Consider the following 144179-nt stretch of genomic DNA (forward strand, 5'->3'; position numbering starts at 1 on the left):
GCATTCCTCAGCACATTGCAAATCTGGATGGCAAGATCCTTCTGCTGTTGTTTGGGGAGAAATGGGGACAGAGGTGGAACATATATTGGAAAATGTATTTTCATTCCATTCTTAGGTGTGGCTTAAGAGGAAACAACTTTTATCTGACAATGTTCAAGAGCATTTCTCCTGCCATCTGTGTTCAGAAATCTCAGCTGAGTTCTCCCTTATGCTGCATGGAAGGGAAAAGCCTGCTGGTACTTCAGAAATACAGACAGTATTGGTCCATGTCTCTTCTCCTGTTCCCTGAATCACTTTATTTTAGTTGGAACTGCCACTTAAACTGCCTCTCCGATTCTGTAATAATGCATGTACACACAGCCCTGGCATTCCTGCAGCGGAGGGTGACTGAAGAAGCAGCACTGCAGCATTTTAAGGCAGGGGCTCATCTCTGCACCAGCTTTGAGGTGGAAACTTCACTTTCCTGGCCTTCATTTTTCCTGTTATTTTTCTCCCTTATTCCCCCAGTTCAGAGTGACACCTAATGTCAGGGACCCCAAGAAACAACGGGGAGAAACCTCATTTGTGCTGCTGTGGGACCCGAGGTGACAGCTGAGATAGTCTCTATGTGTGGCAATGTGCAGAGCTCTGTTACAAGCTCCTTAAGACAGCTCTCAGTGAAGCTTTTCTCCTTTACTCCTCTCTAATGTCACAGGCACATGCTTTACTTTAAGATGTGCTATGTTTATACCTAGAAATGGATCTTAGACTTGGACAGGGCATAGCCTTAGGCTACAGAAATTTGTTAAGAGAGATCAAAGGAGGACCTTGGCTTGCAGCTTGTAGAAGATCTGTGTTCTCCCTTCAGAGGACTGATCCAGCTCCTTCTGAGATTGATGCAAAGCTTTCAGTGGTTTTAAATGTGATTCAGACTAGTACTTAAGAGAACCAGATTTCTTCTCCCTTTTTATAGAATGGTTTGGGTTGGAAGGCTTTAAGATAATCTAGTTCCAAACCCCTTTTTATAGGCAAGGACACCTCCCACTAGACCAGATTGCTCAAAATCCCATCCAGCCTGGCTTTGAACACCTGCAGGATGGGAGAATTCACAGCATTTCTGGGGAACCTGTTCCAGTGTCTCACCACACTCCCAATAAATAATTTCTTCCTAATATCTAGTCTAAATCTACTCTCTTCCAGTTTAAAACCATTTCCTCTCACGCTGTTGCTACATGCTCTTATAAAAATTTCCAGATTTCCTGTATGACCCCTTTAGGTACTGGAAGGCTGCCATAAGGTACCCCCAGAGCCTTCTCTTCTCCAGGCTGAAGAGCTCCAACTCTCTCAGTGCTCCAACCCTCTGATCAACTTCATGGCCCTCCTCTGGATCTGCTGCAACATTTTGGTGTCCTTCTTGTGTTGGAGGCCCCAGAACTGGCAGCAGTGTTCCAGGTGAGGTCTCACCAGTGCGGAGTAGAGGGGCAGAATCACCTGCCTCCACCTGCTGGTCGTGCTTCTCTTGATGCAAACTAGGATACAGTTGGGCTTCTGGGCTGCAAGCACACATTGCCTGCTCCTGTTGAGTCTTTCATCAGCTAACACCCCCCAAATCCTTCTCCTCAGAACTGCTTTCAAGACATTCTCTGCCCAACCTGTATTTGGGCTTGGGATTGCCCTGATCCAAGTGCAGGACCTTGCACTTGGCCTTGTTGAACTTCATGAAGTTGGCATGGGCCCACCTCTCAAGCCTGTCCAGGTCCCTCTGGATAGCATCCCTTCCCTCTAGCATGCCAAATGCACCACTCAGCCTGGGGTCATCTGCAAACTTGCTGAGGGTGCACTTGATCCCACTGTCCAAGTTGCCTACAGAGATGTTAAATAGCACTGGTCCCAACCCCAATCCCTGAGGAATGTCACTTCTCACCTGTCTCACTTACATGGTCTTTGATCCATTGATCCATCTTAGTGCAACCATCCAGCCAGTTCCTTACCTAGTAAGTAATTCATCAATCAAATGCATTTTTCTCCAATTTAGCGATCAGGATGTCATGCAGGACAGTGTCAAATGCTTTGCACAAGTCCAGGTAGATGATATCAGTTGCTCTTCCTTTATCCACATAAACTGTAACTCCATCATAGAAGTCCACTGAGTTTGTCAGGCATGACTTGCCCCTGGGGAAGCCACGTTGGTTACCACCAATCACCTCATCTTTATTTTCCATATGCCTTAGTAGAGACTTCAGGAGGATCTGCTCCATGATCTTGCCAGGTGCAGAGGTGACAGTGATTGGCTTGTAGTTCCTGAATCTTCTTTTTTTCCATTCTTGAAAGTGGGATTATGTTTCCCCTATTCCCAGAGGGAACTTCATCAGACTGCCATGATCTTTTAATTATGATAGATTTATTTATCATTTTCAATATTATGTCTCTTGGCCACAGAGTGTTTCTTGGTTTCTTGCATTAGTTTTCTTTCATTAGAAAATATTTAGCACTGTGTTACATAAGCACCTTCCAGAGGTATTGCCAGCATCAAGCTAGCAATCAATCACAAGACCTCTGCTCTCAACTTCTGGCTCTTCACAAAGCTTGACAAATCTAAATAGTTTCAAGTCACATTCTGCCACATTTTTTCTTACTGTTTTCTCATCCTATTATTCATAGTAAAGCACATCTGGACTTGTATAATGAAGGCAGTCTAAGAATCTTTATAAAAAGCTACCTTTTATTATCCTACTGTTAACCCCCCCTAATTCAGACTGACAATGCATGGCAAAGGATAGATTCCAGTAATATAGATAGACAAAAATGGATTTGCTTATTTTTCTCTTTTTTTTTTTTTATTCTTTTTCATTTATTATATTGATGATTTTTGTAGGGACTGGGCTTTAGATGACATGGCTCCTGACATCATGCAGGCATAAGGTGATTTACATTCTGGTTCTGAGTTCCTGAACTCTGACCTACAAGGCTTAAGGAATGAGAGTAATATTTGGTCCCGATGAGGTCATTGAGGGTTTATGCTTTGCCAATTGCATTTTTTAAATCCTGTGTTTTAACAATAAACTGATTTTCCAAGCTTACATTTATTCCCCCAAATCATTTTAATGACTTAGTGAGTTGGGGTGGAAGGAGTGTGGTGGAGATGCTTTAATTTAATACAGATTTGTGTTCTGTTTGTTTTTTATCAGATTCACTATGAAATGGTACAGACAAAATATCTTACAATATCTGGGTTTTCTTTCATTACTCGTTTTTTATATTCACATAAAAAGGGATTTCATACCAAGTAGGTCATGTTTATGTGCACTGAAAAATTAACTGAGTAGTCACTCTGCACATAAATAAAGTATGTGCCCATGACACAAATTAAAAACAAATCCCAAATGCTTTGGACCCTATCTTGGTGTCTCTTTTTGGTATGACTAAGTATGAAAGTTTTTAAAAACAAGCCAAATTTTCCATATATGTGGTTATATTTCTGGTTTCTCTCTGCAAGCCTTGCTGTCTAAATAGATGGGTAAGGGGTGCTGAATGGGGTCATAGGAGCCCATCTGGAAACTGAGTGGTCTCTGGTATGGTCAGCCTGCTTTTCATGCATTTTACCCTTGGACACAAGGAATTTGAATGGCAATAAAAGTTTTAAGTGTTTAATGAGAATAAGTAAATAGGTGACCATAATGGCAAAGTAATGGGACAAAGGTTTAAATGTTGTTAGGTTTCCAGCCACTGCATTATAGCACTTATAGCACACATCAGAGGGGAGTGAAGATTCCACGAACCTTCAATTGCCATTACAATTTACAGCCTATAGTGATTGTTTTTTCTTGGCTGCGAGGCACAAGGCTATGTGTAAGGGCCAGGTGGGTGGGTCCTGCCTCTATTTGCCTTTATTTCCACAGTTACCCCAGGTCTGAACAAATTGCCTCCATGCCTCTGGCCTGATACCGAGATGAAATGCGGCCCTTCAGCTTGTGCAGAGGCACAAGGCTGAGAAGAGGATATGGAAAAACTGAAGTACAGTAAGGAGCAGATAGTCTGTTGCCTCTCTGCTATTGCTGTGTCAGCACCACTTCTCCATGCCAGCAGAAAGCTGGGTAAGTTTCCTCAAACTGGCGCTGTGCAGCTCTGTGTGGGAACAGAGCAGAAGGCACAATCGGATGGAAAGAACCCAGGCCAACCCTGTCATAGACTCTATGCTGACCAGTGCATGACTGCCAGTATAATGTCAGAACAGCCACAAGGCAAAAGGTGTTGTTATCTAAAATCCATTGTTATCCAAAAACCATTGGTTTCTACTCAGTCTGAACATGCAGCATGGATACATTTTTAGTGTAACTGCGGACAAATATAGAGTGATACACAGAAGAAAAAGCAGTCTTGCCTTATGCATGAAGCAGTGGGCTTGCCACTATGCAAGGGAACTCAGTCATGGGTTGTAACACAGTAAACCACCTCAGAGATCCACAGAGCTGGAAGCTCATCTCATTTTAGGGTTTTGTAGCAAGCTACTAAGGCATGGGTGTCCAAGCTTATGGCTTGCCTGAGCCACATTTAGTGAATAGAAATTGTTGTAGGCCATATATACGTAGGTCACTCCAAAAGTAATATATTTCCACGGAAATGGCAACAGATTCAAAGAGCACAATAACACTATTTGTTAGAGCAAATTCTCAGCTACAAAACACTATTTTTTCAACACTGTCACCACCATTAGCTATGCATTTTCACCAGTAATGAACAAGAGCCTTCATGCCATGCTCGTAACAATCTGACCCACTGTCACTGCTTCTGAAACACACCACCCACCGCCTCACTGTGTTCATATTCACTGTTTCATCTCAGTAACAGTTAAGAAAGCATCAGTGAATGTCAATAGGTGTGACTTTTTCCACATGGAGGAATTCAATAACATACATTTACTTCAGATGAACTTCCTTCCATGTCAGATGCCATTTTGTCTGATTGCCCCTCTGCTGTCATCTGTCACATGGCAACAAAATGTAACAATATTGGTGGGAAGGTTCAGCCTTGACTGCCATACCACCAATATCTGCCTCTGTCATTGCTGGCCAACATGATAAAATAGGAGGCATTATTTTGGAGCAGCCTTCACAAAATATACAATATCATTAACATGTAAGTAACAAAACACTCTAATTTTAGATATTTTTTTCTTAAAGCATTAAAAAAAAGGAGTGAGGAGAAAAAGCATAAAACTAGTGTGATATTTGACCTTGTTGTGAAACCAAAACCCCAGTCTTATTCAATGGCACTGGTTGCAAAGGACACTGGTTGCAAAGGACACCGGTTCTCAGTGTGGCCTCAAGGTGTTCATCAGCGATTTCTGATAAAATTTTACTCTTTGTGTACTTCATCCCTAACAACAATTGTTCAAAATGTGTGTTCTGCCGAAAAGCAATGATATGAATAAGGTGTGATTATGAAGCGAAGGATATTTTTCTCTGCTAAAACAGGGATTATGAAAGTCTGGTAAAGAGACATGATCAGATTATTGTGTTGAATATCTGATTGCAATTCTATATATTCTATTTGAAATGTAAATTGATTTTTTTTTTTTAAATTTTTTATTTTTATTTTTTTTTGTGGTCTTGAAAGCCCAAGCTATGGGATGCAGTCAACACACACAAGGGACAGGATATCATCCAGAAAGACCTAGATGGACTTCAGCACTGGGCCCAGGAGAACCTCATGAGGGTCAACAAAGCCAAGTGCAAGGCCTTGCACCTGGGTCACAGCAACTCCCACTACCAGTACAAGCTGGGGAATGATGAAAGGATTGAGCTCAGCCATGCTGAAAAAAGACTTGGAGTACTGGTGGATGGCAAGCTGGACATGAGCCAGCAATGTGCCCTCAGAGACCAGAAAGGTAAACGTATCCTGGAGTGTATCCAAAGAAGTACAGCTAGCAGGTCAAGGGATGTGATCCTACCCTTCTACTCTGCACTGGTGAGACCTCACCTGGAGTACTGCATCCAGATGTGGAGTCCGCAGTATAGGAGAGACGTGGACCTGTCGGAACACATCCAGAGAAGGGCCCCAAAAATGATCCAAGAGGTGAAACATCTTCCCTATGAAGACAGGCTGAGAGAGCTGAGGCTGTTCATCCAGGAAAAAAGAAAGCTTCGTAGAGTGCTGAGAGCAGCCTTTCAATATCTAAAGGGAAGGCTAAAAGAAAGAAGGGGACAGATGCTTTAGCCAGATCTGTGGTGATAGGAGAAGGGAAAATTATTTCAACTGGAAAGAGGGGAGATTTAGGCTGGGTATAAGGAAAGTCTGTTTACAGTGAGAATGGTGAGGCACTGGAACAGACTGCCCCGAGAGGTGGTGGATGCCCCATCCCTGGAGACATTCAAGGTCAGGCTGGACCAGGCTCTGAGCACCTGATCAAGCTGTAGATGTTCCTGTTAATTGCAGGGGAATTGGGCTAGATGACCTTGAAAGGTCCCTTCCAACTCTAAAGATTCTGTGATTCTATGATTGTGTTTACAATTTTTTTTCTTCCAAAACACAAAGCGTGGCTGCATATATACTGCTATTCAGAGCCCAGTGTTTGGGCAGTGTCTCAAAATGCATACAGTTATGTGCCATCACTTGAGTCAGCACTGCCCTTCCTGCACCCTGCTCTCAGTCGACACAGCATTAATAGCACTCTGAAAGTTTGACTGTTGCTGAGTCCCACTCCACAGGGAAGATCTGCCACCTTTAATCAGAGGGGTGGGAAGTGGGCCACATTTTGAGACCTATTGGGTACGGATTGGCCTGCTCATACTAAGAAATGAACAGAAATCTTCACTTTGTCCCCATACCCACATCCATGGGCAGTTGTACTCTTCCTGCTCAAAAAGACCTGCAGAACTGGAAGACATTCAGAGAAGGATGACACAGGCGATCCGTGGCATGAGGCAGTTTACTTATGAGCAAATATTAATTAAGCCAACCTTTTAAGCTTCTCTAATTCTTTAGCTTGGGAAAGGATTGAGCGAGGACATTTATGGCAGCAAATTGTAAGCTCATGTATGTCTTGGAGGGGGTGGTTCTTCATTGTCTCTTCCAGTACAAAAGAAGGAGACTATTAGGGAGAAAGCTCATAATAACCAAGAGTGAGTAGTTCTTCCTATCAGGGATAGTGGAGCCCTGGGACTCCACACCAACAGATATTGTGAGTGTTAAGAGTTTACATAGGCTCAAGTGGTGATTGAGCAAGTTTGCAGAAGGGAAATCCATCCTGCTTTATTGCACATAAAAACACCAGCAAATTCCTGAGTCTCAATCCATTAAAGTTTGGGAGAATACTTCTGGGAAATAGCACAATATACTTTCTCTGTTCCTACATTCTTCATTAGGCATTTGCTTTTATCCAGTGTCAAAGACAGGAAATTCATTTAGATAGACCTTTCGACTGACCAGTACTCTCAGGCTCGGTACAGTCATCATTAGCACGGCAGTGTATAAACATTTGCTAGGAACAGGAACATTCATCGTAGAAAACTCCACCATTCTTTCAAAACCAGAGAGCCCTGAGCAATTGATGTGAATGGTCTCTGTGATGTTCACCACTCCACATCAGGAGGAAAGAGCATATGCAAGTGTTTAACCTCAGTGGGTTTATGACAGAAGGTGAACTACAGACTTGGCAGTGGATATTGAAACAAATAGGGATTTATTTCCCTGTGCATTTAGGTCTTTGTCTAACAGTGGTGGAGATGTGAGTAGGCATGATCTCAGTACACAAACTTCCATCCCTTCAGTAGAATTCCTGCTGATAAACACTCTAATTTATGTGAGATACTGTATTAAAACAAGCCAACAGACAAAAAACCAGTCAGACAAACTAAAAAGACAATAAAGTATAGCATAAAACTTAGAAAAGTTTTCTGCTGTTACACTCACAGTTAACTCTTTTGGTCAGAGTAAATGAGACCAGACCTAAATAAGTTCAGACTCATCCTTTCCAAGGCAATGTTCTTTATCTGCCCTGGCAAATTCCATTGAAAAGCGTGTCAATTAGGAAGCAACAGCTTTGTTCTTTCTGTGATTCTTACTGGTCACTCTTTAGTTAGATATGCCTAGCTCTGAAAAAAATGAAGAGGAAAATGGATCTAATGCATCTAACAGCTGAGTTAAGTCTTTTTGATTGGGATGTCCAGAAGATGGCTGCATCAGTTCCACAGTGACACCAATAATTATGCCAGTTTATGACAATTACACCATTTCTCTTTTATTCTTTCAAGCTTTCTAAAGTCAGTGTTAAGCATATTCATCCTGTGGACATAATATTTAAGCCTGGTGTTGTTAGTGGAAAGTTGATCACAGATTTAAAGGCTTTTATTCTGGACTCAAAAATGGAATCTAGCTTTGTCACAAATCGGGAGCAGAAATTTACTTTCCTTCCCTTGTAGGAAACCTAGCCTATGTGAAACTGCTGAAGACTAATAAATGGAGGCAGCCTGTGAGCTTGGTCCAAAGCCCTTAACCTCTGGCAGAAATTTTATTTCATAATGGGACTCAGAGGTGAAATTACTCTATTAGAAGGTATAGAGGTGAATTAAAATAGGGATGTTAATTTGGAGCGGGTGTAAATGGATGAGACTCTTTTGAAATCGGGGAGACTGTCCTCACTTTCACCATGTCTGGATTTGCTCCCTTTCTTTCCCCAAGCCTGTAGAAAAACAGGTGTTGTGCTCAGCTCAGGCTGTGAGCCTGGCTGTGTGTCCTGAGCCATCAGACCTGCCCCTACCATTTCTCTTTACCAAAACAAAAACAAGCCCAGAGGAATTTAAACCTGCTGCTTTTGCTCTGTTAATAAATACCATCTGCAAACCTGTTTTTCTTGATCTTTCTGTAGGGGAAGAAAAACAGTATATGGACAGGGAGCATTAGATGAGAGGCTGCATCCAATGGACAATTATGGAGACGGAAAAGGGTTAAACAGGCTTGTTTTTGAAAGCAGTGGAGAAAAGGATCATGGCAGCAAAAAAAAACCTACATAAAAATAAAACCAAAACAAAAAACTGTCTGCAAAGAAGTACTTGAGCAAAAGCATTTCATGTGAAGAGTCATGTACACATATGGGATAAATTACTGAGAAAGGGCATGGAAACAAAACATCTTAAATGTATATTTAAAAGTAAAAAGTAAAAGAGCAAGGGGGAGAAGAGACAAGGGACGTTAGTAAAGAAACATGATGAGAGAGAGAGTGGTGTAGGAGCCAGAAGGAAATGATAGCAACGTAACTGCCAGGGAAAGGGCTGCTGGAGAAGGTTCTGTTCTGCTTTCCGCTCCCCTTGCTTACCAAATAACTTAGCACCAAGTAGCTTTTCTGCTGAAAGACCCTGGCTGGACTTGGCATGGATGCATAGTATGGCGTGCAGTGTGTACACTCCTGAGAACATGGGGAAGGAGAAGCACATGGAAATCGGGCTGTGAAACTGTGGGAAGAAAAAAAAAAAAAGAAAAAAAGAAGTAAATAATCCAGTTTGATGACTGCAGGGCTGGAAGAAGAAATAAGAGGAAGGAAACAAATGCACTTTGAAAAGTCCCCTTGACCACCGCCCAGGAACTCATACAGGAACGTATGGTACTTTTTGGCATGGGTGGTGCAGAAACAAACCTTATCTGTACCACAGATGTTAGAGTCGTGCTGCTTATCTGCAAACACTGTTAAGGACAGCAGTACTCGGAACTGCCTTGGTTCATATCTGTCCTGGTCCTCATGTTCCTCCCTGTTTCCAAATGAGGTCTTTGCCAGGGGAGTGGAAGTAGTACAGAACGTTGTCCTTGTCTACACTTGCGGCTAATTCACATTCAGCACTGATTCAGCCTCTTCTGTTGCTGACACCTGTTGTCAGCAGTTGGTAATTTCTTTTTTTAGGACAAGCTTACATTGCCTGGAGCTTAGAAAGGGCCTTAAATTAGACTTAATTCTATTCAGATGTAGTTAGCAATATTTAATTAGCCCAGTCCTTAAGCAAAAGTCAGTCTATTCCTTGGATCACTAGAGTGCATTCTGGACACTTTCCATATTGCTGCAGGAGTCTGACCTTTATTTTTCTTTTATATCTTTAGTCCAAGAAATGTACTAGGGCTTTTCAAGCACTTTCAGAGTAAGGACCACATCTTAATAGACAGATTCCTTTGCAGATGGCTTCCTGCTAGTTTGCCATTGCAAAACTTGCTGAGGCAATTACCATAACTGCAGACATGGGAATGTGACATTAGGAAAGCATTTAATGTATTCTCAGCATCTGTTACAGTACTGCTGCAAATGGAAACCATGGGGAGATGCCAGCACTATGGGTAGGACTCATCTTTCTTTAACTTGGATGGGCTGGAAATTTGCACCCAGCCAGAACGAGGTGTATAGGTGCTCTCAGTAGACTGTGAGGAGACACAGGGCTATCCAGAGGGTGATTCATCATCTGAGTTGGTGTCAGAGGTAAGAGGGATGCCTTGCCCTCTGACGGAGTTCCATTTTTGTGGAGCTTAGAGGCTGACACTAGCAATTCCAAATTAGGCAGCTAAAATTAGGTGGTTTGTGACTATTATCATTTTTACAGACCACCAGAAACTGCTGCAGAAGTGATGAGCCAATTCTAATGGCACTTCCAAGGGCTGTTAACTGACAGTGTTTGGGATCTTTCACTTACCAGAAAAGTTCAGCTTATTCCCAGAAAATAATGAAGGAGTTGGCAAGATGAGACTTCAAAGGAATTTAAAACAAGAAAAAAAAGAAAAAAAAAAAAAAGAAAGGGGTGTATCAGCAAGAAGGGATAAACCCAATTCTTTGGATTGAAAGCCTTAACTGTGTAAACCAAATAGAGAAGGAACAATTCTGTTTAACTTTCCTGATTCCTCCTTTCTTTTTTCATTAATTTTCATGCCCATTTTTTCCCTTGTTTCTAGGGAAATGCTTATAGTACATCACTTGAACATCATTAATTCTCCTTAATTCTTTGGTGAAAAAAAAAAATCATTTTTGCATGGTATAAAGAAACAGATTATTTTGGTGTAAAAAATACCCAAATTTCAGTCTCTGAACAAGAAACAACCCCAAAGACAATGAGAAAGACTGTGTGTGACCCAGGAGAGAGCATGGTGGGTGTGGTGCAGATGTGATCTACAATGGGAGTGCTGTATGAGCTCAGAGATATGGGAGAGGATATGGCCATGATCTGAAAGGATTGATTCCTCCTCTTTTCTCAAAATTGAGAGATTGGGCACTTTCACAGTGATGGGTCTTGAGAAGAAATGCCCCAGGTGGCCTGGCTCGAGCAGGAGTTGGACCAAAGGGATATGAGTCATTTCCATCCCCAATCATTCTGTGATTCTGTGAAGTAAGCATGTCCTTGAAGCCTAGAGCCAGATGCCTGAATGGCTCAGCTGGGTATCCCAAATGTGCTGATGAAGTTTCACCTCCCTTGTCTTATCCAGTGGTTTTTGTGGCCTGCATGGATCTTCATGCTCACCATGGCTGGTGGCTGCCAGAGGCCTTCAGGGCAACAGACCTCAGGCCAGTGCTTTTCATCTCAGCATTTCCTATAAACTGCCTCCTGGGATCTGTGCTCAGTCTAAGCTTTGGAAAATCTCCTCCTCACATCTGCCCACATTGCAGAGTGCAGTGGCATCTTTGCTAGTGAAAACTGCTTGGCTCCCAGATCAGAGGCTGCATAGATGTGTTCCCTTCACTGTTCTCCAAATATGCTCCACTGCTCTATTACAAATATTAGTGCAGCTCTATGCTGAGACAGGTCAGCAAAATAGTCCTTGGACTATGCTTGTGCTTAGAATGGCCATTCTTTCCTTATTGAAAAGATCACATTTTGCCCTCAATTCCCCTCTTCCCCAGATGTGAAAGTGCAACTGTTTGCAGCACAGCTGTAAAAGCATCTTTTTGGGCTGAATTGGGAATGAGTGGTGAAAGATAACAAAAGGTGGCAGCCTCTTAAATCGGCCTTGTGACATGTCCTGGGCACCCTGTTCTGGGCAACCCTGCTTGACCAGGGTTTGGACTAAATGGATGCAGAGGCTCCTGCCAACCTCTCTGCTGATCTGTGGTTCTGTCACTGTAGTGAATTTGGGTTGTGCACGAAGTTGCAAGGAGTGGTAGGCAACTGGGCCTTCGTGGCCTGCAGGACCAGCAACTTGCAGTGTGCCCCTCCCCACTCTCCAGCATGCTTCCACCATGCCCCAGGAGATATCTGCCAGGCTGTGGGACATGCTTGCTTGTGACAACTCTTGTGCAATATGGTCTGTATCTGCTTGCTGCCGCTGGGTTGTGGAAGTCTGCAAATAATTGTGAAGTCTGTTGGTTTAATTGGATTGTGGTATATTTGCATAGATTGTTGCAGTCTTCCAGGCCACTATTTTCCAGAGTGACTTGGCAGCCTCTTGGTCTAAGATGCCTGATATGAGACAACTTAAAAGTGATGAATTTCCAGAGATTCTTTTAGAGAAGCACCCCTAAACTGAAGTAATCCAAACCACTGATTGATTACCCGGAAAGCTCTTGCCCCCAGAGCCCTGGAGATGAGGAAGCCTTGGTGGTAGCTGATGTAAGCCAAACTAAACTCATAAAAATAATGCAAGACATCTTAGCACATCATTTGTTCACTAGAAAATTTCAGCAGAAGGCAGTGTGAATATGCATGTGTGCCAGCGTTTATACAGAAAATATAATGAATAAATGAATATTTGTGTATTAAGAGAGGGAGGACAAGAAAAGCATTTTATTCATGTGAGAGTTGGCTATTGTTTTTTTTTTTTTAATTATTTTTATTTTATTTTATTTTATTTATTTTTGGTTTTAATAAGGTACAAAATGTTACTGTGGAACAGTGTCCCTGTGTGCTCTGGCCCTTTTCCAGGCCTGGAGCTAAGTACCTCCTGTGGAAAAGAAAGTACCATGCTTGACTTTCTGAAGTATATTCTGTTATCACTTGTTAAAGACTAAAGAGGGGAAATAATTAAATTACTTATTAATTAAAAACAAAAACTGCATAGCTTTGCAGAAACAAACAGTCTCCAAGACTCAAGCTACAGATGTCCAATTTTGAATGTACAAAAGAGTAACAGTTTGTTAGAATTATCAACTTTTTCTACCAATAATTTGTAGAGAGACAGGAAAGCTGGAGCAGACATTGTTGTTCTCACTGGAAGATTCTACTAAATCACCATTTCAAATAAGAAACTATTAAGGAGAAATAAATGGTTATTGTAAAATGTCATTAAGAGTACTCACAGAGGAGCTAATACAACCTAAAATCAACTCAATTAAATCAAAACCATTTTCACACACAGAAAATAAAAATAATGATGTAGCTACACAGTTTTGCTGAAATTGTTATTGGGAATGTGAGCTTGGAATTCTGCATGATTATGAAGTTCATATGTCCTAGTGCCCAAGTCACTCCTCAAAATAGGATTTCAGCTGTTAATTGGTTTTGTAAATTCTTTTATTGAGACTTTTATTTCTAGTAAGATGAGTTCTTGGTACCTGTGTAAGGAGGAAGTTTCAAAAGGGAGAAGACATTAAACAGAACTCTTTTGAAAACCTCATTGCTTTTAAAACCCCGAAGCAACCACGCACCTCAGAACTGTGTACTCATTACAGCCTAGACTCAACTAGGCACCCCCAGATGGCTTATTGCCAATCATCTTCTGGACCATTAGGCACAGTTTTCAAAGGTGTTTTAGACACCTGAATGCCTTTAAGGAGTTGGCCCTGAGTTCTCAGCAGGCTTTATTTGTCCTGGTGGGTGGCTGACTAGCCTCTTCGAGTTGTAGTGTTGAGAGTTGGGCTTTCTGTTTCTAACTTGGGCTGAGCAGGTCAACCACGGCAGAAAATAAAGAGACCCGATGGAAGGGTCTAGCAAGCACTAATGATCTGAAGACTTGCAAGGAAACTTGCAAGGAACTTGAAAGGGCTCCTACTAGCCTGAGGAGCTTTGGAGGCTTACAGGTTCTTATGGCTATCTGAAACACTGGGGTGCCCATGGCTTAAAGATGTGTTCAAACATCCACAAAGCCATGTGAGAGCTTGTGTATATATATTAGAAAGACAGAGATAATTTCTCTCTCTTAGTAAATAAACAAATAACATATGTGTGTGTATATATATATATATATATATATATATATATATATATATATGTTTTTTTTTTTTTTTTTTTTTTTTTTGAGAGAGAGAGAGAAGGGCAAAGAAGTTATATGAGCTTATGCATAGCTTTCAAGAACTAGAGACCACCACAAAGAGAATAACTTTCTTCAGGACCTTAGTATGGAGATCTGAGGAGCAGGTACTGAGTGAAACCGTGGCTTTTGCTGCTTCTGTGATTTCCCACCTATCTGTTGCAGACTTAGGGTGAGGAGCAATGGCAAAAAAGAAAAAGAAAAAAAAAAGAAAAAAAAAAGAAAAAAAAAAGATATTGAATAATGTCTTTCTCTTCTCCTTTATTAGAATGTCAGTTGTGCATATGCTCAGGGCCTGACTTGATGGAAAACATATGCAGCTCCGATTTATTTCAATAGGATTTGCAAATCCTGTGTGCGTGTGATGAAAATCAGTTCTAAAGTGCTGTAGCATAGCATGGAAACACATAGTTTTCATGGCAACTAAAAGATGAAGCTTCATGTAATAGGTGAAAAAATTCTGTTAGTGTCACCTCCTCTAAAGCAAGGTGTGTTTGTGAGTAGGAACATGAAACAAAATCTGTTTATTTACAGTTCTTGCAGCTGTGGCAAAGAGATGGAATATGGGATTCTTTACAAAGCTCAAGCACAGAAAGTAAGTGGAGGCCTCATGATATGATTTGAGCTAGGCTGCTCTTTTTGAGGAAGACTGGCACACGGATTCTGTGCATCATCCCCCACACTAAAGAGAAACAGTTCAAGTTTTTTGCTCTTCTCGGGGCACCACACAAAGAGCAGGTGGTCAGTCTGGGTACCTGAACTGTCAATGTGCAGAGTGAAAGGGCCGTGCTTCAGGTTGGCCTCTCACAGTAACAGCTATGCTTCATCTCTGACATTCAGTAAAGGTATTACATATATATATTATATGCAGTACATTATTGGCAATGCTGATTTTGTCCTGAGTAGAAGCTGCTCTGAAAATTAGAGATAACAAGGTGACAAACCTTTCATAATGGTGCCTTCAGGTACTTGTCTTTGAGCAGAAGTCCCAGTTTAGCTGCTGGCAGTCAGTACAAAGGAAGTAACAAGACAGCTATCAAGTCAAAAACCACAGCAGGTTAGGCCTCTGCAATGAGAAATATTTAACTCCTAGAGGGCTGGGAGAAGAGAAGGAATCTTTTTGAACCTGTTGTGCGGGTTGCTTATGAGAGAGTCATCATAAAGGAAATGATTTTTTTCCCCAAAACTGTGGTTCCAGTGTGGGGTATCTGGTATGACAAGGTCCTTTTTCTTTTATCTTGAAGTGCCTACCACCTGCCTTATACAATTCTTGTTGCTAGAGTCTTGCAGAATCCACTTACTGTCTTTCTCTGTGATAACATTGTGCTGTTATACATTAATGGCTTTTGCATGTTGGGGCTGTACAATTCACTTGCTAGGGATTACTAACACCAACAATATGTGATAAGCTTGAAATGTAATCAGCACTTTTATATTTGTAATTAACTTAGCATCTAGAGACCTTGATTGAGATTGAAGTCCTCCTGTACCAGGAACAGAGCATTCCCAGCAGCTTAAACTCTAAGCAACAGAAAAAGCAGGAGGGGAGAGATATATAGGTGAGAGGACCTGATCCAGGAAAGTCAGAATCAGAACACAAATCCAAAGTCCTGATTATGATCAGTGACTTGAGATAGGTCAACCCCCTTAGAGTATTTGGAAAGTACTCAGAACAGTTCCTCTGTTTGTAGTAAGAAGATGTTTGTAGATCTCTTGATCCTAAGGCAACTGATAGTCCATGGGAGGAGGAGGGAGATGTTGGGCTAGAATCTCATGTAATTGGCACCCAGAATGCCTAAAAATCATTACTTTTTTTTTTTTTTTTGAGTGGCCTCTGCGGTCAGTTGTAAGCATCACATTTACATAGTTCTGTATTTCTAAAAAAGCCTATTGCATAAAGTTGGGATCACACCAAGTGAAAACAAAACACACGCTAAGAAAAAATAGTAAGCTCTTCCAACAATGTTCAGTAACTGAGCTAGAGGTTAGTGCTGTATTCTGGAAAAAAAAAAAAAAAAAAAGAATCCCAGCACCATATGATTTCATGCACAAAAAACTTTAAACATTTTGGAGGAGCATAACATATGACATAGGGTGTTTTTATTTAACGGATGGCTTTAAAAAATGGGGCCAGTGTCCCCTCTCATAGATGAACATGGTGTGCCAGGAGAGTTGCTGTACAATGTGTCATCACTTGGGAACCTGAAGAATTGTACTTGAGAAAACATTGCTACAAAATATCATCCCCTTCCCAGAAAGGTTCACTTCAGGCTTTGTGGAAAAACAGAACAACTCATTTCCTCTGAATATAATTCATCTGTTGAGAAACTTTCTTAAAGGCATAGGTTGCTGAGCAAGTAGCTGGAAAACTGCTGAACCTCATAGGAACAAATAATAGTCCATCATTATTATTACTACTTAGCTCTTGCTGAGCACTTTCCATCCTCAGAGCACTTTACAGACATGAAGCAGGTAATATTCCAATCACCTCTGAGAGGTGCGAAGTGCTACTGCCTCTCTGTAGCATGGGTGCAGGGGTGCTGCGCCTCACCAGGATGGGATCCCCAGAGCACGAGCTGCTGTTGGCCAGCCTGAGGTACAGCTGCTGTGGAAATAATATTTCTTTAGTTTTGACATGAGTCTGGAGGGCTTTGCCCCATTTATTATTAACTCAGAGTATTTTACATGATTGGCATGGCAAGTGGAGGAAGAAAAGAAGGGAAAGAAAGGGAAGGAAAGGGAAAAGGGGAGGGGGAAAGAAGGGCAAAAGAAGAAATGAAAGCTAGTAGGCTATTCAGCTGTCATGAGAAGCCTCCAGTTAAGATTCTGCTGTGAGCAATTTGCTGTTTGAGCAAAGTGATAAGTAATAGGTGACGTATATATGGAGCCACACTGGTTTGCAAATACTTTTGTTCATATGGTGTGTTTTGTTTGGAGAAATTAGGCTAGTGTACAGAAAGAAACTGTAGTATTGATTTAAACTTCCTCTCCACGACAGTATTGCTTGCTGGGATAGCTAAACACAGGAGCGTACACGGACATTCTCTTCCTAGTCCCCAGAAAGCGGAAGAGCCCATTGCCAAGAGGGGAGCATCGTTGCTGCCTTCAGGACGCTGCCAGCCTCACCTGCCTCGGGAGCAGCTCAGTTCCCTCGCCCTGTACCCGAGGCTGGCGGGGATCCGGGCACGCCGGGCCGATCCCTGTCCTTAGGCTCCCTCTAGAGTTGACACGGGCCTTGCACAGCCATCGCTCGGCTTGGCCACGGCCTCTCGGGGCGCTGCGGAGGAGAGGAGCAGCCCCAAAGGCTGCGGCTCAGTTCTTAGGGCCTGCGCTTTCAACCCCAAACCTCCCGAAAACTTATGGGTGTGCTGGGAAAAACGGGGGTTGTTAGGGAAACAGCATCGGCTCAGGAAGAGCTGAGGGAGGTGTGAACTTCTGGCTTTCCAACGGGTTATGCCATGGCCCTGCCATCTTCATCCTCAGTGCAGGAGGATGCACCCCGTTGAGCAGCCCAGGTATTATTCTCGATTTGTGAAGGAACGCTGAAAACCTTATTCCCAGCTGTATACCGAATAGCCCGGGTAACCCCCACCCTCTGTGTTTACGGCTCAGACAGTCTCGCCGCTCCACTTGCCAACTGCATTAAGCGCTGGGGAGGAGCTCCCCGCAAACCCTTCTCCCCGCCCGGCTGCCGTGTCTGTCTTTTGCAAGGCGATGGCGCTCTGGTCTTGCCACATTTCTCCTCCAGGACCCAGTAGTATTTTTTTTTTTTTTTTTTTTTTTCACGCTTCGCTGCTTACTACGGGCAGGCGCGCCTGCCTCTCTCACCATTTGCTATGGCCATCGGGGCGGGGGGGGGAGGGGGAGAGCTGACTGTAAACAAAACACTTTAGATCATGGCAAGGTCGCTGCAGACACAGCCTTTCTCCTTCGCGGCCGCTGCGATTTAAGGTGGTTTGACAATGACGGGGGCGGGGTTGGGGAGGGTTGGCACGCTGAAACTGCTGATCCCGGGGGCAGCACGAAGCGACCAAAGCAGAAAGGTTTTTGCCCGAAAGGAACTTCTTTTTTTTTTTCTTTTTTCTTTTTTCTTTTCCCTTTTCCAAGTGCTATAGGGAGATAAATCAGTGCTCTTTTCAGCTGCCATCATGTCTGCGGGTGTTTATCCATGAGGCTACGCTGTATTTTCCAGTGTTTGCTTCCTATTATTACCAATCATCATAATCATAATTATTATTATTGGCATGGTTTTGCACTGTGTCATAATCTTGCCGTCAAGGATTCTGGTTACAGGAATCAAGCAGTGGTTCCCAGCAAGGCAGGGCAGTAGGAATTCCCTATCTCAGATGGTTTCAGCAGGTTGCAGGGGAGCTGCTCAGCAGACTGCTTTCCTGTTATGTACCCACTGTTGTGCACAGTTAAGAAAACAACCCAAGCATCCCACACCTCGCATGAGAAGTGGAGAATTCTGAAATGGCACTGCCTTCATGATGGCTAAATTAAAGACAGGAAAGACTGGGGAATAGCAAACAAAGTCCTCAAATGAAGCAGATGAATAAGTCCCACTTTGCCAGCTCGCACAGTTTTGTTTTTTTTTCCTCCACAGGAGTTGCTACTTCAAAAAACAAAACAAAACAAAGAAACCCAACAACAAACACCTAAGATGCAGACATGGGGATGTCAGCTTCAATTCTCTGTGAATTGGTAGATCTTGTGGTTGCTGAGAGAAGCTGGAAAACAACTTGTGGTAAAAGTTCTGTCAAACAAAAATAACAGGGCTAACATTTTATTTCAACCTTGTGTTTTTTAAGCATTTTTATTTTTCTCTTTGGCGGCACACATCACTTTTTGAACTCAGGGCTGACAAGACCAGGCTGACCCAGGAAAGCAGGCTGAGCAAGTTGGGGGGCTGTTGCCTGGGGGAAGGAGGCCCACAGACAACTGTACCCTGGGGATAAGCACTGCATGCTGATTCTGTTCCCTTTCCAATGCCTGCACAGGTGAGGCCCCAGTTCAAAACAGCAACTGCAGGGTAGGTTTTGGTGGCCCATCACAACTGCAAGGCCTGAAGCAAAACACGTGTGTGAGTACAGACATGGCAAATGCAATGTCTTCAGGGCCACAAGATTTGGGACAGTTGCACTTTGCAGAGAGTGCCAGGCCAGCCATTTTTGTATGTAGGATCTGTAGCCCCCAGGTAATCTGGGCCCTGGGGAAGTCCCAAACCTCCAGGATCTGAAAACAACCCTTATGTCCTGTGGGGCTGTCCTGAGCAAGGGATGCTGGCTGTAGAAAGGAGTGGGAATGAGGAGGGCCAGGAGGAGAACACTGGACTGCTCCTAAATCCAGCGGACCTGCTGTAGCAATCATAGGAATGGCTTAGAAATCCCTGCCCGTGACTCCTGGCTCAACTAATCTGCAGAAAACACAAACTGCACAAACTTGAAGGCTTTCATTTTCTTTCCCCTGCTTACTGAGAACACAGGTCCCTGCTGAGAATTCTTACAGCTACTTCCACACCTGGGCCCTCCTTGCCGGCAGGGCAGCAGGAGCCACCCTTTGGTCTCTCCTTTTCCCTCTGCGGACAGCACGATGGGGTGGCCGGGCAGCGACCCACTCCCCCGCCCCAGCTGGGGTGCAGCTCCCGGCCCGCCCTGACCTCCCGACCCGGTGAAAGCAGAACGATGGCCAGAGCGAGCCAAAATGCAGCTACCCCATCGACTTGCACGACTTTCACCGTGCTCGGACTCCGCAGGGGGAGGCGGGTTCACGTGCGCGGAGCGGAGCGGAGCGGTGCAGAGCGCCGCGCCGTGCCCCCCACGCTCTCCCCGCCCGCCAAGGGGCGGCCGCCGGCCAGGGCCACCTTTAGAGCCGGCGGCGGCAGCGAGGTATGGCCGTGCCGACGGGGCGGTGCCGTCCGCCGTAACCAATGGCTCGGCTCCGCTGTTTAAATAGACTCGTCCTGTCAATCATTTTCTCCTTCGTCAACCTCCCTTCAATCGCCATATTGGGAACTGAGAAAAGGGCTCGTCTCGCCTTGTTTTTTTTCCCTCTCCGCCCGTACGACGTGGCCGTGGGGAGAGCGGCGGGCCGTGCGGGCAGCGGTGGGGCCGTGCGGACAGCAGCGCGAGGCCGCCCCCGGGGCCGCGGAGGGCAGCGCCGCTCCCCGCTCGGCTGCTCCCCTCCGGAGCCGCCCGGGCCGCCCGGCGGCGGCTGTCGGGGTTCGGCCGGCCCGGCGCTTATGCAATTGCGCGCTGCCGCCTCTCCTCCGCGGGCCGAGGCGGGGCCGCAGAGAGGGGGCCGTACGGAGAGAGACCGCGGAGGGGAACCTGCGAGCGGCCGCGGGTAAGAAGCGGCGAGGAAGAGCGGGGAGAGCCGCGAGAAAACCCACCGCCATCGGTGACGGCAGAAAGGGAGGGGGAGATGTCAAACGTCCGCATTTCTAATGGGAGCCCTACCCTGGAGCGCATGGAGGCGCGGCAGTCGGAGTACCCGAAGCCGTCGGCCTGCAGGAACCTCTTCGGGCCGGTAAACCACGAAGAGTTAAACAGGGACTTGAAGAAGCACCGCAAGGAAATGGAAGAGGCATGCCAGAGGAAGTGGAATTTCGATTTCCAGAACCACAAGCCGCTGGAAGGCAGGTACGAGTGGCAAGCCGTGGAGAAGGGGAGCTCGCCCGACTTCTACTTCAGACCGCCGAGGCTACCCAAAGCCGTTTGCAGGTCCGCCGGCCGTCAGAGCCTGGATGTAAACGGGAATTGCCAAACCGCGATTTGCGCCGCTTCTCAGGGAATCTCAGAGGACACTCACTGTGTAGGCCGAAAGACTGATGTTGCTGGCAGTCAGACGGACTTTGCAGAGCAGTGCGCCGGGCAGAGGAAAAGACCCGCCGCCGACGGTAACGTAACCCCGCGGGCAGCGCCGCGCGCCGCGCCCGGCCCCCGCCTCCTCCCGCCCGAACGGCACCGGTGCCGTCCGCAGCACCGGGAGCTCCGCGGTCGGTGGGGGCCGGGGCTGAGAGCCTCGCGCCCCTCGGCAGCCCTCTGCGGAGGAGAGGAGGGGAGGCTCCAAACGCCGGACTTGGGGCGAAACTAAAACGCGCATCTCTTGCCGAGAGAGAAGCCCGCCCGTGCCCACCTTCGCGTAGCCCGGTAGCTGACGTAGGGATGCGGGGATGTGCGGGAATAAGCCCCGGCCCCGTCGCTCCTCCCGCCCCCGGGTGCCGAGCGAGCACCTTGCAGGACAATATTTTAAACCGGTGTTCTCCCCCCCCCACCCTCCCTCCCCCTGTTTTTAATTTTCCCCTCCTAGATTCCTCTCCTCAAAATAAAAGAGCCAACACAACAGAAGAGGAGGTTTCAGAAGACTCCCCCAGTGCCAGTTCAGTGGAGCAAACACCCAAGAAATCGAGCCCGAGACGACATCAAACGTAAACTCCCTAAGTAGGTTCCCTTCGGGCTCTGGGCGTTAGGATGCCGCGGGGGAAGCCGCGATGGTGTCCTGCTGGGGGCCGGCTGCTGGGGCCGCAGGGACCGAGCGGCCCCGCTCTCCGCCCCGAGCTCCTGGGGCCGTGGCGGCCGAGGGACGGGGCTCCACGCGGTGGCGGGGATCCGGGGGGGCTGCCCCGCCTCGGCGCTGTTCCCACTGTCCCACCTTGGCAGGGAGCTGCAGCCTAGGAGAGCTTTAGGGTCGGTAAAAGCAGGGCTGTTGGGAGCCTTTCGGTCTGAGTAAGGTTGTTCTCCGTTCTTTTTTTTTTTTTTTTTTCACTAACCCCCCCCTCCCCGCCCGGTTGTTGTGGTTTAGTTTTAGGCGCTGGCTGAGTTTCCAGGGAAGGGAGCGGGTTAATGGCAGCCGTGTGTGGTGTTCTTGTTGTTGTTTTGTTTCAGCGCGAGGGCTGGGGCGGAGGGAGGTGGTACATCGCGCCGGCGGTTTCGGGGCCGAGGTTAGCGGGGAGGTTCGCAAACGCGGTTCGCGATTGTGCCGAAGAGATTAAGCTGTAAAGCAGAAGTTGCAACAAATTACTCCTGCTGGGGGGAGCCGCGGCGGAGCGCGTCAGCCCTCGCCTCTATGCAAATGCCGCGCCACCGCCCGCTCCTGCGGGGCGGGGGCAGCTCCGCGGCCCGGCGGCTGCTCGGCCCCGCGGGCTCCAAGCGGAGGCGGCCGACGGCCCTGGGGCGGCGCAGCCCCGACGGAGGCGGCCGGGGCTCAGAGCGCCGCGGGGCCGGGACGCCGCAGGGCCCTGCCCGGGGTGGGCCTGCCCGCCGCGGGGAGCGGCGTCGGCTCGGACCGGTCGCGCCCGGGGAAGGGAGCGCGTCGCTTTCAGCTTCTCTAATGTCTTCTCCCTGTCTTCTTCCCGTTGCAGGGCGGAGGACTCGCGTTTCCTTGCTCATCGGGGGGCGGTGAAGCCAGGAAGATATAAAGTTGTAGTAGAGATGAATACATATCGTCGGTCTCCGTGGGATGGGGACCCTGTGCAAGCACTGAAAAACAACGACAGCAAAACAAAAAAAAGCAGACAATAACACTAAAAATTTAGACACTCTTAAAAGACCTGCCTCTAAAAGCATCGGATGTAGCATTGTGCAATTAGGTGTTTCCTTATTTGCTTCATTGTACTACCTGTGTATATAGTTTTTACCTTATGTAGCACATAAACGTTTTGGGAAGGGGGGGAGTGGAAGAGGGTGACCGATTGAAACTTGCTTTTGCCATCTAGCAAGCAAAGAAATGAAGAGCAGCAGTGTAGGTTTTTTATTCCTTAAAGATGTATTGTCCCTTTAAGTGGGTCCCCTGTGTTTTTATTTTTTCCTCGCACCACGGTGGTAGTGCTGCTCACAGCAGATGCCTGCAGGCCGCCGTCAGAGCCCTCCTCTCTGTGCTGGGCTGAAGGGGTGGGAGGCGGGGTGATCCCCCACCTCAAATCCCTATAGGAAATTGGAATGCCTCTCCAGTCTCTCAAATTCACCCCATTTGCTACATCGCCGGATTTATTATTTTTATTTTTGGAAAGGAATCTCCAATGTTGCTGTTTTCTGACCTGACCCACATCCTTTCGTCCTTATGTGAGGGAAGGGGATACTACATCTTTAAACCAGTATTTCTACATTGCCTGTGTACCTGTATGTAAAAATAAAAAAAGAAAGTTTGAAGTGTACCTGTGTACATAACTCTGTAAAGACACTGAGAAATTATACTAACTTATTTATGTTTAAAAGATTTTTTTTTTTAATCTAGAAAACAGTATTTTTCCCCATAAAGCCAAAGCGGCGTGTTTTTGTGCATTTGTAAATGCTCTATTTGGTAGACTTCTTAGAGGTTTTTTTTTTGGTTTTTTTTTTTTTTTTTTTTTCCTTCCTGATAATATGGCTGTGCTTAAAGGATTGCAGACTGAGCCAATTCCATATTTTTTGTAATGTTTGGGGAAAAAAGAAAAAGAAATACGGATCGATGTTGTTTCACGGCGAGCAATCAATAAAGAGAAGTGCCATCTGTAAGAGCCATGTCCTTCCTGAGTGTGTGTGTGCAGCTCGCAGGGGGCTGCCCGGCGTGTCGGCCTGGCACAGGTGGAGGGATGCAGCCCTCGGTGCTGTGCTGGTTCTCGGTGAGAGTTGGGATGAATGTGTCACCTCTTCAGTTCTGAGCTGTGGAATGTCCTCCCATCGCAATTTAAAACTTTTTTTTTATTATTCCTTTCTATTTTACGTAACGGTGAAGCGGCTCGAGATGCTGTTGTTGTGGTGTAGACCCGAGGGAAACGCCTCAACCCCGAGCCCAGTGTGCCGGTTCCGTGCTCTTGGTCCTCACCAGCCCCTCGTTCCGGGTAGGCCAGAGACAAAATTCCCCCCCCCCCCCTCCCCGAGCCCAGAGTGCGGCCGCTTCCGTGCCGCCAGGCGCCCAAACCCGAGGTCTGGGCCCGGGGCCTGCCTGCCCGCCCGCGGCCTGGCGCCGAGCAGCGCCGCGTCCCACCCTCTCCCGCCGCCTCGGCGCTAACCAAGATGGCGTCCGGACCCGCCGCCCGAGCACCGCTGCGCGCAGCCCCCGGCCCAGCCCGTCTCCCTCTCCGCGGACTCCCTCGGCTGCCCCAGCAGCCGGAGCGAGCGCGGCGTTTGCGGTCGCGAGGTGCGGGTGCCCCCCCCCCCCACTCCCCGGAGCACGGCGAAGGAGAGGATTCTCATCGTGCGAAAACGAGCGCGGCGCGATGGAAGGGGGCGGGGGGTGGGGGAAGCCCTGGGCGAGTCTCCTCCGAGTTCCCCCCGCTCTGCAACTCGATCCGGCTGTTGATCGCGGTAGCGCTTGGGCTCGCCCTCGCATTGGAACCTCCCGAAAACGCTGCGCTGAGCCGGGGAGGGACGGGGCAGCCGCTCCGCTTTGTCCCCGGCCGAGGAGAGCGCAGAGACGGAGCTTCCCGGGGACTAAGATTTTTTTTTTTCCTCCCCTCCCCCCCAAAACGAACAAAGTGCTCGGGTGAGCTGCTGCAAGCAAGTCCGCCGCCTCGGTATTTTTTATTTTTTTTGATAGGTGATGGGGCTTTCCGCCCCGCTCTCTGCCAGTCCCCTCGCCCTTCCCGTTTGGCGGCACCGGGGCAGTGGACAACCCCTCTCCCCCCGCCCGGGTTGTTGTTGTGGAGGGGCTTGGCGGCGGAGCCTCCGCAGGAGGAAGCGGGCGGAGCGGGGGGGAGGGGGGCGGATTTAAGGTAGCGCGAGTAACGCAGGGCTGAGCCGGGCCGAGCAGCAAGATTTTTTTTTTTTAAATTATTATTTAAAAAAAAATCATTTTATTCCTCCCCGCCTCTCCCCCGTCGCAGCCTTTCCTCTTCGGGCGGCTGGAGGCAACCTTGCCCCGCTGCTCCGCTCCAACAGCGCCGCTCCCGGCACGGCAAGGGGGAGGCGGGCGCGGACGGGGCGCGGCGTGCTGGGCCCGGCCCGACTGATGCAATAGGCGCGGCTGCCGGGCTGCCCCGCGGGAGCGCGCACGCACGCGCACCCCCTCCCTCTCCCCCCCACCCCCCGTCTCACGTCTCTGCGCGCTAACGGCCCGCTCTGCGGGTCTCGGGTTTGGGGCAGCGCGGTGTTTTCGTATGCCCGTCTCTATCCGTGCCTCTGAGAAGCTCCAGATGACAAAACCTGGAGAAAGAGAACTTCGTAGTTTTCAAAAGAAAACATCCCGCTTCAGAAATACTGACGCGTTTACCTTCAGCGTCTTTTTGTTTTGATATTCTCATCTTTCCATTTTAAAATGTCTTCTTTTTCTGCATTTAAAAAGTAATCTACTATTCTCTTGCTACTTTTTGATTGTACTTTTTTTTTTTTTTTTGAATATGCACCCGATGAAAATATTTACAGTATAATGACAAAAACAAAATGCCTCATCAGGTCTGCAATACAGTAATTCCATTATATTGTGTAAGGTGTTTTGCCCAGTCTTGAGATGGGATGTTTTCTGGTTTGATTTTGCTGGTAAATCCTTGAAAACATTCTCTAATTTCTTTTATTTCTTTAAATATTGATTCTTTTTCCCTACCAACAACATCTGGTATGTTTACTGTGCAGAAGAGAGGTATTTTTGAATGGCACTCGCAGTGTCATCCAGCTGGGCTCTCTCCTCCATCCAGTGTGCTGCATTTCTTCTGCCTGCATGCTGCTGCCATGCCCATCATTCATTGCAAGACTCAACATTATGGAAAAAAAAAAAGAAAGTACTTTTATTTTTTTTAAAATTGAAAATAAAAAACTCGCAACTAGTTTACTTAAAAGGTGGGGGATATGTATGTTTTCCTATGTTGTTTTGGCTGAATACAAAAAGTACAGCTGCCTAAATCAGCATCAGACCACCCAGTCTTCCTCTACTACTGCCTGAAGAAGCAAAACACAACAGGGAGCAGGAGCAGTTAGAAAAATCCTCTTAAAGGAGGTTAGCAATGAGGTAAAATTAGCACTGAAAAGTGAAAGAGCCACAGAGCTTTGCTGCCCATCTTCCTCTGTCATCCTCTGGTGGCACCGGAGCTGCAGTCTGGATGTGTTAGGATGCCCAGATGCAGTGAGGACCTCTGATTTTGTGGGGTGTCCTGATTTCGTGGGGTGTCCAGATGTGTTGGAGAGCCCAGATTTGGCGGACTCTCAGAGCAACAAAAGCAAGAGGCAAAAAAGCTTGTGCCTTGCAGTGCAGGCAAAAATCCTGCTGATTGACAGCAGGTGGAAACGAAGGTGGGAGCTGCCCCTTTCCCAGCTCTCTCGTGACTGGGTGCTGTGATAGGAACCTTTGCCACTTGTTACAGGGTCAACTTCCAGCCCTACAAAGCCACTGCAGCATGGGAGCAGAGTCCCTGTCCCAAGGCTTATGGCCAAGGCTGTGTGGTATAGACAGTAGGTAAGAGAGGCCCTTACGTGGAGGCCAAAACTACAACTTGACAAGGGCTTGCTGTTGGGACTGACCACACGGACTGAATGTGGGGACTTGATGTGCCAAGCAGGGTCCCTACACCTTGCTGCTGGGGCGTGCAAGAGCTCTGTAGGAAGCTATCCATGTGGAGAGAAGCCAGAGCTCCAGGGCTGACTGTGCTGTGCATTTTTCCTGCCAGATGGGAAGCCTGGAGTTGATGCTGTAGGCTTTGCAATCTAGCAGACCTCAGTCTTTCTCTTATGATTTTTTTTCCTCTTCTTTTCTTTCCTCTTGAGTTCCCATCTGAGCTACCAGCTTTCCTCTTTATTAATGTCATTCTGCTTGGAGATCGGATTCAGAAGGGAAGGCGCATGTGTACTCACCTCTATGGGCAGGTTATTATTTGCGATGGGAGGCTCAGAGGAGGAGAGACCTCTACTGGCTGCACTCGAGGAGCCGCTGCCGGGCTCTGTCAGTGCGTCCGTCTGCACTCGAGGTGCTACAGGGGGTTTCTCTCTTGCTCTCGCTCTACCTACTCTGAAAATGATCTCCTGGGTCACGCTGAAGGAAAGCTGAAAAACAAACCTTTTGTGTTTTCCCACTTTAAAAAGAAGTCCAGCTTGTAGTGAGTCACTTAGGACTCCAGCAACTGGATTGGTAACGGTGCTCAATGCAGTAACCAAAGTGGCTTATTTCTTTTGGAAGGGGTGAAACTTGGGCACTGAAGCATGGGAGAGAGTTAGAGCCTTGTTGGTACCACATTACAAGACAACAGGCTGTTTTCACCTGCTTCAATGATTTCAGTTGCCTTTTATTCCTTTTCTGTTCTTTCTCCCAACAGGCAGCAGAATGGCTTTGCCAGCTGTCCCTCTTGGGTCAGCATTTAGCAACCTGCCCCTGCTGCCAGACAACTGAATGGAGGTCAGCTCCTACCTGAGGCCATGTCTGGAGTCAGCATTTAGGGGATGCTGGCCTTCTTGGCTTGAGGAATAACTAGGTTGAATTTAATGTGTGGGTTTGTTTTTTTTTTCTTTTTTCTTTTCTTTTTTTTTTCTCCTTCCAGCAAAGCCACCTGTATCTGAGCACAAGTACTGCAAAAGAAGGCTCGGTGTTTGCAAGCAGGTGGAGCTGGGCAAACCATAGCTGTCTGGGAGTGGAAGGCCTTGAAATCCTGACCTTCCAGTTTCACCTAATGCAGTGTAGGCAGTAGTTTCACAGCTGGTACAGCCTACACATGGACTTAGGCATCCCTTTCCTTCCTCATCCAGCCCACTCATCCTTCATCCTGCCAGGAAAGTTACATGAGAAACTGGATCAGGGAATGGAGCTGGCAGAGATTTCCCTATTTCCCTCTTTCTCTGCTTTGGTGCTTTTTTTTTTTTTTTTTTTTTTTTTTCCTTTCCAGCTGGAAAGATTTCTGGTCTAGTTCATTACAGAACTGCACCAACAGCTCTTAACAGCACAGTAGGTGGGAGAGGGAGCAATTTAGCAGCACTGCCACAAAATTGCAGCCTGGAAGCTGGTACTGTCTTCTTCTGGCTTTGCATCAAAGCAAAACCTAATAGCCTTGTGAAGGGAAACTGCCATCTATCTTATAGCAAGGAGGCTTGCAAGATGGTGCCTTGTAATCTCCAGCAGCACAGCCCAGACTCCACCTTCCAGATTTTATCACACTTCTGGCCAGCTAAGTCTGCTCCACAAATGACCTGCAAGCTGCGTAGTTAGGGAAAACAGAGGGTAGAGTAGTGCTGATAGCCTATAGTTTTGTGATTGTCTGTCAGGGACCTTCTTCATGGAGATATTACAGAGACATCTACCATGTTGCAGTATTTTTGTAGGAAAGTAATCTAGTGTGTAGGGTGAAAAGGCAGAAAATCTGCTTAGCGTCCTTGGACAGCTTGGAATAATAGATTCTCTCAGCATACTGAGAGACCTCCACAGCAAAAGCACTTTCTTTCAAAACTGACTCGAAGAAGTTGCTCCATCACCAGCTTTCCCTTCCACTCTCTCTTACTGTTCCCCTTTTGCCAATGACTACATGGTTAGGGCACCACTGTTTTGAAGACATCTGTTGCTTTCCCTGAGGGTCCAAAGTTTGTTTTCTCTCTAGAGTGTCCTGGGTGATGAGTTATTGGCTTACCTGGGTCCTTCTGACCTGTTGCTGTTGCATCATATGAAAAAGAGTGAAAAATTCACTGTTTATTCTTCAGAATTCTTTTGGCCAGTAACTAGAACGTGGGGGCTCCTTCTGAGCTGAGTATTTGAAATTCTGTGTTGTTTTTTTTTTTCCCCCCTTCCCTTCTTTGTTCCTTCATTTCTCTGTATAAATCTTCGAGGTTCCAATGAGAAGAAAAGCTTGAAAAATCAGTTCAGATCCTGGGAGGTGGAAAGCTACAAGCAGCTAGTTAAGCCCTCTGCCATGCTCATTTAAAAGCCAAGATAAAAGCATGCACTTGCTCTCTCAAGCTTCCTGCTCCTGCTACTTAGTGCCCTTCTGGCTGCCTCTTCTTATCTGTATTTGTACCTCTTTATTTATTAAGCAACATCCCTTGGTGCTAATATGTCATGTCTTACATATTAAACTCACTCTAAAGTGTGGCTCTAGTCTAAAGTCAACTACACCAATCACATTTTGCTTAGCTAACATCTGGCAAAAGAAGATTATGACAGTGCCTTCTAATAAGAGAAGAGCACCATGAAACAACAGCAGGTAACAAAGAAGGAAAATTGGCTCACCCCTTCCAACAACAAGTGACAACTTGAGAGGAATGCAGTCACTGTTTAAAGAGATACCACACCCTTGGCTGCTGACCCTTAAATGAGGGTGAGGAGGGGTGGATTCAGACTCCATCCCTTCCAGTCACTCAGGTGCATTACTTACTCCTAAGCTCCCTGGGTGCTTAACCATTGGTTCAGGCCATGACCTGGCAATTCTGCTGCAGCTAATTTGTTCAGCACAAATATTCTGGGTCCATTTTTTTGGGGTGGTTATGGAATAGATAGTATACTCCTCATTCATACTCAGCAATTAGCAAGTGTGTCCCAGAGGTCTATATGTATATATAATCACATACAGGTGGTTTAATGGGAATCACTGCTTCTTCTGATGAACATCTGACTTGTGTTTGTGATCTCAGTGGCTTGGAGCAGGAGAACTGCATCAAGCTCATGGTTTTTATATTTATATTCTGGGTGCACAATGTTAAGCACCTTCTGGCTACAAAAGAAAATAATAATCTGAGTTCCTTTCTGAAGATCATAGATCATATTCAGAACCGATCTGCAGATCCAGGTGAAACTGTAAGCTTGTCTTTCAGGAGACAGAGGGCTTCTGAAGGGCTGGTGCAAGACCACACAGCAGAAATTCCCCTCAAGGAGAATATAAGGCATATTTCCTTCTGCTCTCTGTTTAGGATATGCTTCCTGGTGCTGACTTTTCTAAAGAACATCCATAAGCACCTTTAAAAATAAAACTACCCTTTGCCAAGTGAAACAAGCTACTGAACTCATAGACCTTCACTGGGCAGGAGGATGAGAGAAAGAGAGAGAGAAAAACCACATGTGACAGATGTTAGGCGTGTTGCTTAATACAGTTCTGGAACATGCTCAGATTCTGTGGTGAAGTGGGTGGTATTGCAAACCTAGCTGGACTAGGAAAGAGAAACATTTTTCTAGTAAATGGAACATATCTGGTAGAGAAAGCACTGGGGGGTAATTAACATGAAGCAGAGAAGTACCATCTGGAGAAATTTTCTTTGATATGAAGCTGCAGTGTCATGCTGCATTGTGAGTTCCACATTACTTCTGAGTGACAAAAGATGAGATGTGCTCATGGAAGCTTTACTGAGGTGCAAACCAGGCATGTAAAAGAGGCAACTGCTCTAATTCAAAAGACAACCAGTACTGCCATCACAGCAGCCTGTTTCAACTAGGAGCAGGTTCTTCTGAGCTGTTTTTCTTTTTTTTTCTTCCCTGTTCCTGGATGTCCTCCTGCATGGGTTTTGCATGAAACCTGGAACAAGTGTTGTGAATACTCACCTTGAGTTCTTTGTGCTTTCTCTTCATCTGCCAGACAGTTCAGTGTGCTGAGTTCCCATTTCTGTAGACCCTATGTATCCTTTTAGAAAAAATAAAGTGTTTAGTGAGACAGCATTTTGTAGTTGTGGAGAGACTATGGAGGATAAAACTAATAGACAAATCAGCATTTTGTTCAGTAGGATGTCAAACTCTCATGCTTCAGAAGTTCCTTGTCTTTTAGGCGTTCCCAGGTGCAGCCTCAGTGTTGAGGGTGCTGCAGTGCTCTCAGGGAAAGTGCTGTGCAATACAATGGCCTTTTTCCCCATTGAGAGCCTGATCAAAGCACTCTGAAGCAAATCTGTGAATACCTGGTGATAAAGCTCTTCTTTAGAGCTTTATTTGCAGAGTTTGGGTCCTACGCACAGCCACTCTTCTAGATGTAAGAAAGGGGAAGAGACTGCAGGGAGAGAGACAGTGGGATAGGAACTTGAAATCTTTGATTAAATGCAAATATCTGGTTTTTTTTGACAGTGAACAAAAGCAGGCCAAGCAAGTTATGAAAAACATGAAATGTAAATTGAGGTTTTTTTTTGTGTGTTTTGAGTTCATAAATGTAAAGATTTCTCACATACGACAAACCCTTTTGTTGTGTAAGTTGTGTAAGATAAAACACAGGATGCCAGAATGTCTCTCTGTCTGGAGACTCCTTTTGTTGTCACATACGGCCTTTTAGTAACACATGATGTTAACATAGGGCAGCAATCTTAAAAGACTAAAAGAAAGTGAGGACACCTGGATTAGGCTGAAAAATCTGAATATAGTTTTCTACGTTTTTTTTTACATGAGCCTCAAAGGATTGCATACTTCATAGGCTTAAATGATGGGCAGAAAATCAGTTTTCACTTTTTTAGTATTACCTCTCAAGAGCCTGGATACCTATAATTTTACCGGGATGCTCAGAACTGACAGATGGCCATTGGTATTTCCTGTGTGATCTCAGTAAAAGTAGATAACACCTCATCTTTAATCTTTAAAAAAAAATTATAAAAACTCACAGAAATGGATTAGAAATAACAAATTGCTTTTTGAAGAAAGTGTAGAAGTTGGGTTTTTTTTGTGTGTGTGTGTGTTCTCTTTAAGAAAACATACAAACAACCTGCTTCCTCCACTTTCTTCAACTTTGGGTTTTTTTCTGTGCAGTTTGGGCCCAGGCTCCTCTGATGCCTTGCAGGAGCTCTGGCCAAGTCTGGAGAAGGCATTGATTCTCCACTTCACTGCAATTTGTTGCCTCTTTGAAGAGCAGCTGTTGCCTTTGAAGTGAACTTTTCTGGGCAAATGAGTATCAATGGATACCATGCAATTTTGGCTGCAGACTGGCAGCAGCAAATTCCCCTCTCAGAGGGGACTCTGCTGGCAGAAAGTGTGCAAGAGGAAGGACTCAGCTGCCCCACCAGCCACTTCTCTCTGAAAATACACACAAGTGGAGATGAAGCAGAGGGCAAAACAGAGTGGCTCTGTGTTAATCCCCTCCTGACCTAAGGTTCCTGAGAACGGCCATCAGCCCTTCACTGCCGCTCCTTTGATCTGGAGCTCAGGTGAAGGAAAAAATGAAAGTCCAGGGGAAAGCTTGTTAGGTAGGGCTGAATCATTCCAGAGAAACACGAAGTCCTACAAGTGCTCAGATGTCTTTGTGTTACCCTTTGCTCATCTACTATTCCTAGTCATCCAGCATGTCTTTATATTCTCTGCAAGAATATGTCCTTATTTTCTCTACAATTTTAATTCAACCTGGAACTGAACTCTGAGTCCAACACCACTCTTATGTGGTCTGTGCTAATGTTCAGGACTAATATTTTCTGCTAAAACTCTCTCACACTCCTGAGGTGCTGGCATGTGTCTCGAGTGGCTTTGTCTGACTGAGAGGAGGACAGACTGCTGTAGGTAAATCCTAGAGACCAGGACCTAGACCATGACTTGTCATGCTGGATGTCAAAATACCAAATATCTGTCCTTAAAATACTGGTCATCCATGTCTAAAAGTGGCTCAAATTCATCAGTACCTACTTTACAGTATGATGATGCTGAGATGCCAAGGTATGCCCACACTGTGCTGTGTATGACAGCCCTTTGGAACATGGAAACTGGAACGAGTCTGGTGATTCTGATGACATTAGGGTCTGCTTTGGACAGAGTGATTACTGTAACAGACTTGTTTGTGGATGTCAGGCAGCTCACAGAGCTTGGTTTTGATGCAGCATTTCACAACCAGTGGACTAATTGAGTAACAAAGCAGTCTTCATGACTACACAAATTTGTCTTGACTAAGCATACCATAGCTGAATGAAGTATATGTATTTTGTTTTCAAGGCAACTGTAATTTCTCTGCAGACTTCAGGGTAATTTAATCTCTTGATGTGACTGTGTAACTCTTATTATTTTTAGGCACATTTGTTAAGAGAGGAAAAGGTCAATTTAATCTGAAAACATATTAGCAAGTTTCCTTGCTTTCACAAATCTGAACCTGGTACCATAGGGAATAAACCAAAAGTCTTTAGCAGATGATTGCTTTTTGATGGCCAGAATGAGGCAGTATTCATGATGTTCCATATGCTGATATTGGAAAGCTACTTGCTACTCTTGAAGATAGCACTAGCAAAGATTAAAAAGGACAGGACAAGGCTGCAGGATGGCATGGGATGGCTGTGAAGTGGGTATAGCCCAGATGCCAGAGCTCAGGCTCTAAGTATCCTCTCTGGCTGAGTAGGAAGCTCCTTTATCACTTAGCACAAGCTCTATGCAAAGCTGTTTCCCAAACCACTTCTAAATGGGGATGGTGTTGCCTCTCACTGAGCAGATTACTAAAAGCAAAGCAGTTTTCCAAAGGATTTACTTCCCTTCTGAGTATTCTTAATAATGATATCCAACAGGCTTTGGGAAACACGATGAAAACCCAGAAAGATGTTGTTCAGACCTCCATAGACTCTTCTAGGATTGAGTGGGAATGTAAGGTTAGAAATGGCAGGTTTTGCTCATGACTGGGCTCTTTGAGTATAAATAAGAAAAGACAAAGCAAGAAGAACTCTCAAACTGTTGCACTTCATGGAGTGTGCTGCTGCAGCTAATAATAAACTGTTGATTGTTGAAAAGCCTCACTAGTTGTGTTCACTTTTTGGATATCACTAGTCAGTGGATCATGACAGGGACTGAGAGTTATGTTCTTCCTCACAACTTGAAAGCATGGATTCACAACCATGTGCTCAGCTGTGCCACAAGGCAGGCTGCCTATTGGAAAAAGCAGAAGTGGCACAAAGCTGGAAGTGCCTTCCTGTTGATGGAGACTTTCTTCTCCAAGTAGTTTAGAAAACTATTTCTGAAGTGCAAGTTGCTCTTCAAGTGTCCATCCTTTGTCCCAAGGAGGCCTTTGCTGGAGCCTTGAGAGAGAAGGATGCTGGAGTTCACTGATTCTTATGTTTTGGTGTTGCTATGGACACAAAAGTCTATGTCTGTGCCCATTGCCGAAGTTTTGACTGCATTTTACAGTCCCTTAAATGCATCTTTAGGATCTGGGATACTGAATGACCTCAAAGCATTGAAGTCACATCCTCTGATGTTTCAGCGGGGGTTAGAGCTGGCTGGTGGTGATTATGTTATCCAAAGCTTCTCTTCCTCTGGGCAGGTGATGGTTGCATTCAGTTCGTTCAGAGGAGTAATGGCTTTGGCAGTAAGAAATGTTGCAATTTCCTTTCTTTGGCTCACAAGGAGATGAGCTTGGTAAGAGAGTGTGCTAATGGATATTGGAGGCACTGAAGGACAAGAGACAGGTCGGCACAGAAACACGCTGCCAGACTGCTAGTACTGTCCTTGGCCCAGAATGTATGGATTAATCAAATCACCTTTATTTCTATGTTTCCCTCACATCACTCCATGTTTAACCCTTTGCTTTCTTTTTGCTGGAAATATAGATGTGGTAGTTCCAGACACGTGGAGACTGTCACTGGGAGGTCAGTGAGGAGAACAAAGTCTTGGCCTTAGGTGGCAGTAAGCTTTTCACTCCATCCCTTGCTTCAGGGACAAGAAATTCTTCCCTTGCTGAGGACAAATAAGTCTTTTGAGCACCTTTGGTCTCCTGCACATTAACACATGCATTAGTGTTCCCTGGTAAGTGGTGGAATAATAATAATGTGGTTATAGGCCATCTGCAGGAAGGTTGTGTCCTATACCTGTCCCTGTAGGCTGTGGGTCTTATGTAAGAGAACACATGGCTAGCACAGAGGCTGTGTGTGGGAAGAGAATGGGTGTATTTAAGGAAATGGGGTTTAAATGGGAATTTAATTACTCATTTTTGGCTTCGTATCTGAGCAAGAATAACATGAAAACCTGAAATTAAGCACTTGTTTCATTCCAATACAGAGAAGAATGCCTCCAGTATTTGAAAATAATTTGAAGATAAGTAGAATTAATACTTAACATATAAAAGAAGTAGCTAACATTTTGACAGACAAGCCTCCTCCTTGGAGCCAAGAACATGCCTTACCTAAAGGAAGAAAATACTCATTTGTATTGAAAGTTGCCAAGAGTCATAATTAGAGAACAAAATTAGTCAAGGTGAGGATGGAATGAAGAGTAGAAAGACTGTTGCTTTTTAGATAACTGTGCAGTCATGGCAGAAGGAGCATGCAGAGTTTCCTAGATTTCTCTTTTCATGATCCATCCCTACTTCCATCAAAACATTCACTGCAGGTTCCTTTGGCATAAAAATAAAAATAGAAGTGTCTCACTGTGCAACTTCTGCCATTGGTGGAAATTAGCCTGCTTGGCCTTGGTCATGTAGTCTCTAATGTCTAAAAAGGGTGAGTTAATTTCTTGTTACTCCAGCCTGTCCATCACCAGGGCTATTATAGCAGTTCCTTTCTTTTACTTGTCCACATGCTTGCACAAAATGGGAGGTTTCCATTTCCATACCAACTTCAAGACACTGTCACTTTCGTTGGAAATATCCCTAAACAGCTTATAGTCTTCCAGGAGGGTGAAGAGAAAGGGCAGAATTGGCAAATAACCAGAGACACATGGACTCACCCACATGCTGCGTGGTTGCACAAGGCTTCTGTTTTTGGGAAACCAAACTGAGATTTTGCAGAAGATGAGAGCCATTTGTAGGAGATTTGTTGTTCTGATTTTGTTAGTGCAGCACTCTGCAATGGCTACCCAGCTGTTCCCCAAAGGCAGAGAAGAGTAACCAAAAGCAGTGCCATGTCCAGAGAAATGATTAATTTAAAAGGAAAACCAGGTACTTTTCTGTCAGATCAAAACAGCACTTCACTTGGATACATAGAGCACACAGTATTCTCTACCTTATAAGCCTCTCTTAGTGACAAATGCGTAAATCTTTTCTCCTAGGTAGGAATCCAGATGCCCACTTATTTTAATTCAAGTGAAGATAAAATGGCCAATTTTTCTCTGTCTGGAACATCTGCAGAAATGCCACTGAGGAATTTTGGCCTGTTGTTTTAAATACAAAGTTACAAAGCTCTCCTGTTTATTTTGTCTTTCTAGGTTGGACTGAAAATATCTTCAGCAGCCATAATCTGTGACTCATTAACAAAAAGGTTTTTCTCTATAAAATGTCCACAACTCGTAGAAGCAGGATTATGATGTACAGTACATAATCTCAGTGACTAAGGTTACCAGCAAAGATGTCAGTTCACAGGGACACCATAAAACATAAATTGTATAACCAATATCATGTTTTCCTCCTTTGTTATCAGTTAATGGATTATTAAAGTAGAGAGCTGGGCTTGTATTCTTCCAGTCAAGTTGGATGTGGAAATCTTGTAGAAGGAGAAATAAGTAAAAATCAGTTTTCAAATGATCAGTGAAAGGCTAATATTTAAGACGTTCCCATCAATTCTTGCAGTTTCCAGCAAGTGCCCAAGAGAATCAGCTGTACTTCCAGTTCTGCTTAATGAATCCTGACATTCTTTAACAATTTTGCTAATTCTTTAGAAAAATGAGAGTACATACTACAAGAGTGATGTTGAGGTGATATTTCCTGCTCTTACCATGACATTTTTGTATAAATTAGGTGTTTCTTTGTCAAAGTAATGGGGCTTTGCAAGGTGATGGGGCTCATTTTTTTATTATAATTATTCTTCCTATCTATTTACTTACTAAAATATAGGTACTTGGGGCTGAATTGTGAAACTCATTGCTTTCTTGAATGGGGGTCCTATTTAGAGTAGTGCTTAATTTCTGTTTACTTGCAAAAAATATCCAGAGCAGCATAAACAATATCGCATATTCTGATACCTGAGTACATCTCATCAAAGTGCATTTTAAAAATGCTTAGGAAAGAGAACCAAGCACAAGATAACTTCAGTTTTGGAATTCTTAACTACTGGGGAGCTTGACTTTGCCACCTTCTCTTTCCAGTTAGGATTTTATTTATTTATTTATTTATTTATTTATTTATTTATTTATTTAGTATGCAGTATGTTTCCCACAGTATATTTCCTAAGGCAGCCAGGGAGGCGTCAGGGACTGTTTTCTCTAGGTTAACCTCTGCCTGGAGCCATTCCCAGAGGAAAGCCTGCTGACTGATAGGTTTTGCTATGAGTGGACATGAGAGTGAAGACATCCCTTCTTATTCCAGGGGATATGTATATGCTCTTTTTTACTCCAGGAATAGTCCCATTCCTTTTTTTGTTTTTGTAGCAGTGGTTGCCACCATTACCAGAGTACAAGCTATATTATGCTTCCCAAAAGTCTAAGCTTCCTAAGAGTCTAAGCACATGACCAGGGAGGAGGTTATTGGGTTTGGAGATTTTGCCTCTGTAACAATGACTGGTTAGTTACAACTTGCTTTTTGTGAGCTGGAAGTTCTCACAGAGCTCAGAGCTTGGACCACAGTCCCTTCATAGCCCATTGATATCCCATCCCCTTATTCAAATGTCTTTTGTTTCCATCATGGTTCATACTCATGGATGAAACACACAGGTGGAGTGTTCAAACACTGGAAAGTCTCCTGCACAAACTGAAGTTTCTGGGAAGCTTACAATGCTCCTGATTTGAACAAGATCACACAGGACCAGCAGAAGTCCCAGTTTTGTCCACGCAAATACCATTTTCCAGTGCATGGAGCAATTATAAAACCCTGCAAAGAGCTCTTTTCATATCTGTAGCCCTTAACAGGGTCAAAATATATTTTCTCCTTACTCTTGTGCTGAGAAAACCTGAATCATTTTGCTGAAACTTTCCCAAAAACCACTTACCCTGGGGCAGACAGCATGCATGGAAAAAATCCAGCCCAAACAGTTGAAATCTGGCAAAGTTGAAGCAAACTGAAACACATTCTTCTTATGGAAAGTGTTGGGTGACCTCTGCTAGGCAGAGTTCTTTGCTCCACCTAACTGAGACACACAGGCAAAATTTGCAGCTTTACTGTCTGTGTGCGTCAGCTTGGGCGTATGCACCCTGAACAACAAGCTGTGTGTATAAAAAATATACACCCTTCTCTCTACATGCTGCATGGCTCTTTGCTACCCAAAGACTCCTGGTCAGACGCATCTCTATCCCTATGTCATCCTGGCAGCTACCACCTCCAGCATTCTTTGCCTGAGCTGAACAGTATAGTCCAGGACTGGTTTTTCTCCTTTAAAAAAAAATTAAAAAAAATAAAAAAATTTTGGTTGGTTTCTGCCACTGCAAATAAATAAACAAACAAATGTGTGTGTGTGTATTATATATATATAAATATATATATATATAGGCAGCCTTGCACGTTTGTCTCTGTTTTTCATTTTGTTTTGCTACAGAAGTAAAGTAGAAAAGCTTTGGCAGGACTTTCTTCAGCATAAGTGAGGAAGCAGCTGTTTACCATGAAAAGAACCACACATTAGTTTGTTCTTCGTGAGCTAGTAAATTGCTGCTGTCACCATCTCCAGGGCTTTTCTAGGCACTTCTTGTGGCCTGGGAGATGACTTGCTCTGACACTGCAACACTAGACTATATAAGATAACAGCGAGGAAGGAATGAGAGACTAGGCAAAGTCATGTGGCTGTGAGTCACTGGGAGTTATTTTTCAAAACCTTTACTGAGACTGCATGTTCAACAGTCTATGACCAGTCTTGTAAGAAGTCTACCCCATGTTATCATTTCCTTGAAGGAAGAGTGCAAACAAGGACCAAACTTTGTGGGAATGTTGGTCAGTGAAGCCTATGAAACTGGTGGCTGTGCCACAAGAATGGGAAGTTTTGCTGTTTTTGTAAAAGTTGAGTGCAAAACAACAGTGATACTCTATCAGTGTTGGCAGAGGGATGGTTTGGCGGATTCTAAAAACTCTTTTTATCCATTTTCTTTTTCCAACTGAATGGAGCTCAGCAAAGTGAGTCTCCCCAGAGGTGACCCTGCATTGCCTATGCACAGGCAGAAAGGCTCTGTGAAGGTGGGATGAGCACAGGGAAGTTCAGCAGGACCTCCTTCCATCAGAGGTGATTCATTCTGGGAAATGAGCTTTACAGACATTTCCTCCTTTTTGCACAAGCAAAAACATAACAGCACAAGAAGAGCTGCTGTGGTTTCCTAATTTATGCTTGCTTGCTTTCCCATTTGGGCATCAGCATTGATAAAATCCCATGCTCCCTTCTTCTCACCTGCCAGTTGGTAGTGAGCTGTAGTGTAGCTACATGACACAGCACTGCACAGCATTTCTGTTAGCTGGTGCTGTGAGAGAAAGGCACCTCAGTAGTGACAGGCAGATCAAACACTTCTGGTGACTGAGAATTCACTCACAGATTTTGCAACATATGTGCTCATACTTGTGGTAGTCTTTTGGGGTTTTCGTTTATTATACAGGAGTACCAACAAGCATAACCTCTGCCTCATCTGCAGAATAGGGACCAATACTGGAATAAACTGAATCAAGATAAAGAGGCCAGTAACACAGCTGAGGATGGCAGTAAGGCCTACAACATGGTATAAGTCATGAGGAACTCTGAGATCTTTCTGAGGACCCTTATTGAGTTTCAGGGCCAAGCCCACCATCTGGGGACAAATGGGCCTGTGATGCTCACTGGGGGCCGTGGAGGCACATACCTGGAATGTAAAGCACCAGCTTCTGGCTCTGTGCTGGCTGTGCTCCTCAGGATGAATTAAAGCACTGGCTGACTTTCTGTGTGCAAGTGGTATTGGAGAGTCCAGCCAAGAACCTGTGGCTGTGGAAGGAAGATCAGACAGTGAGACTTGCCATGGGCTCAGAACTCGAGGAGATGTCACAGTCAGCAGGCCAGCTGCTGTGCATCTTGCAGTAGGAGCCTGTAGGAGCGTCACAGCTAAGGTTGAAGAGACAGCCCAATTTGTTCCTCCTTTTTTTAACCTTGCAATGGTTGGGTAGGATGTCCTCTTTACATTGGTTTTATAGCCAGTGATGGCTATGAATTTTTTATGAAACACACGTATTTCTGTCATATGGATGTGTTGGGATGGTGTTTTGCTTCATCTTATAGAAGGGAGAGGAGGCTCTTTGATATATGTATATCTGATGTGAGATCAAGAAATGACAGTTCAAATGTTGGTCCGACCAGTTTATTATAAATCTGAATCAATCAGGGAGTTGGGGAAGGGGAGGCCGGAGACTAATACGAATTAGGGTGATGGGGAAGGGAAAGCGGGCACCAGAAAAGACAGGAAAGAAGCAAGAATTACATAAAGAAGGGATAGTCACCACCAAGATTCAGCAGCTTCCCATTGCATGCCGTTCCAAGGGTCTGAGGCAAAAGCACAGGGGGAGAGCAGCAGCAGAGTGGCCAGCCTTAGGCAGCAAGCAGGTACAGCAACAGAGCAAGTCCAGGAGGAAGGGGCAGGTCTCAGGTAGCAGGGCCAGGAGAGTCAATCAGCAGGCAGGCATCAAGCTGTGAGGCATCTGATGCCAGACGCCAATCCTCATGGTTGTTGGTCCCTTTTTTATTCTTCTTCTTCTGCCAACATGCCATTCCTGGGTGCTTGGGGAGTCGTGTGAAGGAGTACTCCCTGAGATGGCCATCTTCCTTGAGATAAGCCCACACAAAAGACTGCTTCCCATTAAGCTGTGGGTTATCTCTCTATCATTGCCCCTGGCCTGCAAATCTTCAGACAGAAGATTTTGCCAACTTTGACCATCTGTGTCCTTTAGGATTTCTCAACCTTTGACTAGGACTTGTCCATCATCATCGTCAAGCTTTGAGACAAAGGTGCAAAAGAAATCTCTTACAGATGACAGGGCAGAGAGTGAGTAGCTCTCATTTATTGTATTATTCTCCTATGGACATATCTTAGGGCTACTGAATTATGTTTTGTTGTTTTTTTGGGGGGGGTATCTTTCTTGTGTCTACATCAACAATTTTCTCATGATAGCAGAAGTTTCTTTAAGGTTCACTGTGTCTTTGCTATGCATGCGTAGCCCAATGTCATGGGTCTGCAAGTGTGCAGTAAGGCTGTGAAACCAGAGTCAAGAGCTGTGTAGGCATTTAAAGTACCTTCATATATCATATTTTGTGTGTGACCTCCATTCAGTGATGCTTTATGGCCTTGTATGGTGATGTGGAAGATACAATGGTGTGAGTTTTGCTATGAGAACCAAAGACTCATTATTTTTGAGGCTGTGGAAGAAATATATTGCTGAACAAGGATTTGAAAACCAATCTCATCCATACTAGGCTGATGTTTTACCTGTGGCCTATTCTTACAAGCAAGGAGCATTGGCACGGAGTAGGGTATGGCAGAAACAGGGCACATGTCTCAGAGACATGTTGTAGTCTGATTTACCAACTCCATCACAATACCTGGAAGCAGGAAAGCAAAGAGTATAAGCCATTGTTAAATCTCAGAAGAAAAGTTTTTTCTGCTCTGTATGTGGGGCGTGGCAATGGTGTAAACCTCTGTGTATGTAACCAAAATAATCTATACTGGTTTATACCAGCCCAGAGCCAACCTCTGGAAGTGGTCACCCTATAGTGCCCGCATTAAAGATTTTTTCAGCCAATACTTGCACAAGGTACTGAGAGATGCTTGGTGAGGACCTCATGCACCTGTGAGCAGCATGGCTGGCATGACACCACTCATTTCCCTCTTTGCACAGAAATCTTTCTCTTTAAGTGAAGTTTCACAATGAATTTACATATATCAAGATAAGGTTTGCATGCAAATTTTGTTCAGAATGTTTTTGAGAACATGACTGGTTGAGCACATTTCTGAATATTTCCTTTACCTCTTTTGAGTGGACTAAGGGGGGTAACATCCTTGAAGGACACAGAAATAACTGCATGCCAACAGAGACCAGGTAACAAGGTTTCAGAGATAGCTGGGGTGCACAAGGGATGTTCTTCCCCTGTGGGAAGTCCATGCTCTCCCTCCAAGCTGAGTGGGAAGAATGAGTGATTTTCTCCTTAGTTCCCCTCTCCTAAGAACTTGAAGCCCTTTCTTTCTTCTTGGGGATGGCATCCCGTGCCCCAGGGTAGGGCTGAGATCATATAGCCCTGGATGGAGAAGTAGCTGGGGACAAATGAGGAAGTGATGTATTGAGCAAAACTTCATGCTATAGAAATTATTTTTTTTCCAGAAAATCATGCAGGGTGGAGGAGGCAGGACACAAGCCTCTGTTGCAAGCTTCTGTGTTTTCATTGTGATGCAAATTAATGTAATTTGGGTCGGGTTCAGGTTCACCTTGTGAATTGTTCTTGTGGCTGGAAATGAAACTAGGATGTCTTCACTTTTTCTTGTACGTCTCAGTACTGTTCTGTCTTGTACCGTCTGGAGTGTGACCCCAGAGCTTGTTTCGCTACTAGGCTTCTTCCACAACTCCAGAGGATGGCTTCTTGGTGGAGCACCACACCAACATTAGTGATGTAGGTGGCTGTGGTGCTCCCCTTCCTCTCTCTGGTGTCTTTTTTCAGTCTGAAGGGGAAATGGGTGATAGGATGTGCCCAGAACAAAATGACATGCAATGATCCTAAGAGGTTTTCAAAACTTGTTTTGCTCATCCAGAGTTGTTCAGGGCAAAATTAGACTGAAAATGTGGTGCTTGCAACCAGGCACACAGCAACAGATGTGAATCACCCAGACACTGCTCTGTACACCAGGGCAGTGATGAATTTGAAAATAGCAGCTTTACTTCTGGGAAAAAAAACAATGTACAGATCTGAACAGGAAATTTACTGCCTTCTTGCACAAAACTTGACTTCTCCTCACCCCCTGCCTGCAGCAAGCCTGTAAATGTTTAAGTCACCTCACTGCTATCTTGTGTGGGGTCTTTGTTTCCTGCCTTACAAACTAATGTTGACCTGGCCCTGCTGCTCTCACAGCACAGCCAGCATTAAACTCTGGGGGCATAGGGCAAAGGCAGCTCCCTGCTTGCCTCTCAAAGTGGCTGACTTCTGCTGCTGATGTGCATTAGTGGGGCTCCCCTCCATCTTTGGGCCTTGGGCAGTCACCTTCATTGCTCTCTCCTAAATCTAATTCTGTTCTGCTTTGTCCAGATTATAATGTTCCTTGGAATTCATTTTAAATGCAGAGCAGGGTCAAGGGAGGCTTTCAGAGACAGTTCAGATGCTGTTAGGGTGAGGGCTGTGCTAAAGATGCTTCGGGCTTATTTCGTGGAGCCGGTTGTTAAAATCATAGCTGTTTTCTGAGCTGGCTGTTAAAAAAGTCACCTTTGGCAAGCTCAGCTCCCTGCAGCTTGCTGCTGTCTCTCCTCTGGTACACATGTTCCCAGGCTTGACTCTGTACACAGCTCCTCCTCACATCCACCCACCTGCACTGATATTGACCTGTAAATCTCTTTGCCCACCAATGGAGGGACAAGTCCTTAGTAGTTCTCCCTCCTGGCCTTATCTCTTCATGCTGGCCCTGATATCCTGGTCCATCTGATATTCCTGTGGCAGTACAACCCACCTGGGATCAGCTCTCATCTCATTTTGGTTCCCTCAGTGGAGGGGGTGGGGGAGGTAGGGATGCAAATCTCAATGTCTAGCATTTCAAAACTGTCTCTTACTTTGAAGGACCTGCCATGCTTTACAGACTCCCTCAGTCCTATAACACAAGTTATTTTCCTTGCGCTTACAGGCTTCTGGTGTGAAGCATTGCACTGCACAGGAGTATTCTTTGCCATGGAAGACTAATGTCTGCACTTCCCTGCAGAGGGAATTCAGGTAGAAGGAATGTGAGTATTAAAGTGTGGCGAAGATGCTGGCAGAAAACATATGTACTCCTGTGGCATGTGCCATGAAACAACAATTTGCAGCAAAGGAAAGGCTACACAGAAAAGCAGTGAGGGTTAGGTAAATCACTGATGTGGATGTGCTGTGTCATGTCTAATATTCTGTCTTTTCTGTAGGGAATGGAGTTTAATTCTCTGTATGTGACAATTACATGAGCCAACCATTTCCCATAACAAGCACTTACAGAAAGAGGTAGTGATCTACTCTAGTATTGTAGGCTCACTGAGGCAGCAGTTAGTAAGTTCACCTGAACAACTGTTTTCTTGGTCTTTGGCTTTATGTATAATTAGAAAAATTGCAAAACTGGAACCTTGGATCTGTATAGCCTGAAACGGTAGAAACAGAAGAGTAATGATTTCCCTTACTGGCTTTATTCTACCCAGATGAGAGTCTGGCAGGTAAGGGACTGAATTTGGGGTTAGAGGCAGTGCCTGAGGTAGCTCAAACCTTGAGTTTCCTGTGGAAGTGTGAGATAAGTTGCTCCCCTGGCCATCCCGAGGTTGACGTTATGATAGCGGCTTGGGTTACTCTGTTGTTTTGTCTTATCCCTAGCCCCTAATATGCCCCAAACACAACTGATGTGAGAATTTTACCTTATTGACCATTCTAATGTTCCTTGGAGATGGAGGTTCATCAGAGAGGAAAAAAAACTCAAACATTTTCAAGTTCTTGCAGGAATCAGCCTGAGAGGTGGTGAGATTTGTGGCCTAACTCATGGGTTTAACTCATACCCCAGAACAAATGACAAACGATTGTGGCTTATATTGATACCAAATTTGGCAGCATTTTGATAATCTTCAGAAAGAAGAACTCCAGTCTCACTGCCATCACTAAGAAAACAATTGTTGATTGGACAGGACCATAGAATTTCTGTGAGAATGAATGACTACCTTTTTCTTATGGAGGAGAAAGTGCTGCATTACTCAGAGGATATGAGGATACTACAGAAATTGCACTAGTTCTTGGAAGCAACGCTACTGTAGTTTTTTTTTTTCCCTATCAAATTCAGTTAAGTTCGGGGGATTTCCAAAGAGGAGAATTATGAACTGTGACTGTTCCAAACAGATAAGTCAATCTCCAAACACAGTGATTCTCAGGAGAAACCATGCTGTTACTGAGATAATTAACCCCAACGAGAAGGATAAGAGAAAATTCTTATGATGGAATGTTTACAAACAGGAATTCCTTAAAGCAAAGGCTTTTTTTTGTCTCTTGAGACCATGGAGGGCCAGGTTGGTAGTGGGCATCAGGCTGTTCCTCATCCAGGGTTCAGAGCTCAGGATTTCTGCCAGATTTGGAGACATGGTCTGTGTTGTCAGCATGTCTAGTTGATTTTTGGTCCTTCTCAAAATTACATCCCACACCTGAAACATCGCAGAGGGGGAAGAAAGCAAGTGTAGTTCTTCCATGAATATTCTGAGCAATAGCAATTTGGATTTTCAGCGTTTCTTAGAAGATGCTTTCAGTTTATAGGATGGCTTGTTCTTGGTGATCTGTGACATATCTCTCAGGCACACATCTCCTATGCTGTATGTAAATCAGCAGTAACACATCCTAGATTCCAGTAAGCTATATCCCCCCATTCGGTTAATAGAAACCCCGAGTTCCTTTTTTAGCTTCCTCTGTTGACCACAACTCACGTCACAAGTAAAGTCCTGCCTGCCAGCCTGTGTGCATATGGTGTGCAGAACATGAACACAGCAAACCACTTCACAGCATTGTTTGCTTTTTCTTTTTTTTTTCTTTTTCTTTTTTCTTTTTTTTTCCCCCTTCTCTCAGTAGAAACGGTTAAAGACTAAAAGCCTTTATGAGTAAAATTCACATAGCTGCTGTTGCTGCAGATGAAATCATAATGCCAGTAGGGATTTCTGGGCAAGGATGCCCTCTTGCAAAGTGCACCAGAATGGATGACTGAGAGGAGTGGCTGGCCTTGCTACAGAAATATAATTTTCTGTTGGATCCAGCCATGGATATTGTGGATAGGAGTTTGTATAGAGTGAAAAAAAGAGTGATTTTGATGGAAATCTGCATTTCTGAATTTGCTTCCCCTTTTCAATATAAGCCAGAATTTATCTGTAGATTTCCAAAGTACAAGTTATTTCTGAACCTGTACTTGTTAATGCATATGTAGCCTGAGTAGGCAGTTAAAACTTTATGTTATTCTGTCAGAATACTCAAGCCATCAGCATGCATACACATGTAAGATGTAAGATTTCTAGGTCATTTATGCTCTTTCTTTCAAGCATAATAAAGATAATTTATGCTGATTGCAGCAGGAGCTTTCTTTTGGTGTCTGCTTCTACTACAAGAGGAAGGCCTCTTGTAGGGAAGCTTTTGTCCTGCTTCAAGACCACTGGAGGTTTTGCAGAGCCTTCCTGAACTTCACCATGGATGATGGACAGAGGCCATCATTTAGAAAGAGGGAGCCAGGAAGTGGGGATGGAAGAAAGGTAAGAGAGAGGGGAGGCGGAACGCATGAAAGGATGGGAGTGAATCTGGGACCTGAGGCTGTGTGCAGTCAGAGCCTTGTACTTGATGACGGGGATCTGCCAAGGCATTTTGTTTCCCTCAGGAGAAGAGAACAGACGAACCTCTTGGTTTTCTCTCTGAGCTTCAGGTGGCTGTCCTCTGCTTCTTGTGGCTCACAGGTTACTTTATCCTGGCTCCCAAGGCCTTCATTTACCCACCAGTGACAAAGCAAGAACAATAGCAGAGTTCCCCAAATATGGGGAGACAAAGGGCAGGAAAGGAAGTAAGTTTTGTTTCCTCAGTAAAACCACATTCTTATCCCCTCACCTTAGACAGCTGAGTCTTAGGCCTTTTCCTGAACAGAAAAGAAATAGAAAAACTCCAGTTGTGTGATGGATGAAACACTGAGCAAATGCCTTTTGTAGTAACAAATTGATTTGGTAAATCAAGATAAATGCTCTCCTTTGGTCTAGTTCTTACCTGAGCCTGGCAAGAAGTGTAAAAGTATGGGGTGATGTTGCCTTTCTTGATATTCTGCCTACTTTTCATGTTCTGGGACTATTCGCTGTCCCACTCACCCCTGGGAAAAAACACCAAAGAAGCCACAAGCATTCTTGAAACCAGAATTGTCTCCTACTTTACTTCTCTCTAATTTCATGAATGTCATTTACATGCTTCTTTTTGCCACAGTTGTCAATTTGCAAGAGTAATTATTTCTTTTGAGTATGTTTATAATTTTCTCACACAGTGCCCCTCTGAAGAGGAGTGCAGTACTCTGATAGGGTCAGTGAATTGTGTTGTAGCATCACTGAGAAGAGCTCACTGTGTCCCTAGTTCTAACTATTTGTCTTGGTAAAAAATACATAACTCTAGGAAAAAAGAAGTACTCTTTCTTCTCAATAGTATTTCCTAATTATTTTAAAACCTAGTCCCTGAGCATTTTGCCCTGGTGAAAAGAAGCCTCCCATCCAGCAAGATATTCCTCCTGAAAGACAGAAATAGGGTATGCCAGATGTCATCTGAGGTCTCGATCCTGCAGCTCTTGTTCACCTGCAGGTTTTAGTCTCACACATGTATGGGGCGCATGCAAACTCACGTCACATTCAAACATAATTTGAACAGGGTCTTATTCAATATTTGGCTTTGGACTGGATTTGTGGATGAAGGGGCAGAGGGAAAGAGGACCACATGAAGAGAAGTAGTCATTGACTTTGGCAGGAGGCTTTCTTGCTTGGCTGAAGTCTCCTTGTTTCCCCAGTGAATGCCTTGTGAAGTTCACTGCATGAGGTTAAACTGATCCTGACAAATCCTGTCACCATGCTCCATGCTTAGCACAAAAACTCATGTGCAACTTCAGAGGAGCTGCTCTTTATTTACTTATTTATTTATGGGCATGTTATCTGGGTTCAATGAAACTGGTTATTAAAAAATCTTGCTGGCTCTGTTTAGTGTTGCTGCTTGCAAGCACAGCTCCCTGTCATCACTGCTTTTTTACTGGATCATGTTTTCTTCTCTTGGTGACTGTTTCTTCTCCTCCCCCAAGCCTTGATGCTGCAGTCTCTTCTCCAGCCTCATCCCAATCTTTGTGGGCTCATAAGAGCCTCCCAGTGCAGCCTGTTCAGGCTTCTGACACTCCTGATATTTGGAATCCCAGGGGCCAGTTTCTGCTTTCTCCAGAACAGAGATATGCTCAGGTTGAAATATCTGAGCTGAATGGGGAGACCTGTCACTTCTTTAGGCCTTACTCTGCTATTGAAGAAGACAGCAGATGTTCATTGCATCTTCATTTCAGCCTTTTAGACACAAGCTTCAGGCTGCTGGCAAAGTGCTATTTGGATTACTGCTAATCTGGCAGAGAGTAAACCTGGTATCTCTTACTTACAACTCCACTCCTAATTAATTAGTGACAAAAATACATTATAAAAATACAGTTTATACTGAGATGGATTCTGCCTAAAGCTTATCTGAGATAGAGTAAAGTAAAAAGACTTTCAGTGCTCTGAGTTATTCTGAAGGTAAATCCCACAGGATACAGAAAATAATCCCTATTATTATCAGAAATTTGAAGGTGTTCTCCAAGCAGAAAGCAGTAAATATAGCACATTAGATCCAAGGCTAGACGCATGATCATAATATGCATTTTCTTAAAATATAGAGCTGTGATGACAAAGTCAGAGGTTGCTAAATTTTTAAAATACTACTATAAGAGATGTCCTAGTTTTTTCCCCCCCATGCTTAAAAATATATGGATGTGATATATCACTCCTGATTTTACTCTTGTCTTTCTGTTGCTGGGTATTTGCTAGGAGGACACAGGGAATGCAAAGTGATTCAAATGCTCATGCATGTTGACCACACACTTCTGCATTGTTGGGTACCCACCCAGTAAGTTTGTGCTAGTAATATACAAAGCATGTCATACATGTATATATGTGCAGTACAGCACAGGGATGGTGCTTCTTGGCTATTCCCATTCAGTTCTGCTAAATCAACTTTTGCCTATCTCACTTGCTTTGACCTTGCTTTCAGTACATTTCTGGCCACATCTTTGTCAACATGAAATGCTCCCCTGACTTTTATTCCAAAGCCTTTTTGGGAGGGTGCTCCAATCAAGTCCTTTGGCCTCAGGGCACTTTATCCTGTATCTGCCATATTGATACCCAGGCTCTTGAAAGGTCAAACTTGGGCTTTTTCACCCTAGAAATTGAAGCTCTTGCATTTGGGTATTATCCTTAGCTAGCCTTCAGATAGAGACCTGGATGTCAGTTGTTTCACTCCTGAATGAGTATCCTGCAAACTAGATTATTGTTGGCACTGCATTTTTTCTCTCTCCGCTTTTTCTCCTCTTTCTCCATCCATGTCATGAACCTAAGTAGCTTTCCCATCTCCAGGCACTTAGCTTGCAGTGAGCAGCCTGGAGGCAGTAAATTTGAAAACTCAGTGCTGTGAATCCCATCAGTCAGCAAATTTACTGTTAGATTTGCAGTTTTCTAGAGTGTGCTGGCCTGTTCTGTGAATTCATCCCACCTTGTAGCGTGCAGCTCACCAGCTTAAAATCGAAGACCCTATTTCTTCTCAAGGTCCAGCAGAATGTTGCCTCAGAGTCTGTGAGATGTAATGATGTGTTGTAATCTCTTTTTGAGTTCATTTTATAAATATTAATATTCTTTATTATTCAAGCATCTTCCAGAGCAGAAGTGAAAAACCTTTTCTCTTAGTTTTTTCATATGCATGAATGAGTCATGGTAAAGAGCTCAAGGTCAGTGCTGTGTAAGGTGCTTGCACTTTACATGAATCATAGAATCATTTGAGTTGGAAGAGCTAGAGGTCATCTAGTCCATCTCCCCTGCAATGAGCAGGAACATCTACAGCTAGATCAGGTTGCTCAGAGCCTGGTCCAGCCTGACTGAATGTCTCCAGGGATGAGATGTCCACCACCTCTCTGGGCAGCCTGTTCCAGCGTTTACCATCCTTATTGTAAAAAACTTCATTATATCCATTAAATCTCTTGTATTTCAATCTAAAACATTTTCCCTTTGTCCTATCAAAATACATCCTGCAAGAGTCTGTCCCACCTGCTGCATGCAGATGCTCCTTGTCCCTTGCATGCTGGTTGTGTCTGAAAGCCAAACTTTGCTGGCCTGTGAAAAGGGTTAGCCTGATATATGCAGGTAGATGTGGAAGTCGGGGACATCCCTTTTGTTGCAGAAAACAGCACTGGATAAGGCTCAGACCATGAACTTCTATTTGCTTGCCAAGGTCTGGTTCCTGACCATTCAGATGGAGAACTAACCATTAGTTTCAAGGGATCCCTGCACGCTGACTTCCCAATTGTAAGTTTAGAGGGAAGAAAACAATGGAGATTATCTGAGACATCTGATGAAGTGGCTGTTTGGGGAGCAAAAGAAATCCTGCCCTCCTTCTTCCTCTCTTTTCATTAAAGTAGGTGCTGTGATTTGGGCAAAGATTTTACCCCTAATCTGCAAAGGTGCTGTGCAGGCACAAAACCTGCCAGAAACAAAGGGAAATTGCGTGCAATTTGTTTTCCTCCAGAGTAGGCCCAAGGGAGCTGATGCACTGTGAGGATAAGGAAGCCTGTGAGGAAAAAAGTAAGAAAACCATTGTGGAGGAAAAATATATGGATAAATTAGAATGATAGTAGGAGCTTACCCTAATGATCAAAAATTTAGAAAATTTGTATGTGTCCCTTCCACTACTCTCCCTGCGAGGAGTCACTGCTGCGTGATTATCCCTCAGGACCATCAGGAAGAACACAGTGGCAGTGAAAAAGAAATCTGCAGCTTCTTTCTGCGACTACTGCTCCTTCAAACACAAAGACAGAGTGGGGTGTTTGAATCACAGAATCACAGAATGGCCAGGGTTGGAAGGGACCTCAAGGATCATGAATCTCCAACCCCTTGCCACATGCAGAGCCACCAACCTCCACATTTAATACTAGACCAGGCTGCCCAGGGCCCCATCCAATCTGGCCTTGAACACCTCTAGGGATGGGGCATCCACAGCCTCTCTGGGCAGCCTGTTCCAGGACCTCACCACTCTCTCTGTAAAGAACTTAAGAAGACTGAAGATGATCTGAGCCACTGGTACAATGGTAGGAAAGGCTCTAGTACCTCACATAATAAAGGTCTCCTGCTCAAAAACCAGGGATGAAAGATGGTGAGGGTCTGATGGACTGCTCATTCCAACATGGATGCTCCTAGTGAGGCAGTTTTCCCTGCCAACTCAGAGAAGCAGCAGCAGATGGGTGAAATTTCTGTATTTTGTTGGTCTTATGCAGAGAATGCCACTGAAGGCCTCATGCTGTAGGGTGGTAAGAATGCAGTGTTAATTAGAAATGGGAGGCTCCTTAAAAATTAAAAAAAAGGAATGGAGAAAGCATCAAAAAACTCTGGCGTGGAAGGATACAGAAAGGATCAAGGGTTACCCCTAGGGAAACTTCCTTTGGCTTTTAGAGTTTATGAGACATGAGCAATGTGTTTATCCTCTTTGCATCTATTCCCAGCCCTTCCCTACCCACCTACAGATTCCTTGTTTATACACAGTGACTCTTCTGTGTGGTTTTGGCTCACTCACGGTCCTACCATGGACTGTTACTGCCACTGCATCCACCCTAAAGGAAGCAATCTTCGCATTTCTGGGATTAGCAGTGTGGTTGTGTTGTCCCTTTGCTCCATATGCAAAATGTGGATGCCCAAATGTGTGATGGCCCCCAAGCCAGGATGTTACCCACTCAAATGGTTTACAAGTGCCCACAGTGCTGGCACAAGCCTTGGCTGCCACAGCCTAGTTGCAATGGTCATGCCCTGAGGTTTGAAAGGGGGGGGGGGGTTGAAACTTGAGCACAAACCATTCGTTATCAAGCACTGTTCCTGTCCCAGCTCCTGTTCCCTTCCCTTCCCTGTATCTTTTATTTCTTCTTCCTGGCACAGGCTTAGGTGAGCATGCACAATACCATACATTCAGTGACTTACAAGTTTTAATTTCCTGCAGGAAACATTTGTTATGGCCTACAGGTAGATACTTCGTTATTTTTCCTCTCCTCCCCTATTAGGTCTTTCCTTTGCTTTCAAGAATTTCTGTGACCCTAAATGACACTTTTGAGACTCTGAGTCCCTTTGGATCTCACTGATTTCAAGACGTATGTTGGTAAATGAGAGTTAGAGTCTAATTGCTACACTTTCCTCAGTAGGTGTAAACCAGCCTGAACCAGCCTGTCCATGTTGATTTTGCAATTGGTAAACAGTGCATCATTACATGTCACTGATAGTGCAATAAAAATCATGGTGAGATGTCTGGTATGGTAGACTGGATGGAGCGAGGGGTGAAATGGTCTGGTTGTTGAGAACTTTTAAACTTGTCAGCAACATGGGATATACATACTGCATGCAAGAGGGCTGGCAGTGTTATGGGACTGCAGTCTCCTAGCAAGCATGAAAGCTTGAGTATCACCAAATTGGAAACAAGTAAAATTAGCTCTTTGGCTTTTGTCCATCTCTACTTAGGAGTGTCACAGTATAGGCAGCAATGTGTCACTGGGCTGCACTTAATGAAGGTACAATTGATGGACGTGTGTGGGCATGTAGGTTTGTACATCTCTGAGATGGAAAGAGAGGCTTATTTATATACGTACACTGACACACATTTGTAAATATATATACATAGCCTGAGCTTTTAAATATGTCACTTAGCCCTTCAATTTTTCCATCCAGGTTCCCAAATAATGCTTCTTTTTCATTGTACTCCAACCCATGGATCCTCTTGGCCCGTGGGATGGAGGGTAAAACTTCACAAGATGAGCCATCCCTGTACTCTAGGGATCCATGGAGGCTTTAAATTCCACTTACAAAGACAGTTTTTTTATCATGGTCATGTGTGATGACTTACTTTGGCCATCGGAGCCCAGATATGGATGGCTCTCAGCTGTGCTGGTTGATTGTCTGGGCTCAGCTTATCACTCAGCATAACAATCTGTGCCACACTGCTGAGTGCTGGGGAGTCCTAGAACATAATCAAAAGGCTTCCTAGCAGGCAACTCTGACAACCTGCATGAGGGGAGAGTCCAGCAATTCAACCACCAAGGAGGTGAGAGGACAATGTGTGCTGAGCTGGAGCTGATAATTAGCTTGTGCAACCCCTAACCCCTACCTTCCTATGTATTTTTAAGTGTTTTTTTTTTTTTTTTTTTTTTTCTTAAAAGAATTATCTGGAAACACTTGGACTGGATTGAATAAATGCTTAAACTTCTGAGCATAAGTACAGATTTCTGAATATTGACAGAACTCAGTGTTTTGCATCAGAAAGAAATTTGGAAATTTTGCTGAAAACCAAAGCTTTTGTTTTTCTTTCCAGTTCTTTGCTCATTTATTAGATGCCTGCAGGTTGAGCATCTGCACAGCCGCTAGTCATGCTATTCAAATGATCTTCATGCTCAGCAGCCCCACACACCCCAGATTTTCAGAGGATCTGAGCATCTGAGCAGGTTCCACTGGCTTCACATTATTATTATGGGGCTCCCACTCCATCCTACGTGCCAGACCCAAGAACATCAAAGGCACTGCAGAAGTTCACACCAGATGAAAGGCTGGTCCCACCCCTCTTGCCCACGGATCACTGCTTTCCCACCTGGGTAAAATGGTGGGCAGGGGCAGGGTGGGACCATGGGGCATGGCAGCCTCTGCCCCTGTGTTCTCTCTTGGCTGCCAGGGCAGCGCCCTGGGGAGGTATCCACAAACTGAAGCTCAGCCTTCACCCGAGGCTATGTCTGCAAAGGGCATGCTTCCTCCTCCTTGGCATCCAGCTGCCAGTGCCCTTGTTTTGCTTTCCAACCCTTGCTGAGGCACAGGGCTTGCTGAAAGGAATCAGCTCGGATGTAGCCTTCTGATTTTACTCAGTTTGAATCAGTATTAAAAGGCTGCAGTTGTCTGGGCTTCCTGTGAAATGAAATCTCCCAAAAAATAAGTGGCTGCACTTTTCCCAAAAAGGCCCCGCTGTCAGGAAAACACAGCATGGAGTAAAGGAGCAGCATCTCTGTGCAGTATAACAAGCTGTCTACAGGTTGGAAAGGCATGAGTTTGCACAGCTTAGCTTATATAAATTGAACAGCAAGTGCCAGCAAACTGCAGCAATATGAGAGAACCCAGTAGGTTTGAAGTGTTACAGAACAAAGCTACTTTTATGATTTATACACTTGCCAGCCATTGAATTCTTAACTGAAACTGGAGCTTTCCTGGTAGCACCATAAGGGCTAGAGGGGCTGTGAAGAATTTCTGGTATTGCAGCAGCTGTCCCAGTGTGAGATAGAGCTATCAATAGGAGGTCTATCAGGGCCAGCAACAAATGCACCATTGGTTTTGGTTTCCTCCACCTCACCAGCTCCAGTATGAGTCATATAGATGGTCACAACCCTCTAGACAACTGTCATAATCACTCCGTGCAAAGTGTGGCAACAACTGAGAAGCCCCCATGCTTCCCAATGAGCTATTCATACTTTGCTGTGTGGACCCCAATGTCTGGAGCTGAGGGAGAAAACCTCACATGGTGGCATTCTTGAAAGTCTAATGTCCCCTAAGCTTCTGCTTGTTCCTGGGCAGCGAGGGGGCTCAAGGGGGCTGCAAGGAGTTTATGGTCACTGAAAGGAGGGCAGGTAGACACTGCATCCCTGTGACTGCCCTGTGGTATCTGTAGTTGAAGAAGATGGGCTGAAAGTCATGGTTTTGCTGATGGTGAGAGTTGTCTCAGGCTTGCAGCTTTGTTATACTTTTGTTTTCCTGCATGTCCAGAGAGGAGTCACTTGAGTGTAACCTTTCTTAGGTGTTTTTACCTCCTGTGTAAAATGGGGATGATAACATTTAACTACTCCGTAGCAAAATAAAGTGTCTTTACAAAGGCAAGAAGAAATGTAAAGATTCCAGTAATTTTGCTTGCTGAATGAACTTTGGTCAACAGATCCAAATACCAGCCGGTGTCCTCACTGTGTAATATAATGGCAGGTTCTTGTGTCAGTACTTCCCTGAAAGTGGTAAAAAACAGTGGTTAGAGTGCCTTCAGACCATGATCTCCTTGCTATTGCTAAGCTTGTATGCCCTGAGACATTATTTATTTAGATAATTGCTCTTATTGCTGCTGTTTTGCCAGAAAACATCCTCTGGTTTCTGATGGCTTCTGAGTCTGCAGCATTAGAGATTATTTTTTTACATTTGTTTGCACATTGCTCTCATTAATGCTTCCAGCAGAAGCCTGTGGGCACTAAAGTGAGGAGAAAGGCATGAAATCAATGGCAGGCAGGCAGGAGAATGTGGCAGGAAAGCCTAGCAGGAATATATTTGAATATCAAAATATTAAATGCTTGTGATGTTGTGTAAAAGTTGTGATAGTACATAGCTATCACGGGAGCTACCTTGTAACTACTGAGGGCTGACTGTGGGGTGGGACTCCCATCTTCAGGCTAAAAGTATCGAGGGACACCCTATATCCAAGTGCACAACAGTGAATAGGTAGCTAACGATACTTTGGGCATGGACTTTGTAAGCCTGGACAGCTATTTCCTCTACATTTTCCTCGTGTATGCCATCTGGAATTCCACTATCTAGTGGAATTACTTATTTTGCAGAAGTGCAATGCTGATGATGGAGTGAGAGAAACCTGTGTCAAAACAGGAACACGTCAGGTTATTTTGGTACGGAATGAAGTGGGGGACTAGTGAATTGAGGGTTTTGGCTCAGACTCCCAATGCATCTATTTTTAAAGTGAGGCAGAGTAAGGCCAGTTAACACATGGTGGAAGAACTTGTTCTTCCCATCGGGAACAGTTGGTCTCTCCCCACTCACTCTGTTTATTTGCAGGCAGCAGACTTTTCCTCTTGGCCTTCTCTCTTCTCCCATTTAATTTGGATTGGCCATCTCTTCCATTTAAACAGAATCCAGCAGTATTTCAATGCCAGGAAAAATACCAAAATGCTGCTCTGCTCTCAAAGCCACAAAGGGTTCAATTATTTCCTGGAGACGATATGAAGCTTATAGAATTACAAGAGATGGTTATCGACTCTTGCTTGTGGAATAAAAAGGTCGGGAGCGAGTAGAATAGAAATCATTGTGCTTTTGCCTAAGAAAGTCTCCCAGATCATTTCATAAAATCAGTTTATGTGCAGGTGGCAGGTGGAGGAAAGGGGGAATAAGTCTTGGCACTTTCTTATCCTTATCTCTCTCCCAGCTCTGCACTAGGCTTGGGTTTGGGAGTGGCGGCTGTGCAGAAAAGGGAGCATGCTCAGTGCTGCATCCCGCAGCCTTCATCCCCACTGCTCCCTCTGTAGACTAGAAGCTTCTCACCAGGCAAAAAATACTGTTTTATTAGCTGGAGGAGAAGTGGCTGCACTTGTCCAGGGAGAACAAGAGAAGAGGCACCAGGATGTCATTTTTATGCCACTGTGTTAAGCTCACTTGCTTATTTTCCACATGAGCTGTAATTTTACGATGATGGAAAACAGGATATGTGTTTAGGACATGATAGGTGAACAAATTTTCATGGTATGGGTTATACTGGTGTGTCTGGTAGTAAGCAGGAGGCATGTGGATGCACGTTTGCATAATGCCTGTTGAACTGGACTGCCTGTGTGTGGGAATTCAAAATAGCTCTTGGACTTAACTGTGGTAAAATAAAGTAATCTTCTGTACGTGGTATGAAGGAGGTGAGAGAAAATGCAATCTGTCCTTTGAGACAACATTCTTAGCAAAGTCTGGGGAAGGAAGGATATATTTACTTCACCAGTTATAGCACCTGCATTTTGGCTGTTCAGTCATGAGGCAGCTCTCCTTCTAGAAAGTCAGGTTTTATATATGGCATTTGTACAGCCAGCCAAGAATAGCTCTGGTTAGGTAGCCTGGTAACACAACCTGTACAAATGAGATCAGAGCTTCAACAAAGAAACCCAGATAAGAAACAGCTGATTCCAGAAGCATTGCTTGAAATGTAGCCCTTAGTCCTATTACTGCAGACTACTGCTGTAGGCTGTTGCCTCCCCATGTCTCTTTCAGTTTGCTGTTGTTTTGTATTTTAAATGAGCATGATTTTCAGCTCACTGCATGAGAAGACACCTTTCCTTTTTAAGGAAGAAGGAGGAAAATTGATGTAGCATTGTCAACGCATGTTGGTGCTTCTATTGTAGTAGCTGTTGTGGTCACAGTGGAGTTAAGGAGAAAGAGGAAGGTTACTTTGTGGGCTAATAGGTGGGGAGTGCAGCCAATTTTTCAAATTAAGAGTAACTAATGGGAGAAGGCAATACTCTGATCAAGAGTCCAATATGGTGGGAGAGACCAAGAACAAGAGATGCTGGCTTGCTGACTAAAGGACCCAATCACATAGAGGAATACACACAGGGATTGAAAACAAAACAGAACTTGGCTCTCAGTGTGACCCCAAGATCTGGAGAACCACCCACAGACCCTGGATGCAGGCGCCCAGAGGGCCAGCTGCCCACATTTGCCCTCTGTTGCTTTTCTCTTGCCCACAGTCTTGCAGAGAAGCCCTCAGCCTTGCTTCTTAGAAATGACTGGCATCAAGTACTGCCCATGTCAGACCAAGGGGATGCTTCTTACCCCAAATGAACATGTGTATCCAAGTCAGGCCCTTGGCAAATATTCCAAGATGATATTTTTCCTGCCATGATCCCAGCACAGGGTGTGCAAAGAAGGAAAACAATCTTATGCAGATCTCCTGCTGAGCTTGGCCAACAGACTGCAAGTCTGTTGTGTTATACACAGCCATAATGGATCAGACCCATGTCCTGTCTTTAGAATGCTGGGCTGAGACCTTCCTGCCACTATAGAGTGGGATGGTAAGATTCCATCATGAGATCTTTGGTCACTTACTGCAGTTGAGTCTTCAGTAGCATCCCCAGGCTCTGCAGACAGCTTAGGCCACGATTAAGTCCCATAAAAACCAAGGGACTGTTTGGATGCACATGCTTCTCTGCCTTGAAAGTGTATAAAATAAAATCTTGAATTGCAGACATCTGTGCAAAGCCAGCATTTTCAGTTTCTGCATTGCTCTCTTTCAGATTGGCTAGAGTTAGGACATGTTTTTGTATGTGAATTCAGGCCCCCTAGAGCATCTGAAACTGAACTGTGGATTAGTGACACTTCTAGCCAGTGAAATTTGGGATGTAACTTTAAGCATTTTGTTGCTCACCAAAGCAAGCAGAGCATTTCGTGATCATGGGGATGTCTATTCTTCATCTATCCTGCTACTTCAAGGCTTAATTCAGCAAACACTGAAAATGTATCAGTTGGTCTTCCCACTGCCTACCTTCCCACCTTCACTGCCTCCAGCTATTTGTTTTGAGTTACTTGCTCAGGAGTTGTTTTCCCTTTGACTTCAAAAGTTTGTCTCACACAGCAAAAAAAAAAAAACTGCTATTTTGTTCTCTTTGGTATTTGGCAGGAAAGTGAAAAGAACACAAAGAAGAAAAAGAGAATTGTTTTTTTTTTTTTTTTTTTTTTTCCCTGATGATTTAACACACAAGTGTTCTTTTTAGAGCTACTGTTGCTGCTGTGTTAGAGCATCATCTTCTCTCAGGCATGCCAGAGCTACCATAGAGAGGATAAAATTCTTAGCTCTGCTTTGCTGGACCTAGCAGCTGAGTGGGAGCTGAGACCTGCCCATCCGCCTGCTGCTCTGAGTAAGGCTCCCTCAGAAGCTGTTTTGATGCAGGTGATAGAGTCGGACAGAGCAGCTTTTGTGCCCAGATTTGCACAGCTTGTTCCTCTGCTTTACTGCTTTAGTGAAAGTTGAAACAGGTGTGCTGGAGCCACTCTGTTCATTGCATTTTTTTATTTATTTTTTTTCAGGTTCATATTCCTGCATATTATTTTATTTTGTGATGTTCCTTATTTTGAGTTGAGGGTGACCTTCATCCCTTCATCTCCTCAGGTCATATGGAATGGTAGGTGGAAGCTCCCAGGTAGCTTTTTCCAGATAGCTGGGAAAAGATGTATTTGGCAGCAGGGATTGGTTCAGGAGTGTATCTGAGAAGTCTGAGCCTCTAATTTGGGATGCATACTTTCTGGTTTCAGCCAGAAGAGTAGTTTCTCTCATGATATTTTTGTTTTCTTCTTCTACCACCAGCTGTGAGCAGGAAACACACGGGGCACACAGTGTGAAGGCAATCCAGCAAAGCCAGTTATATAAACTCCAATTTTTTGAGTTTTTTTTTGTTTTTGTTTTTTTTTGTTTTTTTTTTTTTTTTGAGAGTGAGAAGCAGGATGGCTGGGTGCAAAGAGGACCAAAAGGGCCATTTCTCTCCTTTCTTTCTCTAACAGTCTCTCTGTCTCTCTCTATTTGCTGGCATGAGAGAAAACTGAGAGTCTCTCAGTTTCCTCTTGCTGCATAGCAGTGTGGGAAAGTCTTGCTCACAGAATGAAAGAAGTAGCAGGAAGAAGATAAACAGCTGAGCAATTATTGCAGAAAGAAGCTACAGGACAGGAGAGAACAGGAAGGGGCTGGCCATGTAACTTCAAGAAAAAACACAAATGTGGTGGTGGACAATTGCAGAGACAGCAGATCCTCTCCATCTCACAGAGCACATGGAGGTACCAGGGAGCCCCTGCCCAGGGACACTGGCAACTTTCAGTCAGTTCCAGCTACTGAAAAATACATGGAAACTCCATGCTGTAAGTCAGCTATAAAAACAAGGAAAAAAATGGCTGAGACAGAGAAAGTGATGTTTTTATACTAATAATTGGAAAACTGCTTAATAGCTGGAGATTCTATAGGCATGGATAAGTAAAAATATGGTGAGGAGGGTACAAATTACAATACTATTTCATCCTGGCAGGATGCTGATAACCCTTTGCTGCAATCTGTGGAAGAGAAAGCTTGTCTGTATTGATGCTTTGAACACTAGTCCTATGTGTGTCTTGCTTTTTTATTTCCATACACAATTTATCAATATAAGAAACTGCACATGTAGTAGTGGCAAGTACATTAATTCAAACTATAGATTAGTTCCTGAGTCTAACTTGCAAGTCATTCTCCAAAGGCCCCTGTAATTGAAAAAGAAATTATGCATGTCTATTTTTTTCTTGAAGGAAAAGTCTTCTAATTTTTCCTACAGCAAAAGAATGAAAGCAGTAATGTTGGAGTTGAAATCATTTGCAAGCATTAAGTATTAATAACTAAGTAATAATCATAGCAATAACCCTAATGAAAAATGCTAGGTTGAGTTTCCAGAAGGTTATGCTATGCAAAGATGGAAAGAGATATTTCATGCAGTTCATCTCCCTGCCTGTACAGGACAGTTTCTAGGCTGAAGAATTCAGCAGTTACTGAACTGAACACTCACTTATCTTGGCCTCTGCAGCTCTGCCTCTACCAATAAAAGCAACTGTGGAATGAGTAGAGCTAGGCAAAACATCAATGTGCTTGCAAGCAAGAATACCAGCCTCAAGGATTTTGATGTAGAACTGTTTTTCTGTGCAAATGAATCTAGAAGAAACCTTCACATGGTTTTGTCTCAGACTGCTGGTGAAAAATATTCTAGACCATCATGTTGTTTCCCAAATCTCAGATTCCCATTTTTTCCCTGAGACACTGAGTTAATACTCCATAAACAAACAAGTGCCTGTACTAAACTTCATGCAGACCTTTTCATGGTCCTGGTTATCTTGTAAACTCCAGGACTGCAAGAAAGTGAAAGAGACTCTCCATTTACCCAATGAACAAGGCTTATTTTCCTCTTCCTCTGACCATCCACTTGGGCTTCTAGGTCCTTTTGGCACATGAGCCATAGCTAACATATGTTCATGACAAACTGGGTAGACAAGGGAAAAGCAGTAGATATTGTCCACCTTGGCTTCAGCAAGACTTTTGACTGTCTCTCACAACATTCTTGTAGGTAAACTTAAGAAATGTGGGATACATGAGTGGACAGTGAGGTGGATTAAGTAAGAACTGGCTGACTGTCAGAGCGCAGAGGGTAGTGATCAGTGGCACACACAGTCTAGGTGGAGATCTGTAGGTAGTGGTGTTACCCAGGGGTTGGTTCTGGGTTTGTTTATTTAACCTCTTCATCAGTGATCTAGAGGAAGGGATAGGATGCTCTCTCAGCAAGTCTGATAATGATATGAAGCTGGAAGGAGTGGATGACACACCAGAAGGCCATGATGCCATTCAGCAAGACCTGGACACTCTGGACAGTTGGGCAGAGCAGAAACTGATGATGTTCCACAAGAGCAGTGTAGAGTTCTGCACCTGGGAGGAAATAACTGCATACATCAGTACAGGTTAGAGGCTGAACTGATCGAAAGGAGCTCTGCAGAGAAGGCCCTGGGTGTACTGCTGGACAACAGATTGACCATGAGCCACCAATGTACCCTTGTGGCCAAGAAGGTCAATCAAGTATCCTGGGATGCATTAAAAAGATTGTAGATAGTAGGTCAAGGGAGGTTCTCCTCCCTCTCTACTCTGCTCTGGTGAAACCGCATCTGGAGTACTGTGACCAGTTCTGGGCTTCTCAGTTCAGGAAAGGCAGGAAACTACTGGAGAGTCCAGCAGAGGGCTATAAAGTTGATTAGGGGCCTGGAAGCCTTATGAAGAAAGGCTGAGACCTGGAACTGTTAGGCCTGGAGAAGGCAGAGTGGGGATCTTATCAATGCTTATAAATATCTAAGGGGCGGGAGTCAAGAGGATGTGGCCAGACTTTTTCCAGTGGTGCCCAGTAACAGGACAGGGGGCAATGGACGCAAACTGGAACACAGGAATTTGTGAGACTCCTTCTCTGGAGATATTCAAAACCCTTCTGGACACTTTCCTGTGTAACCTGTCTAGGGAACCTGCTTTAACAAAGGGCTTGGACTAAATGATTTCCAGAGGTCCCTTCCAACCTTTATGATTCTGTGATTCTGTGTTTCAGTAGGTAAGCTGGCTACTGAAAACCACAAAGTCTAGAGATGTGCTTCAAAATAGTTTTCTTGATCCTCACGGTGTGTTAAACTTTGTACACAAAGTTCACTGGAGTCTTCTATGATGAGAATTCTAGCCTCGATCACAGAATCATAGAATCGTAGGGTTTTTTTGTTTTTTTTGGTTTTTTTTGTTTTTTGGCATAGGAAAGCATGCAGGTGGGTTTTGAAAATCTCCAGAGAGGAGTCTCCAAAATCTCTCTGAGCAGCTTGTTCTAGTGTTCTTAAGTAAAGGATTTTTTCCTCATATTTAGATAGAAATTCTTATGTTTCAGTTTGTGCTCACTGCCTCTTGTTCTGTCATGGGGCACAGGCGAAGAGAGCCTGGCCAGATGAGGCCTCACCAGGGAAGAGTAGGGGGGAGGAGGACCTCCCTTGACCTGCTGGCCACACTCTTTTGAGTGCACCCCAGGATACCATTATCTTCTTAGCTAGGGTACTCTGCTGGCTCACAACTCTTTCTAAGCATGTGTATTTGAGAATTCTAATTACAAAAATGTTGCAAGTTTTGATTCTGAGATGCAAAGATTTTTTTTTTTCACTACAAACAGGACAGATATGTTGAATCCTTAAATATTACTTGTTTGAATTTTTATCTCTTTGATGTCTCCTCCTGTAATGCTCTCCTTATCTGGAACCACTACTGCTGAACAGAATAGTACTGATGGGTTTGCAACAACAGTCTTGCCTGAGAAAAACAGTTGTTCTTTTTGCTTTTCTCTGTATGCATGTGTAAGGGGGCTGGACTCCTATTCTAAACTTTGAGACAAAATCAGGTGGCATAAGTCACCTCACAAGAAGCATCTGTCTGTCACTGATGACTAAACCTGAGTGCTAGATTTACAGCAAATGCCTAAGTTTTAAATAGAGATCTCAGATTAGGTGAGGTAAATCCCACCCACAGAGAAAGTTTCTGATCAGTTGGAGCTCATGTAGGAATATGGAAATGTGTGTTAAATTTTCCAGTGTTGAGACTTTAAAAAATACTGGGAAAATCAAATACCAAATAACTCTTCATAAATTACAATAACCTAAAACAACATTGGAAACCACTATTTCGTTGAACAAAACTTCATCATAAAGATCTTATGTGGTAGAGATTCTTCTATTTGCTTTCTTTCAAGATGCAGCTGTAATAACAAGGCATATGTGATTTTTATGTGATACCATAATCTGTTAGCTCTGAGAACTAGAGAGCAGGCCCATATAACTAGCTTAACCTCACAATGATAAACGTGTCAAGATACAAAAATCAGCTCTTCCCTGACAAGTGAGAGAAAGATGTCACATAACAGAAGACGTCATGCTATGCTGGCATAAGCAACATTTCCACAATTAATTATACCAAATACATTATGTAGTAGTTGTTGCTTGATGACAAAGGAGGACTAAATATTTGTGTAAACATGCCAAATACAAACTCTCCACAGATGTTGATTGTTGTTCCATATTTAGTAAGAAGTAAATCAGTATTTGGAAGATAGGCTCTAGATTAAAACAGAATGATAGCTTGGAAGAGCACTAACAACTCTTTGAGAGGTAATATTCCTTTTCAAGTGTTTTTAGGAAGTTGGATGATAGCAGTTCCCCTGTTAACAGCAAATAGAAGTTTGCCATTTTCCTGTATTAGGACTCACTGGGGCCTTAGTGAACAAGAGATATTTTTCTGATTATATAATGGCTTAGAAACTCAAGGTGAGTTCAGAAGTTCCTAACAGCACTTCCAAACAAGAACTTTGTGATTACAGTGCAACAATGACTATGCACATTTGCTGGAATATAAAAACAAACTATCTTCAAGCTGGATCTGTGATTCCTCCCTGACTTGTATGTTTACTTTTTGTTAATATTGATTCCTTCTGATCTTCAACTGCCTCTTCATCATTCTACAAGATCCACAGTCAATAGCTTACTGACAATAACATTAAGAGCAAGAAAATGTTAAGCTTACAATAGATACTACTTACAAGGAAATTGTGAATAAAGGATTTTATACAGCAGAAAACCTTATTAGGGAATCAAAAATGATATTCTATGTGATTTAGTATACAGTGAAGCTTACTAGTATTGCATGATTTTTGATATCATAACAAATGGCTGACGAGCAGTGCAAAGGCATATGATCCATCCTGAAAAAAGTTCAGACAGGAGATTGATATATAAGATTAGGAAGCCATAACCCATAGGTGACCTATTGGGAAAAAAGAGCAAGGCTAAATTCAATGAATGAAATCGTCGAATCATAGAATAACCAAGGTTGGAAATGACCTCTAAGATCATCCAGTCCAACTGTCCACCTATCACCAATATTTCCCACCAAACCATGTCCCTCAGTATAACAACTAAATGATTCTTGAATGGTGACTCCACACGTCCCTGGGCAGCCATTCCAGTGCTGGTCCACAATCTTGGAGAATTATTTCCTAATATTCAACCTCAATCTCCCCTGGGGCAACTTGAGACCATTCCCTCTGGTCCTATCACTAGTTACATGAGAGAAGAGGCTGACCCGCATATCACCACAACCTCCCTACAGGTAATTTTAGAGAGCGAGAAGGTCATCCCTGAGCCTCCTCTTCTCCAGACTAGACAATCCCAGCTCCCTCAGCCACTCCTCATAGGTCTTGTGCTCCAAACCCCTCACCAGCTTTGTTATCTTTCTCTGAGTGCACTCCAGGATCTCAATGTCTTTCTTGTAGTGAGGGGGCCAAAACTGAACACAGTACTCAGGGTGCGGCCTCACCAGGGCTGAGTACAGAGTGGTGATCGCTTCCCTGCTTCTGCTGGCAACGCTGTTTCTGACACAAGCCAGGATGCCATTGGCCTTCTTGGACTGGAAACACTGCTGGCTCATGTTTAGTTGAGCACAACCAATAGCCCCACATCCATTTCCTCTACACAGACTTCCAGCCACTCTGCACAAATCCTATAGCAATGCCTGGGGTTTTGTGGCCAAAGTTCAGGACCCAGCACTTGGCCACAGCCCAGTAATGCAGCCTGTCCAGATCCCTCTGCAGGACCTTCCTGCCCTCAAGCAGATCAACACTTCCTCCCAACTTGGTGTCATTTGCAAACTTACTGAGGGTGAATTCAATGCCCTCATCCAGGTCATCAATAAAGATATTAAACAGGACCAGCCCCAGAACTGACCCCTTGCGACCGGTTACCAGCTACATTTAACTCTGTTCACCACCACTCTCTGAGTCTAGCCCTCCAGCCAGCTCTTCACCCAGCAAAGAGATTACATTTCCTAGCTGCGGGCTGTCAGCTTCCCTAGGACAATACTGTGGGAGACAGTGTCAAAGGTTTTGCTGAAGTCTAGGTAGACCACATCAACAGCCTTTCCCTCATCTACCAGGTGGGTCACTTGATCATGGAAGATCAGGTTGGTTAAACAGGACCTGCCTTCCATGAACCTAGGCCTGATCCCCCTGTTGTCTTGCACGTGCCATGTGACCTCACTCAAGATGATCTGTTCCATACACTTCCCTGGCACCAAGGTCATGCTGACAGGCCTGTAGTTCCCTGGATCCTCCTTATGACCCTTCTTGTAGATGGGAATCACACTGGCAAGACTCCATTCCTCTGGGACCTCTCCAGTTGAGAAGGAATGCTGTTGTCAGATGGCAGAAAGTGTCTTGGCAATCACCTCTGCTACCTCCTGCACCACCCTTAAATGGATTCCATCTGCCCCCATGGACTTGTGACAAACAATGTGGAGTAGTAGATCTCTGTGTCCACCTGAATTACAGGAGGTTTATTCTGCTCCCCATCCAGGTCAGGGAGTAGAATATCCTTAGGATAACTGGTCTAACTTTCAAAGACAGATGTAAAGAAGGCATTGAGAACCTCAGCCTTTTCTTTATCCTGGGTGGTCAAGTTCCTCACCGCATCCAGTAATGGATGGAGATTCTCAGATTCTCTTTAGCCATCCTCTCACTGTTTATATATTTGTAAACAAGATTTGTGTTTGCTTTTACCCCAGTCGCTAGGTTGAATTCAAGCTTGGCTTTTGCCTGTATAATTTTCTCTCTGCATATCCTACAACTTCATTGAACACTCCTGAGTTCTCCTATCATGAAAAAACTCTGTTTTCCATGGGGAGCTCCATTAAAATAAAGTGTGCATTGCAGCTTACTCCAAAATAGCTGTGCCAGGAGCTTCTACTCTTCTTCCTGAAGGAGAATCTTTGTTTTCATTTTAGTACAATAGAATAATTTTTTCATATGAAGCAGTTAAGCCCCAAAATTTTTACAGTTCCCTCATAAAGCTGTAATAAAATTTGCTTGAGATAATGATTCATGCTTGTGTATTTGTTGCCCTTTATGCTCTCTGTTGCCTAGAGCTAGTACATCTGACAGCAATGGTGGGCATGAGAATAACAGTGCTGTGAATCTTCCCCAAAGGCAGTAGTTGTAGTCTGATTTGTAAATGAAAATGCCACCAAATGGCATCAATAGCATGGAAACTGATTCCAGGATTTTAAAACATTATAAAACATTAAATTATTGAAATTTAAGGCTTGACTTGTGTTCAGCATGTATATCTTTGTTAGGTGCGTTGCTTTTTTTTTTTTCTTTCCTGAAAGTTACAGGCCAGGAGACAAAATTTCTTAGTCTCTTCAGAAGAATTCTCACTGCTGCACTAGCAGCTACTGTGAGCACAAAGCATTTAAAAATTCTGTATTTAAAAATATAGATGGAAGGGTGAGGTTTTGCAGAACCTTTAGTAAGTGTTCTACTAGGCACTTAAATTCCTGGGTTACTAAAATGCTTCTGAAGCTTTTACCCAGGAGACTAACTGTAGGCACCCACTTTTGAGAATGTTAGCCAGAGGAAAAACAAGCCACTGATAAAAGACAGGCATTGTCTATGTTTTGGAAATCTTCCTACAGCTATTTACAAATCTGTGTATTATCTTGTATTGATCACTGGGTTTTGTATGTGCACGTATGTCTTGTTTCTCTCCCCTTCCCCTCTCCCTTCCCCTCTCCCTTCCCCTCTCCCTTCCCCTCTCCCTTCCCCTCTCCCTTCCCCTCTCCCTTCCCCTCTCCCTTCCCCTCTCCCTTCCCCTCTCCCTTCCCCTCTCCCTTCCCCTCTCCCTTCCCCTCTCCCTTCCCCTCTCCCTTCCCCTCTCCCTTCCCCTCTCCCTTCCCCTCTCCCTTCCCCTCTCCCTTCCCCTCTCCCTTCCCCTCTCCCTTCCCCTCTCCCTTCCCCTCTCCCTTCCCCTCTCCCTTCCCCTCTCCCTTCCCCTCTCCCTTCCCCTCTCCCTTCCCTTCCCTTCCCTTCCCTTCCCTTCCCTTCCCTTCCCTTCCCTTCCCTTCCCTTCCCTTCCCTTCCCTTCCCTTTTTTCTTTTTTTACAGTGCATCTACCACAAACCTTAATTCAGTTACAGAACTCGAACACCCAGGCAGTCACTAGCATGCTAGGACTCTATCAGAGTGCTTGTTTTATAGAAGATGAGCATGGGGACTCCAAAGCCAGTGTAGAAATCTGCTATTGTAGAAAGACTTGACTTTAGTCTTTATCTATGACTAAATTTATTTTTTTCTTCATTTCCATTCTTTCAAGAATTGTGAGGCCCTGGTGACGTGAAGGAAAATTCATGAAGTTCAGGTCATTTTATCAGTCTGTGCAGCCACTCAGCCAGTAATAAACACTTTATCAGGGCAATGATAACTGGAATAGTAGGATGCATTTGAGCTAGCAAGCCACATGAAAATGAGAGACAGTTGTTGACATCAGGAGAACTACAAAGTGAAGGAACAAAAGCATAAGTAAGCGAATCATTATGCTGGGCTCAGAGATGTGACATACCAAGTGCTGTGCCTCCTATAAATTTGATGAGTTGGTGATTTACCATAGCAGGGCTTTTCAGTAAAGAAAATGAAAACTTCTAGGAGGGCTCTTTAGTTCCAAGAAACAGCACCAGGAGAAACGTACTCTTTGTGTCACAACAGTTGACTTGGCATTAAAAGCACTGATACCAGTGAATGAGTCTGGAAGAAGCTTCAGACTTTCATTCCTATTAGGGTTTAAAAGCACTAGTGCCAAATCCTACAGTTCTTGTTAAGCAAAGCTTTCATTGATGTGTTCTTAATCTGGAAAAAGTCAACATAGTTATTTATGGAACTGTAGTGCCTAGGGGCTCTAATAAAAACTGTGCTAGACGTTGTACCTATATTTAGTAGCAGCCAGTTAATGTCTCATAGAACTTAGTGGTCTGCATAGACAAGACTGATAAAGCAGATAGGGGGTAGGAATTGATGTTATTCTTGTTTTAAAGATGGAGAGCAAGGGTTATAGACGCCTGGGGGATTTTTTCTAAGCCATGTAGTGATGTTGGATGTTTATTTCCCATGCATTTTAAGCGGAAAAGGCCATACAGATCCCTTGGTTGTGTTGAAAGTCTCAGCCAAACATAAGCACCCCAGTTTTGGCAGGATATTGGGAAGTCAGTGACAAATGTGTAATTAGTATAGATCTAGACATTCCAGGCCAGTTTGCTAAGCCAAGAACATCCATTTTTGGAGATAGTTTTCCTCAAGTTAGGGCTGCAGAATTCAGACCTAAGAACCATGTCTTCGGTCAATGTAAGGATATAAAAATAAATTATTAGAAAACAGAGTGAAAAGGAAATGTAAGCCCATAGAATCTTGATTACTCTGAAATCTCCTTTGTCCTCAATGCATGTGGCTCCCTCTTGCCTTTTGTGGAAGCCATCTGAAACCCACCAAGACTCGATTGCATCGCAACTGGATACCTAGGCTTGGGCTGTCTGTCTGAAGAGAACTCTTGTAAGCGAAATTTGGCAGCTATGCTTGGAGCACCTAGGTCCATAGAAACCTAGCCTGTCACAGGAATTTAGGCCAATAACAACCACTGTGTTTTGGAAAATGACCAAGAAGGCAGAGAAAGGACTCTGGAAAATTGGAAAGTGTTCAGAAAAGAGCTCACCAAATGATCTGAAGCCTAGAAAATATTCCTTACATTGAGAGTCTTCAGAAACTCCATCCATATATTTTACTAAAGAGAAGGCTACAAAGTGATTTATGAGAGATATCTATGTGGGCAGTTGTAGGAAGCAAGCTGACTCTTTCTCAGTTTATTTATTTGATTTTACTCTAAGATTTAACTGTCCTTGGACAAATTTAGAATAGGGATAGTACACAAAATCACATTCATGTTTGAGTAAGATTAACCTAGAAGAACAAAGGGACCTACAGTGGATTCTTCATCACTTAAAAATTTGACAACAGTGCTGAAGCTTTTCTTAAATTTGTGGCTTTAGCAAGGTAGAAGTGGTGAGGCTGATTCTGGAGTTACTCTGTGTGGAGCAGTGCACATTGTTATGTAGTAGAGAGACAAGACGGTCACAACATTATTTAAACTCACAAGCTGGGAAAGCCAAATAGAAAACAGAATTTTGCCAAATACTGCCTAAAAATTTCTTGTGGTATTTCTTTTAAGGCTGCGCATTTCTTATCCTCATAGAAAAGAATTCGTGGATTGGAGCTCCTTAAGTGTCCTGCAAATTTATTAGCCAGCCATTTCAGGCTAATGAAATTAGTCAATATAATTCATATAACACATGCTTGAATATAATTAAATTAAGAATGTAGGCTCTCTCCCAGGTTCCAGACCTGGAGGCCCCACGCAGAACTGTATAGTGCGCTTGGGAATACTATGGGTCCTGATTTCAAAAACTAATTAGTATGTGTCCCCTCCATTACATTTGTGTTTTAGCACAGGTCAGCATCCTATACACTGTGCTCTTTGGGAAATGTGGTCTCATTCATGGTCTTGAGCTCTAAAAAAACTGGTTCCATGATGGTCAGTAGGATTCACCTCTCAACAAAAATGTTTTGACTTAAGCGGGATGGTACAGGGCATGCTCTTTCTTAAATTTCTCCTCATTTGAAGCCTTTAAAGACTGGCTCATTCCTACTCCTAGTTTGAATGCTAGTTTGTGCACATGTGAATTTTACGTTTCAAAAATCAGACAAGAATAACAGAACAATTGTAACAAAAAAATCTGAGCTGAAAAAGGAGATTAGATGCATGTGAGCAAAAGTAATGAATTAAACTGGCTTGTGAACAAAGAACCACTGAATTTCCAGTTTCCTCTGCATTTCACAGATCCAAAATCCCTCCATCTGATAGAAGCGAAGACACTATAACTTGTCCATTTAATGCTTTTTTTCCCCCTCTCCTAATGAATCATCTAGAAGATAAGAAAGGCAAAGGTTTACTGGAGGGAAAGAGGGGAAAAAAACCTGCAAACCAGCATCCCCCAGAACAGCCACCAGGGCCTCATCCACATGGAGAAATGAGCAGAGTCACCAAGCACTGCCAGCTGCCAAGCTTTCCCCCACTTGCCTCCTCCCCACCTGTTCCCAGCTCTCTGCAAATGTGTGATGAGATTTCAGTGAGCAGCATCTTGGGAGGCATGGGAAGAGTAGAGCATGGCCAGCCAGGCTGACACATCCAGGATGAAATGTCCAGGTGCAGGGAGTGGGAACACATAGTTAAAAAAAAAAAAAAAAGAAAGAAAAGAAAAAGAAAAAAAGACTGGCTGGTGCATGCACGCAAATCAATAAAAAGCGTAATGAATCTTTCTTTAATTAAATCCTACACTTGAATTCTCTGTGCAGCCCGAGCTGGTGGCGACCTCTGCCCCTCCTCTGTTTTGCTGACTGGCACAGCTGTTAGTAAATCACCTGCTGGTGTGGCTCTCCCGGGCTTTAAAGGTCATCTGTCAGAGGCTGCTGGGAAGAGATAAAGAAGAAAAATAGAACTAACAGCCTAAAAAAAAAAAAAAAAAAAAAAGCCATTCTGAAAGCAAAGCCATTTGAGCACTGAGCATCCAGCCTTTCCATTTGGCCTATTGTTTACCTTGCTGACACCCAGGGATTCCCTCTCCCCACTCTCCTGTCCCCAGGCACTGTGCCATGTCATGGCCAGGTTTGCAGGATGGTGATGGCAGGAATGACAGCAAGTACATTTCACTGCTTGCCATCATCAGATATGCTCTGCTTCTCTTGACTGAACCCTGTGAGACCAAGTCCCTTCTTCCCTGCCAGCCCTATTATCATACCAGGCATCTGATTCCCCTCCCTGTGCACAGCACCTGGCCCTCATGGCCCTTCTCTATCTACTCCAGGTTATTTAGCAAAGCAGAAGCAGCCATAACCTCAGTGTGCTATTATATTTCTAGTGATACATGGCTCTAGAGGGGCAATGATTCTCAAAACAAGGTGTGTCAATATGGGCTGTCTGCTGAAGGCCAACAATGTGACTGCGCTGAATTAATAGTGGGTTGTATGGAGGGGGAGTTTATGAAGCAGTTGATACTCAGGTAAGTAAATATATAATGTTATCTTTATGAAATGGGTATGTGCACAAGACCCAGATAATTTGCAAGCTTTTCTGCCACCTGATAATTACAGACATATTTTCAATGTTACTGTTTTGATTCAGCACATAACACATAGTGACATTCTCAGTTTTTGATCCCAAGTCAGGCAGAACGTGCAAGTTCTGGTGCAATTTCATTTTTATTTTCTTTGGTTCATTCATAACTAAAATGAAAGGGAAGCCCAAGGATTTGGAACCCACTCAAAGCTATGCTATTGTGAAAGTTATCACAGCTATTGGGCAGCTCCTGTCTTATTCATCTGTGTTTACTTCCAAACATGTGCATTTTCTGTGGAATAAAAATTACAACATACCATAAAAATATTTGTGTTTATCAGACCACTGTATAATTTTGACTCTAATCAGAGCTCCAGCAAGGTCAGTCAAACCAAGCCTTATTTAAGTATACCAAGCATTCATTTAAACTCACAGAAAGAGAGCTCAAACCAAACCAAACTGTGTCCTAATTCTGTTGACTTCACTATTTCATACCTACGTTGAATTTAGCCTATTTTGACCACAGACCTTCCAAGTACATTACCTGTCAGTGGTCTGTACCTCTATACCAATTTTCCTTCTTTCTAATGCTTTTTCCATTACCTCATAGAAAACGACTGCAGGATGCTAGCTGTAGCCCTTTGGACTAGAGCTTGGCTATGCTACAGTTTGTTGCAATTGCTTTCCTATCACAAGGATGTAGAAGGCTTGCTTGACTGGACTGTTCTATGGGGAAGCATCAGAACAGCAAAGGAGACATACAAGACTGAGAATGGGGACTGATGGTCTTTTACTGCTCATTTCTCATCTCTAACAAAGGCAGGAGCCTCCCAGGAGCTGACCAGCTGGGATGGTGGAATCCAAGAGTGATGACACCCCTGATATAGCCACAGTGAGGAATTTGGTGTGGTATTTCTGTGTCACAAAAGCTATGTCCCTGGCTCTTCTTGGCTTCCTGACTTGCTGCTTCACAAAGGGAAACTTGTACATACTGTAGCAACCATTAGAGTAGAAAGGAGAAAAAATCAGCTGTTGACAGAATCATTTGTTTAGCTTGGAAGAAATTAGCTGTTTAATATTTCAGAAAGGAGAAATTCTCAGCAAAGAAAACAAAAATTGAGGACACCACATCAGGCAATTGCTCTTCTACCACAGTGAATAACTCATAGATGTTTCCCCACCCCTTACACTTTGATGATACATAAAACCAGCCCCACCACCATAAACATTAAGCTATCTGAAGGGCCCTAATCTACCCCTGCATTGCAAATAGAAAGTTGTTTTTCATAAGGTTACCTTGGGTACTGTGGAGCAACGTGTAGAGGCAATTTATGAAGCTTCCCAAGTCATCGAGCTTCAGGAGCTGAACAGCTTCATATTACACCAAAGGACGATGACATAGGGCAAGCTGCAGGCAGAGAGGAACTGACACGCTGCCTCTGCCTGCTGTCACATAACCCATGGTGTCAGGAATGAGTGAATGACAAGATGGGCTAGCCTCAACAAATCATTGCTTGCTTTGCAAAGCAGAAGGCAGGAAATGTGTAGAGAGGCCACTCCTGCTCCTTCTGTTCATCTGTGATTCTGAATGCCTTTGTAGGAAGTAGCACTCATGGACATCACTGGTGTAAACATGTCCATCACTCAGGTACTCTTTAGCGAGCAAAGAAAAATGGCCTCTTAAATATTTTTGGTTAGGATCATCTATATCTCTTTTGCCAGAGGTTATTTCATTTGAAAGGCCAGGGACTTTGCTTCTCTGTAGCTCAGTCCCTAGGTAACATAGGTATAAAGTCCTACAAGGATATTTGTTATGCTTAGGCTTTCCTAACAACAGATGTAACAACCTAAGGTAGAAGAAATTAAAGAAAAGCTGCAATTTAACTAAATTTAAGAAACACGTTATAGATTTTTTTTTTTGAAAGTGCAGATTTTCTTTCCATGCTATAGCTGAGGCAAGCTTGAGGCAAATGCTTAAAAGGCTTTGTTCTTGAAAATTCTTTGGCTGAGCTTCTAAAGGGGGGCTATCAGAAAAAAGGGGACAGACTCTTTGCTGAGTCTGGTGCAATAGGACAAGGAGTAATGCTTTCAAACTAAAAGAGGGGAGATTTAGATTGGATATGAGAAAAAAGTTCTTTACAGTAAATGCAGTGAAACACTGCAGCAAGTTGCCCAGGGAGGTGGTGGACATCCTGTCTCTGGAGATGGGGTCAGGTGGGACCTGAGCAACCTGATTGAGTTGCAGATATTCCTGTTGTAGTGCAGGGGATTTGCACTAGAAGGTCCTTTCCAACTCAAATGATTCTATGATTCTATAACAAGCTTTACCAGTCTAATTGGAAGACGAGCTGCAGCAGTTAAATTCATCAGAGTTCAAAACCCCACTTTCCTGTGCAGCTTATGTTTCCCCATTCTACGTTGCTCCACCCACCTGAAGGAAAGATCAAATGACATCATGAAGATGAGTTAAAGTTCTGTTCACAAACCCACATGTGTCAGATCCAAACCCTGAGACAAATGAGTGCTCAGTCAGTAATTTAGGCAGAGACACTGTACTTTTATGGAGTCATTCAAGAGCCACTGTAAACCATAATAAGAGCTAAACACAACATACTGAGTATTTTGGCAAAACAGCTGACTGTTGAGAAGATGTTCTTTGCGATTTTACTCTTTTGTTTCTGACAGACGTTGATGAGTGTATGACAAGAAGAGAGCAGGAGAGAGAACATATATACACATGCCCAGCACCAATATTCAGAATGTAATCCTGAACTTGTGGCTCTCTAGGGTTTAGAGAAGCACATGATGTGGGAGTGGGAAAAAGGATCATGACCAGTAATAGAAGGTTCAAAAAGTTAGGCTATTTTTTTTTGTCTGTGTTTGATACTTTGAGCTGCCTTTGACTGTCCCGTGATTGAGAGCAGAGGTTGCTTTCCAGGCAGGCCGAGACAAATTCAGAACATTCCCTACCACCAGTGTAGGTACATCTTGTTTAGTTTTGATGACTGGGCTCTGCTTTGGCTAGAACTCATGCCTGATAGTTGCCTGTACCCTGTCCCTTCACCATGCTTTTCCTGAGCCATCACAATTTTAGCCCTCAGAGAATTAAATAGTGCAATTTTGATGGTTGAGACTCCCCAGCTTATGACATTTTATTCCCTAAACCTTGCTTTTCTTTTTAGATATAGATGTTAAGACTGTCTATGAAATACTATTTGGAGAGTGATGAATGTGTTCTGCTGTATAGAGCTTCATGAGATATGACACCTCGTATATGTATTTATGAGTGCAATCTCTTCAGAGCTTAGGCTTGAAATGTCAGTGAGGGAGAAAACCACCCAAAGAACTGAAAGGAGAAGCACCCAAAGAATCCTGCTCCCTCTCCACAGCTAATGAGCTGGGAGCTGAGACATGGCCTGATTGATGGGAAATGGACTTCCAGCACAGGTTCCTCTGGGGACACCATAGCCAGGCAAGTGGATGGGAACATATGGGGCTGCCAAATGGACCCATTTCTGGAATGGACAGCTGTGACTGGAGAATCTTTCCTCACTTTTTACTCTCAACAATATTCCAGATGAGGCACCAGACTTCTGACCTGTGACTCATATCCGCTGTTTTGGGGGCACCGTTATCTTTTCTTAGGAATGAAAGCCCCCAGTTGATGACAGCTGAACTTTTCATCTCCATCCCTGCTGGAGCCTTATCATACACAGGACTTTAATCTTACACATCACTTAAGAAATATTATTAAAGGTCTGCATATGCATTTTGAGATAGGATTGGCTTGTAATAATACTACTGTGTAATTATGGAAATGAGAAAATAATCCCCTCAGGCTTTGCTGTAATGACTTCTGAACATCTTGCATCATCACAGGCAGACAGCAGGCTTCAGAATGCCATGCATTATTAAAAGGAATGTGGAAAATCTTGTTTTGGTTGATGTTGATGTCTCTAGCAGGGGAGGACACCTTGTATCTTCACAGAGAAATTGGATCAGGTAGAAAAACGTGATCTTTTAGAAAACAGCTAATCGGTACTTGATCTCTTGTCTTTTGATGCATCAGTAACTGCATTCCTGGCAACTTCTCCTGCTGATACTGTGGCCTTCAGAAATCTTGGCTCTCTAGGGTTTAGAGTCTATGCTTTCATTCTGAATCAAAATGCAATGTGGGACTGTTGCAGATCTAGCTGCACAGTGCACATAGATGCATCAGACCATGTCAATTTGTGTTATTATTTTTTTATTGCTAAGAGAACAGTTGATGTAGGAATGATCTTGGCTGAATATACTCTTTGGTCAACAGCTGGGTGTGTGATGTGTGTGCTGAACTTCCGGCATGAAGAAGTTCTTAGGAAGGACATCAGATCACTGCTGAAGTATTAGAGCCTACTCAGTGCACGAATATTTGTGGTCATGGAGATGAAAACACACAAATGGGCTTCCCTGGGAATTCTTTTGGTAATTTTGCTTTGTGTTAGAACCATCACCGAGAGGGAAGTTTTGATAGTCGTGATACTCAGACAGGTAACACACATGCAGAATTCTTCCTATAAGTCCACCTTTACTCTTTACCTTTTAATGAGCCAGTAGAAAAGTTAGAGTTTGAACAAGACTTCTGCTAGTAATCTTTCAACTAGGGTTGAAACACAACTACAGCATCTATTTCAAAAGTAATGCCTCCTATTTTATTATGTTGGCCAGCAATGTCAGAGGCAAATGTTGGTAGTAAAGGTTGGACCTTCCTGTCAGTATGCCATTACATTTTGTTGCATTGTGACAGATGGCAGCAGAGGAGCAGTATGACAAAATGGTGTCTGACATGGAAGAACGTATGAAACAAAGGTGAATCGCTGAAATCCTTCATGCAGAAAAAAATGGCACCCATTAATATTCATTGATGTTTTCTGAATTTTATGGAGACCAAAAGATGAATGTGAGTGCAGTGAGTCAGTGGGTGGTGCGATTCAGCAGCAGTAACAGTGGTGTGAAAGACAAGTTGTGTTCTGAATGCCCATACAGATTTTATGAGCGTAGCATGCAGGCTCTTATTCAATGCTGGCAAAAAATGCATAGCTAATGGTGGTGACTGCACTGTATTTTGTAGCTGAGAATTTGCTCTTTTTAATAGAGTTATTATGCTTTTTGTATCTGTTATAATTTCATTGGAACTAAATAGGAGGCATTACTTTCAGAGCGACCTATGTAACTAAACAATGGCACACACATGCTAAATTTCCTCTGCAGCAATGCTGGATTCCCTGAAGGAGTCCATGCACCAGTAAGCTCAGACAAGTCAAGTTGGTTGATGAAGGAAGTCAACTGTGGGAGCATATAATCTTCATGAAGAATTTAATTTCTTTTCAATCAAAATACAAGAATTATTGTAAGGCTCTCTTAAATGGAAGTCTTCTAAAAGATACTTTTGATAGCTTTTCATCCATTTAATCTATGCTCCCTTAGCCAGTCAGAAAAACCTGTTATAGTGCACCTGATGGTCTTCCAGTGACTTCTTCCCTGGCGCCGTTTTGTGACTTGCAATTGTAAGAGGACTCATCAAGGTTTTGGAGTTTCCTGGAACTGATCCTTGTTCTTCTTTGCTTTCTCTTTTTCATGTAACTTGTAACTGCATACACTGTGACCTAGATCTGATGATGTTACCCACATTGTGGATTGTGAGGGCTCACAAAAACGCTATGAATTCTTATCTTGGGAAATCATAGCTTGCTGCTCAGTGTTTGCTGATAGCACATCTTGGTAGTGGGGTACTCCAATACCAGTGATATGCAAATATATTAATATGCCATCCATTCACTACGTGTAAGTATTTCCATTCAGAAGAAGAGTATTATCAGATGGTCAAATCAGTGCTGTTCTTAGACACATTTACTCCAGGGCAATCAGAAAGATTTTTGCTATATGGCAACCCTTGTTTTCTGTAGGCGTAGGAATTGAGATTTTGTTAGGTGAAGTTAAGTGATGCTGCTTTTATGTTTTTTATCATCAGTCTCATTGTATGGTGTGAAAATGGGTGTCTCCCACCTGCCTCTTCCTTCCTCACGTCAATGTGTTCAGGCCACACCCTTATCTCTCCATCGTTGCAGTAGTGATGGTTGCCTTCACATGCTGAAGGCACAGTCTGAACATGTTATGCCATGCTGCAGTGCTTTCAGTGGTTATAAAGCAGGTGACTGGCTAGATTTTCAAATCTTTAAAGGCTCAAGCTCTGGCTTCACTGAAGACTTTCCAGGGAAACTTCGGCACACACACTTGCACACGATATTTTTTTTTTGGAAAAGGCCACTGTGAGTCTCTTTGTCATTCTTCCCACCCAGTCATCCCATCTGACACTCTGTAGCTGAGCCTACTCCTACTTTGTTTAACTGCATTTTCTGAGGAAGGGCTTTTGAGTGTATTCTCCCAGATACCAAAATACTAGGTGTCAGTGTACACATGGTCTTTTAACAATTCAATTGAGAATCATTAGTGAGTACTGTTGTATTCCTCAATCTAGAAAACAGTGACCACGTGTAGCTATGACAAAAACATCTGCAATGTACCAGAAGGATGTTTCACCTTGTGTTAGCCACAGAAATCCCTGAGACCTTCTACAGAAAGCAGAAAGCTGCACTGTCTTCTGAACCTCTGTGGCAATGGGATCCCAAGGGTTATTTTTCACCTGTGATTAATGAAACTGTACCTACCACTGGTGTCTAGTTGCATATTTAGCTCTGAGTGTCCAGAATCAGTGACTTATATGATGGACCATTACTGAAGCTCATGGCCCTGTCTCAAAGCCAGGAGCAAATAAATGGTCTGACAATGACTATTTATTATTTTCCAATGTTACATTCTGTATTTGGTCATGTTCAGTAATTCTGTAGTAATCAGACAAGATGGAATGGTGGTTTGTCAGCTGATTTAATTAAAAACACTTTTTTTTTTTTAATTGCCTCTCACACATCATTAATATTCTAAGACGCGCCTGCAATCTAAAGATTGGAATCAGTCTCACTGTACTCTTTTCAAGCTTGAATTCCCAGACGCACAAACCTGGGAAAGAGTTTTAAAGGGACAGGTAATATTTACAAGCTACTTTAATTACATTGAAATGGACCACTCATTGGTCCAAATAATGCTTATTAAAGGACCAGTCTTTCAGGTTGCTGTTAAATGCAGTGCAGGATTTGCTTCCATGGATATGAATGGGAATAGAATATATTTAGCATTTCCCAGGAATCAGGTCTTTGCTCTGCTGATTTTTATTCATTCAGATGGTTAATTATGTAAATATATTAAAAAGACTTGAAGAAATAGCACTGCACCCTTTTTAGCTCAATTTATTATTTACATATTTAGCAAGTATTGTATCATCCCTTTTCTGGAGTGCAAGGTAAGACTCATTTCACGGTGACAGTATTTCAGCTGACATATGCACTCGATTTACAACCAAATTACAAGGAAAATAAACCCCAAGCACTTAAAATTATACACAGAAGTTTATTTAAGCAGTGATTAGCTTTCATCAGCAGCATGCATGTTTTTGTTTTCTTTAAGATACCCTTCCATTCTCAGTCACAGCTGCAGCCCTCCTGCAGCAGTGTTACTCAGAGCCTTGAGTTGAGCTATATAGATATTTCAAAACTGAAAACTGTAAGGCTTCTCATGTTAAAGTTAAGGCAACTAGACTCAACAACCAATGCTGAATGAAGGTAAAAGCTTGAGAACGTTTTTCATACAGTCATTAGTGTAGCTGATAGCTATTAGAGTGTTCTTGTGCAGTAAGCCTACGCAGATACTATCTCTCTTGCCTGTCTGTTCCAACATGCATCTCATCTCATTTGCAACCCTTTGCTTTAATTAGCTGAAGTCCTTGCTTCTTTCATATGTCAACCAGCCTGCATACACTTCCATATTTTTAATCAGTAGCCTGTTGTCTTTACATTGTCATTCACACTAACATATAAATCTGCCCTTCTTATGATCCTCACTGTTTGGTAGAAGTCAAAACATGCTGTTTAATTTTCCTGTTCACTGATTTCCATTTGTTTCATGTTCAAATGCTGGCTCTTTTCCCCTTTTGGGCATGCTGTGAGAATTAAATTTAGTGCTTAAATGTCAAAAACACAGTCCTTTTTCCCCTTTGTCCATGAACGGGTCGTCCCGACCCTTGCTGGGTGCTTACCTTACCAGAGTGGTCTGTGTGTGTGCTCTCAGCCTAAATGGGGTTGGCTGAGAAGGACTGCCTCAGGCTGACATAGGTTAGCTAATAAAACAGGTGCAAAACTTATGTGCTCTCCTAAGGGCATGACTGGCTTTTTGCTGCTGCTTCTTTTTCTTTTTCATTTAATCTACTACGGCAGCATATTCCATTTCACCAACAACACAGCTGAATCCTGAGACACCAAGACTTAAAAATAACCAGATGTAAAAGAATGAGAGGGTGGCATGTGGCTGTCCTCCGGCTTTTAAATTTTCCGGTTCAGTGGGGAGGAATCTGAGGCTGTCTGTAGCTGTCTGACAGGTGGAGCGGCTGGCCCTGACATCTGTGCCTGTGGCTGATCCCTGAACTGAGCCTGGAGTGCTGTCAGGATGTCATCTAGCTTCTGGTCCATCTGTATGACCTGTTAAGGAATCAGAAAGCAGATGAGCTGTCAAATGGCTGCACATGCTATTGGTGAGAGGCAGTCACTGGTGAAAACCCTGGCAGGGAAAGCTGGCCTCTGCACTCCTCTAGAACCAAGAGCTCTTCCAGCTTTCCCTAGCCAGCCTCTGTAGCTAACACAAAAGCCAAGTGATGCCATGAAGTCACATGGAAGGGTGTGAAGCAATGTTATGTAGAAGCAGAAGAGCAGGACGTTGCTGGTCCTGGCACTAGATTACTTCTGTCAGCCATTTTGTCTGCCAGCACTTTCCCAGTGTTGTCAGCTCAGTGATGATGCATCCTGAAAACGTGTGCTCTGAAACTCCCTTTCTCTCTTTGGTCTACCCTGAGAGGTGTTTTTTTTTCTTTCTTTCTTTTTTTTTTTTTTCCTCTCACTGCCTTTCCCAAAGTATCAACATCCTTAGTTTTAGGACGTTATGCTTTCCATTACTTTGTTGGTAAATTGCTAAATTGCTCCCCTCCTATCACACTGTAAATACATGCCTCTGTGTTACATATTACAGTTAGAGATTCTACAGGTACTGTGTTTATTCCCATGCATTGTTAGGAGGACAGCCTACTGTAAACCACATAATAATACCAATGACTTCATTACAAAGAAAGAACAACTGTTGTACAGGAAGCTTGATATGCAAATTCTCATTTCGTTGCTCTCCAGATGAAACTTCTCAAGCAGTCTCTAGACAGAAACAGGGAAAAGCAACTCGGGATTTCTTCCTACCACTTTTTATAATCATGACCTATATCTAGGAGCCCGAGAGAGGCATTATCCCACTGCTGTGATAAAGCCTGCATTCACCACAGATGGCATCCTGCTTGACTTCATGTCAGCCAGCATGACAGGCTGTGGACTGTTGATGGCTGTAGTTTACTCTAAAGGCAAAACTATGGCCAGCAGCTTGTAGGCCATTGAGATTGCTTATAATTATGCTTGAATACAGTGCAGCTTTGTGTAACAGATGAGCCCAAGAAAAATGAGCATTTTTAAGAACATTGGATGGTTCATTTTACAGTTATCTCCTGTGAAAGTCTGAGTCTCTGAAAACTATGATCTGTCCCAGTGGATCTAATAAACTTTGATAGCAGAGCCTTTAAAGTGATATCAGATCTAAACTGAGCTTTCATTAACAAGGGAGAGAGAATGAGAGCAAGAAGGATTGCAGCCTTTTTCTGTGCAAAGATAACAGAAATAGCTATTGGCAGCATGGACTGAAAGTATAGCAGGGTGAGATTACTTTAAAAATCAGTGCAAAGAAGATCACCTTATCCACTTTCCCTTCTTCTGCCTTTTCTCACTCTAAATGTCTGCTCACTGGGGAGCCTCTCAAACCTCAAGGTACCAGAAGCTCATTCAAACTGTATCATTTTGACAACCACTCTCTTATACAAAACCAGCTGGAGGAGGGAGGAGTGGAGACTCTCTCCTACTCACAAAAGATGTGCTCATCTCTCATTCTGGATTTCAGTTTTCCTCTCACAGCTACTTTATTTTCCTTGGTTATGGGAAGAGACCCTGATAAGGGGCATCTGCCTTCTGGCCTGACTGACCCGGTGACATCAATTGCAACTTTGTCTTTTCCCTTATCTCATGAGCTGTTGGCAGAGTTCGTGATGCTGTGGCAGGTATCTCCCTCCCTTATGTGGTCACTGAAACATCCTTTTCTTGGGTGCACCAGCAGCATAATGTGCTTGGTATTAAGTTGGTTGGAAGTCTGGAAGTCACTAGTGGCTGAAGGGTTAAACAGCATGGAATTAATTTGAAAACCACAGCCTTTATTTTCTCCTCCATTCTTGAAAAGCCTGTTTGGCTGAGGCTGGTAATGACTCAACAGAATCTTTCTTAAGCAGAAATGTTGCATAGAGCAGAAACTAAAGCCGAACAAATACATTATAGTAGTATAAAAGAGATGTAGGCAGGGAAATGGAATCAGCAAGATGAAAGATCTTTGGGGGCTTTCTTTTGTAAAACTTTGTAGATTTTGATCTTTGTGCTTGATCTTAAATAAATTATGCCTATGTATTCCATATAATTTAAACTTTCTGCATTTCTCTGCATTTTGCCAACTCAGTAAAAGAACGTGATTGAGAACAATTTTATGCGCTTTTCTTTCCAGAAGAGGAGGAGGTTGGAGAATGTAAATATTCATTTGTAGGGAGAAAAAAAAAGAGAAATTCATACATAAGGGAGTAGATTACACTACACTTTTGTCAGACCTTCCATGCAAGGACCTGCAAATGTTTTTTCAACAGTAAAAAACAGAGCTGCACAGCTCTCCTGTGCCAGCCAGATACATGGGAGGGGTTTAGCTGTCACTGCTGAGATTAGAAGCACGATCCTGCACATGAAGTGACCTGTAAGGAGATGTGGTCAGTGGCAGAGCTCTTCTAATCCTTAGCTTTGCATTTTACACGCAGTATCAAGCCACCATTTTCTGGCTTCAGATACTTTAACATATGCCTAACTTTGAACATGCAACTAAGCCAGTAAAACTTAAGTTGGAAAGACAAATTCTTAAGTACCTTGTCAAATTGGACCCTGTATAAAAAGAGTTCAACTTTGGAGGCTAGTTACCAAGATTAAAGAGTGACAAAAGAGCTGTGGACATTTAAAGGCTTCAGTGTAGTCATTTGGATGACTAGCAAGTTTAAAAGACTTCTCATGTGGGTAAGGGTTTTTCAGAGAAAAATTCCTGGTTTTAGACTTCTCTCAAGCCATTCAGCAGCTTTTGCTTTCCTTAAATCTTACTGCAAAGGGGATGAGCTGCTGGTTTTGAGTAGCAGAGCCAGGCCAATGCTCGGTAAGGGGTTAAATTGTGCAATATGTTTCTCAGCTGAGTAAAGTGAGAAGCCATCCTGCCCAGCCCTGAGTTTCCAGAGCAATGTGATATGTCCCTCTCAGGCTCCTTGGAGACAGGTGAGTTTGGCAGCTGTCCACGGGCAAATGGCAACAAAACTCCTGCTCTCCTACATCACAAAAGAGTTCCAGAGACAACCTATAAAATTGTTAGAATGCTTTTATATCCTTTCAACTGCCCTGTAGAAAGGAGACAGCAAAAGCAGTTTAAAATATTACACTGTTTTTATTGGGGCTATGAGGTGAGCTGAACGGGTGTTGAAATGTTTATTCGTTTTAACATCCCCTCCCTCGCCCTCCCCCCCCAATTCGGAAAGGTCTGGATTACACGGTGACATGCAGGACAAAGGAAACTCCTTGCAGAAAGCTCAGTGAGCCACAACAAGCCCCGAAGGGGAACTGGGATAGTCACCCACAGCATGTCCCTGCTGTTAACCTTGAGTACCAGGTTAGCTTTTGAATTGCTGTTGCTTTTAAACCTCTGCTTTTGAGAACTGGTTCTCATTCTCAACCCCTTTTCTAAATAATCCCTTGAACTCCTGCAGCAGAAATACCTTGCGTGGAGGGGACCCTAAGAATGGCAGCAGTGTGAAGGATTGTCTTGTGCTAGGGATTTGCCACATGCTGGACAGATTCCTAACTCCCCTGAGAGCTCTTTGACTTGTTTTTGCACATGTACACTATAAACAAAATGCATGTGTAGAAAACTAGGAACAGACACATGATCTCTCCAAATCTTTGCACTTTAAGCCAGAAAATCGCCCCCCTCGCTCCCCGCCCCCAGGTTGTGCTTATCTTTTTAATACTATTTTTGGAGGCTGGAAAGCCACTATCAATTATGTGCACAACACGCTGACTTGAAGTATTTCCAGAGGAGTAGCAGAAGGGAAAGATGATCTGCTGGAGCACTGAAGTAAATCTGCAAACTCACAAACATGCTCATGTTGCTGAGTAGGTGGAGCTTCGTACCAAAAGCTAAACCCCATAAATCAAATAAAGTTGTTATCACCTTAAACCTCTACTCTCTCCCTGTCTGCAGTGGTTCTACACCAGCTGATCAAAATGGCTGAATTGAGCAGTTTACATGCAAAATGCCTAGGCTGCTGTTACCAGGCAGGCAGCACAAAATGGAGGATGGGGAAGAAGATGGTCCAATTTGTGTTACCCGTCAAAATGTCATAGAGATGGAGGACTGGAAGAGATGCTGTTGAGCACCACACAGTGCTGCTGGAAGCACCACAGGATATCCAGGCTTTCTGTTTCCAGTGTGCAGCCCTCATCCTACAATAAACTGCAAGCCTAAACGTAGATGACCAGGAGCCACAGAAGAACCGTGGATGCAGGAGGCGATCAAGGGCATTCCCAGAGTGTCTGCAAGAGAGAGATTACTATATAATATTTTGCAATGACACTGCAAAATGGGTAATAGCTAGGGCTAGAGCTGCCATCTGTTCCACTGCGTCCAAACATAACACCCCAGATCATCACTTCCAAACCAACAGTACTCCCAGCTCAGTCCACTGGACCCCATTCTCTTGCAGAGGTCCACATCTGAGCTCACCACCACCTACACATGCTCCCCCAAGACCCTACAGTTTCCTCAGCTTCCAGCCTTTGCTGCAGCTCCATGCTTGCAAAGTAGCTAAAATGCAACAGGTCGTATTGGCTCTGACTTGCACATGTTTAATTAGAGGGCTTTATCCTCAAATGCTTGGAAAAGCGTAGTCTGATGGGTAAGATTTCTTTTGCATGGGGAGAAGAGTGCATGTGAACCTTTGTCTGCCATAAACATATACTTATTTTTAAATATTTCCAACTTACTACCTGTGATAGGTCACTTAAGGTCTAGTTCATAGGGGAAAATGGTGTTAATTTAGTTAAATCAGATACAATTTAGTTAGACTAATACAATCCATTTTATGGATGTTTCCATTTCTGAATTGTGTAACACACTGATTTAACTTAAGTTCATTATCGAGACATTTGTGCCATTTCCTCATGTTGACCAGGTCTGTCACCTGATTTTTCTTCTTGTACCAGATGGTAGACTGATTTGATTAGCTAAGTTTAGCTTTATATGCACATCTGGTCTTGTAGCTTCTCTCTGCCTACAGTTAAATCCAATTCAAACTTAGTAATTGCCTATCATACAGTTAGAAGTCTGAACTGTTTATTTTAGGAATTGCTTTATGCTTTAGCATGTCACTATATGAATTTATTGTCATCCAGAAACTGCTGATTCTGGGAAAGGAAAGCAAGCACTGCATACAAAACAAAGCTGTATGCAAAATCACCTCTTTCTCATCTGGCTTGTCCCCATTAGGGAATTTTCTCTGAGGTAAAATACTGAAGTCATTTACGTGGTTGTTTTGTTTTCTTTTCTTTTGTTTTTCCTTTTTATCATGGCCAGCCAATGTGCATATTGATGTGGCCTGTTAGTATCTGTCCTTGAAGAAGCTAAATACCATGTCAGACCAGGACTGTCGGGGGGGGGGAGTCTTCTCTTGTGCAAGGTACAGCTCTTGATCAGCTTTTGGGGGCTGGTCCAGCACAGAGCTTATGATGTATTGGTTTGAAGCCTGTTAAGAGTCCTGCAGAGTTTATCAAATATTTAAGTGCTTTGCTGGACAAGAGCCAGAAATGGTCAGCAGTTTGCAAGACAGTAACTTTAGGATAAGCTTTGGGAGTCTCTTAAAGTACTCTTCTGCACATATCTACACCACCATCTTTTTTTTCAGTCTCTGAGGAATGAAAATTGATATATACTGTGGCATCCTTTATAAAATGACTTTGGAATCAATATCAGCAGAGAACTGGAAGTGTGTCTCTTCTCTTAAAACAACAGCAAAATGGCTTTGATGAGCAAGCTCCCATTAACTGACTATCCCATTAACTATGACTGTTTTGAGGGTGAGTTGTAACAGATTTGAAGTTGACCTGAATCTTGAAACAATGCTGTATCCCAAAACAAGGCTGCTAGGTGGTACAAGCACAGGGAAACATCTCACTACGGTGTGTCAGTCCCATCAGTTAGCCATGCAGCTCTTGACTTCATTTTACTGAGACTAAAAATAGTGTGAAAAGGCTGAGTTCAGTCAATGGGAGCTTTTGCAACTAACCTCAAAGGTGCATGAGTAAAAACAACACAGAGCTCTTTTCCATGACAGCCTATTGTTCTGGCAGACCCAATTCTCCATGAACACTAAAAATATGTAAACCACATGGCTGTCATGCTTGACTTATTCCACGTACCCTTTAGCAGATATCGGTTGTTTATTTTCATTTCATCGAACTTATCTAGTTAGGTCCACAGTTTTCCAAGCCTCCCTTCCTTTATCCCAAACATCCCCACCCATTCTTAGGTCAGGTGTTACAGCCTTTGGTGGCCTAGAATATAGTAATCTTTATTTTAAGCATAGCTTCATTTGTTTTGGTTTCCACCTACCTTTCCTGTTTAAATGAAAACATAAAAATCTATCCCTCTGCATTTTGTTCCTGGGGTATTTCCTGTTGGTAAGCCTTTGGTGAGCATTATATCCTTATATATATCATGCCAGAGTTGCAGCGATGAACTGAAATATATGATCTGTGTTTACGGTCTTTGCTCCTGGTGTAAGATGTCCTATGTCTAATTGCTAGCTATCTATCAACAGTTCAGCGCTGGATTTCTAAACAGCCGTGATTCACACAGGTTGTGTTAGCAGCTTTACTGCTTCTGTAAAGATGTGATATTATTGAATCTTGGCTTCCCAAGTAAGTGAGTTTTACCTGATTGCTTATCTGTGTTGTCACAGCAGGTTTGGAATAAGCTGGCTATCTTCAGATACTTTTGAGAGAGGGAAAGAATTCTTACAGATAGAAACTCTGGACAGGTTTCTAAAAGTCTTCTACTTATGCAGAAGACAGAGATTGACATCAGTGTCTCACTGAAGGAAAGGCAGAAGAGGAAGGTGAACTGAATTATTAGACCCCAGAGAATCCACACAGGATACCCTGACCGCAGGAAAAGCTCAAGTAATCAACCACAAAATGCAGAGCCACAGGAAACCAAACAGCTTAATTTCTGTGACTCCCAGAAGTACTTGTTTTTAGCTGAAGGAATTGAACTGTGCCACTCCTTGAGTGACCACAGTGAGGACTTTCCAGAGCTGCAGTTGAGCAGCTGGATGTGCTGCAACTGCTGAGGGAGTTTGCTTCATTTTAGCTACATGCACATGCACCTGTGTGTGTTTGCAGCCAGTCCCTTCAAACATTTGTTGTTGGTTTTTTTTTTCTCTCTTCTCCCCCTCTTCCCTCCCCAAGATTTCCCTGGTAGGTAAATGTGCCTTTGAAGAGCTCCCTTTCTCGTGATTTACATACATAAATGGTTATTTCTGTTGTTGCAGGACGTTTCTTTCTTCACCCTCCTCCAGATCCTGCTCAGATCCTCCCTGTAATCTTGCCATCTCTCTTTGCGACATCGCAGCTCAGACCCACCCTGAATGACGCACTGCCATTTCTTAGCTCATTACATTGTGTGGCTACAGGTTCTGCTGCAAAACCAGCATGGAAAGAAACAACACAGAAAAATAACAAAGCTGGTCCGGCCACAAAGGTGGATATACAGCTACTGTGAGTCATGCTTTAATTTCACAATAAAGCAACCTTAGAACTTTACGCTCTAAGATGCTGATTAATTTAATTTTAAAATCTCTAAACAATACAGGATGGAGAGAAACAACAAAAAAAGAAAATGTTTGTCAGTCATGTTTGTCAGTGGTGTCAAAGGAGCACTGAGAAAGAAGTTAACTTAACTTTTTACTAGATGATAGTGATAAACCAAGCCTTTTACGTGGGTGTGATGAATTTGGTATTTATGCCTCACCTAAACCTTTGAAGAAATGGTACCAAGCCATCTACACTCTGTTTGTTTTGCCTTTACTTTTGCTTTTTTTTTTTTTTAAGCTGTATTAAATTACCTCCATGAGAAAAAGCTTTAGCTCAACAAGTCTCATGACTGAATAAGTTTGACCAGTTGCTGTACCAGAGAGGATATTTTGGGCTGTGTTGCAAGTTTATTTCTTCTTGGCTTAACTGCAAGGATTAATTTTGCTGAAATCAGTGAGTAAATTCACTTAGTCCTGGTCCACTGACCTAACATCTAGTTAAGTTACCATCTAACTAGCCCAGCTGTTGGACTGTGTATAACGGTAACATTTATATGCCTTATCACAAGTGTTGATAGAAAACTGCCCTCCATCAACACATAGACAAAAAACTTTACTTTGTGTTATCAGTCCATCTTTTCTTATAGCTTGGCAAGAAAAGCAAAGGGAGGGAGAGGGAGTGTCATTACTGGGAGGAGCACAGGCATTATGGTGATGGCGATCTAGATAGTAAGACATGTAGGTACTAGAAAAGTTCCAGGCAGTTCTTGTAGGACTAGACCAGGACTTCAAAAATTTGAGCTTCTAGCATAATCTTCTTGCATTTAAACAAGTCACTTTCTGGATGACCATCATAACTATTTATTAACCCCACGAATCAAGTAATTTCCATTTCTTTCTGATATGAAATCGTATATAATCCATTTGAGTCTTGGCCCAAAAGAGAAGCCATAGATCTACAAAAGCTAATTGCAGTCTAAAATGGTGACTCAGCTGTTGACTGTAGGAAAAAGCAAGTGATAACAGAAGAAAGAAGATCAGTCCATGTTGGAAAGGGACGGGAGGAGAAAAGATGGTGGTGTACCTGTGTCTTTCCTACTGTTAGTTCTTTGAGGATTGAAATGGACTCAGTAGAGCAAGGCTGGAAGTCATGACAGAAAAAAAATGTAATCAGGAAGCAAAAGGATGATTGTCTAGAGATCAGAGGGTGTCACTTGGGAGGCCACCAGCTGGGCTTCACTTTTCAGCTCTGCCAAAGAACTGTCATACAATTTCAGCTAAAGCCTTTAGCAAAACTAAGGGTTGGTCTGTGTGCAGACTTGTGCTGACGTCAGGATATCAAGCCTGCAACACGCCTTTCATTGTTCTGGGGGAATTGGTGGACACTCATTTTGGTGTGCCCTTTCAGTTAGAGAGGTAGAATAAACTTGGTAGGAGCTAACTTGTATGGCTTGTGAAAAGTGAAGAATAAATCTTTGTACTATGTTTGATTGAAAAATGTGAATGAAAATTTCTGTTCTTAATTCTCTTAATCTCTGCATGGAACAAGCCTCTGTGGCCACAACCTGTACATTAAAAAAATCACTGAAACTCTCACACCCTCTGAAGGATGCCACAAGTCTTGCTTAATACATGCAACATAATTTGAGGAAGAAGCTACAGAAGCACAAAGTGGTGCTATGCATTTAAATAATGAGGATTACAAAACACTGTTCTTTGCTCATTAAAACACAAAAACCCAAAGCAAGTAAAATATTATCAGACAGTGTTGATTGAGGGTGTACCAGTTCTTGACTCTTACTGATTCAAACATGCTTTGCTGCAGCCTTTGGTTTTAGCCTGTCTTGCTTATCTGTCATTTGATATATTTTACTAGTTTGCTCATGTACATCAGGTCTGATTAACAGCACTATCACACGTATATTTAAAAAAAAAATCTTGAAAACATCGTAAGGAGTGGGTAGACTGTCTGATCTGATTTTGCATCCACAGTGTCCTCACACTGAGGACTGTATCAGCTCTGTTGTACCAGGCCACAGCATTCAGATCCTGATCAGCAAAGCCGCAGGCACAGGACAAACAGCTACACAGCAAGAAATGGTTTGTGTCTTGAGCTGAGACTGCTCATTACCTGAAGGGGTCTGAGTAATATGTGGGGTTTAAAGGTCTATGATAGCATAAATCAGTGCGTAAACTGGCTATGACTATGGTAAATGTGGATGCAGAACATGAGAAGAGATTGCAGAGAGGATGAGTTTGACTGAATTTATCTTTTTTCTCCTTCCCAATCTGGAGAACCAAATGCATAACGCTTTCAGTAGCTAAAGAGATGTCTGTGGGGATTTAAAACATTGACTAGAAGACTGAGTGAAGTAGATTTTTCCAGTCTAGAAACTCAGATGTGGACTTTTCTTTTGTGCTTGAAAAATAACAGAGAATTTTGAAAAATCAGCATGGCTACATCCCCAGGGGAGACTTAAATAAAGCATTAATTAAAGACAGGGTGGTGTCTTATTTGAACTCTGCTGAGCTAGATGGATTACCTATGAAAACTGGCATTGACAGGACAGCTGTATGAAGAAGCCTGTGGCAGAAGTACCGCTGTGTTATACAAACAACAGAAGACAGGGCAGGAGACGCAAAACCATAATTGCCAGATAGATTTCTTTCTTGTGAGGCATATGCTAAGTCAGCAGAAACCTGCCTCAGCTTTCTGTTGCAAGGCATTGCACTATTAAGGACAAAAAGTCCTTACTTAGTATCATTGTTAAAGCTCTTCAGCCTTATATTGCAGACAGTACTGCTGGGGAGAAGAATGTTATAGATTTTATGCACAGAAACAATCATTTTCCTCTTGCATGTCTCTTCTTTTTCATATAGCATTGCAGAGAAAAAGTACAGCAATAAAAAATGAACATGTATGAACATGAACCCAGGTGTAGGAATATGAGAATGGCCTGGTGAGATTTCAGTGCCCTAGTATTTAGCAAAATAATTTGAACTGGTGATGTAGTTTAATTAAAATTTTCGATTACCAGCTTTTTTTTGAGATTCTAGAGGTAAAATCTGGAAACCATAGAAGTCTTCACACAATTTTCTGCTGTGAAGGAAAAACTTTTTCAAGTCAATAAGCTAAAATGCATTACTAAAATAGATACTTGTTGGGACTACTGAAAACACTGCAAATTTATTTGCTTAGCTTTACATCTACATGCTCATATATTAGTTTTATTACTTTTATTAGCTATGAATGATGACTTTGATATGCAAACTCAATATAATCTATAATATGTCAAGTATATCTAAGACATTAAAAATGCCTGGGTTATTTGTTGTTCTGAAGTATTTTTCTTCTATTCAGAGCAAACTTATTTATCTCCATATGGAAGTAGTTATCAGTCAGAAGAAAAGTACAATATCTATCTTTTTGCTAATTAATACTTACTACTTTAATAAAGCTTTTGCTTTCATGTTCACATGCTTGTTAAAAATCCTAGCTATAACTGGGTACTGTTTTTTTTGCACCAGTATAGTGCAAACCAAAAATGACCATCACCATGAATACATGACATTGAGGCTCTGGTTTTGGCTGCCTGACCACAGTGTTTTGATTTCTTCAGTGCACGCCCAGCTCTAAAACAAGAATGAAAGACTGCTTAAGCCCCACTGTCACTGCAAGACATGGCCCTGCCCACCGAGCTGCCCTGTCCTGCCACTCATCCTGCTGTACATTTGTATGGTGTGTCCTTGCTGAGCTCAGGAGCAAGCCCAGGAAAGCATATGGTGAACACACTTCAATATTTCCTTGCATCATCTGAGGACTGTCTTTCTTGGAAATAACCCCAGAGAAATCACCTCTTTTGAATTATCCCTAGAATTAAAAGGTGAATAAAAGGAGTACAATGCAATGTTAAAACAGCATTTGGGTATGAAGACCAGTCTCTTGCTTTGCGTGTAAGACTCATTCAGTATCTGCCTGTTCCCAGCTCTGCCATGTGACACTCGCACCAATGTATAAGCAAGGCAGAACTCTCATTTCTCTTTATCTCTGGGTTGTGCTGGCTAATGGGAGCCCAGAGGAGCATTGGGGAACTGTGCTGCAGCTGGTCTCATGCCTTGGAGATGTGCTGAGGTGAAAAATATCTTCTTGTAAAACAATCTGAGTGACTGCGAGCCACTTTGATTTCTCTCCCATTGTTCTCCTCTTTATTACACCTGCATGTGTGAGGACACTGACAGCCCAGGTACCAGTGCTCTTTCCTGCCCTAGGCCCTTCTCACCATGTCAATCCAGAAAAGAGATCACATCACACATGATCCTCCCAACCCTGCCACCAACCCGGCTCCTGGGGCCTCTTCCATCAGGCTTAAATTGTTCTAAAGGCCTAAGTGAACCAGAGTCGTGAACTGTGCTCCAATGGATGCATTCCTTCCAAAAAACCTGGAAGTCTTCTTCCTGCCTTTTCTTTTCTCTTGTATACTCAGATGAAATGTCTATGGTGAGGAACAAAACTGCTTTTTCTAGGAATTTGAACTAAGGCTTTAATTAATTAGAACCTAGATTTCCTGTCCTGCAAAAATATTCAAGATAAAAAAATCCAGCCAAAACATGCCAAATGAAGATAAAACCATGTAATTCATTTTCTTTCATATAAAATCTAAATTAGTTTCTTTTTTATTAGCTAATAATTGGCAGAAAACAAAAATTATTAAAATACATGCCCTTACAACTATCCATTTTGAAAACACCAAAATACCCACATTCAAATCCTTACTTTTTTCCCTTATTTTTTCCTCAAAAGTTCATCAATCTCAGCACAATTTTCTGTGATACAACAGTTTGAGAAGAAGCATTTTGACGTAGAAGCTCCTGGCAGCTCTCATCCAGACATTTGTGACTTAGTATATACCAAAGGTATCCATGGTCTTGCACAGTAAGGGCAGAAAAGCCAGGAACCAGAGTCTTTTGCATGGTTCCTGGAGCAGCGTGGGAGAGCTGCAAGTGATATACTTGGCAAAATGTAGGACCACTAGGTTTCTATGCCCCAGACTGTCTGGGGCACTAGGTTGAGCCCTTGCTGAGTAGACTAATTTCAGCATTTTCTGGTAATGCCCAAGGAGATGTCTCTCACTCTGCTTTTCTGCTCTATCACAGGCAAGGAGCGGAAGTATTTCCGTTCAAAATACTTCTGTATGGTTTAACATATTGGCAAACAGCTATTTAAAAAGCTTTCCCATACCCTGCTGGCACAGTGTGGAAACCTACACGTCCCCTGGGTGTAAGGCTTCACACTGCCTGAGAGGCTGCTGCTTTCTGGCCTCTCTGATTTCCATCATGGGGACCTCCACAGCATGGTGTTGCCCCACATCTTCCACCTGGTAAACATGTCTTCCGTGTGGTACACTTGGTACAAACACAGGAGATATCACTGATACTTCACTCTGCATCTTCTTCCAAATGTTCATCTTGTGCATAGTTGCGTGCACATGCGTACATGGCTATTAAGGAAAAATGGGGCTTCCACAAGGCCGAGTTACCCTCCATCAGTCTTTGAAAAAGGACACTCCCTCCAGAAACCTGCAGCATAAACCTCATGGCCTTCACAGCTTATTTTGGCATAATGAGAGCCTGCAGGGATTTCAAGAGAATGCCTCCCAGGCAATTGAGGGAGTCACTCAAGCATTTGAGATGAGCACTGTGCCATCAAGCAGCTCTCACTTGGCTTTTTCTGACACTGTCCTGGTAGGACCAGGGTAAGCAAGATGAGGGATGGCTCTGCTGAAGGCCCCAGTCCAGGGGCAAAGTAAGTGTCTCAACACAAGATGGTGGGTGTGCTTCTGTTCACCTTGAACAATGAATTTGGAAATCTAAATTATGATTTTAAAGCTGGCTATGATCTTCATAAGTAGACCTGCATGTACTGCTGAGAAAGATTAAATCCTCTTGTTAGCCACAGGGCATTATGGTGTGGCAATTAGTATGTTAAGCAGGGCTGGGAGAGACTTTTGTAATGAAACCGAAAACTTGGCTGGCCCCCAAAATCTGCAAAGGTTCAAGAACCTTTCAGTAAACCTGGACTTAGCCTTGGCAGATTTATAATTTCAAGGAGGAATTGTTGAAAACACCCTGGTTGTGCATGACTTTGAGCCCAGACCAGGCCACACTTGGCACTTTGGGAGATTTGCTTTGAGTTTTTTTGCATATAAATCCAAAACACAATGTAGACTCAGCAGGGAGGAACCAATGCAAACCAAAACCACTGAGTTTTGCACAGCTCTAATTATAATCTCTTCACAGTCCTAGTTTTATTTATTATTGTGTGTGCTACGGTAGCAGCACAGCACTCCAATTGGCTTTGGGGCCATGCTGTGGTAGGGGCTGCAAAGACAGAAGAAGGCAGGATCCCCAGCCTGAAGCGTTTGTAATCTAAATAAATGAAATAGATAAAGAATGAGGGAAAGGCATAAAACATGTAAGCAAAATGATTAGGGTGCTGGCAAGACAAGTGCTTTTACTAGCGACATCTCACCCACACATAAAACTGTGTCTGTTTAGCCTGTAAAGTTTTTGAGATCAGGACTGTGTTTTCCAGAAGGCACAGGGAAATGGGATGTGAGAAGGTTTGGAGGAAGAAGGAGAGAAGGGTGGCAGGGGGAAACGCCAAGGAGTGAGGAAGGAGCACAAGGCTGACATGGAGGCCGGAGGACAGTGGAGCAAGGGATTACTCAGGTGTGTGTGAAATCCAAACCTCCGACTGAACCTCCACATGCTCTTCCTCTTCCAACAAACTTCAAATCCTCCTTTTGCAAGGAAAGCCCTGCTTATGAGGCAGACAGCGCTTCCTAGTGTGGGTCAAGCCAGAAAACCAATAGCATGAGCAGCGACAACATGGGACAAGTCACTTAACCACTACATGTTACAGATTTCTCTCTAGTTAATCTGGGCTAAAAATACTTCCCTATATGGCATAATTCTTCCTTGATGCAAATGACTTTGAGATACTCAGGTGAAAGGTGCTAGAGGAATGCAAAGATTTATTTTTCATTTGCCTCCTCACACATTCTCCTCACTGCCAAGTGAAGGCCTGAAGCCTTCGACAGATGTATATATATCTCTCTACATATATATATGAAAATAAAAATACATTTATGAACGAGGTCAATGTATATTTTTTAGAATGAAAACCTATAGATTTCCTAAATCTGTATATAGGAACGTAAATGGATATCTGGATTAAAAATCAAGATACTTACCTCTTTAAAACTGGGTTCAGGAGTCCAGCTATAAGTTCTTACTTGAAAATGTTAAGTCAAAGGCTAACTGAAATTTGCCTACATTAAAAAATTATCTTCTATCTGGTTGCTGTTTTTTTTCTTTTCTTTTCTTTTTCTTTCTGAGTTTAGGTGAAGTTTATTTTATCTAAATTATTCATCATCCTGCAACTATTAATTAAAACAAACAATTCTCTAAAGATATTTCTCACAATGGGAAGATTTATATCTTCAGACTGAAGCCTGTTTACTCACTGTGTCTATTTTCTACACTGCGTAAACAACCAAGTTTGTTATTGCAGCAATCACCAGTTCAAACTTTCAGAGATTATTGCCTGGCTTGTAATATTTATTGTTTGTTAAGCCTGGACTCCTGGAATGCAATGATTTGATGAGAACCTCAGCTTTCAGTTAAGACATGAAGTAACTTTGCACTGGGCTACAGAGCTGATGAGTAGAATGGGAAAACATGAGCAGAATGCATAGTAAGTGGTTTGGCTATCAGAATAACAGGCAAACCCTGCCCCCCTCCCCCCCCCCCCCCAAAAAAAAAACAAAAAAAAAACCCAAACCTACCCACTTGTATCATTATTTTTAAAGCCTAAGGAAGCCAGTCTCCCCCTTAAAATTTGGAAAGGAGTGGACTGACTCATGACTTCTGAACAAAGTAAGGCAGTGGTAGGGGTTACTCATCACCTTATGAAGCATGCTTGGAGATTTCTTGCTGAGGGGCTGCTTACCTCTGTGCTGAGCTGCATGTGTTTTTTATCACTGACTGTTGGTCTCCTGTCACTTCTTATCTCTTTTTTTCTTCCTCTCCCCTCTTTAAAATAATTTTGCTGAGACACTGCAAAAATTTACATGGACTTGGCAAATAGAGACAATAGGTCAACTTTTGGGCCTCCAAAATCTGACAGAATCCCCTTAGTTTTCTTTTATATATATATATTATTATTATTATTAAAAAACTATTAAAAAGTTTCAGTGGCCAGCAAGTCTATAACAATGTAGAACAAATATAAAAATTTGATGAAAAGCTCCTCTTTTCACAGTAGTCAGATGGGCTTAATACACAGTAGTAACATTCATTCTCAAAGGTAATTCAAGCATATGAAGCCCCTATATATTACAGTCTAAAATATATATTTTACAGGAATCAGTAAGTGAGGCTTCACCTGTACTTTGGGAAATGCTCATTCTGCTTCCTGATTTATGAAGCATGTATTTCTCCCTGCTCCATTCCCTACTTCCCCTTGTCCACAAACCCTCTGGGAAAAATAAGCTGCAGGAAAAGAACCTAGCTATTACTAGTGTAGCTGAAAGACATTCATAATGAAAAATCATGGTGTAGAGCAGAACAAAAACACACCCATGAGAAGAATGAGAATATTTATGTATGGACAAATTGCTTAAAGTAAAGGTTTAAGACATGCAAAAGTCTGGTGTGTATTGTTCACATAGTTATGGATGGAAGCTGGGTATGAGATCAAAAACCTGTAGCCAGCTCTGGCTGGACCCTGCACTCATCCATGCCCACAGGCATGGGAATGAACATGGAGAGCAACCTCCTCTACTTCCTCACTAGTCCAGCCCCAAGGAAAGTTCCTGTGGACTTCCTGGGTAATGCTGAGAGTGGTTTCTTCCCAGTTTCCTTTCTTCGTTGTGGGATCAAGGCTGTCTATACTACAATTGGTTCTGAATGAAGTGCATGTTTACTGGTGCTGGGTGCTTGATATGAAGGAAAGGGTGGAAAGGTGATATCAAAGCTTTGCACAGAACCTGAAGATACCAGTTGCAGGTGAATCGTACTGCTCACATTTTTGTTGGCAAAGAAAGCAGAGGAAAAAACAATTCATTTTTCACTTTCCTTTTCCCCTTGCATCAGTCCCTGCTGCAAAACATGTGATTGCTGGATGCCTGCACCAGGTTGCAAAACAGCATAGTATTTAGCTCATTTCTCCCTAACTATAGCACGTGGCAATAATCTGCATAACAAAAGGCAGTGCAGCTCTCAGAATAGGCAGTGGAGATGAATATGAATAGTTGAATGTGTGTTCTATAGAATTTATCTGGCCTATGTTTATTCATTTACATTAAAATTAATTTAATTTTTCATCCTTCTTCAGATCTGATTAAACTTGATGCTTGTAGTTCAAGGGTTGGCTTCAGAAACTAGGATAGTTACAGAACTACAGTGGATACTGATACTTTCCTCAGAGAGAGATAAATCTCCACTATGACTGAATAAATGCCAGAATACCCTGAATTTCTAACATTTATCAGACAAACTTGCATTATTAATGTGTATTAATTTCTATAGGGCTAGGGTTAGACGTGCATTAATGAGCTGATATAATCCTTTCTGTTTGGCACATAATTTGTGAGCTGGTGGAAGACAAATGTTGGGCACACTAGTGATGTCAGCTGCCCCAGTACACTTCAGGAACATCTTCCTTTCTATTTGTGCTGTTCATTCTGCAACATGTCCTGTCAAACTATTGCAGTTACAGCTATAGCCTTGCAGGTCATCATGACTACATGAGCAGGGCCAAACAACACAACCACCAAGCATGGACAGATCTGGAATTGGCAAATTGTCACGAGTAATGACAGCCCCTCCTGAACTGATGCTTTCTTCCACTGGAGATTTTCTGTGGCTGAAAATTTAAGACATACTTCCTATGCTTCTGCAGCCACAGCTGATCAATCCACAGATGTACACTGATACAGCACAACTTTTCTATGCTTGCTGTTCTGGTCCAGAGCAAGTCAGCAGTGAGGTATCCCCAGCTGACCTATGTGTTTTTGCTTTGTGGTGTCTAACCCTATATGAGCTTCTGGTGAAGCCTACCATTGTCTTCTCAGGTTGACAAGACAGGACTGAAGTGGTATCCAGCCAAATCATCATATACCCAGTTCTCATGTCCAAAGAGATGTATGAAGGTAACGAGCCTAAACAGTTGAGATCCACTGTAAGGAAGGATGGGTCAAACCAGAGCTTTCTATTTTACTACTCCTCTGCAGATGGATCAAGGGGAAAAGGCAGGTCTCCCACAAGAACTTGGAAAACACCTCAGTACAATGCTCAAGGCTGTCGGATGTGCTGTCTCAGAAAAGCCTATCACCTAACACAGCCTTGAGTTAGCTGTGCAGTTAAATATTTCACAACTGTGCAATTAAACCTGAACACCATCTAAGGCTTTTGTAGTCTTAAACTCAAGAATTCTAAGCCCAAATTCTGTTCTTAAGACAAAGTCAAAGTGACTTAGGAGGATTTGTAGATTAAAATGCAAGTGTCCTCACTGTACAGATTACTTAATATAATTTTATGTTGTTTTGTGTTTTACATTTTTAAAGGGAATTGTTGAGTGAGAAAACAGAGCTTCAGTTTTTTGAAACCCTTGATACCAGTGATTCTTCAGTTATAGGTAAAAGAAAGCTATGTCTAAGTTACAGGGTCAATTTGTTTACATTGCCTGTGGCTAGTGTTGGGTTCATCAGGTTTATTTCAGTAGCTGCTGAAAGGTCTTACAACTTTCTGTGGTATCATATGACTTTTGCCTTCTTTTAAAGCAGGGGCTAACCACGGACTGTTCAAAACATAGTAAGGTAAACAACATTTTCCTGCATCAAGCTCATCCTGCAAATTAATTCATTTGCATTTCTAGCCCTTTCAAGTGAAGGGAAGTCATACAGATGTGAGCAGACATTTAAAACTTTTAAGGGTAATGATTCATATCATTCAAAATTGATTCCAGGACTACTCATTCACAAAAAAGGGAAAAATGAAGGTGGAGATGCTGGTGTGTTGGAAAAAAATGGGGCATTTTTAATTTAACAAAAAATATTTTACAGCTGCTCCTATTTATTTACGTTCAAAACCTCTGGGCACATCTATAGTCCACACTGATCCATGATGAACTGCTTCTTTGTTGCTGCTTCTAGCAAAGTTGATTTCATATTGCTGATTCAACTAATGGGTTTAGACTGCTCTTGTTATCCTTTCAGTTAATAGACTATTGAGCCTGTAAACAATTTTGCTGCTTGCAACCATCAGCTGATTTTCTTTCTAAAATTCATTATTTCTAGTTTTTGGAGTTTGTTTATATAGGAAAAGTGAGAACTTTATGAAAACCAGAGCAGCAAAATATTATTTTGATCAACAACCAGAATGCCTTAGATGTTGCTAATGAAACTTTGTCCTGTATACAAGAACAAGTTAATCCTGACATAACTTGTAATAACTTGCCATTAACCATGACTATTGATTCTGCTGCCTGGTCTTAGGTAAATTTCTGTGTAAAAAAGCCCACAGTGGCAATAGCAACAAAGTACAGTGTTTTCTGTCAGACTCTGCAAGCCCCTTCTACGCAGGAAACAATAGATTATAAACAAGTTTTATTTTAATCCTTGCAAGAGATATTGTGAGAGTCAAAGAACGAGACCTATTTTTCTCAAAGCCCTCCAGAGGAAAAAATTCTTGAGATCCCAATACAATATCAAAGAGATCAGCCACTAAAGAAAAACTATCTGTTCCTGGCAAGACATCAAAACATTTCCCACAAGTTGTCCAACTGATCATCAAAGAAAAAAGTTTTATTGGGTTTGGGACATTTTAGTGCCAAGAGGTGTTATTGATTCTGAGACGCCTGGTATTTTTGAGAATGCCAGCCAAAGGACTGCTGAGGGAACACAAATGGTTCTTACTGTGTGAAATCTGTTATCTCTGGGCTATGTTATGCATAAACTGGCATTTCTATGAGCAAAATGTTTAGTGCCATGCATGATACAGGCAACTGTTATGCACACAGGAGCTTCTGTTGGGCATTCCCTCATGCATACAAAAAATGAGAATGACTATATTTCCTGTAAAAAACCCTAACATCTAAGTTCTTAAAAGTACACAAGTCCATTAATTTCGCCTGTGCTCGCCTAGTTCATGAACACATCGTAACAGTTTATTTTCACAACACTTTTTTAGGCAGGAAAATACCTTCCTCTGAAGCGATGAGATTCAGCGGCAGCGACAGTTTGTGGCATAGCTGTGAAGGGATCCGGGAGCCAGTATTATTATCTCTCATTTGTAACACTGTAAATCAGAGGAGCTCAAGTCACAGGACACGGTCTTCTTGTGCAATACACAAATGCAGAGAAAAAAGCCTGTTCTGTATTATCTCCACGGCTGAAAGCTCTATGACATTAACCTATCAGTGTGTCTAAATTTGCAAAAGAACCAGTTACAATTTGTAATCTCTTTTATGTCCCTTTTTTTTTCCTCTCCCTGTTCCCATCACTTGCTGCGCTTGCACTGCTGTGCCTAGGCCAGTGACAAAGAGCTAATTAAGCAGCAGTGCCAAGGGACAGTTGCAGGGAAGCAGTGAGAGACAAATGCAAACGACTTGTGGGCTTGCACACAGCCATCTTATATGCTGGGCTTGAAACTGGGTTTTCAAACTGAGAGATTCAAAGAAAAAAAGCTGAGAGCAGAAGGAGCCTTCTGGCTCTAAATTAAACCTTCAATTTGAAGGTCAGCTGAAAATGCTTCATATCTCCTAGACAGTCATGAGGACAAGCTGTGGCTGGGAAAGCATCAGTCGTGGCCAAGGCTGTGGAGGAGAGCTTACAAGTGCTCTCCTGGAGAGTCCTTCCAGCCCCCACAAGTCACCAGGGGAGCGCCTTTGTTCCAAGCAGAACAAAGAACAAATGCTGTCTTGGTAATACAACACTCACAACTTGTCCTTTAAAACTTACAGATATCAAGACAGGATTTCCAAAGTGAGGATACAGCCTACCTCATTCCGGAAGCCAAACCAGGTTGTTTCAGTTGATAGCCTGGTTATCTCTGCAGTCTGGCAAAAGACAGCTGTCTTGGTGGGGCTTCTGAATTTAAATATGTGTATGCTGTTTTCTGGACCAACATCTTTTTCTCTGGTGTCTACAGAGAGCCTCAGAGAACTGAGCTCTTCACTAAAGCACACATCTTCCCTCTCTACTATGGCTGACTCTGATCCATCAGATGCAATTAATCTGAAGGCTGAAAATGTTTTCTGCTTCAAATAATTAGATAAAAAGATTAGGTGAGAATCTCTGGAGATTTCAGAAAAGCTTAGCTTTGACAATAGTCAATACTTACTTGAAACAGTGCCAACAATTTGAAAAATTAGTTATTATTTTTGCAAAACTGCTCCACTGTAGCTGCTCTTAAATGCAAATGTTTTTGTCACAATGAGTACTGCTATTTTGCCACAGCAGTAGTAAGCCCAGGATGTTGAAATAGGAGCCAGAGTTTGGCAGAAGATCTGTGTGAGCTGGGACTCAAAAAAATCCCAAAGTGGAAACATGACAGCAGGAAGATTACAGTGCACTGAGAAAGTGGCAGTGCACAATTCATGAAAGTAAAGGGAAAACCCCTTTCTAATATTCACCCTTAGCAAAGGAAGGAAAAGGCATATGGTTTACTGAGTAGTTAGCCTGCTTGATGTGAGCATGGTGATCACTGCTGTTTGACATGGTAAAGAGTCATGTAAATGACATGAAGCAAAGCCTAGCTTTCATCACAGAACATGCAGTTTTGTTTACTGTGGATGCTGACACTCAAAACTGGTTTTAGTTGTGTTCCATCACCACTGAGTCAAGCTGCCTTTCTCTTGATACAGTTCTGGGGAAATCAACACTGGTTGATTTTCAAGGACCTGTCTCCTATGCAAATAATGTCTTTACAAAGGACTTAATGAAATTTTAGTTTTCTGCATGTCTACTTTTTCATGTATGTTAGTTATTCAAAATGGTAAATTACCCATCTCTGGATACAAAACAACAAAATGATAAAAGAGTTGAAAAATTTTTCTGTAAATTATTTTGACTGAACTATAGTGGTTGCTCTCTTTTCCCTTCCCTTCCCTTCCCTTCCCTTCCCTTCCCTTCCCTTCCCTTCCCTTCCCTTCCCTTCCCTTCCCTTCCCTTCCCTTCCCTTCCCTTCCCTTCCCTTCCCTTCCCTTCCCTTCCCTTCCCTTCCCTTCCCTTCCCTTCCCTTCCCTTCCCTTCCCTTCCCTTCCCTTCCCTTCCCTTCCCTTCCCTTCCCTTCCCTTCCCTTCCCTTCCCTTCCCTTCCCTTCCCTTCCCTTCCCTTCCCTCCCCTCCCCTTCCCTCCCCTCCCCTCCCCTCCCCTCCCCTCCCCTCCCCTCCCCTCCCCTCCCCTCCCCTCCCCTCCCCTCCCCTCCCCTCCCCTCCCCTCCCCTCCCCTCCCCTCCCCTCCCCTCCCCTCCCCTCCCCTCCCCTCCCCTCCCCTCCCCTCCCCTCCCCTCCCCTCCCCTCCCCTCCCCTCCCCTCCCTTTCTTTGATGTAAAAGATTTTCAAAATTTTCTACATTCCTTTTTAAAATAAAATACTACATTTCTAGGCTTTTGTTTTGCAAGCTTCTTTCTTATAATAAAAGCCTTTCACAAGAATTAAAAGATCAGTTTAAAGTTTCTGTTAAAAGGGAAGAAAATGAATAGAAAACTGAAAAAAATAAGGAATCCCTCCTCACTCCTCTGTCCCATTCATATTTGCTGTTTTTTATCAGCTCAGCGACAACAGCAATAAAAGCCAGCAGTGGGAGCATCCGTGACTTAAATCAACAACATGTATGGCAGAGCTTGCAATTATACTGGATCTGGACATTTTTTGAATAGTCAGAACCCCTTGGATTTCTGCCATGTCCTACATGGTGTGGGAAGTGTGCGGCATGAGGCCATAGGCACCTCAGTGGGTGCAGCTCTTGCTCTGCCTCTCCGTCTGTGTTTTTTAACACTTTGGGCACCTAGATCGTTTTCTCACTTGCTTGGTTTAGCAATGGAATCGGCTACAGTTTTCACACTTTTATTCACTGTTTGAGATGACATTTTATTTGCCCAACAAAATTTGGAGTACAGCTTAATCCTTCCCCCCTGACCCGCATTCTCCGTAACATGAATAATGGTTAGGATTCAATTTGGACTCCATCAGGCGGATATAATCGAAGTCACTGCTGACTCTGATGCCAGGGGAAACAGAAAAAAAGCCACAAAAAACCCCAAAGGGAATAAAACCCAAACAAGACACTCCCTCCCCCTCCAGCTCTTTCCTGGGATAGAGGAGAGCATTTTGTACTTTGCCCAGACACTTTAGCTGCAGCAGTTTGGTGTGCAGGTACAGCAACTTGCTGCTGTCACTGAGCAGCTTGGGGTGGCAAAATTTCAGGAATAATTCTGAGAAAGAAAATGCCCCAGAGCATGGAGGTTCAGCCCAGTAAGAAAGCTCCTCTTTGCCTCCGTGCTCTGAAATTACACATGCCAGTCAGCACGTGTGTTTATTACTAGGGAAGTATTAAAAAAAAAGGAAACATTTTCAGGGATTGCACAGAGAATGGTGCAAGAGTTGCTACAGCAGTGTGCATACGCTCAAGAGGAATCCCTTTCAGTTCCTCTTTTCTTCAGCTTTATTTAAAAAGAGTTTGAAGGCTGGTTTAATTATGAAAACCAGCTCTCTAGACACCAAACAAAACGGCAGCCTAGCCTAAGTTGGCACCAGGACAGATGCATATTTTGCTCGCTTCTCCATGCCAATCGGCTGTAGCTCATCCAGTATGTCAATCCAAGTTGGCTGACTGAAATCCAAGTTTAGTGGCCTGAAAATGTCTCAGTCCAGCTTTGTTTCATGTAGTAAACAGCTTGCTCTGTCTATTTCTTGAATGTTCAAAACAAAAATCAAAAGAAATAAAATAGAATCATAGGGTAATAGAATAACCAAGGTTGGAAAAGGCCTCCAAGATCATCTACCTACCACATACCACCGACTGCCCACCTAACACCGATATTTCCCCACTAAATCATGTCCCTTAGTACCACATCTACACATTTCTCGAACACTTCCAGGGACAGTGACTCAACCACCTCTCTGGGCAGCTTGTTCCAGTGTCTGACCGCTCTCTCGGACAAAATATTTCTCCTAATATCCAACCTGAACCACCTCTGGTGCAAAAAGAGGGCTATTTGTTCTAGTTCTGTTGCTAGTTACGTGGAAAAAGAGGCTAACTAACTCCCAGTTCACCACAACCTCCATTCAGGTAGTTGTAGAGATCAATAAGGTCTCCCCTGAGCCTCCTCTTCTCCAGATTAAACAATTCCAGTTCCCTCAGCCAGTCCTCATAAGATTTGTGCTCCAAACCCCTCACCAGCTTTGTTGCCCTTCTCTGAACATGCTCCAGAGCCTCAATGTCTTTCCTGTAGTGAGGAGTCCGAAACTGAATGCCATACTTGAGGACCAGTCTCACCAGAACTCCATACAGAGGGACAACCACTTCCCTACTCCTGTTGGCATCACTATTTCTGTTACAAGACATGATGTTATTAGCCTTCTTGGCTACCTGGGCACACTGTTGGCTCATGTTCAGCCGAGTGTTGACCAATACTCCCAGACCCGTTTCTTTCACACAGTCTTCCATCCACTCTGCCCCAGTCCTGTAGCATTGCCTGGGGTTGTTGTGGTCAAAGTGCAGGACTTGGCACTCGGTCTTGTTAAACCTGATGTACAACACAACCAACTCATTACTTTGCATTAAAGTACTCTTTTTGCATTTTATCCCAGTGCAGTATTTCCCTCTTTTTTTCTCTTCATACACTGACCATGAAATGCTGGGAAAACAGGATCCAGATAAAAATGTCCATGGCTGCTGGGACCACCACTGCCAGCAGTGGCTGGCTATGCAAAGCTGGGTCTCCTGTGTACCTTCTACAGCTCAGCAGCAAGTTGGGGTTCAAACTCTAATCCTTCCACCAAAAGGTTTTGGAGGACAATGAGTGCAAAGAAAGAACAGCAAGCACTATCAGGAAGAGTTTATCGTGATTTACCATTGATGCAAATTCCCTCCACTCCCTTTCTCCCATTTCCATTTTAGTACAAATAAAGGGTCCTAGGCTCCTGAGTCAGCCAGCATCAGGACTGCCAAAAGAAAACAAATCAAATGTACTGGGGCTGCCCACAGAGCAGCTTAGTCAGTTTTTCTGAGGTGAGAAAAAACAAACAACATCCTGGATGCCAGTGATGGAATATAGTTTCCTCAATAATTAAATTAAAACAAGACCTCATCTCTCTTTGTTTCCTACTCCCTGTTTCCTCCCAAAGGAAACTGAACATCTCTGAAAACCTGAAATCTGGTCGCTGCTCAACAGTTTTCTGAGCAGAAACACTAGCTTTCTGAGGGGTACAGCTAAAACCCAGTCAGACAATTAACAAGTCAGTGACCTACTTTCTACCTTTCTCCATAGCTTTCCAGGTGCATTAGTGACTACTGGTATATTTAAGGAACATTAGTAAGGAAAAAAATGAAGGGATGAAACAGGTCACCCTGAAACAAATGCCTCCTATTTATTTCTGTGGAAACTACAACAGATACAAAGAGCACAAAACACTATTTCATAGAGCAAATTCACAGCTACAAAACAGTATTTTTCAGCATAATCACCACCATTACCTATGCGTTCTGCCAGGGACAGACAAGAGCCTGCATGTTGTCTTTGTAAATAACTGCACCAGTGGACATGACCCACTGTCACCCATCGACTCTCCTGAAATGCACCACACACCTCCTCACTGTGCTAACATCCACTGTTGGGGTCTCCACAGATGTTCATCAAGCACTGATGAATGTGAATGGGTGCCATTTTTTCTGCATGGAGGAATTCAGTGACACATCTTTGCTTCATTTGCACTTCCACGTCAGATGTCATTTTATCAAACTGCCTCTCTGTTGCCATCTGTCACACAAAAACAAAATGTAACAGAATATGGGTGGAAGGTTCAATCTTGACAACCATTACCACCAACATCTGCCTTTGATGTCACTGGCCAGCGTAATAAAATAGGAAGCATTTCTTTTGGAGCAGTTTTTGCATAACTTGTGAAAAAGAGATTAAAAATGCCAGGGAGCTGGCAGGAATCCATAGGAAATCAATAAGTATTTCCAGCCGCCACTTTTCTTCTCCTACCTCCCAAGTAAGAAGTTATGTGGTGTTCAAACACCACAAGAGCACGCTGCCTTTGAGTCTTGTACTTAAACGCTTTATATGGACACTTCACTTAGTGGAAATGCTGTGCAAATATTAACTTGGACTTGTCTGAACCCTTGCTTTAAAACAAAGAAACCAGGGAGGATCAGGGAAGGAAACATTGAGAGAAGAGACTCAGTTCCAGCTGTTTTCCTTCAATAAGCCTAACTGTACAGAAAGGTACTTCTAGCTGTGGAGGTGAGTTTGACTGTGCAAACTATGCTCCAAAGCCCTGTGCTCTGCACCGCCCTGTGCATTTTCTTTACCTGTATAACTTTTTATACATAGGTTTTTGTTAGGTTTATAGCTATAATCTGCTGCTTTTTAGTTATAGTTAGAGGACATAAGAAAAGAAAGTAAATAATTGTCAGCAGACTATCCATCTGGATCTGCCATGGCAGTATTCTTCTGAATAAAACTTTCCTTTTCCAAACTGCAAGGTGCTGGTATGGCATCCACCTCTGGCTGGTGCCTCTGCTAAACATGGCATGTTTGTCTCACGCAAATCAGTGGCAGCAAGTAGGCAGCTGTGCTCTGCCACGCCTTTTGTGTACTGGCTGAGATGGAGAAGTGCAGACATAGCGTCAGTCACAAATATAAGAATGAGGAGGCCATCCACCCTGCTGCCCCCCAGGAGAAACAGGGTGATACAAGTGGCTCTGGGAGACACCATGAGTGCACAGCTGAGGTGTCCTGCCAGCTCAGCCACCCAGCAGGGCACAGGCAGACCAGGCATGGGTAATCCTGACCACAGCACATGCTTCCTGTTTCTCCTTCCATCAAGAAAAAAAAATATATTTCCTGTAAGGGGATGACTTTGCAGTCCTCTGAGCAACTCCCCAGAAGCCAGGGGATTTTCTAGGTGTCCGGGCTGGCATGCCTTGAAAATGTGTTTTTCCACTGCAACATACCATTAATACTTCTTGGGCTCACATGCAGTTTGAATTGCTCTGGTGAGGACCATGCAGATTCATCACACTTCTGTGCTTAGTAAAAGGCATTGAGGGTTATACTAGCAGCAGTCTGTCTTCTGTTTGCAGTCAGTTATCAGGAAATAAATGATCACCACATATGTGCAAAAGAAGAAAATGGCTGGTGGGTGAGTCCAGCAGAGCTTTTATTTCTTGAGATCATTAATTGATTTGCTGTGCTGAAACTCACAGGAATTTTATTCCTTCACCACTTTCCAGTAAGAAGAACAGCAGAATGGTTGGGAAGGAAAAAGGAGAAGGAAGAGGGAAGGAGAAGAGCAAGGAATGACCAAAAGGAGTATGGTTGCTATTTGCCAGAGAAAGCTCAGTAGTGGGAATTGGAGATGCTTTAACTGCACTGAAAATGATCTGTTCCCACCTTCAGGGAGGGTATGGTAAAGGCTGAGTGAGAAGAGATCAGCCCAGGGCAAGCAGTGGGTGTGCTGTGCTTAGATACAGGGAGCCCTGCTGGGTTTGGAGGCACAGTCCTTGTCTGCGGAGGGTGGCAAAAGGAAAGTGTCCCTTGGAGAACTCTGAGACCTCCAAAGCTTAGGTACATGAACTCATTTTCAATGCAAGTACTGTTTGTTGCTAACCATAAACAAAAGTAACTTGCTGCAGAAGTGCAGATATATTTATCAGGGAGCACAGGCATCCAGAGGACAGCCCAGTCTGCAGAGAGGCTTGCCAAACTGAAGTATTTTGTTTCTCAGCAAGACCTGGCAATTTTCTTTGTACTTATGCTGTCCATCCACAAAGCTTGGCCCCTTTCTCTTCTCTCAAGTTTCCCTCCAAGGATTCAAATGCTAACACCAGTAGATGTAAGTTGGCTTTCTTCCTAGATGGAACGAGGCTGTTGGAAAGGGGTTGCACAGTGGCAACAACTTGGTTCAGCGCTAAGGACAACGCTGCAAGCCTTTCCAAGCCCAAACATCAGGGGCAAAAGGCATTTATCACTGAATGTGAGGGGAATCATACAAAGATGGTGAGCAAGCTCAGCCATCGCCCACTGCAGGGAGATAATGAAAACTCAGTATTGGAAGTGAATAAATAGTTTACTCTTGCAACCTAAAGGTTAACTGATTTCCATCAAGGTCTCTGAAACCTGATTTTTTGTTTTATTTTTTGCTTTCAGAAGCATAACAAAAAAAGTCCCTCTGATTTTGGAGCACTGGAGCCATAGAGCTTTCTGAGTTTTCTCCATTATTGTGAAGATGTGGAAGGTCCTTCTGGTTTCCAAGAAAATCTGGGACTCTTGCAGTTTCCCTCCAGGATCTTGCGCCCTATCTCCTGCCCCAGTTCAAACCCAGTCTGTCAAGTATCTCAAGACTTTCAATTAAATCTGTTGTCAGTATAATTGTGATCACTGCCAACATGGTGTCACTGGAAGAGCTCCTACTCCCGTAGCTGAAGGATTTGGGTGACCTCTGTATTTCACATCTGCACTGATGTCCATGGCATAGTTTACCTGCTTTGTAAAATAATGTCTTATTTGCACAGTAACCTCAGCTACAGAATGAAAATGTCTTCTCTGGCCCAAATTCTGAGCTATTATAAATCTGGCAGAACCCATGCTAGAGATGACTGCTCTTCAGTGGTGGGAAAAGTGATTTTAATTTTGTTCTGGTACTGTTTCCATAAACGAAACTTATATAATATTTCTCTTTGAGATACGCAGGAGTTTTGCCTTCTGTGAACCTTCAGTGTAAGGTCATCAGTTTGTAAAACACTAAAAGAATGACTGAGATGAATGCTATAACGTGGTTTGTTTGCCAGTGATTTTTTCTGTTTTTGTGTTTGGTTTCCCTTGAGATGATAAGAGTTGATTTTTGCACCTAACACTTGAAACTTTTTCAAAACTATCTGTGCTCAGTAGGACTCACTTGTAGAATTACATCACTGATGAGCATTTTTGATATATTGTTTATTCCACTGTGCATTTCTAGCCTAATGAGTTATAACTTTGCTGCTAATTAGGTGTGCCACTGGCTGAAATTTAAAATCAAAATCCTTTCCAGGGCTGTAGCTAGCATTATGCATCGTAATGTCATAAACAAGTGTAAGCAGAAGTTTGCACTGCTCCTGTGGGGACTTCTGCTTGCCACTCTGTGGGCCACTGTCTGAGCCAGAACAGTTGTTTGTATGGCCATAGATGAAACTGGGAAAGGAAACTGATGCAAGTGAAACAGAAATCAGGAAACACAAGTGGTTATTTTTTCAGCAGGATCAGTTTGCTGACCTGGCTCATCATGCAGCCCTGTGAACAGCTGAGTTGGCATAGTGCAGAAGATGGTGCAAGGAGAGGATAAAGTGGCTATGAGTACCTTACTGCTGCTTAGGGAAACACCATAGTTACCTCTCCTGTGGTCCAAGGATGATCTGATAACTGATGATCTGTATGCAAAGTCTTTTCCAAGGACAGATCTTACCATTAACGAATTAACAGAATACCAAAAGCAAACATTAACATAACTAGCTATATCTGAACACAGTTTTCAGAATGATGTCCTGTTCTCACCCTTGGTGGGCTGTGACAGAAAAAAGTAGATGAAGACCTTATGGCAGCCACATTCCTCTGTCTTCTGTTAATACAAGTTTTACCACCAAAGCTATGAAGAATAGGTGCTCCTGTAGTGGTGGCACAAAATAATTTCACAGTTGCTGTGTGTCTGTACACCTTGCAAGATCTCATGGGAAAGCTATTTAATATAATTGAGTTTTTATCACCCTTGTTATACAATTTCAATGAGAATCTGAGTTTTTACTGGAATAATAATACTAAAAAAAAAAAAAAAAGCAACCAACCAACCAAAAAAAAAAAATACCAAAGGAAATTAAACCACAAACAACTATATTCAAAAAAAAAAAAAAAAAAAAAAAAACAACCCACAAAAAAACAACAACACAAAGGCTCTGGCTGATGCCCAAGAAAACAAGGAAATTTAAAGATAAAGAAAACTGTCCTTAGTTCACCCTGTTGTGCCTGAGGACAGCTGGGGTTTCCAAAGCTGGCAAGCTGTGCTGTGACCTGTTCCACTGAGGGTGAGCCTTTGCTGCAGACAAACCGGACTTTCTCTCTGGATCCTTAACAGGAAAGTCATGTGGCACCACTAAAAGCCAGGCTTTGACATCTAAAAGCCCTCCTGGCCATGTGTGTGGCTGGGATGTATTAGGGCTCCAGGCTTGCTGATGAGATGTGAAGTAGCAGAAGATGCAAGCAGGCTGTACTTCCCTTGGGTTGAGTGACTGGCACCCAGTTCCCTAGGACTTCTGCCTCACACCAGTGGATGGCCTGGTTCAGCAAGCCAAGTGTGAGTGTGGGCCACTGTCAAGAAAATCAGCCCCAACCAACACCTCTGCTGACATCCATCCTGAACAGGCTGGCGGTGTTCAGATGGCAGACAGGGCAGTGGGGGGATAATTACTAGGAAAATATTCAAAATTAAGTAATCTGCTTTGCATGATCATTTGTTAAGCTTTACATGGTTAATGCATTTGCTGATTTTTAGCAGCATGGTCTGTGTTTGCTGTCCATGCTTACTGGCCTCTTCCAACATTGTAACATCTTGGAGGACCAAATTCACTTTTTCTAATTTTTATTCTTTTGTGATTCTGCTTGTTTTACTAATGCCACAGGCCTTCAGTGAAGTTCTTACAATTTTGTCTCGTAACTCAATAACTTTATGCTATCTATTTCATTTATTTCTAACACTTTAAATATCAAAGGATTTTCTCTACCATTCTTCTGAGCATATGTGGTGAATGTATGTGCTTTCATTCAAAATAAAATTAAAAGGCATAGATCTTGAATGTGAAAATGTGCCAAAGCACTGGGTAAAAGTCTGTTATTTCCCCATCCATGAGTTCTGCATCTCGGAAGATGCTCATTGCATTGTTTATGTCTTAGCAGAGAATAAAATGTGCGTATGTGATTTAGATGTTCAGTTTGCTTGCTGCTTGCTGCCCATTAAACAAATAAGTTGCAAGTTTTTTTTTTTTTTTTTTAATTATTATTTTTTCTTTCTCACTGCCACATAAATTTAGGCTCTTCTAATTTCCCTGTACTCACTTGGACCCCAACAACATTTTCTACCATGAAGTGAAATGCAAGCAATAAAGCCACTGAAACAATACTTTCAGGGGTGCTATATTATAAAGACAGAAATTGTTTATAAGTTATCAGAACTCATCATACATGTTGATAAAGCATGTTGTTTCATGCTCCAGGAATTAGATGTATTCAGGCCTAAAATTCCAGTTTAATTATGAGCACATTTCTTAAAGAAAATTAGGTGCAAAGGCTACCATTGCCTTGCAGCCCCTTTCACAGAGACAGATGTTGTAAAATCCCAAGCTTTTTAGCAGTTTTCAGGGGAGTTAGGAACTTAGCAGCCAGTTTGGAGGGAACATTCATTACCTTGACAAGCCGAGCTCCCCCCATAGGTTGCCAGCCGTGAACTACTGGTGAACCTTGATTTCCAAGTGGGGTGGAAACATGGGGAGCTGAACTGGGCCTCCCATGTCCCAGATAACAGCCTTAATTTCAGACCTGTTGATTATTCTGGGGTCTGACTTTCTTTTTTGACATGCAACATTTCAAAAGGTTTCAACTCAACATGAAAGAGAGATTTGTGGAAGCTTGAAAAAACTTGTCAGTATGAAAAAGCTCTTTCTCGCCCATCTAAAAGTCTTCTGTTTTCACCTGGATGAGACTAGTGGTATTCAGGTTTATCTAAATCTTTCCCACTGGAAGGGAGACTCCTGCATGGTGAAGTCATGAGAATAGCTTGCTTTTCTCATTTATTTTTTGTTGTGCCTTCAGTAGTTGTACAAAACTTCTCTGCACTGGATACTGTTGAATGACAAATGCTGCTATTCAGCATGGTTCATCCTAGAGGTATTCTTTTCATTGTCTATTTGATGTTTGATGTGATAACTTTATTACTGCCAGTTATTTGAAATTACATTTTCTTATTTTGGCCTTAATAATATGCATCTACCTCTACCAGGAGAACCTGTAGCACCATGTGAACCTTGTTTTTAAAAATGCTGATATCCAGATTTCTACTAGTTTTACCAGCTGCTGAATAAGGAACACTATCTTCTTCCTTTTCTATTGATTCATAACCATATGACTCACTTAAAGAGTGTCACGCTGCTCAAGCTGTTTGTCAGTTGGGCCTTATTACATATTTTTTCACTGGTCAAGTCAAAATGCATGAAGCTACTAGAGTGTTACTATGAACTGGATATACACATAAATAATACCGCTAAAAAGTTCTTCCTCTTGAAACTACTTGTGTCTCATGCCACTGTTCATTAGATAGTTTGTAGTTTGAACTTTCCCAGAGGAAGCTTCCTTTCAAAACCTGGCTATGCATCTCAACTACATTTCCCAAAAAAGAAAACTTACAGGATGAGATCTTCACATTTGTTTTAACCTGCCATTAATAGATCTGTTGGAGTGCCACAACTCCAGTGTGTAAACAGTGCTCTGAGCTATGGCGTCATCTCACTTCCTCCGTGGCTCTGACTCACTGGCACACAGCGCCTGACTTCCCCCTTCCCTCCACACCAGAACTGGGTGATGACCTTCTACTTTGGGGGCAGGATTAGGCAGACACAGGTGGCATCACCTGCTGCACGCAAGCTCTCTGCCCAGGTTTATCCTGCTAATGACTCCTAGGCACTTAAGAGTCTACTCAGTCGCAGAAGGAGAAGTGCCATAGCAGACAATGGGCTCCTTGTGGTTGTTCAACAGTATCACTTGATTTTATTATCAACTAGAATTTGGCATAACTTGTGAGGCTGGATGCAAATGGTGCAAACGTGTGGCTGTGCCACTCCAGAAAGGTGGGTGGAAGAGTTGCTGGTTTATGCTGCTCAATAACACATCTTCTCTTTGCCACAAAATCCAACCTTCACATAGTGATGTGAAATTCTGAAGGTTCTAACATAGCCCCTACAGGTCAATGGTATGTATCAGATGATTTGCTTTATTTTTGTGCTTTTCTTACTGTGCTTTCATCTCTTTTGGATAAAGCATCTTATTAAACATGTTTCCCATTAGAAGAGCCTAGAACCTCACTAGCACAAAGTTGCTGCACACTAGAAATGCTGCCAGGTTGAGGTTATATTTCAGTGACACCGTCTAATGATACAGCTATTACAAAGTGGGCTCCAGGAGACTTCATGTCAGCCTTCCAGCACCCAAAGGTGCACTGCAAGAAAGATGGGGATTCATTTTTCTCAAGGGCATGCAATGATTGGACAAATGGGAATGGTTTTAAAGAGAGGAGATTAAGGATAGATGTTAGGAAGAAACTTCTCACTCAGAGGATGGTGAGACTCTGTCCAGAGAATTTGTGGATGCCCCATTTCTGGAGGTATTCAAGGACAGGTAGGATGGGGCCTTTGGGCTATCTGATCTAGTAGTTGGCGACTCTGCCTATGGCAGGGGTGTTGGAACTAGATAGTCTTTAAGGTCCCTTCCAACCTAAGCCATTCTATGAAACTGAAACCTCAATTGATGGCTGCGGATATTGTCAAAATTTTCATTAGCTTGTGTGTGGTTCTCTTGAGTAACCCGAAGAATCAGCATTGAATTGAATAAGGTTGCTTGATATGTTCATGTATGAATGCATGGGAATGTTGAGGAGATGGCTGCAGAAAGGATAGCTGTTCTGTAGCTTGGGACAGCTAGTCTTCTAGACTGCTAGAGGCTGTTTTAGTTCTGCTTGTTTTTCTTCAGAAAAGACGAATATATTTTCCACTATTATTTTTCCCTTTTAATGTCTACAAAAAAGAAAGTGCTATTCAGGACAGTATCATTGCAAACAAGAGATAAAACAAATGCCAAACCAAGATGCTTTAGCAATGCCGACATCTTCAGATCAGGAAGAGAAAACTAGGCCAGAGGCAAGAAAATCTGTCTCGTCTTTCCACCACATGACATTCAGAGAAATAAATGAGTCTGAGAATTTTAATGTCATCAGGTTTTTAGGTTTCAAACATCTGCTACATTTTGTGATGTTAGGCAATGAAGAAAATTGAAAAATAGCCCTGCAAGCTGACACCAACGCTATCACTACACAGATTTGTAGTCTAGTAAATAAAAATGTCCTCGTATTTAGAAATGGATGTATAGGGAACACAGAAGTTGCAATTGTTTTTGCTAGTGATAAATAGTCATTTAAAAGCAAGAGGTGGGAGTTTTGAATGATTTTTTTTTTTTTTCTCGGTTGACTTATTTGAAATCATATTGATCCCAATTCTCTGAAGAACTGTGCATGATTGCTCATGCTGACAAGGGATTTGGCATTACAGTGAGTTCTTAATATTCGGCATTTAAGGACCCTCTTGGATTTATGACTGAATATACATTCTCCTCCAAAACTTTCAAATCCTTTCTTAACTTGGACTAAACAGAAAAACTGTATCTATAGTGTTTCTCACTAATGTGGGTGCACGTGTGCACTAGGAAAGTCTTCTCATTTTGCAGCCGTAGGGAGATAGTCACTTGAACTTTTATTTAATTGAAGAAGCCTGAAGTTATGCAAACAGATAAACTTATCATTCAGTATTTTTCCAGTTGAACTCTGGAGGGATACCTACTTCTCAGTTCCCTGGGTGCTGGGTGAGACTCCGGGGTGTTTGTACTCCATACTTTACCTACAGACCTCCTCATGTGTGTGCCAAAGAGTAGAGAGGCTAACCTTGGCTATCAAAGTTTAATCCTGGCACTGTGGAACAGCACATTGCAGGAATTGAGATTAAATGTACACTGCAACAGATTTTGTGCTGTGTTACGGTCTGTCTAAGTAAACCTGGATTTCTGATGTTGCTCATAGCTTTTTCTGACCTGAGAATATAGACCACTGTGGTAATGATATCTGTTGTATGGGCTTGTATTGGGCTTATGTAGCAGGGAGATTGCAAAGGGCAGCTGGCCCATGTCAAAAAGGAGTAAGCTTCAGCCAGCTCCAAAAGATGGAGCAGGTGGATGTGGTCTGAAGGACATGCCCCATACAGATCCCCTGAGGTAGCAGGCTCTGGGCTGTAGCTGTAGCCTGTGGAGAGGAGATCATGGTGGTTCTGTAGCTTGCAGAGTCTTGTGCTGGAGCAGTCTGCTCCAGAAGTGTGGCCCCTGTGGTACAGACCCATGTTAGAGCAGTGCTTGAATATCTGCAGGGGGGAAGCCCACACAGGATCAGTTCAGGTAAGATAGGATTTAGTGGGAAGGACACTATAATTGAACAGGTGAAGGATAGTGAAGGCTTTAGTTTTTACTCCTCCAATCTGTTAGCAATAGGCAATAAATTACATTAATCTCCCTAGACTGAGTCTGTTTTGCCCATTATGGGCATATAATTGGTGAGTGATCTCCCTGTCTTCATCTCAGGCTATGAGCCTTTTTTTTTTTCCATCATGTTTTCTCACTCTGTTCTTTTGAGGAAAGGCAGTGAGAGAGCAGTGTGGTGGAGTTTAGCTGCCCATTAAGGTAAAACTACCACAGGACTATCAGATGGCACACTCACTCTGATTTTTGTAGTAGTTTTATTTGGTATTAAAGCTAAACAATACAGCATACATATATGGAGCATAGCAGGAAGCAAGCCTTGATTTTCATGAGACAGTGAGGCCTGAGCTAAAAATACAAAGAAGCTGCATCAACATAGAAATGAAACACTCACCTAGAATCATAGAGTCATAAAACCACAGAATGATTTTAATTGTACGGGACCTTAAAGACCATCCAGTTTCAATCCCTCTGCCCTCTGAGCAAGTAATTTTGTCCAAACATCTAACCTAAATTTCCCCTCTTTTTAAATTCCTCCTTGGCCTATTACTATCAGACTGTAGAAAGTTGCTGCCCTTCCTGTTTATAAGCTCCCTTCAAGTACTGGAAGGCAGCAATGAGATCTCCCTGAAACCTTCTACAAGCTAAAAAAGTCTAGATCCCTCAACTTTCTTCATAAGAGAGGTTCTCCAGCTCTCTGAAGACCTGCTGTATGTACAAGTTATCATACTTCTCTGTACCATCATTTTTTTAAAAAGTGCCATTAAATAGAAGTTGACGACTAATTACAGCTGATTGAATAGTACAGAAACTGCATGATTTAAGTGTTTATATTACTAATGCTACATAATAATAATATTTTTTCTTCTATACGTAAGTATAAAAACTTCCTTAAAATTCCAGCTGTGCCTCTGCTTTATTGTAGTTCAAATCATTCTAAGTAAGTCAGAAAAGAGAAAAAATGAGTTAAACATATTAATAGCTATAAAAAGAAAACAAAACAAAACAAAATGCACAAAGATGTCTACCAGATTTAAAAAACCTAGACTTTTTTTTTTTCTTCTTTTTTTTTTTTAAAAGATCTGGAACTCTCCTAAAATCAGGTGGCAATCCCTTTTCTTCTGAAGGACCTCACTAAATCCAGCTCTTTGATAAGAAATGGTGGCATGGGACTACTAACTGTACAAGCACCCAGTAGTTTGGGCACCCACTGAGATCTGCCCATCTTTTCCCTTGTCTGAGGGATAGAAACTCACATCTGCAGTGGCAGATCTTTCTGAGAAAGAAATTATGTCCCCACTTACTACAGCTAAATACATCTTTCATTGCTGGGAGTCATGTGGAGAAGGCTGGGCGGGAAGGGTGGAAATGACCTTACCCTCTCAGGACAGCCTAGCAAGTGTGATATTTGTAGGGGAAAAATGTGCCCTGACACCACCTTGTTAGGAACTGAAGCCAGATCCCCAGTACCAAGGGAATATAATCTTTGTTAAAGCGGGAGTCTTGCCACCTCTGTCACCTGCTGGGCTCTGAAGGAAAGCCACACTTACCATAGCACTTCATACAGAGCATCATTCAATGGGTTTGCTTGGGGATGGCTAAATGAATCAACTCATTTTTGTGAAATATATAGAAAAAGGCCACATCTGTGGTCATGATAGGACTTAACTATGAGTCGGGCTCTGAGCTACACTGTTCTTTCAAGACCAAGGCACTGCTGGGCACACCCAGGAACACACATCAAATATCAAGGGAACATTTATTTCCTCCTGTTCACAAGCTGTGGGTGCTGGGTCAAAATTTTGGGTGTTATTTTGGATGCCTAAATCCTTTCATAGCTCTAGATGTGCCTACAAAAAGCCCATTCAAAACCAAAGAAACACTCTTTTTAATGACAAGATGACAGCCAGTCCTACATGGACCAGGGCTAGTATGACCAGGGTACTCTGTATCATGGAAGGAGAATCTAAGAAAAATCACAGAATCATAGAATTAAAATCACAGAATGGCTTGGGTTGGAAGGGATTTTCAAAAATCATCTAGTTCCAGAATTCTTGCTGCAGGAAGGTTGCCAACCACTAAATCAGATACCTAGGGCCCCATGCAACATGGCCAGCATCTCCAGGAATTGGGTATCCACAATTTCTCTGAGCAACCTGTTCCAGTGCTTCACCACTCTCTCTGTGAAAATGTTCTCCTGACATCTGATCTAAATCCCCCCTCTCTTAGTTTAAAACCATTCCCCCTTGTTCTATCATTATCTATCCATGTTAGAAGGTGATTTCCCTCCTGTTTATAAGCTCCCTTTAAGTACTGCAAGGCCACAATGCAGTCTCCCTCAAGCCTTTTCTTCCCCAGGCTGAACAAGCCCAGTTACCTCAGCCTGTCTTTGTAGGAGTGGAGCTGCAGCCCTCTAAAGTTTTGCTGATATGTACAAGTATATTGAGCCCTCTGATCATTGTGGCCCTCCTCTGGACCTGCTCCAAAATCTCCACATCTTTCTTGTGCTGGGGCCCAGTACTGGAATGCAGTACTCAACTGGGGTTTCACAAGGGCGGAGTAGAGAGGGACAATCACCTCTCTTGCCTTGCTGGCTACTTCTCTTTTGATGCAGTCTAGGGTACAGCTGGCCTTCCAGGCTGCAAGTGCACACTGCTGGCTCACGTTAAAATTTTCATCCACCAAAAATTCCAAGTTCTTCTTGGCAGGGCTGCTCTCAAAGAATTCTACTCCCAGTCTGTACATATCTCTGGGGTTGCCCCTGAACAAAGTACATTATCTTGTACTTGGGCCTGTTGAACCTCATTAGGTTGACATGGGCCTTCCTTTTGAGCTTGTTCAGGTCCCTTTGGATGCGATACATCAATATATACATCCAGTCTCATGAGGCAGTCTCAAACTTGATTTTCTCTTACAGTGGGAAGGATTTTGCTCCACCAACCCCCAGCTAGAATCTTAGGGAAGTAAGGGATGTGAGAAACATGAGAATTCTGGCTGCCAGTGAAGTCTGAGGCAAAGAACTTCTTGAGTATCTCAGCCTTCTCTATGTCTGTTGTAGACAGTTTTTCTTCTCATTTCTCAGAGGGGGTACACTCTCTTTGGCCTATCTCTTCTCACCAATGTACCTATAAAATCCCTTCTTGCCAAATGCAGTTCCACCTGTGCCTTAGCTTTCCTGATCTCATTTCTGCATGTCTGGACAGCATCCCTGTATTCTTCCCATGTGGCAGGGCCACATGTTCCTGCTTCCATTGCCTGTACATACCCTTCTTAGTTCCTTGCCCATCCATTCCAGTTTTCTGCCTCCTCTGCTTGTTTTCCTATACTGGAAGATACCAAGCTCTCTTGTTTTCAGAAAGGCATCCTTAAACGGCTGCCATCTCTGCTTTGCTCCTTTGTCTCTAACAACAACCTCTGAGGGGATATCATCCAGTAATTTCTTAAATAGACAGAATTTCCCTCTCCTGAATCTAAGGGTCCCAATTGCTTTTTCCCAGGCTCATCTTCCTGAAGATCACAAACTATACCATGGCATGGTCACTACAGCCCAGGCTGCCTCCAACCTCTTTAATGAGCTCCTCTGTGTTAATGAACATCAGGTCCTGTAACACTTCTCCTTTGGTTGCTTTGTGCAATACCTGGTCCAGAAAATTATCCTCAACTCCAGGTGTCTACTGGGCTGCTTGCAGGCCACTCTGTTGCTTTTCCAGCACACATCCAAGTGGTTGAAATCCCCCAGCAAATGTGAACCTGTGAGCACAACACTTCTTGCAGTTGAAGCAAGAAGTCCTTATCCACCAGATGTCCTTTATTGGTCCAGTCTCTAACTTTCATCCACAAGCTTTCAACTTGTTCATGGCTGTTTCTCAGAGGCAGCTCTTCACACTCTATATACCTCTTAAGGTAGAGGGCAACTCCCCTGCCCTCCTTCCCTGTCTATCTATTTTGCAGACCTCTGGTCATGTGAATCATTCCACCACATTTCTATGATCTCAGTGGGGTCACAGTTCTCTAATTGCATTGTGGATTGCAGCTCCTTCTGCTTATCTCCCAGGCTGCATGCATTGATGGAGAGGCACTTCAGCCAGGTTATTGGCAGCACTACCTTCTCAGAGGAGCCGTCTTAAGATCCTTTGGGACAATTCTGAGGATTATTCTTACTATTTCCTGAATTGACAGTGTTCCCTCGCCATTCTCTATCACATAGAACTCCACCCTCCTCCCCCATCAAATCTAGTTGAAAGCTCTGGTAATAAGCCCAGCCACTTTGTTTCCCACAAAACTCTTGCCCCACCTGCTCAGTTGTGTTCCATCTGATGACCACATGCTTGGACTCTCAAAGATTTGTGCAAGATAATGGAACCCAAAGCACTGATCATGACACAATCCTTCAGCCATCATTTGCCAGCCAGTCATTCACCTGCTTTATCTCCTCCTTCTTTGCCTTTTTTTTGGTGGCACTAGTTCTAATGTTGGTTGGATCTGCTTAATGTGTTTGTTTCTTCCTGGGTCTTGACTTTTACCCACACCATCTCCTTTTTTCAGTCCCAGAGCCTCATATCTGTTGATCAGGGGAGCTATAGAGGTAAAAGGGAGATGGCTCCCTCTGCTACAAGCAGAGAAGAGGGTCCTTATCACACTGTGTGTTACTGTGGCCTGTCTTCTCAAGGTGGGAAGCTTGCTTAGTTCTTTTGTCTTGCAGGGACTTAGGACAGGACTAAAAAAATGAAGGAGTCCCAAGCACAGCATCACCACTAATGGCAGCAGTAGCCCCTCATTGTTTCTAGGATGTCCATTCAGAATCCTAGTTCCTGTAGTCCAGTTTCCAGTTACTCAATTTAACCTTCCTTCTACAGAGCTCCCTGCAAGCCAGAGCTCTGAATGCACATCCTATGTTCCCAGCAGTGAGCATCTCATTGCTTCCTCCTACTGTGGTATCAACACACTGAAAGCATTTCCCAAACTTCTGCTCTTGTAATGCATCTGGGACAAAGATTTGCACACAATAGCAGAAGCACTAGCAGAAGAAAACCAGATAAGCACTGGGACGTTTTTTATTTGTGTGTTCCCTTAAAACCCAGAAAACAGCAGAGCTGGAAGCATCTGTACCACTCCCTGACTGAGCCCTAAGGCGTGGTTTATGTACTTGTTAGTGAGATGACAATCATGCGATGGAACTGCCAGTGCTAATGAAGTCACCCGTGGGACAAAATGGCACCAGCTGTCATCCCACACCACGCAGCAATAGAAGCACAGGAGCACAAGGCAGCAAAAGAAGAGCACCATGTGCGCAAATATAATTAAAGGGCTGATGCAGACACTGATTTATCCAGTCACTAATACTGGATAAATTCAGTGTAATGCCTTGTAAAAATCTGTTTGCCACTTCCAGATGTTCACACTCACATCTAGTTACCAAGCCTGGAGGACTCAGATGTATGTAATTAGCATCCCAGCCCTGTTAACATTCCACTTTCTTTCATTCTGATGAAGCATCAGATTGTAAAGTGGACAACAATGAAAAGCTTGCCCATTTTCAAATTATTTAAATGTATTAATCATGCAAACCATGTTTGTCATATGCTGTACTAAGGGAATTGTCATATGCTGTATGAAGGGAATTGTTGTACTAAGGGATGTGTTTTAGTTGGAAAATATTGGTTGTAGGTGGACAGTTGGACTGGATGATCTTGGAGGTCTCTTCAACCTTGATGATTCTATTATTCTATGATTTAACTTTGGTGGAGATGGTGATAAGCAGGTAGTGTGCAATATAACTGCCAGAAGTCCCACCTCTTAATAACTATATATGAAATAAGAGAGAAAAAAAATCTGTAGCTTAGTGAAGAGACTCAAATGCATTTTTGCAGCTGCCAAGGTTCTCATGAAGATATAAACCAAAATCTAAAGTGATACCACACATGTGTGTTGTGCATTAGGATATTCTGCTTAGAACAGCACTAACATCAGTTTTGTTGGAGGCTGAATGGTGGAAGAAGAGGGCGAAGGCCTGTCAATCTTGCCTTTTGGTCAGTTCTGTGTTAATATAACCAAATCAATCAAGGGGGTCAGGTTCTATGTCATAGATTGCTGTTTTATTTTGTCTGCATGTGTACGTAGTAGAGCAGCTGGATTCCCTCCTGTAATTCTCAGGAGGATGAGGCTGGAGTGAATCGTGAGAAGGTGCTGCTCCTGCCAGCATGGGGACACGCTGCTTTTTGTAAGCATCTGCCTTCTCTCCCAGCCTTGTCCCAGCTAGCACAGGTCCGATATAAAATCTTTTAAGGAGTCTGTGTCCCTGCTGTGCCCCGGGTGTAGTCTTACAGTTGACTTAAGAATGAGTGGGCAGACGGGAGCTCAGACACAGGATAAAATCTAGTTTCACCACTTGGCTGGTGCCAGTTCAGCTGTAAGGGCTGCAGGCAAAAACTGTAAAACTAAAACTCAGCATAGAGAGCGTTCTACTGAGAGAGAGAGCTAACTGAAAGTCAAACATTTAATGCAGAGTCTGATGAGAGCTGCCAGATTGCTAGCACTGGGATGGGAAGCATCTTGTGAAGCCTCTCCTAAGCCACACAAGCTCTGTCCAAAATTACTGAAGCCATTATTGTGTAACACTGCAGTTATTTTCTGTTGGCTGAAAATCATGTAAGCATTAACTGTAGAAACACTAACTGTTGGAGCTGTTCATCTTTCAGTAGCTGGACTTGATGCATTAACCTACTGCTTACAGGCCTCTCATCAAGTGAGAATTATTTTCAGGCAGCAACATTTTATCCTAAACAAATAAGAAAGATTTGACTTTCTATGATTAGTTCAAACACCTCTAACTACAGAATGAGATTTCTTTTAATGAAGCATTTTCTTTTCTAGGTGCCATATTTCCTTTTCATTTTGCCACACAAACTCCAAGACTGATCAAAGACTGAAATGGGATCCCAGCTGAAAGTGGTTATGAGAAGCTGAAGATAATAAATATTGTAAGACCCCTAAAATGAATGGCTCTCATAAAAAATGAACAATTGGGAAATATCTTTGCAAGTCCTGCTTTGAGTTCATTTAGTAAATATACTGCACAACATCTGAAGAGCTAGAGTCGTAATTCTCCAAAAGCACCTTAGTGCTGTTTCTACTTAGAAATTTTTAGAAAATTTTGTAAATAAACAAACGGCTTCATGACATGTATTAAATTGAGACTGAACAAGATTAAGGTCCTGGAGCAAAACAAAGTACACAATAAAATAACTACTGCAAGTTATAAATCACAGTTTATAAGTCACAGACTATAAATCACAATTGTCCTTCAAAATCACCCACTTTTGCATTTCATTTCTGAGACTGATGGCCTAATTCATGTTCAAATTATCACCTGGCACATGTAATAAACTCTTAAGATGAATGAAAAAAGAAATATTATTTTATTCTATTAATTATATTGGAAAGTGCTATGCAGCATGTGAAATATACAGCCTCAGATGAACAGAAACAAAACAAGTTCCTGTTCCTTGACAGCCTACTTCTCCATCTTTTAACAACAATGTTCAAAGAAAAAATAAAATATATTTTCCTGGAGAAAGAGGTGATCTGGACTTTTCTTTCCCCTAAAGATTGAATCTGAAGCATTTGAAAAATTGTCAGGAGCCACGTCTGAAATCTTTAAAGAACATTAAGGCTAACAGGCTAAATATCCTCCCCTGAGATGCAGACTGACTCAATAATGTCCAGCCTCTGAAAACCTGGATATACTCCAATTTTGTGCTTGGAGAAAAGAGCCTTAATGAATCTTTGGTATCTGCTTCTATTGTTCAACATAACATCTTGAGATGGGTAAAAGATGGATGTAATTTGTGAGGATCGAAACCTAAGGCAACAGGTCTTGCCCTAATATGCACTGCTTCAAAGGCTTCCTGGGAAGCCTTGAAGATCAAGGAACAGGGGAAGATCAAGGAGATGGGAATGAACTATCTCAGTCTGACCTACTCTTTGGTCAAGCCATCTGGGGAAGTGGCATATGGGGACTTCTAAGCCATTCTGTTGCCAGATCTAGCAAGCCCATGAACTCCCAAGTTTGGGTGGTATTGCTGCTGCCTCTTTCAAGCTTAGCGGCTTCACCCTCATAGGGAACAAAGGATGTGTGAGGTCATAGGCTACTGCCAATGGGGAAATTCACCCTTTCTCTCTCACTGAAAAGAGACCTTGAAAGATGCTTCTTTTTTTGCCTCTTCTTTTTTAACCATTTTGACTGGAAGGAAATGTTTGATCAGAATTGATAGATGCCCCTATGCTGTATCCATGCTGCAGCTGATCCCAGGATTGAAGACTTACCAAGATATACATTTCATTTCTCAGGGTTGTCCTGAGGATGTATATCTCAGTAGATTTGGACTGCCTAGCTAGGTATCTTCCTAAAGGGGTCCACTGTCGGTGGCAGAGGAAGAAGCTGTAATGCTACCGAATCACATAGGAAAGTTTTAGTGTAATTGGCTGAAAAATGATGAATTGGAACACATCTCACAGGCTTAGCAAATACCTAAATAACCTAAAATACCAGGCTTGATTCAATGATGAGAGAGTCACCTTGAGAGATGACAACCCAACATGTTTACGAAGTCCCCTGGGATTACAAAATATTATTACTCTTGGGTGAAAACAAACATGGAAGTACAAAAGGCAGCTTTGCTTAAGCCCCAGTATAGTCTTGCCTCCAAGAGTACTCTGTTCAAGTTTACCTCCTTTAGAGGAGGCTGTTCTTTGTATCTAAATTGCTTCACAGTTGGCCCCAAAAGTGAAAAGTACCTCAGATGAAATATGGAAACTGATCAGCAAGTTCTACCAAGTGTGCAACATCCAACCTCCTGAGTTTAGACTAAGCTGAGAAACGGGAATTCTTACTGTTTACAAAACAATTACTGTTACAACTTCAAAGTGACTCAGTCGGCTTTCTGCATGCTTCATCTGCTTTTTGCATTTCAGTAGTGTACTCAAAATGTATTGCCAGTGTATTCTTCCATTACAATGAACATTCAGTGTTTGTGTTGGCATCTGAAGTACAATTACAATTCTTAAAGCATAAAGTAAGATATACCATTTTTCCTAATAGTCAAAATTGAATGGAATGGACAATTTTGATGAGAGGTAAAAGGGAATGTGGGTTCTGTTTGCTTTAGGCAGGAGACAGCAAGTTGTCCAGTGTAGATCTGTGCTGCTTCTGATACCTAAACCAAGTCACTGAAAGCTGGTGTGCACATCTCTGTCCCTTTCTGCAACTGATAGGCCCTTCTGGCATCTGCTGAATGGACAAGAGAATGAGCCTGAAGAATCCCAGTTTGGATTTCCCTTGCATGGAGTGTTTATGGCATTTACGTGACTATATTTATGTGTTGTATTATGAGAAGGAGATGTAGCGTGGGCTGGGGTCCTGCTGTGGTACAGGCCAGGTAAGCAGAGAAGAAAGGAATCTTTGGCTGCTGTGGCATAACAGGGCAGCGTGCAGACCAGCACTACTACCAGCACTGCACCTCAAATCTTTTGTTCTGTTCAGAACCATTTGACCTTAGGAAGAAGGCTTTAATTATCCTATTTTTTGCTGGCTGGGGAGGAGGACAATCAGCTTCGCTGAACTACAGGGGAAGGACACTGCCAGACCATGCTGTTTGTGTTTGTATTTCTGTTCTAAGCTATGCTTTGAAAAAAACATATCACATTTTTGCAAACTACTGTGTTGTATAAGCCAGCCCTGTGATACACTCTACAGTCTCACAGAAGCAGTCTCTGGACACTGGAAAGCAAAGGCAAAAGAAGATGTGCTGTGGGCTCAGCAGCTACTTGTGCTGGCAGGAGCAAGTATCTGCACAAAAGTAAAACTAGGAAAACATCCATCTATACTATCCAAGCTCCAGTTTGAGTAATTCAAGGTTTTTTTTGTTGGTGGTTTTGTTTTGTTGGTTTTTTTTTTTTTTTTTTTTTTTTTTTCCCCTCAGCTCATTTGTTTCAGCCCTACTACTGCTTGTTTTTCAAATTGACTACTTGCTGCAGGAATTTTCTTCTAATTTAATGGACAGATGGAGCTTATTAGACATGTCTTTCCACTGTAATATTTTATCTCAGTATTCAGTAGTGGCACATCTGTAAACATCTCTATAACTAGCTCCTTTAGACATAGGTGAAATTGCCTGCTGCAACCTATGTGGCAGGGATACTGATTAAGTACCATGCAGCAGCTTAAGTCCAGATTTTCTTTAGCACATTTTTTCCCTGCTTCCTAATCTCTCCTGACATAATGTTGAAAGTTATTACTTAGCTGCATAAAGAGAACCAGCTGCCAAATATTTACCTGCTTACATGTGGGACCATGTAGTAAGTAGTTGTTGCTGCAAGCCAAGGTGAATGCCCAGCTTCCAGAAAAGCCAAAATCCAGCTTTAGTCACCTGACTCAACTGTCTACCTGGGGTAAATAAATAAAAATCTGTTCTCCTTCAAAGAACAACTGAGATTCCTCGAAATACCATTTCTGATATCCAAATTAAGGCTGTATGAGCCTTAAACCTCTTTTGAAAGCTCTTGGAAAATTGTATTTTAGCAGCCACAAGTAAGTATCTAACTAAGCATTTAAATGCAGGTCTTGCTGAATAGATGCAAGGAGATTGTCAGTGCTTATCTGTGAAGTGTATCTTCTTCAGGTTGTACAACAAAACTGCTACCATCTAAACTCCAATCTCCACCCACAGTCATAAGTTACAAAATTTTCTGCTTCTCCATTTTTCCAGGTGCAAAGACTCCTCTGAAATAGTTGGGGTCTGCTGAAGTCTTGTACTATTGAAGTCACTATGAGGTTATCACTTTTTAGAGTGGAAGAAAAAACTGCCTACAGGGCATAGGCTATACACGTCTAGAGTAAAATGTCCATTTTCCCTTTCTGTCCTGAAAATAACAGGAAACTGTACCAAAGGTTTTGTGAGACTGCTCAGAAAGAGCATCTGGGAAAAAAGTCACCCTTAAAGAAACTACTTCTTCCCTCCCTCATGACTCATAGGCAGGATTTTGCCAATGTTACTTTGTACTAGATATTTTCTGCTTTGGTTGGTAGACTCCCATGAGGTTTGTGGATTTCTTACTGGGCTCACAGGACTCTGGTTTTAGGCTTGCTACGTGCTTGAGTTTGCTGCTGAAGAGCCATCAGTGGATTCCCACCTGCCTAGGGTCTCAGAATTGAAAGACTGAAATACAGTGTTTTATGCTATTCCTGCTTTAAATTAAAAGATAATTTTTGAAAAACAGATATCCAGCCATTTAAGTATGTGAACTAGAGTTATCTGGATGGCTCTTTACTGACACCCTGTATCCAAGCTAGGTAAATCTGGTCTGTCAGTGGGGGTGCTTTTCTGAGACTTACTAAAAGAAAAAGACTAATTCACAAGTCATATATGCTATATATTAGCAGCAGGATTTTTAGATGCAGGAAGGGTTAAAACACTTGTTAATGGATAATTCCAAGCATATACTATTTACTTCTCCATAGAATGACTGAAAGTGTTAGAAATATATTTCTCCTCCCTTCTGCCCTACAAGTGGACTGATTAACAGAATCATTTCCCTGAATTACTTGCTCACAAATCATAGCAGTGAATTTCCAGAAATAGCATGCTGAAGATTTTGTAGAAGATAAACTCATTTGCTGTAAATAGTCAGCATTCATTTAGCACTGTGTCAGCTACTGGAATAACTGTATGCTGGCCTCAGCTTTGCATATGATTTTTTTTTTTTTTCTGATGCTCAATCGTTTCAAGAATAATAAGAAGAGGAATACATAACCCACTTAATGTTGGTTATGGGGAGATCAGTTAGGCCAATGCTGAGCATTTCTGAAAATCCCAGACAATGGAAGCTAAAATGCTTATTGTGCTGGCTGGATCAGAAAAAATGTGGAACCTATAGAAGCCAGAAGCAAAATGGCCAGCTTAAGGCAGCATTATCAGCAGCTGCTTTTCAGTCTCAAATAGAAAGTGCTTTTTAAGGAGGTCTGCTGAGAATACTCCTACAACTAAGTGAACCCATAACAGTATGCTGACGATGACTAAGTAAATGGATATGGAGGAGGAGAGTTCAATGGCTCCCAGAGGGCTTGCCATATTTATTTCCAGGATTTCTTGGACAGAAGTGCCCGTCTGAGCTGTCTGTGATGCCTTCATAATGAGTATGGTCCCTGTGAGTCCTAGTATGTGAGCTCTGCTCCAATGTTTTGATGTGTGCCATGGGTCTGGCACACTTGGCAGGCCTTGTGCTCAGTGACTGCACCTCTGCTTGTGTCATGGGACTGAGTCAGGACACCTGGTTATCTATACTACCAAATTGCTACCAGGGTGCTGGAGCTCTGTGCCCAGTGTTGCCCTCTGAGAGGAGACATGGGCATGGAAACACCCTAAAGATACAGATTGCATATGAATTTTCTGGTTTGAAATACAAAAGTATAGGTGGGAACTGTGCAGAGCCCATTGGCATCAGTACAAGAGAACAGGCTCAGTTCTCTTTTGTTTAAAACTATGACCACTGTACATAGGCTGCAAAGCTGAGCTAGAATGCTCTGTTACTCTAGGGGGGACATGTCTAAGATGTGAATGTACAGTGGGGAATGGCCTACACAATCATACAAAATCTTCAGATTTTCTAGGGAGAAGCCCAGAAAATTGAAAGATAAAAAACCATAAAAATATTCCAGGATTTATATCTTCCTTTCAGCTGATTTATTTTATTTTTTTAAAATGTCCTTTCTGCCAGCACCCTGTGTTGCTCTTGTACACAAAATGCTATACCATTCATGAAGCAATGAAGAACTCAGTACTTTACAACAATTTGAGCTTAAACTCTATTTAGAGCTCACAGTTCAAGGATGCTTAAACCTAACGGTAGAAGCTGGTGAGATCTATATCCCATTTTTTTGGTACTTAAACCAACCAGGCCAGGCTTTTTTGTGACTCCATATTGTCAGTTTATAGTTTCTTTTTCAGAATTCCTAATTTTCACCTGCAGTTGGAGAAGCTTGACAGCACAGAGAGCTACTGTCAGGGGCACACATGCTGCAAATGCCATTGGAGGCAAGTCAGTCATTTCAAAGACATTTTTAAAATATCATCTCCACTGCCTGTGTGGCCATTTGTTAAAAACAAATGGCATTTGGGGTGTCTGGAAACCAGAAGCAGCCATTAGGTGGATCTAAAATATGTGTCATCTGTTTAGTGTTGTATCTCCTTGTGCACTGTCTTTATTTCAGGAGGCGAATCCCTGGAGATCTGTGAGATCAGAGAGAAATATGAGACCCATCTGCAATCTGCTGATTATTTTGCAAAAAAAGTAATGACTAAGGCCAGTTGAGTGCCTGAATGGCTGTGAAGAACCAGTGCTGCGAAGATGGGAAAAGACAAGGTTGTGTGACTTCTGGGGAAGGCACTTTAAAATAGAAAGAAAAAGAAAAGTGGTATTGTTGGGTGGGTCACTTCACAGTACTTGGTGTGAGTAACAAATCAATGGGTTCAGACTGGTCATGTCTTTCTGGACACAAATCTCTACGAGCTGGAGGAGCTGGTGGGTGTATGGTATTTGCAACTGCTTTGTTTTCTCTGGGCTAAAAATACTCTGCAAACTTTGGTATTATTTTCCATTCCTAACAGCTGAGCCCTGGTTTGGAGGGAATGAATGTTTTATCCCACTGTGAAAATATATAAACAGGTGGAAAAGACAAGGGAGGGTAGCAAGGCAGGGTGGAGACAGTCTGGTTTTAGACAAAAATCCTGTTTCCTTTTTAAAAACAGAGTGAGCTCTGGGTCCTGCAGGTTACTTTAAACTAAAACTTGAATTCCCATTCTCATTTACTCACTTGTGTGAAAGAACCTAGTGTTGGGAGATGTGAGGAAGAAAATACTTGAGGAGACTGTCAGAGAAAAGACAAAATTATGGGCACCGTGCTGCCATTTCAGTCAGGTCCAACCATTCTGCCAAATAACTTCATTTTTCACCTGTAACTTCCGTTATGGCAGCTGGAGTGTCTCAGCTTTAGTAAAGTCCTTCTGTTCTCAACTTTATGAATGCTATCCCAGTTCTGAGTCATCTTTGTCGAAGCATCTCAGTATTGGTTGTGATGTTTCTGTAGCTATCTTTGTGTCTCAGCAACTATCAAATATGTATGATTGTGCTAAAGGTGTGGGACTTATTTTTTTTTTCCTTGTATGGAAATTATTTTCTGTTGAGGAGCATGATTCTGTCTGCTAAGATTCTCTTCCTTGAAATCCTGTCTGGATTTCAAGTAAGTCTGCAAAGGCAAGGGCTAATGCACTAATCCATTCTGGTACTGTATGTATTTACTGAGGCTTTTTTTAAGAAAAGAAAAACAAGGATCCAGAGATTTGAACTATACGCAGTGTAATCAATAAAGTTATTCAGAATTCTACACAAAAGCACCCACGCAGATCATTAGTGCAGAAACCTTAATCCACTGAGGTTTAGAAATGAGGAATTCCTTAAGTACCACCTGAGACTTTTTTTTTTTTTCTCCAAATCTGTAGGGCTTTGTGTGTTGTAAATCCAGCCAAAACACCTTTTTCAAATATTGGGGGGGAGGAAGGGGGAGAAAACCAGGCTGAAGTCTGATAAAACACCCCCAACAATTAATCCCCCTCAGGGATCACTGACTATTGCCCAAAATTCTCTCCTAGGTGATGCAAGTTAGTAAATAATCATAAAGATTGGGGAGGATAAATGGCGCTGGTTAGAAGAATGAAGCCATGCTGATATCACCTCTCCTACATTTGAGCCTCTGAATGCCATTGGATGTACCTCTTAACATTCATGCTTGTTCTGTAGCTTGGAGTGTGCTCTTATGGGTGCTGAGTTTTTCACCAAAAGACTACAGGTGAGAGTGCACCAGGGGTAGCCCCATGAACTTATGATCAGAGCAATAATACCGATGAGTGAAGTGTTTGTCTTCTTGTCCAGACTGTATGTCCAGCTTTCAGTATGTCCAAGGAATTATTGTGATGCATTCAGACTCCACTACAGGGCAATTTCAACACTATTAGCATGTATTTATAAGAGCTAATAAGCACAAGCAGAACAACTGTTTGTTTCTGTCAGCAGCAGAAGAGGTATTTTGTCTTTATTCTGTTTACAGACACATCACAGTATACCCAATATTAGAGTGTGGAGGTTGATGTTCTACAGAGCATTCATGAAGTCAAGAAATTACAATATGATCAAAACATGGTGCAACTATCCAGCCAGGCACAAACCAGAACGGAGAAAAGTGTCAGGAGGGAGAAATGATTTTGCAGCCTGACTAATGGTTTCCAAGTTAAAGAGAAATGATGACATCAAAGTACCCATTAATTCTAACTGGTTTGCTAATGCTTCAGAACCATTGGTTCAATTTTATCTAAAACTGAAAAGCATAATTCAAAGCCTATTGATGAGAATGAGGTAGCCTGGAAGACCATTACCTAAAAACTAGTTACAATTGTACATTATCTGTGCTGGCTCCAATTTTTATTAGCTTGCATTTGTGCTCCAGGGCATCACACAAAAACCACTGATTTGTTAGGCTTTTGAGAAGAGCTAAAACCGAGCAGTTTTGGATAGGGTCGAGGGTAGGACTTCCCTATCTCCGGTATTTCCTAGAGAGATGTAAGCATGTGGAACTTATGCAGTGACTTTACCATATACACATACTGTACCAGGGATGTACAAACACACGGTGAGACTTTAGGTTTTGCAGATTTGCCTACATGGGCTGTAGCAGTAGCTCTGACTTGGCTACAAAACCTTCAGCAATTCCAGACAACAGCTGAAACTCACTTGCTTCTACTTTGCCAGTCATAAAGTTAGTCCCTCCCTCTGCAGCTGTGAGTCAGTAACAGGGCACTGTTCTGCAGTCTCAGATTACTGAGGTTTTGAGCACAGGAATAATTCCTTACATAACTCTCTTGAAATTAATGGATTGATTGATGCTGATGATTTGATGTTATTCTGTTTAACTGTTTTTGAAAAGAGAGACAAATGCTTCATGGTATATTTGTTTGTATGCTGTGAAGCATAAATTAAACTTGATTAAACAGTTTTATTAAAAATAAAAAAGGGGGATAATATTTTAGTTGAAAGTACTCTGTATCATTATTGTCCTTGATTATTTAGGGCCCTCACTGGTTTCAGTAGGCTTTGGATCAGACAATTAATGATTCATTTTCAAATCTTTATGGAAATCGCAATGGCAATTTCACTACATAAGTGAGTTACCTAATCTTCTGTGAAAAATTTAAGTTTACATCACAAACCAACAATCTAATGGTAAATTTTAAGGCTGCTTCTGTCACCCCTATGTGGTGATCATTTATCAATCAGCTGATGTGTTTTCTTGCCAAAATGCCAATATAAGAAAAAACTTGTGTGTAATACTGCAGCAGCCATTGACAAATGGTGACTTTTAATAGACAATACTGTAAGAAAATATACCTACAAAATGCTGTCCAGTAGAGGATAATGAAGAAAAAGACTCTTGGAGATATAAAACCTGTTATTGTCATCTCTAGCACTGGCACATCTCATATGAAAAATTCCTTGTTTCCCCTCATTTAAGCTGTTTAAGACAAGTCATGCTGCCGGGGTGGAGCCCAGCAAGAGATGTGAATCTCTCCAAATGGTCTCTGATACTTGAAGAGAGCTGAGGAAGGAGCTCCATTCACTAACTCTGTAACTAACAAGAGAGTGGAAGATGGGGGGGAGGGGAGGAGGGTGGAGGGGTGGAGGGAGAAGTAACCACTCTATTCTGGATTCAGATCCAAGGAAAATTTAAGGTCCAGAGTGAATATAGATAACTCTTCTTACAGAGCTTTGCAGGTGACATTGGAAGTTGCCACTGTAAACATGCTAAGCCAAAACCTCGAGTTTTCTGGCCTATGTGATCAAATGAGTATTTCTTTCACCTTATTGCTGCTTCTCAGAAACTATTAAACCAAAGTTTCTGGGGTGGATGTAGAATTTTCCTCATTATTTTCTGCACATAGTATTGAATTTCCCACATCAGTCACTGGAAATATTTTTGAAGATACGTAGATACCTGCAGAGCAACAGACAGAACCTGGATCCTAAAGATCCTTCAAAAAGCTAGTTAATGATGAATCCATTACCATTACTCCCAAACCATGACTGTTATTTTTCTCTGTTAAAAGTCATTTTAAGAAAATATCTAGGTGGAACACAAATAAAAGGGATGAAAGTCTAATCTTTGTCAGAGATCCAGACACTGACTGAATTGTAGTTTTAGCGTGGGCATGTGTCTGACATAAAATCAAGGAGGCAAATAAAATGAGAGCAGTCAGTGTGATTGTGCAAAAGTGGGGTTTAACCCTTTTGCAGCCTAAACACTTGCAGCCTGGAGTGAACAGTGACCATGTATTTTGTAAAGGAGTTGTTGTTCTTGTTTGTGGTTTAAAAAGAGCATTCAGATCAGCTGAGTTTGAGCCAATACTGAAAACAGAGCTGCCAAATTTGTCATTGACCAGAAGATTTGTATGGGGCTGAAGGAGGTTGGTACAGAGAGATTAGAAGTAGTTTATCAGCATGCTTTTAGCTGTATCTTTTTCTAGATGCAAATAATGAGCCTCATGTACAGCTTTAAATAAATTGTAGAATATAAATTATTTGCTTGAAAAGACTGATAAATGTTATAGAAAATATTATTTGTGCCAGAAAAAATTCATTCCCAGAGGAATTCATTTCAATCAGCATCAGAAATTGGCTCAGTTATCTTCTGGAGTCTTGTTATGAAACAGAGAATATTGCTGGTTTCATAACAAAGTAAAAGAACCTAGTGGCATTTTTAGGAGATAAAATGTACTGATTCATTCTGGTGTGAATGACCCAAAAACTCGAGTGGAGCAGAGTGACTGGGGCTTATCTTACCCACGGAGAGATTGTCAAGCAGAGAAAGAAACATCATGTAATTCAGAAATACAAATACAAATAGTTTGTTTGTATGAGTGTCATTTTGGTCCTAAATTTGGGTCAGTAATGACTTTGAAAAAGAAGGAAGCATCCATGGTTTGTCAGCAATATCCAGGTTTCTTCACAACTTTCTTGACAACTTGGATATTTGATGACACATCTTTCGACTAACCAGCCTTGTAGAAAGCATTATAGAATTCTTCTTAACAGTGGGGAAAATGTTGGCTGATTTTTAAACATTTCCATTTTTCTTCAAAGCAATGAAGATTGAAATATTTTCCTTATGTCCTCTTTCGTTTTGAAGTCTTAATTACAGAATTTGAGGACATTTTTAGGGAGTAGGAGGAAGTTATTTTTCATACTTGAGAATTTACAAACATTTATTAGAAGAAAAAGGTTAAAAAAATTGTCTCTTATCTCAGTGCAGGCAAAGTGAAAAAGGCAAATTAGAAATGAATGAAAACTTTGTACAGTGGGCTAGACACTGCAGATGATCTCTATAGTGCAACTCTTTATGTTGCTGGTACTCTTGCATGGAAGAATAAGAAAACAGGCCTTTTGATCTACATAATGGACTATTTTGCCAAACTTGAAAATTGCTAACTGTGTCCAGCCTCCTCCTTTCATGGGAAAACATCTTCCCTATTCTATAGCTGTAGTTGCACTGTTAAGTTTTCTTCTGCCTCTTCATGTGGGATGTTCCCACCTGCTAAGATGTGAATTGCCAGCACAAATCCTGAGGAGGCCAAACCAGAAGCACAGCTTTATGTGCAATCAGACATTTTAAAGAAGTGAAATGGCTGGATTAGTCATTAAGATGGAGGACTCAAGTAGGTCTGTGCCAAGAAATCCTCTGTGATCGTCCCTTTGGCCAGTAGAGCTGAGATCACACAGAAGGACAGACCTTGATGCTCAGGTTGTCCTGGCAGGTGTAGATGAAAATGTGTCTGTTGTAGCAGATCCGTAACCAGAGTTTTAGTTCTGTTTAAGTCACTGTAGCTCCCTGTCCCCTCAGGCAGCTGGGTTTGTAATGACTTGTGAACTGTCTACTGCTTCTTTCCTAAGCTGTTTTGTCTCTTTAGTTCATGGAGGTTTTAAATCCAGAAGTTATAGATTCAGCTACTCAAAAGAAATACAGGAGAATGCTGTACCTAAAAGGGCACTCTTACTAAAATGCAAGTTAGAAATCCAACTTTCTCTAAGTCATGTGATAAATAAGAAACTGCATTTCTACAAAGGCATCTCAGTTTATCTCCTCGGTGCCATCAGGACTTTACTTCAGGGAAAATGACATATGGATGTATGGCGTGGTAAGGTAAAGACAATGGATGAATCAGCTCCAATGAATCAAGCCTCAGCTGCCCAGGCACAGCAGTGACCTCTGTGAGTGATCACTAGTGCTCAGATAGAGAGAGGGCAACTAGTGTTAGCTGTGTGGGCATTTGGTGCAGCATCTCTAAGAAGCAAAAAATAAGACTCCATTTCTTAGTTACGGTAGAAGTGTTTACAAATCTATGCCTGAGTGGGAAAAAAAAAAATTGACACAAATGGGGCCTGACGTATGCCAAGTGTATGAGCCGTTCTGAAAGTGCGATGTGTCATGGGCTCATTATTCATCAATGCTTCATCACACTGAGTTTATGGTGGCATTAAAACTGGAGAAAAAAAGATGTCATTTACATGAAACACTGGAGACACTCCCTCTACCCTTTGATTCCTTCAGTAAGCTGGAAGGAGGTTTGTGTGCGCATGAGAAAGTGTGCTATACAATGCTGGCCTTTATTCTCTTCTTGAATTACTCATACTGTGCAGTATGTTGGGAAAAAAAAAAGTTTGGGCCGTATTTTTCTCTTAAAAAATAACAGTAAAACACTGAAGCAAGGTTACAATGCAAGCTAATGCACTAGTCATTTCTGAGTTTATTTTACTAGGTTTTTTTGAACGTTAGTATCTTTTTTCTGTAAATGGCACAGAGTGTGCTTCATGCTCAAGTTGCTACTTTCCTATGTATGCAGGACAAGCCAAATTCCTTCCCCAACCCCCAAAGTCTTGACCTTGACAAAGGAATTACTGTTGTCCCTCTGCACGAGGTTCTGTGGACTGTTAAGCAATTGAGGTGGAAAGCATAGGCCAAAGGGAACTGGCACTGTGGATACAGCAGGAAGTTTGGGCCCGCATCAGCGTAAGGTATTGAGGCAAGGTGGAGAGCTTTGCATTAAAAAAATCCCATTGTCATGCAATTGTCTAGCAGGGGACTTGTAAGCTCAATAGCTTCCTTCTGGAGTGTTCTTTTTCTAAACCTCCTAGGTTTTCACTCAGGACAAGAAAAGGGCATATTTTAAAATTCCAACCACAGCACAAAGCAAGGAGTTAGCAAGGAATATAGGAAAGGAATATAGGAAGCTTTTACACCACTACCTTACCACCTCCCTAGCCACCATGGAACCAAACCCTGGAAGAGTTTGGTTGGAGGGTTTGAAGACAGGAGGAAAAAAAGGAGGAAAAAACCTGCAGTGAGTGTGTGCATTTACACCTCCTGCTGAAATCCACCCTAAAGAATTCAGATAGATGTGTTTTGACTAAGTAGTCTGGCATCAGGGAAGGCTTTAAGACATTTGATTGCTCATTGTGGAGGCAGTTTTGTTTTTCGGAGTCCATTTCTTAGCTTAGCAAAACAGCAACTCCTTCATGTCTTTTTTTTTTTTTTTTTTTTTTTTTTTTTAATGAAGAGTCCTGGTCTGGTTCTACTGGTCCTATATAACACAACAGACTGGACTGGCACCAGAAAAGTTTGTTCAGTCCCATATATAATTATTACCTTGTAAACAGGATGCAACATAAAGTTATAATTTAAATATGATAAATGGGCCTAACCCAAGGGTTTTATTGTCCCCAGACACAGTTATTACCATCTTAACAGGAAACACCTGCATGTTATTGTTATAATTACAGATGGCTGAAAAATGGGGAAATCATTTTGTGGAAAAAAGGTAGAATTACTGGAGTTATTTTCATTCTGAAATGTTTGAATATATATACTTGGGCAGAATTTAATGCATCCTCTGTATTGAGATCATGTTTTAATGTTCTCATTTGCAAAAAAAATGTTACCTTCTTCCAGTGAAACTTCTAGCTTTTAGCTAAGGTACTAAAAATATTTTTATATTTAACATGAATATAAAGTATAATTGAAACAGTGATTAAAGGTTTTGTTTAATGAAAATTACAACAGTGCAGATAATTTCTTGGTCAACAGTTTTCATTTCCTAAGAGAGGATTTTTTATTACTCTTGAGTTCATTCTGCCCAAGTCCTTCCAGCCCATGTTCTCTGGTTGTGTCTGCTAAGCTGCCAGGGGGCCCACTGCCTCCTGCTCATCACTACTGCTTCTCTGGTTTGGATACTGGAAATACTTCTAAGAAATAACAAGAAAAAGAGATTTCACACATTTCTTTTTTCTTTTTCTTTTTTTCTTTCTTTCTTTCTTTCTTTTTTTTTTTTTTTCCTCTCCCAAGAAGCAGAAAAAAAAAACAACTCGTGATATGACTAGGGAGCTAGGGCTCAACTGTGGGGAAAAAGTTCTCAACAGTGGGAGTCATGAACTTTACTGTAGAAGATATCAGGATAGCCACAGTGCATTGATGAAAGGTCAAGAAGCATGCATCAGTAGTGCAGTCATTATGTGAGGGGGCTTTCCTGGTAACTCAGGGTTGATAATTTTAAGAAAGCGTTTCAATTCAGAAATGTCTAGGGTTTTACTTTATGGTTTTTTATCTGTTTTGCTTAATGTACTACTACTGATGTCACAAGAGCTGAAAAAAATGGCTTTATTTTAAAATCACGAAGGGTACAGAGATTAATTATTCTTTTACAGATTAAGTTGTCTACTGTGTATGCTGTGTGGTAGGAAAGCACAATATGCATCATCTTAATGTTCCTTAAAAATGTTCTTACTACAGTAATATGCCATGAAACATTTAATGGAAACAGTTCTCCAATTTTTGAAATAAAATTGCTTTAGATTAAGGGCACATCACTGGAGTAATGAGCACTGAAAATGCATTATAATGTTTTAATGAATGAGCAATCAATTACAATAGATTATTGTGGAGGTAGGCAGTTTATTCATGGCCTTTTAGGGATAACCTTTTTAGTGTATGAAATGTTGAGTTTGATATTATCATTTTAAGTAGAAAATGGGACATAGCTTATGAACAGTCTCAGGAGAATTGTTCTAGTGTTACTGAATATAAGGCCTAGTTCTGAAAGTATATGAAGCTTGCAGGACCTCCATAGAGTTGGGCTAAATGTGGAACTGGGGCTACCAAGTCACCATAAGGCTAAACAAATATTAACTGACATACACTGTCTAGTCAGACCTCCTAGGCTAGATTAGGAAGACTGTATGTTATAAAAACATTTTTAATATAAAATGTATTTCTCTAATTTAAAGCAGCATGTTATTTGAATGAAAGCATTCTTCCTTTTTGCAATAGTAAAAGACTAGAAAGCCAAGCTGATGCAACTGTGGTAACAAAAATGAAATTGAGTTATTAACATGTTCTACTTCTTGCCACTTTTAACTTGTCACTTCCCTTTAAATTCCAATTTGCCTTCTAAATGTGCAAAGGCAAAATGTCTTATTACTCCCACTTGTTATAATTGTTGGATTTTTGGTTTTGCTGCAACTAAATGGTGAATGACTTGAACACATGCTGATTCTCTTTTCTCTGGTACCATCAGACTTTGCCATTGTGCATGCATAAGTAGGAGAGGACATGACTGAGTAATCAAAATGAGTCACTTTCTATCTTTAGTGAAATAACCCTCTGTTCAGCATTCCCCTTTGCCAAGTAGCAGGCAGCAATTGCAAGTGGGTAATTGCACTGCTAACACATGCCAGGGCTCAGATAAGAACCAGTCTGGGTACATGCGGTGTATTAACAAATTCTCCAAGCACTGACTCTGCAGAATAAGATTCAGCATTTTCATGCAAGATAATATGCTCTAATTAACCACTGCACAGTATTTCACACTAAGTGCAGGGCTTGAATAGTACTTTGGGAATGGGATAATGGAGGCTTATTAGGTTAATAAAGAATCATGTGTTCCAAGGCTGACTTAAAAACATGATTAGATTTCCTTTAAAATAGGCAAAAGTATTTCAAATTTAATCAGTCCCCTGGAGGTTATTGAAATTATGAAATAGGTTTAACAATCAATAAGTCACATCTTTTATGCTGTTTAGAAAATGAAAATGCTCTAAAGAAACACTGGGAGCTTTGGTGGCTAAAAGCCACCTTAAAATTGCCTCAGAGGTTGGATACTTTTTGTCCAGCATTTGGATAGAAAACATTTTATTGAAAAAGTTAGAACAATTTTCTGGTGCTGCACAAAATTTCTATAGCAGAATAGAAATTGTATGTTATGTCATCTGGCTTCATTATACTTATTGACTGATATTTCCTGGGCAGATTCCCTCCTATTAGGTCTTTGACGTCCATTTAGAAGCCATTCAAAATTGTAATTTTGAGAAACTGCTCAAGCCTTAGAGATAACGAAGTTTGTGCTGGGATGAGGTTTGCTTGTTCCCACTAGTTATGTGTAGACTTTCAGTCAGGAGACATTCTTCACAAAGCAGTGGACTTCAGCTGCTTGGATGAGTTAATGGCACCTTATAAAATTCTGGCATACCGTGCTGTTCCTATCTAATCAAACTTTTGTTCAAGATAGTACATAATTGTTTAAGAGAGTTCCATGGTTCAGTTGTGGATCACCTGGCTACCAACTTTGGCTATCATAATGGTCCATTATCTGTGAACCGCTGCTACATTGGTCTCCTAACAGGCCCATCCTTCATCCCATGTGATATCTACCTGATATTATGAGGGGTGTCTTCAGGTGCATGTTGGGACACAAATGTCTAGGTTTAGAGAGCTCATCTTAAAGCTCTGCTAAATTTGTAGGGCTTCCTCTGTGGACAGAAAGTCCTTGAGGACTCAGTTCCATAAAACACTGACAATGTATGTGCAGTAACTTTTTCCATTGTTACAATGACCTTGAAACTGTTGTTGAACTGAAAATGTGTATTTGTGTGAGCTAACCGTCTAAATTCCTCCTTGAATCTTTTACTGTGACTTCCTCACCTCTCCTCCCTCCTGTTTCATCTTTTTCCTTTTCCTTCTTTCCTGACCTTCTTCGTCCTGCCTTCAGCTTCTCTTCTCTCTTATATCTTCTTTTCGTTCTTTCCTCATATTTTTTCTTGCTGTTCTTTCTTTTTTTTTTCTTTTTTTTTCTTTTCCTTTTTCTGTTTTACTATCTTTTCATCTTTCCTTTCCTTTCCTTTCCTTTCCTTTCCTTTCCTTTCCTTTCCTTTCCTTTCCTTTCCTTTCCTTTCCTTTCCTTTCCTTTCCTTTCCTTTCCTTTCCTTTCCTTTCCTTTCCTTTCCTTTCCTTTCCTTTCCTTTCCTTTCCTTTCCTTTCCTTTCCTTTCCTTTCCTTTCCTTTCCTTTCCTTTCCTTTCCTTTCCTTTCCTTTCCTTTCCTTTCCTTTCCTTTCTTTTTTAAGCTGCAGTTGTATACACTTTAACTTTTATTTGCTACGTCAGCAATCTGTGCCATTAAATAATTCCCTGCTTTTCATCAATTCAAATTTTTCTTATCTGGATATGTTGCAACTGATGAACCAACACCACAGGGCCTGATCATTATGGAAAAACGTCACGCGAAATCAAAGGGAGTTACAGCCCATTATGGTATATAGGTCTGAACAAAATTGTCCTTAGAACAGGCGTGTAGGAAAAAATATTACTGAAATTATGTCCAGTTTCTGGAATTACTTTAATAATTTGCAAACAAATAAGAGTTTCTTTAATCATGCACTGTCATCCTTGCTCTATATTATCCGTATATAATAATTAACATAGCAAAGCCCACAGTTATCTTTTGTTTTACTCAAATTACATTAAAATGCAAGGAGTGCCTATCCCTGTTTTTATTCTATTCTCTAAATTCTCTAAATTCTAAGCCAAATCACTGACTAGTTACAGTGCAGAAAAAATATCTTGAAATGAACAAGTCTATGTATTTATACGCATTCTGCTTTGCTCGTAATGAAACTGATCGAGAAGATACACATCAAATAATTCTCAGAAATAAGAACTAAACCAAAAAGGAATCTAATGTTACAACAGTGGTCAAAGAACAGTGGAATGATGTAATCTGAATTTTGTTCAAAGGTTTGCTAAGCCGTAGAAGAGCTGTGCAAGAGCAAAACACAAAGACCTGTGACGGCATCTGAATGTGCTTCAAATAAGCAAACACTTATGTAGTTTACTGAGGCTAGTATCATTTTATTACCAGTGACATATTAGTGTGTTCCACTGTCTTTTCTTTCCCACCTCCTAATGATAGCCATGTCTTAATGACACTGCCCTCAGTGGTTATAATGACATATTATACTTTCTCTGTTTTGACCAGTTTCAATTTCATATTTTAATTGAGCATACAGTCACTCTGATGAAGGACACAGACATATTACAAGCTGATGAGTAGCAGGCCTGGTATTTGTGGAATTTATTTCAATGTAAATTAGCTGTTTAAGTCACATCCACATGGGGAGACTAGTTCTCAAATTCTTTTTGAAAACATTTAATTTCAATATTCCAATAAAAAAAGAAAGAGAAGAGAACTGGAAACAAAGCTTCATTCATTACTACCCAGAATTTTGTCAGCATTGTACACATCCTAGTCAGTTGCTACTCACTGTTTATCATTTCAGTCCAATAGAAAACACTGAGCAGATTTACCAAAGTATAACTGAAACATAAAGTTCTGGCTATATATAAACAAACCAAGGCAGATTCTACTGTCATGATATGTACAATATCCAAATACTAACAGTAAACATACAGATGTGGTGTAATAAAAGAATTATGGTTTAGGGGCTGTTGCTGCTGTCATGACAATAAATGATGTCCTGACTCCTGATGCAGCAACTTAACCTTACTGAATTCAGCAGTAATTGCTTGAAAATTATTACTGGACAGAAACTGAGTCAATGTTAATGAAAACAAATAATATCCCTCAAATTTTAGGTTATGCAGCTATGTGTGATGAAAGATAACCTGGACATAGAGTTGAAGAAATACATTAGGACACTAAGACCATGTAAGTAATTTATAAGGGGAATTTTTTTCCTAATTAAATGATGTACCATTAACTGAATGGCTTCTTGTGGTTTCATTATGTCCTGTTTCTTCTTGGTGATAGCCAGAAATGACTCTGCTGAACTCAACAGAATGATCTCTGTACATGAATGCTTCCTTAGAGTAAAGCATAGACAGAGTATTTATTTCTGAATGACAGCAGGGTTACTGTGAAAACGTTCTACAGTTTCTAAATTCTACTGACATGCTAAATGCAGGATATATATTTTATGATTAAATTTTCCAGCTTTTGGTGTAGTACTTTTAATATAGAAAGCAAATTCACAGTTTTTCAGCTTTGAGAACAGAGACCAGTATTGCCATTTGGGATTGCAGTAGTCTAAGTAAGGGAAAAATATATTGTGTTCCTGAACATGGGAAACATAAGAGGCAATATACAGACTGAAACAAGTAAGGCAGTATTTTATACATAACAGAATTTGGTAAGAATGAAAACAAAAGATGGTTTTGGACAACAAAAATTTAGATAAAATCCAAACTCCTTTAGCATCCAGCTGTTTCAGGACCAACCTCTTGATACTTTTTAAACAAGCAAACAAACAAATCTCGAAACATCTCTATGCAAAGAAAGCATGGTGAAAAACAGTCTTGAACCTAAATTAAATAATAGCAGAGCTTAGAGATAAAGGTCACTGGGTCCTAGGGCTTTATGCCCATGGAGTCCTAAGCTTTTAAGTTTACTTTAAAAAAAAACTTAAATCACTTTCCGATGATTTTTCTTAAGGACAAGCATGAGTTAAAAGAGAATGGGAAAGTATAAACTAGTTGAATGTCACAGACTGGTAAATAAAAAGTTATGGTCTGAAGGAATGGCTGTGGATTTCAAAGAGATATGGATTCATGCAGGATGTGAGTAACTCCTTTAGACTTCCCACTATCTATAAGTGGGATCCCACTGACGTTATTGGTATCCTCTGGCAAGAGAATAGGACCCATATTTTTAGATTTGTGTACGCCAGCTATTTGCTGGAGTTGTTATCACACTCATGTATTTTTAGTGGTTCACTATATTAAGGAGAGGAGCCTTTGCGTTGTGTTGTGTCATTCGCAGTGTGTGAACTTCCTGGAGCTTTTCTGCTCCTTTGATCCCACCAGCCACAATAGCAGAAGAGCTGACTCATCAGCCACGACTATTTCTTCCATAACAGGAGCTTTCCAGATAGGCGGAAATCTGCCAAACAGAGGAAGGTAACAGCCATATCCACTCTGAGCCCTGCACTAAATCAAAGTCCACTGCAAACAGGAAGAATCTGAGCAATATCAAAGATGGTTGCAGATATTTAATGAATTTGTCTTCTGACATTCTGTAGCAATATTATATCACTGTATCCTGAGTATACTTTGTACACTTTTCATCTATAGTAATATCAAAATACGGTAATGATCAATTTATTGCTGGGTACATTTATTGTTACTTATTGTACAGATGGTGGAGTTTATTATGTAGACACATACATGATGCACATTCAGAACTCATATTTCATGGTATCTTGAATAATAAGTTGACGTAGGCCAATTCTAGCTGGTGGTTGTTTTTTATTTAAATTGTTATTTTTTTTATTTATTCCTGATACGCATTTCTAGGAAAGACTGAAGGTCAGTTTTCCTCTCTAGAGCGTCTTTGACTTTTTCTGTTATGAATGTTATTCAAAATAACAAAGGCACGGTGCTCTATGAAAACTAAATTTTTCATACTGCCTTCCTTTCCATCAGTGAACACTTGATTTGTGTTGTTAGTAACACACACTAGCTCACAGAAAATCAAAATAAAATTATACAATTCCTCCTGACTCAGAAATGCTATTTCCTCACTCCTCGTTTCTATACATGCAGTCTTTCTTGACAGCTGTTTAAAATGAAAGGTACTGGCTTTTTGTGTAAAGCCAATATCTTACGTGAATTTGCTAGAAAAAGAACACAATATTGTATTACATTTTGAAAACATAGGAGTAACTAAATTCTTACGCACAGTACATTAAGAAGAGTTACGACAGTTTAAGGATGAGGTGATTTCTGTGAGTTTAACTTTATGCATTGTAACAATATGGAACAGATTGCCCAGGAAGTGGTGTAGTCACTGTCTCTGGAGGTGTTTGAGGAAAGGGTAGGTGTAGTACCTAGGGATATTTTTAGTGGGCAGTAGTGGTGGTTGGTGGATGGTTGGACTAGGTGATTTTAGAGGTCTTTTCCAACCTTAAAGATTCTGTGATTCTATCAAAATTTTCAAAAAACCCAAACCAACATACACTTATATTCTGTTCCAGTTTAGGGAATCTCACAGTGTAATTTAACATACTTCTGTCCCAATTTTCTTGATTGGTTCTATAAAGTAGATACCTTAACAGATTGAATTTTGCTTATGAAGCAGCATGACCTTTTCCTGATAGGTCTTCTTTTCTTCTTTCCATTTTCCAGTAGAGGTAGAATTTTGAGTAGCAATCTCTTCTTCCTTTTTTAACTTCTCCTGCTTTCTTTTTCCCTTTTTTTTTTTCTTCTTCTTTTTTTTTTTTTTTAATGTACATTTTGCTTTAGACTTACATTAGTGAAAGAAAGTCTGCAAAGTACCTCTTTGTATTTGGAGCAGAAACATCTCAAGTAATGCAGTACACTGAATGAAAATACACAGATGAAAATGCACAGGGCAGTAAATTGCCCTGATTCAAAGTATGTCTAAAATAACATTTTGTTTGGCTTCCAGCAGCTCTGCTGTGGAACCTCACAAGCTAAGAGAGGCTGGGTCTCATTGATACCTGGGTGGAAGATCTTCATGTTTATTTTAGAAAGTGATACTAATGACTTTATAGCTGGCACTTTGAATTGGTGTTACCTATGAACTTAGTATTTTGTTAGGGATAGAACATTGCAAGAGAAAAAAAAGGCTGAATTTTCAAAAAGCAATCCAGTCACCAATCTGGTGGCCTTCTATGATAGAGTGATAGCATTGGCAGACAAAGGAAGAGCGACTGATGTTGTCTACTTGGACTTCTGCAAGGACTTTGTAATGGTCACA

At 42.3% G+C, this 144179-nt stretch overlaps 1 protein-coding gene and 2 long non-coding RNA genes across 4 annotated transcripts; all 3 read left to right on the plus strand.

Moving 5' to 3' along the window:
* Positions 1-20211: 20211 nt before the first annotated feature.
* Positions 20212-23681, plus strand: CDKN1B (cyclin dependent kinase inhibitor 1B). Of its 2 annotated transcripts, XM_031603202.2 has the most exons (3): positions 20212-21085; positions 21499-21629; positions 22550-23681. In XM_031603202.2, exons 1-2 carry the CDS (start codon positions 20611-20613, stop codon positions 21618-21620), a joined length of 597 nt encoding a protein of 198 aa, XP_031459062.1. In that variant the 5' UTR covers positions 20212-20610; the 3' UTR covers positions 21621-21629; positions 22550-23681. The 2 variants fall into 2 exon arrangements, with proteins under 2 accessions (XP_031459062.1, XP_031459063.1); XM_031603203.2 differs by lacking the exon at positions 21499-21629 and having other exon boundaries at positions 20472-21085.
* Positions 23682-23689: 8 nt separating this feature from the next.
* Positions 23690-87316, plus strand: LOC149919735 (uncharacterized). The gene is made up of 3 exons (XR_016469915.1): positions 23690-24007; positions 43675-43771; positions 87093-87316. It is a non-coding gene; the product is annotated as an uncharacterized LOC149919735 (long non-coding RNA).
* Positions 33953-36675, plus strand: LOC149919736 (uncharacterized). Its single transcript, XR_016463686.1, has 3 exons — positions 33953-34455; positions 34545-34740; positions 35980-36675. It is a non-coding gene; the product is annotated as an uncharacterized LOC149919736 (long non-coding RNA).
* Positions 87317-144179: the final 56863 nt, after the last annotated feature.

Source organism: Phasianus colchicus, chromosome 1 (genome assembly GCF_987193195.1).
Source record: "Phasianus colchicus chromosome 1, bPhaCol1.hap1.1, whole genome shotgun sequence".
Lineage (NCBI taxonomy): Eukaryota > Metazoa > Chordata > Aves > Galliformes > Phasianidae > Phasianus > Phasianus colchicus.

Excerpts from the sequence above, each read along its gene's own strand:
- CDKN1B (XM_031603202.2), top strand. The coding sequence starts at position 20,611 with ATGTCAAACGTCCGCATTTCTAATGGGAGCCCTACCCTGGAGCGCATG. Across the intron at positions 21,086-21,498 it reads GAAAAGACCCGCCGCCGACG|ATTCCTCTCCTCAAAATAAA; the intron begins GTAACGTAACCC and ends TTCCCCTCCTAG.